Source organism: Microtus pennsylvanicus, chromosome 4 (assembly GCF_037038515.1).
Source record: "Microtus pennsylvanicus isolate mMicPen1 chromosome 4, mMicPen1.hap1, whole genome shotgun sequence".
In the NCBI taxonomy this organism is placed as follows: Eukaryota; Metazoa; Chordata; class Mammalia; order Rodentia; family Cricetidae; genus Microtus; species Microtus pennsylvanicus.
In genome coordinates, this window is record NC_134582.1 from 82,792,481 (window position 1) to 82,936,659 (window position 144,179).

The window sequence follows — 144,179 nt, forward strand, 5'->3', positions numbered from 1 at the left end:
CAAGCCTGAATGCGTCAGTGCCCCTCAGACTAATCCTAGGAAGAATATCAACTTCTTGACACCCGTCCGGCCCCACAGGCTTGAGTATGTGCCCTGCATTCACCTGCAGATCTCCCTCACGTATTTTCTTTTAATAGAATCGCTTAGGGATAGCTTCTCTTCCGTTCAACCTCCTGACACCCGTGGTGGACAGGGTAAGTCACCCTCTGGTTAGTACTGTCATACTGTCATAGGTCAGCTAAGTACCCGTCAACCACCCTCAACTGTTTCCTTTCTTGGGCACGCTGAATACTCTGTTCCTTTGGTCTCTTCTCACAGAGTCCTTGCCTGATGGGTGAGCGTTAATCTTATGTGCTTGGTTGAACAGTGTCAGTGTCTTACGTTAAGCAAAGGCATTTAAAGTGGGCAGGTAGTGGTGTGAGCTTCAGGCGAGTAGGGGAAAGGTGAGAGATGTTTCTGGAGAAAGAATTCTGACGTTGGCATTAGCAAGACCTCACCTCCTGTAATTGTGAGTCTGGCAACGGACTGATTTTTTCTGGCTCAGTTTTCTCACCTCGAAATGGAGACAACAATTCTAGTGGCCAGAGTTGTCTGGGACTAAGTGATGTAATCGGTAATGGAACGCCCACCGTGCTTTGTAGGCTGTGTTAATGGGCGGGGATGCTAGCCTTATTTATAACCACTTAATTGCCTCTGAGCACACAGCTCCCAGTCCTCTGAGTTACTGCCTGCACAGTTGATACAATGCACTGGCCTTCCTTGGAGTTAACAGGAAGACTCCCGACAGCTGGGAATAGTAACGCTTGCAATGTAAATCTAAATGGTGGTTTCATATGTACTTCACACAGGTTGTTACATTGTTCTGAAACCATTTTCCTTTGCTTTGTTGGTGTCTTCTCCTTGAGTATGTGGGATGCTGGTCACAGTGTAATTGGGACGCTAAAGGACAATGTGTGTGATTGGAGGCAGGAGCTTTTTCTGAAAGTTTACTTCTTAAACACTATATATCCAAAAATGATGAGCCTCCAGGTTTTCATCTTGGAGGGAAATGAAAGCTATTTTTTTTTCCTGGACGCCAGAAAGCCCAGTTGAAATGTTACAAAACCTTGAAAACCTGTGCAAGGCTCCTGAGGAGGTGATCTGGGCTCTTTATTTAACTTATTAATCCAATGTAATTATTCCTTTGGGTTAAGGAGGAAATTAATATTTTTTTCCTTAACTTCCTTGCTGAACAAAACTGCCTCTGGTGTCTGTTTTAAATGAATGGCTGAGAGCTGGGAAGAGCTTTAATTGTCAGCTCGCAGAAAGGTGGACAGGCATGCAGACCTCTCCTGCCCTCACGGGCTCCAATTATAGCGGAAAACCAGGAGTGCTGAATGACTGTGGAACATCTGTCAGTCATTCCGTATCCTTCAAAGGAAGTTTGTCTGGGCTCTGCCAGATTGCATACTTTTAATATTTGAAGAGAAAATTCATTTAAAGCTTTCTGAATGGAGGCCAAGAGAGAAGCAAGCAACAAGCACCTTCCCCATTATTAATCAATCAGCAAGGCATTGCTTCTGCACTGCAGTTAAAGAGATGTCCGTGTTGAGTTTCACTATGTGTTAGGGTGTCCTTGTCATTGTTCTATTGCTATGAAGAGACACCACGACCAAGGCAACTCTTGTAAGAGAAAACATGTAATTGGGGCGGTTCACTTAAAATTTCAGAGGTGTAGTCATTATCATCATGGCAGCGAGCAGGGGGGCATGGTGGCTGGAGCAGTAGCTGAGAGTTGACCCTGATCTGCAGGCTGAAAGAGGGACTCTGGCCTTGGCGTGGGCTTTTGAAACCCCAAAGCCTATTCCCAACATCACACTTCCTCCAACAAGGCCACACCCCTCAAGCTTCTAGTCCTTTCGATCAGTGCAGCTCCCCGGTAACTAAGTATTCAAATATATGAGCCTTTGGGAGCCATTCTACTGAAACCACCACCGAGGGCCAGGCTTAGGGTTTTGCTCTTGTGTTATTGTACTCTGATCAAATGGCGCAGCGTACACCATGTTAAAACCTTTGCCTCCGTCTGTGGGGCTTTAAATTGACTCCCTGGCAGCCATGCTGCCAATGCCCTGTTCTCTAAAGGCATTGTTACAGATTTGCTCAATAAAATTGAAAGAGACAAAGCTTGGGTAGCTCAGCATTGAGAGGTGTTTGAGCTCAGTTCTTCCATAAGATTTTACTGCCTCCCCTCTGCTTTAAACTTCCCTTAACTTTACAAGGTGTTTTAGGGGGAACTTCAGGAAACCACCTTACTCCTCCCAGGGGTTTGCATTAAGTCCACAGGAATGTCCCTCTCCGATGCTTTAAAAGTACCTTCTTCATACTGAATCTCACTTAATTCTCAGCTAAGCCAACCAAACTTGTGCGTCAGGTTTATGGGCTAAGCACTGCTATAATCATCTTTTTATAGAGCGGAGGCTGAGGTGTAGGAAGCACAGGTAACTTGTTGGGCACATTTGCCTGGAAACCTGGGGCCTTAATGCTATCTCTGTGATGTGTTTACCTCAGTTCAGATCAACAGGAACACTTGGTAGTCAGAGGTTTTAGGGAAGAGTCCCCAAGAATGACATTTGTGGCAATAGAAAGATATTGACCGTAGCATTTTGGGGACACAGAATTTCTTTTTCTTCAACTACAATGCATGTCATCCTTTTCTTTGGGCAGTGTTGGTTTTTGTGAAATAAGTACAATGCATTTTAAAAGGAAGATTGTTAAATATGGTCAGTCCCAGAGATCACAAGAGTTTCATCTATTTGGCAATTAAATGAGGGTTCACTCCTCTGGGCACTGCAGGCATAGCAGTGAAGGGGAGTGGTGGAGACTCCGCCCTCATGAAGCTGACCTCCTGAAGGCCTGAGCCTGGGGAAACACAAACCAGCAACATACATAGCGTGTCAGCCACTGGTGATACATGATGTTGAGAAAAAGAGACATTGTGGTTTTAAGGATTATGAGGGAGAAAATGGCATTGTGGCGTTTATATTAAAAGGCAATAAGTGAAGTATGGCTTGGGTAGACTGCGAGACGGAGGCTCCTTGGAGAGAGGCAGCATGTGCCAAACCCCTGAGGTCGAGACTGTGCTGGCATAAGAGCCGAAGACAGGACTTCTGCAGCAGCTAATGGCACTGATTTGGCAGTAGTGCCTGGGTGCCTACATGGGCTTTCGTGTGATTCCAAGATCATATAGTGTTGAGCAGTGCAAGTGATGTTCCTACCCTGTCTGCATAAGGGCGGCCGTGCTCATTTTTGTCAACACTTAGAGGAATTTGGGTTTCCACAGACCCTTGATGGTTTATTATTTTTTGGAGCTGGCCATTTTTATAAAGCTCTGAGGATGTTTAGATTCAAAGTGTTGATTAAGTGCCCTAGGCACTCAGCTCCTCTCTTGGGAGGCAGCACCACCACCCCTCTCTTCTGTGCCTGCAGACAATCCAGATGTCCAGATGCACACTCAGCATAGCGGCGGGAGGTACAGAAGATGTGTGTGTTGTGTCCATCCTGGGCTTGCTCTTTCCCTTGCGTGTGGACCTTAGCAGGCAGCCGTGCATCTCAATGCCCCCACTTCTTCATCACCAGGAGCAAGTCATCACCGAATTGCTACAAGGATTAAATAAGATTCTTTACATGAAATAGTATGAAATTTGAATTATCTATCCAATTTTTAGTATATAATAAATCTTGCTATCATGTTAGCTATCATGAATTGCTTTTAGGAAACTTTCATGCTACCCCCACTATACAGATAATGAAAATGAGTCTTCGAAAGGTCAAGAAGTAGCTGGTAGGCCTTGACCTGCACACGCATGCATGCATGTATAAACATGTGTGCTTATACACAAGAAACATGCATACACACAGATGCAACACATACATACACAGAACAAAGAAAGGCCAGCAGTTCCCCAGGAAGCAGTGGCCAGCAGGTGACAGCACAGCCCTACCTGGGTGCCTCCATTACCACCCTCCTGAGCTTCTCAGATGAGGGGTAATGAGATAGCCCTCTCCTGTGCTGTTCTTTTAAATGAAGTAAAGTATACACATGCCCAGGAACATAATGCAAAGAGGCTTGTGATTGTTGCAGAGGCTTATCACATTCCTTCTGTGTTTAATGGCTTTAGTTAAAGATGTTTCGCGAAGGCATACAAGGCTCATTTTCACTTCAGCAAGTCCTTCCTTTGCGCAGCTGTGTCTTGAGGGTTATGTTCCATGGAGACTGTTTTCACAGTGGTGAGAAATACTAGACAGAGCCCCCATCTCTCCGATGGTCACAGTGGCAAGAGATGTGGAAAAATTGATATTCAAGTATTAACATGCCATGCAGTATTTGCTTTCATGGAGGTTTCTCTAAAAAGCAGAAAGGACAATTTCCTTAAATTAATTTTTTAAACAAAGAATTCCCCAAGTTTCTTGTTCACGGATATATGTCAAGCAGTTCTTGGGAACAATAGGCTAGTTCTGCAACTGTTGAGCCCGAGAATGTGCTAAGCATTTGGTGCTGTTGCTTGTTTTGAAGGGTCTGCAGTAGGCAGATCCTGTACCACTTGCCAGCTGAGATGCTCCTATGGGGCACACACAGGGTATTATGACTTTACAGTCCGTGAAGAAATAACAATGGGCATGGGTTGTACCATCCCGTTGTACCCAAGGTGGGAAATAGCAGCACAGTCTGCCTGGAAGCAATAAGTTATAAGTGCTTCAGCTATTATTTCGTGGATGAAGGAAGAAACAGGCAAACCTTGAACCATTAATTCTGATCTGTCTGGTGCACGTGATCTACCCAGCTACATGCCTTAGGGAAATAAAACACACAGTATTAGGTTTGGAAAATAGTATACTTTTCAGCCAGCCAACTTCAGTCAGCTCATGAGTTTTCTTTTTTAAATAATAACTGCACATTTTCAAATAGATCATGGTAGGAATGCAATAAAAAGGGATTGAAATATAGAACACTGTAATATCTTTGCTCAGGCATTGCCATCACTGAACCCCCCCCCCCCCCCCACGTGTTTCCATTTATGCATGGGGCTTCCTTTTAGCCACGGCCATCATTGCCTGCTTCCTCTCTCTGGCAATCCTGCCACTCACACTTGCCTAACTCACCTGCCCCTGTAAGGGAAAGTGTGTCTCGTAGGATGTCGAGCATCTCCATCCCACTCAGTTAAGGGTGGGACTTTTCCTGCTTAGTTTTGTCCACCTCCCGGTTGATGCCTGTGGGCCCAGAGCACAGGAAGAACCTGAACAGCTCATTCTGAGATGAGAGCTGTGCTCTTTCGACACTCTCGCTGCTGAAGCAGGCTTCTTGTCAGCTTGTGGTGTCAGGGTGTATGTGCCCCCAGAGCTAGTACTGTTGAAATCTTATTTTCATTACTTTTCTCAGTGTGGAGACGAAACGCCTGACATGTGGCAGTTTAAGGGTGGGGGACGGGGAGAATTCACTTTGGCTCCTTGTTCGAGAGTGTGGGAAAGACACGGGTGACCGGAATGCCTTACAGCAATGGCATTGGCAGAATGGGACAGCTTGTTCAGTGGACCAAGAAAACAAGACAGAGTAGGAAACAGACCATCCCAAGTCCACTGATTACTTTCAATGACCCATTCTTATTCCTCCAGCAATGTCCCTCCCCCTTAAGGTTTTATAACCTCCCAAAACAGTGCCATCCCTCGGGAAACAAGTTTTCATCCACTTCATAACAACCCTAACCCCAAGGTTAGGAATTAGGCATTAGGAAATGGGGACTTCAGGAGGTGTTTTGGTCCTGGGGACAGAAGTGGTCAGAGCGTCTTTGGCTGTGTGAGACTACCTTGAGAGAATGGTGACCTGTTAACTAGGAGGTGGCACTTTATATATACCATGGGCCTTGGTCTTGACTCCCAGCCTCCAGAGCTGTGAGAAATAAACTCATGTTATGAGCTCCCCAGCTTAGGACAGCGTGTCACAGCATCCCAGTGAGCTGAGACACGCCTCTTTCTCATCCTCTCTGAAACCCGTCTTTGTGCAGCTTCGTCTCGGTTCTTTCAGATCCTTTCTGTTTACCTAACGAACCTAGAGGTCTAGACTTCCTAAGGCCTCACTGCCCCTTGATTGCCTGATACATTTACTTTTCTTGTTACTGTGCGAAGAGCAACTTTACGGCGGCTCACAGTTCAAGTCTATCAAGCAGGGAGATCAAGGCAGGAGGGATACGAGGCTGCTGGTTACATCACAGCCACAGTCAAGAAGCAGGGAGTGGTGGGCGTTTGTACTCAGCTCCACTTTCTCCCGCTTCTCCGCTCCAGGATCCCAGCTCAGGGAATGGCTCCACCCACAGTAGGTCCATCTTCCCACTTCAATGAACCCGGATCAAGACAACCCCTCAAATCCATGCCCAGCAGCCAAGTGAGTCTTAATCTCATCAAGTTAGCAGTTGAGAGTAACCGTCCTATCTGACAAATAGTGTTCAACCTTAGGAGTGTTGGAAGACAGGCAGGTGTCTTTAAGGCAGATCTGCCGTGTAGCTTCTCTTAGGTTGAGGGGCTTTCGATGGTCTTCATCAGATGGAGACTGGGATAAGGTAGGTTTTCAGCTGCCGCTTATCAGTGTTTCCCCTGAAGACACAGGCAGTAGCTCGGGGCTCTTGGCCAGATATCTCCTTCTTCATCCTGTACCATTCACTGCCCCGGAAGAAAAGCTAAGGCAGGCGCAGAGCAAAGCGATGGTCGTTCTGTTTCCCTACATGAGTTGGAGGATGTGAGATTTCCTCCAAAGGCAACTCCAGGTTTTGTTATCCCTGAAAGTGGACAGACCTCATCTATATGCCCTGACTTGTTAAGATTTGCCCCGAGAAGTAGGTATATCTGGACGAAATACTTATCACATTCTCAGAACTTGGGCAGCTCCACTCTTTGTGAGTCAGAGATCTCCTTCACCTGGCCTTGCTGAAATGGAGGTGTTCTTCAGGAGACACGTGTCTCCCTCAATCTGGCTAACAGACCGTTGAAGCATTAGACCCGAAAGAAATGAGAATTTCCCAGGAGTCTCATACTGGGAGAAAGAAGGGAAAGATGACGCCAGAGCAGGAACGTTGTTTCCTGGGAAGAGATTTCACACAGTTCTGATAAGTTCTCAGACCATCTTAGGGGATGAGACTGAAGCCCAGAACAGAATGGGTTGGTGGTGGGCAGGACCACACTAGACCAGGACTGTCCAGATGTGCACATCCTTGGCCCTCTATTTAAACTTCAGTCTTACATTAGGACTCCCAACAATAGACTTGGGGGTCCTGCTGGATCTCTTTGTCTCTGTTCCCCAGGAGGCCACATTTCCATGATTAATTTGGCTCTTTTAATTGGCTTATGGGGTTGGGTAACTGAACACAGCCTATGACTTGCAGGTTCATTGACACCTATGACTTCCCTTCCAAGACTCTTCCCTTAGCCACCCCAGCCCTTGCCCAGTCTCTTTTCACCCTGACGTGTCCTCATAACCAGCTTTCTTCAGTTTCTAGTCTTCCAAATCCACTTGGAAGACTATGCTGGTTTGTTCCCTGCCTGCTCCCTCCTTTAAACAGTGACATCCAGTGATGTGGTTCTTTCTGCCACTGTGTAAGATGATATTGTGTGTCCACAATAGGGGTATGTATGACTCTGATTAGGTGAAAAAAATAAAAGTTGGAGCCAAGCACTTGATAGAACAAATGTTAGCTTTCTTAATCTTTTCTGTGCTTGCTTTTCAGACAGGAAGTAACACGTGACAAACTCTTTAACTCCTGCTCCCTCAAAGGGTTATGGTGCTAGGGTAAGATAAGGACTCTATCCTTCCCTGGTGGGGTTAAATTCATCCTTCAGGTGACTTTGTTGTCACCTTTGTGCCTCAGTTTCCCTGTCTACAGAGCTAGCATCTCATGTGATTCCTATTTAGCACACCGTGGACCTTAAATTATTCTACTAATTGCTTATGAAATACTTGCCTGACGTAATGCTGCGTGGCTAACTGCAGTATTTAAATACAAGGGAACTATTTTGTTGCACTAAGTGTAAGCGTGGGGCTGTGGAAGCTTGACTGTAAAAAAGCATTGGTTTGTATTGATGCACAACCTTAGGTAACACATTCCCTTGAACCGTGGATTCTCCAAAACAGGATGGGGAGTGTTGGTTTGGAGTAAGGTAAAAGCAATGCCAGTCTTTCTTCTGAGGATCAGTTTCTGAGTCAGCAAGGTAAGACTTGTACATTTCTCAAACACCAGCTAAGAGTCACTCAGCATTTGACGGACACAGAGTCTAGGGCCTTGCCCCGGACCTAAATCTGAATATCCTGGGATATTAGACTCTTGATGCCTAACAACCCAGAAAAGTAATAGCACCTGGAGACATGTAAAGCTCCAGCAAAGATTTCTGCTTGAGTCTCACCCACTGATGTTCTAATCTGATTGGTACGAGGGGCCGGGGGCATTTATAAGGATTCTTCCCACCCCACTTTTTCCTCCTCTCAGCTAGTTCTAATGTGAGCTAGGATTGAAAAACAACTAAAGTTGACCATTGGATGTCTAGTACTTCCAGTACCGTCGGAGCAACAGCATCGGATCCCTGGCTAGAATATACACTCTCAGGCCTCACCCCATCTGGCTCAGCCTGTTGGGTTTGCCCGGCTGCCTGGCACCCTGTTTTGTTGTATGATAGCCACTGACTTCTGCTGGTGTGAGTCAGCATCCGTAAGACCCATTCGGTCTTAAGATGCTAAGAAAACCATTGTTGAGCCTGGGAGGTGCAGAGCTACCTCTGGACATAGACGAATCTATCAAGAGAACTTCCTTGTCTGGGCCTCTAGAATTTCATACCTGTGGAGCTACCACGTGTCCCTGCGAATTACTCCGGTGGGCTTATTTCAGTTTTGGCACACCAGTGAACTCTCTGGCGGCGAGAGCCTGCCCTCCAGCCACCTTTGGGGCCTTTGCCAATGGTGAAGAAAGATTTCTTGAAATTCTATGAATAACCAGGAATGGTGGTTGCATGCCTGTAATCCCAGAACTTGGACATGCTTAGTTTCAGAGTGAGATGTAGAACAGCCCGGGCTGTATGGGACTATTGTAAAATGTGCACGCGCATGCGCTCACACACACACACACACACACACACACACACACACACACACACACACACACAGCACTTCTGCGGAGCACATCTGTCTATAGAGTATTAGCATTTTTTCATTTTATAAATATTTAGAAAAAAATTAGGGTCACAGGAAAATTGAGGAAGGCACAAAAGCATCCTACATGTTTCCTTCCACACACCAGCAACCTCCCCATTATCAACATCCCCCATTAGGTGTGGTATATTTATCACCTTTTAAATTAACTAACATCCACACTTAATTCAGACTTCCTGAGCGCTTACCTAATATCCGTTTCCTGTTCCGGGACCCCATCCAGGACACCACGGTACTTTTAGTCATCTCTTCGTAGCTGCTCTTGGCTAGGCTTCTCGGCCTTCCCTTGTTTTTGATGACCTTGGCAGTTCTGAGATGTATTTTTAGGTTGTTCTTCAGCTGGGATTGGGGATTTGTCTGGTGTTTTTCTCAAGCTCAGATCAGGCTCACCAGTTCTTAGGGAAAAAGATTCCCAAAGCAGGCTCTTAGCCCTCATATCTGGGTCTCGGATTATGGAGATGACTTACCGTGTGGACATTAGCTGAGTCAGTGGTGGTTGGGTTTTTCCACTTGGAAAGCAACTTTTCACTTCTTCCCTTCTGGTACTCGTAGAAGGAAGTCATTGTGTGCGTGTAAGGAATGTGTGTCTACACTCCACTTCCTTAAGAGTTGAGTCTCAATATATATTAACTGTCTGAAAATTTTCCATATGAATGCTGGGTCAATTTTCTACTCACATCTCTTCAGTTACTTATTTATATCAGTTTGCCATATGAATATTGACTGCATGCTTTAGGCTATAGTTTAATACTGCTTAATTTTGTTGGTGAAGTTATCATTTTCTTCATGTTTTTGGTGTCAGGGAGATGTAGAAGGACTCTTGCTTTTGAATGGTTCCAGATCTGCCTGCTGGCAAAGGAGAGGTCAACTGCTAGGATTCAAGGGCCATTCGCCCCCAGTCCTAATTGATGTGTCCTGTGTGAAATGCTCACTCCAGAGGTCAGTTTTCGGGGGTCACCAGAGCAAGCACAGACTGATGGGATGAACCGACAGGGTTATTTCTCAGAGTGACGCCATCTTCAGGAATTGGCTCAAAATACCAGTTTCTCTCGGCTCTAGATGGCAACCTGTTCTCTGTGTCGTCCTCTGTGTATGTCTGTATCTTAATGTCCGTGTCTTACAAAGACATGCGTGAGACCGGATGAAAACACACTTCCCCATCTCCAGCTAGACAGGAAAGGAAATGGCATAGGTCCAAACTAGTCCCCCTGAATGTGGGTGACAATTGTAGGGCTGGGGCAGACAGCAGGGCCACTGGCAGTGGCACCAAGATTTATCCCCAGTGCTGGTACTGGCTTTTTGGGAACCTAGTCTCTTTGGATGGATGCCTTACTCAGCCTAGATGGCCTTGATTCTTCCCCAAAGCAATGTGCCGTACCCTCTCTGAGGAGTGGATGGGGGTAGAAGGGGCTAGATGGGGAATGGGAGGAGGGGAAGGAGCGGGAACTGGGATTGGTATGTAAAATGAAAAAAAGATCATTTGTTTTCTTTTTTAAATAAATAAGTGAAAGAATAAGAAGAAGGAGAAGAAAAGAAAACACACTTCCATCCCCTCGCTGCAACCTATTGTCTTTTTTTTTTTAAAATATTTATTTATTTAGTATACAATGTTCTGTGTGTATGCCTACAGACCAGAAGAGGGCGCCAGATCTCATTATAGATGGTTGTGAGCCACCATGTGGTTGCTGGGAACTGAACTCAGGACCTTTGGAAGAGCAGGCAATGCTCTTAACCACTGAGCCATCTCTCCAGCCCCCCTATTGTCTTTTTTGAAATACGGCCAAGTTCTGCAGTGCTGCGGAGCTGGGGCTAGAACGGGAATTTCAGAGGGACATCATTCAGTTCAGGCTATTTCTTAAAGGCCTCTTGAGGACATAATCATTTTTGTCAAGCATTAACGAGGAGTGACATGGGCTATGTTTTGTGGCTTGCCTTGTAAATACTCATGCTGCCTTGAGGCAAGAGTGTACCTCCCCTACCGCAGCCGAGGGTGGAGATTTGGAAATCGGCTGCTTCGCAGTGGGAATGCTGTGACCGAGGACCCTCTGCTGTGGCTGTAATGATACCGTGTTTCTAAATGTGTTCAGAAAAACCAAGAGAACTTCAAGGTGAGCTGTGTATGCGAGGTGTGGGACATTAACTAGGACACACGTGACAAGGTGCTTTCTGTGTGAGATGCTTCGGCTGTTATTGAAAAGCTTTGCCTTTAACTGCTTGATGGTCCCCAGAATCTGTAAGAATGATCTCAGTACTAAATACGGGGAAGAAAACTCAGTGATTTATTTGCTTCTTTATTTTTTGTAAAGCTGGGGACGAAAGCCAGAGCATCAAATGTGCTGGACAAGCACTCTACAAGTGAGTTTATCCCCAACTCAAATTGGGTGATTATTTCAAGGGTAACTGCTTCTTTACCTACCTGCCAGACAGTGTGGCAGAGAAGGATCTTTGTCTCTATTCTTAGCTTCGGGTCATGCTACAAAAGGCCTCCTGACTCTGAGCCATCTCCAGTCCCAGAATAAGAGGTTATGGCTGCCTCCTCTGAGGTTCGAACTCAGGACCTCCAGATTGTGAGACTGACCGGCACACTGGCCACTGCACTGAGAAGGTGGGCGCCAGGTTTTCACTGTCATCTTTAGTGACTGCTCGCTGTGAGGAAGGGCTTTTCCGATACTCTTGTGTCACATGGTCACAGAGACCGAGTCTCGTTCATGTAGCTCGGCTATCATTTGTCTTTAACAGCCAAGCTACGTGAAGGGGACAAGGCCGGCTCGCTAGGTTCTTATTTCTACAAAGTCAGTTAAGTGCTTGCATATCTGAGGAGTCTCCGCGATAAATCAACCCAGTTTAATTTCTCAAGCATCCATTACACCAATTTGACAGCGATTTCCCTCTTTCCTGGCCAGAGGCAGAAACACAGAATGATCATATGCCGTTCTTTCTCTGCCTCATTCTGAACAAGACTCTCCACTATGTCTCCAGCTGTTTGTCTCTTGAAGTTCATTGGGAAGAACTGAGTCACAATCCCCCCCCCCCCCCCCGCTGCACTGAGAGTATAGACTCACTCTGATAGACTCAGCCCAGTACAAACTACCTGTTTCTCCTTTCCTTGCTAGAGAAAGGCAAACTGCACTGAACTCCATCACTATGAATGCCTGTGACAGGCTTGTGTTGGCCAATGGGTGGGAGGGGAGCGGGCTCTATCTGCCTTGCCACCTCACATTGAGCTTAATTCAGAAGGCATTTTGCTCTAGACTTTTCTGTGGTTGTAATGGAGCACTCTGATTGAAAGCATTGTGGAGGAGGAAGGGGTTCGTTTTCGTTTTCTTCTCTGTGGTCACAGTCCATCACTGAGGGAAATCAAGGCAGGAACTGATGGCAGGAATCCTCAGGTGGGAACAATGGAGGAAGCTTGCTTATTGTGCCACTCTCTGGCTGATGCTTAGTTAGCTTTCCCATACATCCCAGGGCTGCTTGCATAGGGATGGTGCCACCCACGGTGGGCATTCCTGCATCAACATGACCATAGGCCAATCTGATCAAAGCAACCCCTTAACGGAGGCTTTCCTCTCATGTCTGTAGCCCGTTGAGTTGATAATTAATGCTAATTATAAGACACTCTTACTCCAATTAAGAGGGCCTAGCTGACAGGAAAGGAACGTGGGATGGGGTGGAGTTCAAGTATTCTGTAATATTGAAGCCATGGGGTAGGGAGAAGAGTTGGCTGGAGCTCAGGTAGGTGTCTGAACTGGGAATCTGTCTTAGTTACGTTTCTATTGCTAAGAAGAGATGTCATGGCCGAGGCAACTTATAAAAGAAAACTTTAGGGCTGGAGAGATGGCTCAGTGGTTAAGAACATTGCCTGCTCTTCCAAAGGTCCTGAGTTCAATTCCCAGCAACCACATGGTGGCTCACAACCATCTGTAAAGACGTCTGGCACCCTCTTCTGGCCTTCAGGCATACAGACAGAATATTGTATACATAATAAATAAATAAATATTTAAAAAAAAAAGAAAAGAAAACTTTAATTTGTGGGGGCTCACATTTCCAGAGGGTTAGAGTTCATGACCATCATGGTGGAAAGCATAGTAGCAGGCACGCTGGCATGGAGGTAGAGCTGGAGTGGGGAGCTTACGTCTGATCTATAAGCTAGAGGCAGAGAGCGAGCGAACTAGGAAAGGCATGGGCTTTTGAAGCCTCTAAGACCACCTTCAGTGACACACCTCCTCCTACAAGACCACACCTCTGACAGTAGGGCCATACTTTCCAATCTTTCCCAAGCAGTTGTACCAACTGGAGATCAAGCATTCAAATATAGGAACCTCTGGGGGCCGTTCTCTTTCAAAGCCCCATAGACCTTAAAGGGTCCCTCAGGAGTCATGATCTGAAGAACTTCTGTACCACAAACTGGATCTTCAGAATAGGAGCCAGGGCTGTCTCAGAATGGGATTGTTGTAAATTAATTTAAAGTCACCGTTCCTGATCCAGCAGGCAATGTCCTCAAGGAATATGACATCAATCGAAAAGTGGTTCAGCTGGTCCAAGGAGAGAGTCAAACCACACTGGTCTGGATACAGAGCCAGCTGGTAGCCGAAGCCCTGGGATGTCTCCACAAGGTCCCAGCTGATGCCGCCCTGAAACAGGCTGCAGGGAAATGCAGTGTGTAGTGATATGGGGCGGCGGGGTTGCGTCCCCAAACACCCCAGCCGCCTGCCCTGCCCGGCTAGCTTATGCCCCGAAATAATTACACGGACACTGTATTCTTTTAAACACTGCTCTGGCCCATTTCTAATCATCTGTGTAGCGCCCCTAGGTGCGCTTACCGGGAAGATTCTAGCCTAAGTCCATCCTGGGTCGGAGCTGGGGCATGGTGTGCGTCTTCCCTGGAGCAGGTAGCATGGCATCTCTCCTGCGTCTGCTCCGGAGAGCGGAGCTGTGGAGTCTGACCTCACTTCCTCTTCCTCCCGGCATTCTGTTCTGTTTACTCCACCCACCTAAGGGTGGGCCTATCCAATGGGCCTAGCAGTTTCTTTATTGCTTAACCAAGGAAATCAACAGATTGATATATGACACTCCCCCATCACTTCCCCTTTTTCTGTTTAAACAAAAAAGAAAGGCTTTAACTTTAACATAGTAAAATTACATATAACAAAACAGTTATCAAGTAAAAATTACATCAGAAACATTCATACATATAACAAAATTGACCGTAAATCTCTATCAATAAAGCAAAATCTATACTAATGCAAATTATTCATATCTATATCATTTCCCCCTTTAAATGTAAAAGAACTTATAAACCATATTTGGGAACATGGGCGCAGTTATTTCTCTCCAAACTGCTTCCTGCTGAATGGGGGCGTCGTTAATTAGGTCTTTCATGGTATAACCTGTGTGCTAGTTTCATCTCAGTTGGCAGTTGAGCAAAGCAATTTTCTGAAGATGTTCACAGCAAACCTTCAGGAGGACGTGGTCCATCATACCAAATTGGAATAGAAGAAATGAACAGGGTCTCATCCTCTGTGAAAACAAAATAAGAAACTCCTTTCCAAAGCATCATGTCCTTAGATCCAAATTTCGAAATCATAATACCCTTATATCCATTCTGGTTCCACTTGGCAGCCCATATAATGAAATGTCTCTCTGTACTTAGCTCCTTCACAGTCAAAAATTTTAAAGAAAACACAATGTACATAATCCAGACTCTCTGTGAATTTTTCATTTTTACGCGGCTTATTTTATTTATATCTATAACTATCTGTATCTGTCTCTTTAAAGACTTTACTTTTTTTTTAAACCATTAACTTTATTCTCTATATTCTTTTTCTTCTCTCTCCCAAGCCTACGTACATTCATCCAACAGTGTGTCTCATTTAGTGGTCTGAATCTGTCCTATTGTGAATCTGCAATTTTTTACTATCCAGGAGCACTTTTGATTTGCGCCTTTAAATCACTAGGCACTTAAGAATCTAATCTGTGACATTCCTACGTTAACTTTTTGCTTTTTGAGCGTAGATCTATAGACCAGGCTGTCTTTGAACTCTCGGAGATCCGCCTGTCTCTGCCTCCCAGGCATTGGGATTAAAGGCGTTCACTACTACACCTTGAACTCACAGAGATCTGTTTGTCTCTGCCTTCTAGGCACTGGGATTAAAGGCGTGTGCTACCACACCTTGAAGTCACAGAGGTCTATCTCCCTCTGCCTCCCAAGTGTTGGGATTAAAGGTGTGTACACACAACAACTCTCTTCCTTTTTTGTTTTTTGCTTTAAGAACTTCAACTTTTAGCTTGCATATATTTTTAACACACAGTAAACCATTTAGAAATTTTCTTTGTCTTTGAATCTCTCTTTACTGTATATCTCTCTTTTTCTGACCACATGAGTCTTTAATTTACCAAGCAATATCAGTAGGACTAAAGGCGTGGCTTTGCCAGCTAGATCCAGTCCATTCCTTAGCTTTTCAGCCTCTTGGCTGAGGTACTGGCTGTAGCCATGTTTATAGCATTTCAAGGTCCCTGCCAGCCAGCAAGCTACAACAGACAACACTCAAGTCCTCTCTCTGTAGCCGGCCCTCCTGCCTCAAACAGTCAGAGTTTGCCCTGGCAGGATGGCCCAGAAAGCCGGCATTTTTAAACGCGCAGCTTTTTTCCTGCTATGGCTGAAAACCGAAAAGCATGCATTCAGCTTTTCATCAACACCATTTAAGTGTTTCGTGGCAGGACCTCTTAATGAGCTGCAGGCTTTGCAGCTAAAGCTGAGTCAGGAAGCCTCTCTTAGATGAGGCGCTTGCTTGCCTCTGGCAAGCAGAGTAGACCAAAGAAATTGTCACAATCAAGAAAACATGCTTTACTCTTTCCCAAGCTTTCTCAGGCTTTCAGTGGACTCAGTTAGCCACACGTCTGGGCGTCATCTGTAGTGATATGGGGCGGCGGGGTTGCGTCCCCAAACACCCCAGCCGCCTGCCCTGCCCGGCTAGCTTATGCCCCGAAATAATTACACGGACACTGTATTCTTTTAAACACTGCTCTGGCCCATTTCTAATCATCTGTGTAGCGCCCCTAGGTGCGCTTACCGGGAAGATTCTAGCCTAAGTCCATCCTGGGTCGGAGCTGGGGCATGGTGTGCGTCTTCCCTGGAGCAGGTAGCATGGCATCTCTCCTGCGTCTGCTCCGGAGAGCGGAGCTGTGGAGTCTGACCTCACTTCCTCTTCCTCCCGGCATTCTGTTCTGTTTACTCCACCCACCTAAGGGTGGGCCTATCCAATGGGCCTAGCAGTTTCTTTATTGCTTAACCAAGGAAATCAACAGATTGATATATGACACTCCCCCATCACTAGTGAAGACCTCATGGGCATTATTAAGTGTGGGCTGCAGCTGCTCCAGCCCGCCATGCCCTCTGCCTTGCCGCCTCTGCTCTCGGAGGTCAAACAATAGGGTGCTGTTGGAGGTGAGGCAGGATGCTTTGGGAAAACTCTGTCTTGAGGTCTGCTGCCAGACTCTGAATCCAGACACCGTGGTTCTGCATACCCAAGGATGAGCATCCTGAGGTGTTGGTGACTGTTCCCAGGGGCAAGGTTTCAGACCTGGACTTCCATAAACTGGCATCTATGAATTCTTTCTGACTAGATGATGCATCTTCAGCCTGGGCCCAGGACGTGCATGGCTCTGAAAGCTTCATTCTTTTCTTTTTAAAAAGACAAACCCTCTCATTGGCTTGGAACTTGCTGAGTAGGCTAGGCTAGGGCCGAGTGTTCGCCTCTCCAGCACTGAGATTAAAAGTGTGCACCCCTGCACCTGAACTTTTTTGATGAAGTCAATATTGACTTTTACTGTCACCGGTCCCATGAGCCCTTTTGCTCTTTGCCTTGTTTGACTTTCATTTTTTTTTTTTTTCGAGACAGGGTTTCTCTGTGGTTTTGGAGCCTGTCCTGGAACTAGCTCTGTAGACCAGGCTGGTCTCGAACTCACAGAGATCCGCCTGCCTCTGCCTCCCGAGTGCTGGGATTAAAGGCGTGCGCCACCACCGCCCGGCTTGTTTGACTTTCATTATCACTGAATTCTGGAGCCCCCTATCTGCTTCTCAGAGCTTCCTTTCCCCTTCTTCCGCATGCATTCCATTCCCTTGGTCCCTTGGCTTTTTTTCTACTGCTCTAGTCATTAGTGTTTTTAATCTTCTGCTAGCTCTGTTTATTAGTGTTCCGAAGAGCTCCAGCTCTGTGCTTTCTTACCCCAAACTCACACCATTCTGTAGGTTAGACCCCTCATACCCATGGCTTCTGTCTAATAGCCATGCTAGCAGGACACTCCTAAATGAGTGTTTTCACGGACCGGTTGTCACGGAACCTAATAGACATTTTCACTTGCCCATTTCCCTGATGTGGGAGTGTCATATATCAATCTGTTGTTTTCATTGGTTAATTAATAAAGAAACTGCTTGGCCTGATAGGTCTTCATCTTGATTTATATTCATTATTCATGTAAAAGTGATGAATGTCTCTGAGGTGTTCCTGTACCTCAATTCTGCTGCACCAGTACTTGAAACATACACATAGAAGAGCACGTGTATGTATTCTGGCTGATGGGAAGAAAAGTCTCATGAAAAGCTGACTTAGTTGTGGGCATGTGTGTGTGTGCACACGCACGCGCGCGCACACACACACACTTCCATGCTTGCATATGTGGTAGTCTCTATTTTGGAAAGGTCAATTTACTTTCCCTTATTTATTTACTTTTCTAGGGAGGGACTTAGGTTGCAGTTTGGATTGCCATGGAGCTCACTATGTAGCTTGTGGTGGCCTTTAGTTCATGGTCTTGTTTTGGCTTCCTGAGTGTTGGGATACAGGCATGAGATGCCATGGAAGATCTTAGAGTAGAAGAAAGGCAAAGAAGACTAGAAAGCATGCATTGTGTGTCTCTTTATTGCCGATATATTTAATTCTTTAGAACTGACCGTTAGTCCTGGTAATGTTGTTGTGGATTAATTACTTTTGATGGGAGAGGGTATTCTGAAGTAGATCAAAACCTTTTTATTGGGCTAGGGGTTTAGTTTAGCATTTTCTAGGCCCTTGATTCTGTCTCCAACACTGCAAGCCAACCAACAGCCAAATGCAAAAGCCCCTTTAATGTTTGTATGCCATCTAAAAGGTTTTATTTCTTGAGTGAGGGACCAGTAGAGATTATAGATTATGTTCACAAAATACACGCATATCTACTTGTCATTTATTGAATGTTTTCCATAAGAACACAATTGTAGAAATGATAGACTCATTTTCTGCCCTCCTTTTTAGTTCACTGTGGGAAATCTGCAAGCAGTCAGTAATTAAAACGTAGTAGATGAAGTAGTTGTATAATTTGAATTTGGTTTGTTGCCTCCAAAACCTACGCTGAAGACTGATTACTGCTTGGCTCTGTTGGGAGGTGGACCTTTAAGAAGTGCTTGAGGACTAATACCTTCCTGCAGCATGAGTCCTCTCCAAATTTTAATTTAGTGTTATCCACGTTTATATAATTATTGGGGTGTGGTGTATACCGTTGCCTGGGTATGGAAGTTAGAGGACAACTTGCAGGAGCTTGGGTTCCAGGGATCCACTTTAGTTGGTCAGACTTGATGCCAAGTGCCTTTCCCACTGAGCCGTCTTATTGGCCCTGGGCTTTCACACTCAGGAGCCTGGGTTAGTCACTGCAAGCGTGGGGAGTTTGAAACAAGCCCACCCCTCACATTTTCTGCACACCTGCTTGCTCTTTTGTCTTGTGACATGAATTGAGGCAGCGTGAGGCTCTCACCACAGACAAGTGTTTGGTTTTGAACTTCCAGCATCTAGACCTTGAATCCAAGCAAACCTCTGTTCTCTACAGACTACCCAATCCTGGGAATTCTGTTTGGGCAACAGAAACCAGACTAAGCTGACACAATAGCAGACTGAGTGGAGAGTCTTGGAACTACCCAGCGTTCCTTGTAGACAAGTGGAGACATGTTGGGTTGTGTTCTTCAGCACAGAGCATGGGCTGGGTTGCAGGTTATCTGTTGCCCATATCTCAGGGCAGATCCTCAGACAGAACTGGAAGGAATACCATGAACGTCATCAGACCAATTGAGTGTCTAGGACTCACGGATGAGATTCAGTAGGAAGATGTGTGTCAGAAAGTGTGCAAAGCCCCATATTTACGTGTTTAGAACTTCTGAAGTGAGTTCATTGTTCTCTTATGTCCTGTGCTGTGTAAATTGAAGGAGGAGCAAAAAAAAATGATAAAGAAGTGATACTGAGCCTACAGTAAAACTGGGATTTCCCTAGTTACTCCCCCCCCCATGAATATAGAAGTAATCTGTGGCCAATGGTACTTTAAAAATATGTTAAGGTCAAACAATACTTAACATATGCTAGGGAAACTCAATAAAGAGTTTTAATTTTGTGAAGAACTTAACGATAGTGGCAGGGGCATTATAAGAATAATTGATCACTTCCTTGTTGTGTTTAAAGCCCATTTGACAAGATGGACCCCACGCCTGGTACTGTAAACTGGACTTTTACTCATGGCTACCTGGGCCATAGCCCCTAGTACTGTTACTCTGCTAAACAGACATAATAAACTACTCTCAAGTTCATATCTTTATACCCACAGATTAGTGTGTGTCTCCATCCCATCAAAGAAGCTCCCTTTTTGCAGTGGTTGGTAATTCCTTTAGAGGCCAACAACCAGAGAATGGACAGAGAATAGGAGACAGTGGCATGTGCACCTCAAAATGAGACATCTGTACCACACCCCTTCCCGCCAAGGCTGAGGCATCGTCATGGAAGAAGAGGCAGAAAGATGAACGGGCCAGCCGGAGTGGGATGTCTGTAGTAAACAATGTTTTCTGGATGTGATAGCAGAGCCACATACACAAACTCGCAATAGCTGGGATTGCATGCACAAGATCAAACATCTAAAATTCCAACATGGACTGGGGAGAGGCTCATGAAGTCTCACTCTTATCTGAGAAGTTATTGGCTTTGATGGCTAACTGGGGAGGGAGAGTCAGTGTTCTTCAGGGATGTGGGCCTATTCAGGAGGTTGCCTATTCTCCAATAGATGTTCTCAAACTTGTGTACATACAGACAGCGCTGAGTTGACTCAGTAGGTATTAAATTTTTTAAAAAGCATGTGGAATTGAGAAGGAAAAATAGGGAGGATGATGGGAAAGATTTAGAGAGGGAATGGGAAGTGGATTAGATACACACACACATACACACACACACGAATATTAAATAAAATACTTAATAAAGAAGATCATTCACCATAAAAAGAACTTAAAAGAAACATATTTCTGGATTCCTAAGTTTCAATTTTCATCTTGTTAAGATGTCTATAGCAACACGCTGGGATTCCAGCACTGAACCAGGCAGCAAGCAGCCTTGCCCGAACAGGAAACAAAGAGGAGCTGGATACATGAGCTTAGTGTATCTACCATGGAATAACTTGTCCACCTGGCATCACATTGGCTTAGTGCCCAGCTGCTCAACCTGTGAACAGAGAGCCCCTCACATGGGAAACTTAATGCTGACAGATGCCCCTATAGCTTCCTGGTACCTAGTTGATGTCTGCCATCTTGCCCACCATGGGCAGCCCCTGGATCTTCTGATAAGAGGGGTGATGCAATGAGTCGGGCAGTGACCCACTGAACTTCAGGGGTCACGTAAGACAGGAATTTGAAAAGTCAGACAGGAATGAGAAGTCTAGCATAGAGAGAGGGGGAGCGACAGGCTCCCAGAGAATATATAAAGGACTAGGTGGGAGTCACATTAATCTTACCTGCCAATGACTAAATGGCATTTTCGATGGAAGCAGGAGAAATGTGGGCTTGAAGTACTCTAGACAGAAGCACTTTCTCATGAATTCTTGCTGGCTACAGGCTCGAGTCCTTTGGGAGAAGTATTCTACCAATACGGAGGAAACACCTTGAATCTGCCGGCATTCTTGCTGTGCACCTCCACCACTGTGACCCCTCTGACCCCTGCTCTCAGTTCTAGAAATTCTGACTCAAGCTTGCAATGTGCCAGGGACCCTGTACATGCCTTCTTAATAGCCACTCCTATACACGCCATTTGACAGGCATGGAACAAGGCCCAAACAGCCTAGGATAATGAACTAGACAGCCCATCTTCAGGGAGACTAGCTTGGATCTACCAGAATCAGGAGTCTGTGTTCTTTTCACTGCATAATTCTGATTTATTTTATGGTTATATGGTTTACACCAGGTGTTTTCATTTTCAAATAACTGAAATAAATTTAATCTGACTTTAACAAAAAAAAAAAAAGGACAATTTATTTCAAGGACAGAGTGTCTTGGGGAACTGAAAGGAATGCAGATGGCTTCCAGAAGGAACTGGAACCAAGAACCAGAAAGCGGTAATGGTTCTCACAGGCTCACCTCCTCCCTTGCACATCTGCTTCTCTGCTCTTTGCCTCTCAGCTGAGTCTGTGGACCACGCAGAGGATGGAAATATAGCTGCTGCACCGTTTCCACCATGCGCAGAGATTAACTGTCCCTAAATACAAATGCCTCAGGCAGGCACCCAGGCTGGGGCCAGTGAGCTTTAGCAGAGAGGCCAAAAGATGACATCATTCAAGCGTGGCTTCCGTGAGATTTGAAGGTACTACATGGGTAATATACTAATGGATAATCTATTACTTGTTTTGGGGGTGGAGGGGATAGGGTAGTGCTGGAGATCACACCGAGGCTTAGCACATGCTAGGTTGGGTATGCTTTATTTATTTACTTTTTCATTCATTTCGAGAAGGCTGGGGTAGATTTTAACTTGCAAGCTTCATGCTTCTGCGTCCTGGGTATGGAAATCACAGGGGTGTGCTATACCTTTGGGGCACTTTCCACTTGTGGCAAAGAAAGCCTGTCTCTTCCCCTTTTGTTTGTATGACTTGACTGCTTCCCTTTCTGGGTATTCTGGGACATGAGAAAAAATCTAAGACTCTCTCTCTACATTTGCCCCTGTGACTGTAGTTCTTTGAAAACAGGATTGACCAAACATACTGTAACAACGAGATTCCTCTTTTGGTATATATTGTTCTTCCAAGTCATTCCTTATCACCCAACTGTCTGCAGACACTTGCAGAAGTGTATGTCATGCGTGCACTCTCTCTCTCTCTCTCTCTCTCTCTCTCTCTCTCTCTCTCTCTCTCTCTCTCTTATTCAGAAGACACCACCCTCCATGGGAGTTTGTCTGACTTTTTCCTTGGGCTGTAGTAGCAATTTTTGGCTCTTTTTGTCCACAGGAAATGAATACCCCCCCCCCCCCCCAACCTACTGCTCTGTTTCTTTCTAGCATTGAGCATCCTTTCCCAGCAAGACCTGCTTCCCCACAAATGAATGAATACCATTGCTTGCATTGGGCACAGTTTACTTAGGGCTCTTAGGAGTAGATGTGGGCATCCATTCTCCTCTCAGACAAAGCGGCCCCTAAGGAAAGACATCAGATCTCAACAGTCAGTATGCTTCCTATTTTCTCCTGCAGCTGTAAAGAAAAGGAAACTCAAAGGGTAGGGGTGGTGACTTGTTTTTCATAGTGGCCTTAACTTGTTTCTTTGCAGGTCACTTGACATCACACAAATATTGCTGTCCCTGCGGTTTACGTTTCTCCCCAAAGGATCATTTGGCCTAAAAAACATAGATGAAATTATAATTGTGACCTTGGAATTTTCTTTACCCTTAAAATTAGATTCTGAGTTCTTGCCAATAGCCCTGAACACAGCAGCTTTCTGCATATCCGTTCCCCTAAGTGGCCCTGTCTGGTGCTCCCCGGAATGTTTCTGTATTCTAGAGTAGGTAGGGAGACACCTCAGTGATGTGCGAGTGGACGATGGGTTTGAATTCCTCGTCTTGAAAGATGCCCTTCTTTGAACCATTTTTCTCCTCCATTTACTAGTATTAGAAAGTAGGAATTTCCTAGCAGTCTTTGTTTATCTGGCTCCTTGAACTCACCTGCCTGGGATGAGATTAGGACCTTATGTAGGTCAAGCCAGATAAACAGGTGTGACCCGACCTCTTACTCCGTGGCTGTACTACGCATCCGTGGGCCTTTTCAAGGCTTTTGCTTCTTGCAGCTTTAGCTGATGATCTCATCCCCCTTTCTAGCTTGGAACCAGGCAACTTTACGTTCCCAGCAAACAGATGGACAACAAGGTTGAAATAGGATCTTGTACTGAAATAGTCTTTGAGTCACACTCTCTTCGCTCACGTGGGAGACTTGCCTCTTTCTTCTCGCAGGGGCCAGCACTGAGAATCCAATGAGTCCAGCGTTGCTGGCCTCCACTGGAGGTTTTATATCGCTCTTCCTTGTCAAGGTTGGAATTCTGCTAATATGGCAACATTGCCTAATTTGCTTTGGCAGAACACCTAGCCTTTTGCCCCAAGTCAATGTTTTTGTTTTTTGTTTTTGGGGTTTTTTGTTTTGTTTTGTTTTTTATGAAATGAAAAGTTTTATCAGCCTTCTATTTTTGTCAACCTCCCTGCTCCTAAAAGGTGCTGACAGGAGAAAAGGGGAGCTTGATTTTACCCGTAATTTTATTTTGGGAAGTGGGGGTGCTATAGTGGAATTTAGGTGCCTTGGGCCCTGGTTTCTAATGGCTGCCTGTACCAGTCGCTTTTCGTCGTGACTTCAGGATGCATTTACAGTACTCCTTTATCAAATGATGAAGGTGCAGTGGGTAGGTTGCCTGGAGTCCTAAAATGAGGTGCATTTCAGCAGTTACTTCCTTTAAAAATAGCTGGGGTCCGCTTTACCCGAGGCTTCGGGGCTTCATGCTGAGGCCTTCTTGATATGCAAGGCACAGGTATTTCTCTTGTACCACAGGTGGGCAATGGGTTTGCCTGAAGCCAAGCTGAGGGGGGTTGAAGGATCTGAAAGGGAACATTTAAGGCAGGTTTCTGTCAGGCACAAGAGAGGCTCTTGGGTGCCCGTGATTTGTTTTGATTAAATTCCAAGACGATACAATCATCCGAGTATTAAAATAATTAGCTGCCTTGTTTTTATCTAGAGGTGAGATGGTTTTGGATTGGCAAATTAGAATGCATTCGTGATGGGATGAAACATGAACAATTATTACTGTGATCATCCCTCCCTCCCTCCCTCCCTCCCTCCCTCCCTCCCTCCCTCCCTCCCTCCCTTCTTCCCTCCCTCCTTCTTAAGACAGGGTCCCACACTGTAGCCCAGGCTGATATGAAACTCCCTATGTAGTAGCCTAGTCTTGTTTCATACTCATGGCAATCCTCCTGGCTCTGCTTCCAGCACACTGGTATCACATTAGGTTCAGCTGGTTTATTTATTATTTTTAGTTTTTTTTTCTGGTATTGAGGATGGAAACTAGAGTCTCACAAGCTAGACAACTGCTCTAATTAACAACAACTTTCGCTCTAGACCTATTCTTGAGAAGGGCAGGACCAGGGGCCGGATCACATGACCATGAGACATTTAAGAGAGCGGTTCAACAGTAGACTTTGTTATTGACTTGGCCCAAGGTAAAACGGTAGCTAACATACAAAGTGGGGATTTTGGAGGCTATAGCCCCACATCAGAATCCATCCCAGGAGGAACCAGTGCTAAGTACACACATCCAAATCTAACTACTCAAACATGAGGAAATATTCCTCCAAAGAAGAATAATTGGCTGTTTAGAGAGCCACAGAAAAGGGAACTCTTGACTCTGTAGAGCATTTTAATATACTCAAAACTGCACTAAGGGAAAATTCCGTTACAGTGAATGTTTTTATTCATGAAATAAAGGCCAGATGGGACACCTGCTCCCTCAGAGAAAATCCTTTCAAAATAATGCCTGCACACACATATGGACAGGAAAGCGAGCTGATAAGTTAGAGTTAATGGAACAGAAGAAAAATATATAAGGCGTAGAAATGACAAAATCATGCAAAAAGACAGAGTAAAAATATCAGAGATTAGGAACGATAGACGCAACCGCATCTGCAGGTCTCAGGGAAGGTAGAATAAGAATTAGATCTGTAGATAGCTGGTACCAAACTCAATAAAAACTAATTTGAAAATATGGAAGAAATGGTTCTTTTATAGTGAGGTATAAATGGCTCCAACTAGCTGAAGCAGAGAATTCCAGTGGGTCCGTTACTACAGAAGTCCCCACACTGCTTCTTTCTGGGAGCCATTTGATTTTTGATATTATTTTTATTATTATTTTATTTGTTTTGTTTTCTCTGTGTAGCTCTGGCTATTCTGGAACCCACTCTGTTGACCAGGCTGGCCTTGAACTCAGAGATCTGCCTGCCCCTGCCTCCCAACTGTTGGGATTAAAGGCGTGCGCCACCACTGGGCTCACCTGATATTCACTTTCTTTCTTTCTTTACTTATTTATATTTATTTATCTATCTTAGAAAGAAGTTTAGCAGCGCGTTGGTACAGGGTGGGAAGGCAGTCTTTCACTGCGCACATCCAACAGTGCGTTAGGATCTGGTGCTCCCAAGTGCTTTCCACTCATACTTAAATTTGAGACATAATGAGTGTGACCCCGATTTCCCCCAGTTCTTTCCAAATATAGGTGAGCTAATGCCATCCTCTCTGGCTCTCTTCGTTCTGTTCCATCTTTCTTTATGTGTTGGTTGGCACATATTAGTTATTTTTTTAAAATCTGCCTTTAAAACCAGCATGTAAGGTACTCGGTGGGAAAATAAAAAATGCTGCTCCCTTGGTGGCTAAGTACAACTCATTCATTCCATCGTGTGGTGGCAGGAAGCTGCCAGGCTGCGTGCCAGGGAGATCACGTGAAAAAATAAGCCTCCATGGTCTTGGCACAGCGGTTTTGCCATTTCTGTGTGCTCTAACTCTGTGATTTATATGAGTTTACCACTTTAGAAATCATTTTTGAAAGGATCCCTTCTGCAGAAAATGGGTAAAATGGTGCACGTCATACGAAAATGTCACGATCAAATTTCATTTTTTTCCCACAAAGTGGTAATGGATGTGTAATTTTCAAACCCAAGCAGCATCAATATAAACCTCTGAAGTTTGTAACTCTCTTAAGAATCCTTTGCCCTAGCATGCCTTTAATCCTAGCACTTGGGAGGCAGAGGCAGGAGAACAGATTACCAGGCTCCAGGACAGCCAGGGCTACACAGAGAAACCCTGTCTTGAAAAACAAACAAACAAAAAAGCAAACTAAAAAAAGAATCCTTTGCCCCCAGCAGGACAGTGTGAACCTGTACGCTGCAGGAATGCATCTATTTCCTCCTGTGATTGTTTCATGCTTTGACTTCTACTGAATTCTCTGAATCTATTTTGCCCATTTTGAATGTGATACTTTCTTTACACATGTATGAACAATGAGATGATCGCTGTTGCTATAGATGGCTCCAGCAGAGCTGTTAGGAAAGCCTTTCTTAATACTGTTGTGAATTGTATTCAGTTTGACTTAAACGTTTACAACACATTGACAGATACATTTTATTTTTGAGATAAGGTCTTGCTTGCTGTGGAGCCCAACCTGGACTTGAGTGTGATGTTCTTGCCTCAGCCATTTGAGTGCTGGGTTTATGGATGCCTACCACCATATCTATCAGACTTAATTGAAATAAAAAAAATAATATTGAATGTATCTGGGGGAAGGGTGTGGATGTAGAGGTCAGAGGAAGACTTGTGGGAGTCAGTGTTCTCTCTTTCAGCCTTGTAGGTTCCAGGGATCAAACACAGGCTTGGCAACAGGTACCTTCACTGCTGAGCCTCTCAACAGGCATCCAGTCTTATTGCAGCTTACAATGGCTTTATAACATTATCTATTATATAATATGAAATGTATTATTGTTGTTTTATACATACAGAAACTGATAATAATAGTCAATTTATTGGTCTCAGGTTCAGGGAAAATTTTTCTGTTTTTCCTTTTTAGTTAATTTTTTTTCCTTTTAAAAGAGAGGTGTTATTATGTAACCCAAGCTAGCTTCAAACATGCGGCAATCCTCCTGCCTCAGCCTCCTAAGTGCTGGCATCACAGTTATCTGCTTGGAAAGCTTTAAATTTGCCTTGAATTCAATTGGATATTGCTTTTCTATGGCTGTGAATACGTTCTGACTTAATATATTTTAGTTATCATTTATCAAGATTTTGCTATGGCTTTTCTTTGAGAACATATGAAATTCAGACTAAGAAAGGATGCTTTATTAAGATGTTGGTCAGTAGGATTCGACTGGCGAGCGACTTATAAACCATGTTCTCACTCAGAAAGATAGACATACTTTCCGATTATAATGTTTATATTTGCTTCTGAGACATCAGTGGGCTATTTATTGTTCTAGTCTGAATGAGGCAATTCTTTCTCAGGCAAGCAAGGTATCTCTGGGTTCTTTTTTCTACCCCCTTTGTTCCATCCCCTTTTTCTCTTCCCCCTCTTGATGTATATCGTTGACTCTGTTTCTATTTTGTATCAGCCAGTACCATAGCATCCAGCAGACCACTGCACTGTCCCAGACAGAGGCTGACATTCTGTTCCCCTTCCCAGGCTCTGGAGAGTTTCTGTTTCGTGGTGGTGGGGCACTGTGCTAGCAGTTTTACAGACCTCACATTGCTTTCACGGCCACCTCTAAACTGTACTCCATACTCCCAGGTGATGCTTTATTTGATGTGCGTGAATGCTCTGCTCGCATGCATACCCGAGTATGGCATGAATGCAGTGCCCTTGGCAGCCAGAAGAGGGGCTCTGATCCCCTTGGTACTGGAGTTATAGACAGTTGGAGTTGCCGTGTGGGTGCTGGGCATTGGGACTGGTCCTCTGAAAGGGCAACCAGTGCTCTTAACCACTGAACCATCTTTTCAGCCTCTCATCCTTCTGTTTGATAGATATAAAAACTGGATTATTTTAGATAGCTTGTGGGAGGTCACATGGCTATTAAAAGTCAGTGGGAGAGTGTGTGTGTCAGAAAGCCTGCTTTTCCCTTATAGTGTGCTGATTTTTGTGGGTAACCTTACCTCTTTGTAATTTCAACTGTAGCCACCGCCTAAAAGAATACAGTTCCTAACTGGCTTTCTTTCTATTCAGTCAACCCTCTTTGGAAGGCCCACTCAATGGTCCCTGCGCTTGGCCTAGAGGCTTCTGAGATTCTGCAGAATTGAATTTGCAACTTCATCTCCTCCCTTCCCACTCCTCCTCTTAATCACCCCCAGCTACACCAGCAGCCCTCTCTGCAAGCTCTCATCCCCTACATCCAACTAGAGTCTAAATTCCACAGATTCTCTTTCTGAAGTCTCTTTCCATTTGCGCCTCAGTCCTTCCTTCATCCTAAGCGCTCTGGCCCTGTCTACATTATGAAAGCGCCTCTAAGATCTCTCATCTAAATCTAATTTAACCCTACTAGCCACCTGCTCAGCCTGGCTCAGTCTTCCCCACAGCTCCCTCTAAGCCAGTTCAAGACCCAGTTAGGAATCATGACTTGAGAGAAATATTCCTTGAGTCTTTCCAGCATGCCCTTCCTTCTGTGAGATGATGCTTCTCTGTGTTTCCATGGTCTTCAAGTATGTCATATGGCCGCGATGTGGTCGTGATGTCCTGTAATGGGGTGTGTGTGTCTCACTGAGTGGAGAGGTCTTTGGGGACAGGGTTGCTGTCTCACTTACCTTTATCTTCCTAGCCGCAGGCAGCTTCTCTGAGAGATCCATAGACAAAGGAAGGGACAGATATTAATCCACATACTCTTTAGGCAGATCTGAAAGAGTCTTTTGCTTATTACTGTAACAGAGTGTTTATAGTGTTAAATTTTTACTGCAATTTTTATAAATTTGCATGGCTGAAAATAATCCATGGAGATGTGAATTAGTTCTTTAAAAAAATCAGCTTTGTGTCCAAAGGCAGGACAGTTATTGCCTAATCTGCATTTCCATCCATGTTGGCAGAGGGTGTCTTCCCTTCTGTTGATAAGAGCCGGCACCTTAATTGCATGGTGATGTCAAAAGTGGACTCTGTGTTGGACTTTGGCTTGAGGCTCAGAAGACTGGCATCAACACTCAGGAATGAACTGACCTGGCAGGAGGGGCTCTGCTTCTCTTTCCTGCCTCTTGTCCATCAGGAATGGCCACTTTCTGGGGGTTATTTGGGACCCTACGCTAGCACTCAATCTGAAGGCAGTTATTCTTCCTTGTAGTTTTCACTAATATGTTTCTTTCTCACTAGCATGGATTCTGATCTTATTACTGCTGTGGTCTCACTTGAGCCAGTCACTTAAATCTCCCTAGACATAGTCTTCAAGTTTGTTTGGCTTACTAGGACTTTGCAAGCTCAAATGTTGTTCTTTGGTTGTATGATTTTAGGTCCCTATTGGGTATTCATTCACCTACCTATTGTGTATTCTGGTCTCCAGTCCACCCTGCCCGCCCCTAGCATCTCCCTCTTCCTTTCTCTTTCTTCTCTCTTTCTCTCTCTCTCTTCCTTTCCTTCTCTCCTTTCTTTCTCCCTATGTAGTGCTTTCTCTCTCTCTTCCTCTCTTCCTCTCTCTCTCTCTCTCTCTCTCTCTCTCTCTCTCTCTCTCTCTCTCTCTCTCTCACACACACACACACACACACACAATCTTCTGCACTTGGCTGTCACGGGTCTGAGAGGTAGACTTCTGTGGCTAAGATACCCCCCCCACACACATCTACCTGTCCCAGAAAGCATCTGTGAGCCCACCCTGACCTCAGCTGCTAAAGTCGAGTAAGATTTCACACAAACTGCTGTGCTAGAGGAGGGGTCTTTTAAAACTGCAATGTTCAATAGATTCGGCCGTTCTTGTGACCTATGGGAGCTGGCAGGGAGAGTGAAGAGGCAAGGCATCCATTAAAAACACGGTGCTAATTAAGTGTCCACAGTCATGGGGCACTACTCCTGTCTCTGGATTAGCTGTTAGATTGTCATTAGCTGAGAATACAAGTAGTTACGTTACTGGCTTGTGTTTCCACATCATTTGCTGTTGACAAAGCACTTGAAGTGAAATCACTGTAAGTAAACTGAGACCTCTCCTGACTTGATTTGCCCATGTCAGGCGCACATGGACAGCCGAGGTCCACACTGCGTTTGGAGATGTACAGGGGAAGGGTTTGCGGGAGGTGAGAAGGCAAACAGGGTTGTTAAAAGTAGAAGAAGAAAGGTGGCCTGTGACGATCTATACAGAGAGACAGCAAGTGCTGAAGGCCAGGGTGCAGCTTGCCGGTGGGCAGGAGGGAGCGCCGTGGGGGCTGTGGCCCGCTCCCAGTTCGGGATTCCCGCCACAGCACCAGGTCCCAACCCGAGAGCCATTGCCTGCCTGGGATCGGACAGGGTTAAGGCCATCACCTGCAGTCGAAGTGCGACCCAGATGGGAAGTAGGAAGTGCGGCGCCGAGCTTCCTGTATAAATAAACGCTCTGGCTGCTGCGCCCCAAGCTGCTGGCTGGTTCTGCAAGGTTCCTGCCTGTCAAGACAAGGAGGCGGAGAGGGACTCCTCCTCTTCCCGAGCTGTAGGTCTGGGCGTGGAGTCCTGTGGCAATCCTGCAAAAGTGTAAAGCTGTCAGCCAGGCGGAGCACGCAGGGAGAGGGGAGAGAATGAGAGAGCCCCTCCTTCTCGGTGTGCCAGCTGCCCCGGCTGGCCCAGGCTGGATCTGCTAGAGAGAATCCAGCAGCCTGAAGACCTCAGCCCCAGCCAGGTATGTCTAGAAGGGGTGCGTGTGAGCAGGATGCAGGCGGTGCAAGCCAGGGAGGCTGCTACCTTAAGAGGGACGGGACCGAGGTTACTAGGCGGTTTTTGCTAGATTCTTAAGCCATGCAGAACTGCATGCATTCCGAGCGTCTCAAACACCTGTTAACTTAAAAAAAAAAGTGCCTTTGAAAAGGTCAAAACAAATTAGTTTCATTTCTAATAAAATGGTCTTTACAGAATGTACCATAAATTGCATATTGGACCAGTCTTCTCGTGTGTTTTGAGTAGAGACTGACAGTTGGCATTGCCTTGGCTGTCTACCTTCTGTTATTTGGAAATGCACGGGAGTATGTTGACACACAGAGCTATGAATAATGTCACGTTAACGGCGGAGTCTGGGCTATACATTAGAGTGATTATTTTTGTCAGATAATTGCTGATAAAAGAGAGAGGCTCTGTGGTGTTTTTAAGTTGGTGTTAAAATGAAATCGATCCTGTTTTCACAGAGGAAAGGTGTCTTGGCCAGCCCCTTCCAGAGCCCCTTTTCTGATTAGATGCACCTCCCCATTACACTCCAGTTTCTCAGAGTACGGTTCTATGTTTCCAACGGGGTCGGTCACTTTCTTCTTGCTTTCTGCGCCAGGTACCTTACAGAATGTGAGCTGGAAGTCTTAACATGACTCTCAGGGTCCTGCTTAGGCGTTTCTGACTGTTGATTTGAACATGGGGAGGTGTGAACTGAAGAATAATGTCCTCAGCATTTCCGAAGCAGCGGATGAGGGGTGTCTCTGCCCAGAAGCAAAATAAATGAACTTTGAGATGACTCAGGTTTTAGGGTGTGGGTGACAGGCAGGAGAAGCCCAGCCAGTCTTCACTGGGTTGCTGGCAGTTAAAATATCGGCTGCAGCTTTCTCCGAGTGAGCCTTTTGGTCTCTGCTTCCATTCACGTCTGATTCCTTGCTGGCTCCTTCCTCCTCACCCGGTCTTTGTAAACCTCACTCTTTTCCCATGGGCATCAGACCCTTAAGTATTTCTCAAACTACCTTGAAGAGAAAGAGAGGGAGAGAAAAGGGAAGAAGTCCAAAGCAGGTCCACAAAGACACTTGCAGATAGCTGTACTGAGAAGTCCAAGGCTTTCAGTTCATCTGCCTCCTGTCCTTGGGTACCTTGGGTTAGCATTTTCTGGTTTGGAAGGGGCAATGAGTTGGAAGTGGTGGAGGGAGGGGGAAGAGAAGAGAGAGAGGAGAATAAGAGAGAGGGGAGAAAGGAAAGGGAGAGGGAGAAAGGGAAGCGCAGAGAGAGAGAGAGAGAGAGAGAGAGAGAGAGAGAGAGAGAGAGAGAGAGAGAGAGAATTCTGTTTCCAAAGTACCTTCTAAGAGCCTGTCTGGATGAGTGAAAAATAACAAGATTAACATGCATGGTGGATGTGAAAAAGATGTCAAGTCACAGAATTGGCTTTTTATTTAAAATAAACAGTAAGAAAACTTGACCTAAAATCTCCCAGGCCAGTCACCCGAGATAACTCAGGCCTGCACTATCATGCTGGAAGGCAGGCTTGAGTGTGGTCAAACACCCACCATTTACCCAGGGTTTGACAAATATTTACAGTCATTGATGCCAAATATCTTTGTGCTGAGCCCCGAAGAGAAGAATATTCTCAGCATTCAAAAGCCCCATTCTCATGAATGGGTCTCAGTTCACTGGCAGTTTTAAAGCCATCATCCAGATTTATAAACTAGGTCAGTGTAAGACATGTCTTCTTAAAATAATCAGTTTCGGGATCTCAGATTATAAAACTTTTTTCTTCTTTTTTTTCTTGTGGCCAAATTGTACAAGCACAGGGGAAAGTATGCTCTCTCTAGAAAGAAACGAGTTTATTTTATCTGCCTAGCAAGATGATTTAGCTTCCTGGAAAACATCTTTCTTTTTCAACAGTGTGAATGCTTTTAATCAGAAAAAAAATGTATTTGAAATTTCTTTCTGGAAAAAATTATTTCAATATTTGAGAAGCCTAGGGACATTTAGACGCTCTGGGAATTGTTTTTCTAAAGTTCCTGACAGTCCAGCTGCCTGTGTCTCCCCTGGCTTTGACATGGCATCATGCCCTCTTAGGTGAGATCCTCAGTGTTTAACATCTCCAGTTTGAGACAGCAGTCGGGAATCATGCCACCCTCAGAGGCTGGTGCAAGAGCAAAGTCCAAACTGTTCTGGGGAACTGACTCTTGTCTGTGCAGCCGGTTATTCTGGGTGTCGAGGGGACCAGGCTGTCACACAAGTCACGTCTGGCACTTTAAGGCGTGGTTATCTGAAGCTGTTGCTCTTCAATCTAGAGACGTTTCTTCTAGAGATTTCTGCCTTAACGTGTAGGAAGATGCTCCTTAGTTATGCTAACTGACCAGTATCTTTGCTTTGGATTCATTAGAAGTGAATGTGGGTGAGAAGCAGGAATTTGTTTGCTGTTGAGTGACTCTTTCCAAGGTTCTCTGGGAGACACTGGGGACTTAAAAGATGTGTAAGGTGGGGTGGCCTTTGTCCTGAAGGCATCGTTGTTACCTTGGAAGTGAGTTTGGGAGTGAGTTTAATTTATGTTGTTTCGCTAGAGTGTGGAAGCCATTTTGATGTTTTTCACTTGGGTCACATGCTCTTTGTTGTTTGTTTTTTGATACTGTTTTCCTGGTGTCATTGAGTGTTGTGTAAGGAGAGAGCTATGATTGTGCCTGCATTTATTTATCTCACTTGGCCTGACTTTTGCTGTACAGAGGTTTAAACCCAAGGCCTCACACTTGATAGTTCGGTTCTCTACCCCTGAGCTACACCCACAGCCTTGAGCCTTTATTTAAAACTTTTTTTTTAAATGATGCATTACATTGATTGGTGGACTGTGTGTGTGGAGGTCAAAGGACAGCTTTCAGGACCTTTCACCTCGTGGCTTCTGGGGATCCAACTCCCGTAGCCAGAATTCCCAGTAAGTGTCTTTACAGCCAAGTTCTCTCACTGGCCTATTTTATAAACGTTTTAATTTATTTTCACCTTTAGGTGAATGTTGGTTTTGGACTACATTTTTTTTCCCAACTGAATTTGGCATTTGCTATTAACTAGTCATGGAGTAGTTCTAAAGCTAATGTATCACACTGCACTAGTTACTAAACAGAAAACTTGGGGAAGCAGGGATGGGAAAGATGGCTGAATGGCTAAGAAGATGTAGGACCCAGGCTTGGTCCCTGGTACCCACATGGCAGCTCACACGTGGTCTGCAACTCCAGTTTGCGGATCTGACGCCATCTTTTGGCTTCTGTGGGCATCACTCATGCGTGTGGCATACACACCTACATAATAAAATAAATAAGTCTGAAAAACAAAGCAAACACAGCAGAAAACTACACTTCAGAGAGTAAAAGGAACCAGCACTCCTCCAGCATGGGATGGACAGCTTCTTGTGTGTAATTGGATTTTTTCTTCCTTTCTTCTTATTAAAATACCTAATCTATTTGATGGACATAGGCCTATGTGAGTTGGGGTGCACCATGTATGTGCAGGTGCCCCTAGAGGGCAGGGGGTATCAGATACCCTGGAGCTGGAGTTACAGATTACAGACAGCTGTGAGTCACCTACTGTGGATTCTGGGAACTGATCCAGGGTCCTTTGCAAGAGCAGTAAGGACTTGTAACTGCTGAGCCATCTCTCTGGTCACTGGTTTCCTTAAGTGGAAACCAGTCAAATCAAGCATGTTCGGAGCAGGAGGTCCCATGGCCGGTCACATTGATTAGGAACATGCTTTGGAAGGTTGATGTTCCTGAAGTCATGAGTTTGAATTGGCCCCTCAGTCAACTTGTTCCTTGGGAAGCCGGGAAGATAATTCACGCCTCTCTTCCAGGGACTTGTGGCTGTGACCACAAACCCACAAGATTTTTTATATGTGATTATGTGACGTCATCTGCTGAGACCCTCCCCAACTAGCCCCCTTCTATACGTAAGGTCTGGGTTTTGTCACCTTAACTTCCCAATGCCTAACAGGTATGTCATTTGGTTCTTTATGGCATTATGGGTCCTGGTTACAAGATTATTTGAGAAAGGCATGCAAAAATACATGCCCTGTGCCTTCTTCTGTGGATGAGGTAAGCAAATACACTCCCAAGCTGGTCTCCTGAGAATTTGTTTCTAATTAAAATGTCTGTGGAAGCTCACAACTTTTACAGGAGGAGATAATATTTACATATGCTTTTATTCATTTGGAGAGAAGTATTTTGGTTTAGGTGTTCATACTTTGGTGGCTGTTGTTTCCTGGTAATGTTCTGGTCCTAGAAGTCCTCCTGAGTCTTGTCCAAAAGGGCTTTCTGCACACTAGTCTCCTCGATCCGTTGAATACATTATTATCCAACCCGCCTGTCAGAGGCATTTCTTCCTGCTTTAGGGCTTTGTTGTTATGCCAAGCGACAGGAAGAAAATTATCCAGTGGGGTGGGACGAATAATTGTGGGAGGTGAGAGAAGCAATGATTAAAGAAAGGGGTGGGGAGGACATGGTGGCAGCGAGGAGGGAGCTGCCCTGGCGAATGCAGAATTCTGGTGCAGAGAACAGCGAGCTGCGGGACTCTTCTCCACTCCTACCTTCTTTGATAAGTTTGCATTGTTAGGAAAGCTGGAATGGGTTTCTACTTCTTGGGCATCACCCTGCAGTATAAAGAGAACATGGAGCAAAGAGAAGAAAAAGGAACTGAGTTTTTTAGAAAAGGGAACAGCATTCTGTAAAGGATAAAACTAGACATCCCAGATGCACTATTCTCAGGGAACTTTCAGAGTTAGCATCTCATGATAAATTCTTTTTGGTCATGTTCATATATCTCTTCCAGTATTTATTTTGTAGAGAGAACATTTTTAAAGTTAGATTTCATTAAAATAGTTTCCTGGACTTTATTCATAAGTGAATTTTAAACAGCAAGCATATTCTTGCATATTCTTTTTTTTTTTTTTAAAAAAATAGTCCTTGCTGAGATTTAATACACCCTTCCTGGCACTGGGGATGTAGCTCAGTGGGTGGAGCGCTAGCCTAGTTGCATGAATCCCTGGTTCAGTCCTCAGCACCACATGAAACCAGGCATGGTGGTGTTTGCATATAATCCTTGCACTCAGGAGGTAAATGAAGTAGAAAGATAAAGTTCAAGACCATCCTGGGCTCTGTGTGACCCTGCTCCCTCCCCAAAGATGCTCCCATTCCTTCTTCTTTGCCTTTTTTTCTTCCTTTCCACCCCCACAAAAATATGACAGCCATAGATAGCTAATAACATTTCCATCCATGGCCTACTTACTGTGCATGTCATGGTGGTCCCATTGATTATAATGAAGCAAGCTTATTCCTCTTGCCCAGTAAGTTCCTTATGTATTGTGACAATTCTTGTGTAAACAAAGACGCTGGAATACAATTATATACAATATGCCATAGTTGATGATACTATGCAACAATGTTATCGATCTGTATTGTATTTTGTTTTCTTCTTATTTGAGTCTATTACCACATCCTCTGTGAGGCATCAGGCCGCATTTCACAGGTAGCAGCGTCTCTCATCTTGCATTCACCATGTCTCTTATTACAGCAAGAGGCCCGGCTGAGTGACTGACCCACATCCTCTAGGTTTGTGACGTGTCCTGTGGTGCTCACACAGTGACCATATCTCTCTGGTTGTTAAGCAATGCATGACTGAGCTCACACAGAGGTGCGATTCCCAGAAGTTTGTGGTCTGCAAGCCACAGAGTGGTTATCTTATTTCTAGCCTCGAAACTGTTGAGACAAAGGTCTTCAGACCAAGGAGCTGTGGACTTAGGTGTCTGTTCTTTGTATCTCGATTTCTCTGGATGAAGCCATGAGATTGGGGAGAGGAGAGAAGCCCCCTGTTCATGGCACAGCGACAAACCACACTTCTCAACACTTCTGCCTCGAGGCTGAGGGGATGGGTATTAGTCCCACCGCATCTAAGAACTAAATATTTCTTGGACTTGCTGATTCCAGTGAAGATTCTCCAATCCCTGTCATCAATGACGACAAAGTCCATTATGAAGGACACTTTGTTTGTACTCCCTGGCCTTGAGCAGTTGTAAAGATATGAACTAGGCTCCGGAAGTTGTGTTTCTCCGAGTGCTAGTGGGTCTGCTTGTGGTCCATCTGTTCTTGTTGTCACGGGGCATGCAGGAGGACTGTTACTGATGAGACTGATAGGCACGGGTCCGTCTTGTCCCTGAATGATCAGAACACTGGTCAGAGAGCCAAGTAGGAAAGAAAAGCATGCTGGCTACTGTGGAGGGCTGCCAGGAGCCCTTCCTCCCTGAGCTCCTTCACTGCCTTTGCTGTTACTCTAGCCCCACCCCCGGGAAATGCACCTGCCTACCATTCACCCCTGGATTTAGAGGACAGCTTCAGCAAATGGCTAATGGCAACAGTTTGCTAGCCTTAGCCAGTACCATTGATCCCACCAACAGGCCCTATTAAAAACATGAGCCAGAGACCTGGATAGAGGTGGGCAGTCCTTGGGCTTCCCACAGGTCAGGGAACCCTGATTGCTCTTCGAGCAGATGAGGGAGGGGGAGTTGATCGGGGGAGGGGGAGGGAAATGGGAAGCGGTTGCGGGGAGGAGGCAGAAATCCTTAATAAATAAATAAATTAAAAAAAAACATGAGCCAGTAACCAAATAAACCACCTCACTGGGCAGCAGCGCAAAGGTCAACAGAGTACAGTTAACCTTAGTATCCTCAGTGTCCAGATCTGTGGATTTGACCATGAATCAAAAGTGCAGCTTTTGACTCAGAAAGTGGGGCAGAGGCAGGAGGATCTCTGTGAGTTCAAGGCTAGCCTGGTCTACAGAGCGAGTTCCAGGACAGCTAGGGCTACACAGAGAAACCCTGTCTACCTACCCACACACACGCACACACACACACACACACACACACACACGTCATTGCTCTTGCAGAGCACCAGAGTTCGGTTCCCAGCATCTAAATTAGGAAGACCCTCTATAACTCTAGCTCCAAGGGATCCGACAGGCACCTCCACACACATGATACCCACACACCCGTATGTACTCCTAAGAATGAGAAGATGAAACAGCTTTGAAAAGGTGTTCAGAATGGGCCTGCAGAATGGCTCAGCTGATAAAGACTAGTACTACTGCCGAGCCTGGCTGCATGAGTGTGATCCCTGGGGCCTACATGGTGGAAAACGCTACCACCTGTGAGTTGCCCTCTAGCTTCACGTGTGCACTGCGGCATGCCTGTCCTCTCCTTCCCTTGAGAAATAAATCTAAAAAAAAAAAAAAGGCAACTCAGAAAATAGTTGCACGTGTACTGAGCTTATACAGATTTTTTTCTTGTCAATATTTCCTAAACGGTACAAGATAATGAATGGTTATCCATATGCCCTTCCTATTGTATTAGATACTATGTAAGGCATTCAGGAGGATATACCCTGGTCAAGTGCACTATCACGCTGTTTTATGTAAGGGACAGGAGCACCTATGAGTTGGCATCTGAGGAGAGGGTGTTCTGAACCAAGTGAGTACCAAAGGACAGCCACACGAATTTTCACTCTTGTGCTTAGCCAGTATTGGAAGAGACTTCTTAATGAGGCAGAGGCGAGAACTTGGGGTTGTCGCTGTTCTCCATTCTACTGGCTCTACCAGGGTAGAGACAGCCCGAGTCTCTTTCCTTCACACAGACGGCACTTGAACTGCACTGCCTCGTGGTCTGCCCTTCCTGAAGCCTTCCTTCGGGAGCTCCCTCCTGGGGCTGTGTCTCCAGTCCCCTGTGAAAGGCGTGTAGTCTTTCAAGGTCATGTCAACACCGCGAGAGCAGTCCTCCTCTTCTGCTTGGTCTTTGTCCTCAGGTCACTGTAGCAGAGCTAGGAATTGAGATACACTGGACCTTTACTGAAATTCTGGTTTGTCAGCAATACCCAGCTGGTTCGCTTTGCTCAGTCTCATTAATTGTGCTCTGTCCATTTTCTCTAAATGTTTTGCAAGGTGCTAAGACAATATGGAGAAATTCCCAAATGACTATATTAGTACCTTAGTCAAATGCTTTTCCCTACAATTAGATTATCTTGCATACAGACACACACACAGACACTCACACACAGACACACACACACACACACACACACACACACACACACGCACGCACGATAACTACTTTGATTCTGGGTAGTCAAACAGGCACATGCTCCGCCAGTTAAAAATACTCTGAATGTTGGCTCTCGTCACCCTCGGGTTTCGGGAGCAGATTGCTTTTTCAGGCCTCCAGCAGAATATGGAAATTCCTTATGCATCCCGTGCTTCTAGCCCAGCTTCTCAAGTATTCCTTTCTTTGGCAAGCCTAATGAAAACACGCGAGGGAAGCAACTTTCCTGCCCTTCCCTATCAGACAGCACTTGCTTCTCATAACAAACGTTTTATGGTGCAAGAGTCACTTGGAGCAGATAGAGGGTTCTCCGTTCCAGGGAATTCTGTACAAAACAGAGTGGCCACAGCAGCCTTCCTTCCTCTCAGGATCAGGACGCTGAGCTAGGTATATGTAAACAAGTGGAACCTGCCACAAGCCTTTGAAAGTTGAAACCTGAAGGCAGCTGCCAGAATTCTCTTCTTTCCAACATGCCCTAGTACTCTCTGCCAAAATTCTTTCTCAAGAGTTCTGGACACCCAATGAGAGGCACAGTTACGTTTGGGATAACTGTAAAAGTAATTATAATTGTTACCTTGCAAGTGGTAGGGTGGGTAAATCAAGTCGCTTTCTTATCTGAGATTAAGTGTGTGAGGTATGAGACAGAACAAGCCACACAAGCGAGGAGGAGGCCCATCCCAGGGAGCTGGCAGCTCTCTCTGGAGGGAAGGCTTAAACCCTGAAAGGGACGGGGTGAATTGCCAATGGGCCTACACAGGACTGGTAGACGAGGGGGATGGGGGGAACTGGGAGGGTTTCTATAGCTAAACACTATGACCAAAAGCAGCGGGAGAGGAGAGGGTTTATTTCTCTACCTCTCTCAGATCACACCATCACTGAGGGACGGGACTGATGCAGAGGCCCTGGAGAGGTGCTGCTTGCTGACTTTCTCGCCATAGCTTGTTCAGTCTGCTTTCTTATAGAACCCAGAACCAGGGGTGGCACTGCCCACAGTGGGCTGGGTACGCCCGCACCAATCATTAATCAAGAAAATGCCCCACAAGATGGCCCATAGGCCAGTCTGGTGAGGACACTTTCTAAATTGAGGTTCCTTCTCCTCAGATGAATCTAGCATGTGTCAAGCTGACAGAGTGAGCTAGGACAGACGGTGTCCTCAGTTCTCTTGTGGGTCTTCCCTCCAAGCTTCCTGTGACTTGCTAGGTAGTTAGGGTGGGAGGCTGAGGTTCTGCCAGTGGTTTCATGTGATAAAGGAGGGTGAATCTCTAGATGCAAGAAACACTAGCAAACTTTGTAGGCATTCGTAGCCTCTCTAGGGTGGGGATCCCACCAGAGGATTCATGTTAAGGTCCTATTTACTGTTTTAAAAATTCAATTTCCAACAAATTAATGATGGAAGTATATCTCATTTGAGATCTGTCTGTCTGCCTTCCTGCCTATCTATCTATCTATCTATCTATCTATCTATCTATCTATCTATCTATCTATCTATCTATCTATCTATCTATCTATCTCATGCTCTGTGTCATTCAGTTTTAAAAACACTCGTTGTTGGTTTTACCCAAAGACAAAAGCTAAAGGCAGGTTATCAGTCTGTCTCTGGGGTAATCTTAGGCTTCTGTGATAGAGCCTGGGAGGCTGGGAGAGATCAAGGAAGGACTGGCCCTGGATCTCCCTCCAGGGACAAGCTCTAATTTCTCTATTCTCTCTTCTGCAGTGGTAGGTTGTCATTTTGTTTTTATTAAATTCTATTGCTTGTCGGGCAGTGGTGGCGCATGCCTTTAATCTCAGCACTCAGGAGGCAGGCGGATCTCTGTGAGTTCGAGGCCAGCCTGGTCTAGTAGAGCTAGTTCCAGGACAGGAACCAAAAAGCTACGGAGAAACCCTGTCTCAAAAATCAAAAAAAAAAAAAATTCTATTGCTGCTTGAAAATGTTTAAAAATCTATCACTTTAGGGAATTGGTGTTAATTGTACAAAGGAAAATAATCCCCTCTTCCTGAAGAATTGCTTTGGATTAATTCAGGCCTCCAAGGAATACAACGTGTCGCTTCCTCTCTTTGTCCCACCCAGTCACAAGTGTGCCTTTTGGAATACTTAGTATTCTTTAAAAAAAATGTGTCTCTGAAATATGAAAGAGTTCTATATTTTAAATATTTTATATATAAATATCTTTTACTTTTGGATCCTTTTATAACTTTGGTTTCATTGCCTGTAGGCATGTAACTCACAACCTAAGGCGTTAAGTCATGGCTAGGACTAGGCATGATTAGATATCAGTAGATCTTGTTTAATACACTTGATAGTTCGGCCTTGACGACATGAATATGAGCTAACAATATGAATATGTTCTGCTTTAACAACATGAATATTCATAACAATAGAAATATAGTGGTGTATACCTTTAATCCCAGCACTTGGGAGGCAGAGGCAAAGGCAGGTGGATCTCTGTGAATTTGAGGCCAGCCTGGTCTACATAGAGTTCCAAGACAGTCAAGGCTATATAGAGAGACTGTGTCTTAAACAAAAACAAACTACAAGTATATCTTAGATACCGAGGAATATGTTAACAATTTGTCCCTAGAGCCAGTGAGATGGCTCAGCGGTTAGAAGCACTTCCAGTGCAGGTCTTACAACACGGGTTAGTTCCTAGAACTCACAGCTCAATCCCTGAAACTTGCTTTGGAAGGAGAGAACCAACTCCCTCAAGTTGCCCTCTAACCTCCAGAAGTGCGCCATGGCACATACATGTCCACATTCACATACACATACTTCACACATGTACACTGATCGTAAAAATAATCATTTTTAAATTCCCCCCAACATCAGGCAAAGGCACAAGAAAGTGAGCAATGGCCAGATGTGAAGAACAGCGTTGATTCTTCACAGTAGCATCCTCTAACTGGCATCTTAAATTCTTATCTATTCCATTTGTTTTGACATGTGATCTCACTATATAGCCCAGGCTGACTTTGAACTAAAGATTCTACTGTCTCTGCCTGAGTTCTGGGATCACAGATGTGTGCCACCGTGACTGGCTCCAGTTGACTCTGAAGGGTAGTTGATAGTTGAGATCTGGGGTGGTTCTGAGTTGCGGCAGTTCCTGTTGCTTTACTCAGCATGTGTTTACTGGTTGCATTCAGGTGAGAAGAAGACGAATCTGGGGTGTTGTAATATGGAGCGGCGGCGGGGCTGCGTCCCCAATACCCCAGCCTGGCTAGCTTATGCCCCGAAATAATTACACGGACACTGTATTCTTTTAAACACTGCTTTGGCCCATTCCTATCTAGCCTCTTCTAGGCTAATTCTCACATATTAATTTAGCCCATTTCTAATCATCTGTATAGCGCCCCTAGGTGCGCTTACCGGGAAGATTCTAGCCTAAGTCCATCCTGGGCCGGAGCTTCATCACGTGCGTCTGCCTGGGAGCTGGGCATGGCGTCTCTCCTGCGTCTGCTCCGGAGAGGAGAGCTGTCGAGTCTGACCTCACTTCCTCTTCCTCCCGGCATTCTGTTCTGTTTACTCCACCCACCTAAGGGTGGGCCTATCCAATGGGCCTAGCAGTTTCTTTATTGCTTAGCCAATGAATCAACAGATTGATATATGACATTCCCACATCACTGGGGGAAAATTGGTGGGACTCTGAGAGTGGTGCACCGGGAAGTCTTAGTCCGATGACTAAGTGATTATCTAGCCATAGACTGGAAAGAGGTGACATCATTCTTTTTTTTTCCTTTCCTACATGATGCTAAGGGGAAGTCTCACATCTCAATGTCCCAAACTTGTTTATGCATTAATTGATTTTAATTTGCTCTTGGATGATAGAAATTGTTAGTGGAATGAGAACACCGAGTCTTGAACTTTATTGGGCCTTTGACCAGGAACAGCATGCCTTCTGTATTGGAAACTAATCATTGGTTAGTTTCCTCTTTATTTTGAAAGTCATCTATTGCTACTCAGTTTATTAGGGTTAGCAACTGTTGACTCTTTCTGGTTGGTGAGCAAAGATCTTATTGGCTTCTCACTTTCCTATCACCTCCAATTTTTTCATTATTCTTGTTTTAGTGTTCTTGTATTTTTATATAATTCATGAAGCTCATCCTGATGGTTCCATCAATGAAGAACCATATATATAGTGATGGTCCCATAAAATGTTAATATAGTTGAAAATTCCCATCCCACAGTGATATCTATAGCTCTTATAATATTGTAACTTAATGCATTCCCCATATTTGTGTGACACTGGTATAAAGCTATAGCATTACCAATCATAAACAGCATATACAATTACTCATAGTGAAAAATGATTGATTAATGATAACAAGAAATCATGTTAATAGCTTATGTATTTATCCCACTATATCTTTTATTAGTATTTAAGTATGTGCTTCTGGCATGTAAAACTTTTGTTTTTGTTTCTGCAAGACAGTCTGGGTTAGTAGCAGCTTCACATTTGCTATATTCATTGTGTTTCTCAATTGGATTGTTCTTCTTCTGTTTGGTACACATTGTTCATTCATCTGTTGATGTGTGCTTGGCTTGATTTCCCTTCTGGCAGTCATGACTAATACCTCTGTGAATAGTATTAATAATGCAGAGAGGTAGAAATAACTCTTTAAGATCTCGATTGCAGATCTTTTGGGAACACCTACCCCAAAATGGAATTGCTGGATCACATGATAATTTCTTCCTAGTGTTTTTGATGATGGAACCCAGGGCCTTATACGTCCTAGACAAGTGCTGTGCCACGGAGCTACAGCTCAACCTATTTGATAATTCTTGAACTTTTTTTTTTTTGAGAGATATCCGATTTGTAAGTATTTTGGGAGCCAGTTGAATTGACTGTAGTGTTTGTAGTGATGCACCATATTAGTTACTTCTGTTACTATGATAGAATATCATGGCCAGAAGCAGCTTAGGGAAGAGAGATTTTATTTTGGCTAATGGTTCTGGAGGGTTAGAGTTCATAATGGCCAGAATGGCATGGCTGCAGGTTGCCAGAGCAGGAAGCTTGCAGCTCACAATTCCTTGACACCCCAGGAAAGAGAGAACTAGAAATGGGGTGGGGCTATCAACTCTCAGTGCCTACACTTTCTCCCACAAGGCCCCACCTCCTAAAGGTTTCATAACTTCCTTAAACAGGGCCACCAACTGGGGACCAGGCGTTGAGATACATGAGTCTATGGGGGACATTTCTCACTCAAATCACTGCATGTGCCTCCCAAGTGACGTGTTTGCTTATAGTATTCTATCTTCTACCCCAGCTTATTAATGATGCACAGTGTGATATTTTAAGAGAGTATTGTATTCACACACACACAAGGGGTAAATCAAGATCATTAATGCGATCCTCACCTCTCATGCTTATTTCTGTTATCCTGGTGAGACTCATTTAAAATCTGCTCTCAGGAATTGCCAAGTGCAAAATGCCAGTGTTATAATTAGCTGGAGTCACTGTGTTGCCCTATTGTTCTCCAAAACTTACTCATCCTGTCCACATGGAACTGTGCACTCAACCAGCATCCCCGCATCCCTTCTCCTCCTGTCTAGTTATCACTCAACTCCCACAGCTAGCTTACATGATATGAATCAAGACAGAGAAGTGAGGTCAGCTTAAATATCAGGGCTTGGGGAAGTCCTTGCCAAGGTCAGGAGTACTTCGTCCCACGGTTCTCAGAAATGCATCAACTATACTTTTAGAAATCACCGAGGATGAGGAATGAGTATTTGCTCAACCTGACCCACAAAAACATGTGTTTAACATTAGCTATATGGCCCGGTGGTGGTGGCGCACGCCTTTAATCCCAGCACTAGGGAGGCAGAGGCAGGCGGATCTCTGTGAGTTCGAGACCAGCCTGGTCTACAAGAGCTAGTTCCAGGACAGGCTCCAAAATCACAGAGAAACCCTGTCTCGAAAAACCAAAAAAAACAAAAAAACAAAAAAAACATTAGCTATATGGGTGGCGATAACACTTCTTACTTTGGGCTTTTCTGTAGGGATAGAGGAGACTGAAGACAGGCTGATGGACTCCATCGACGGCCTCCAGTGTCTAACCATGACTGCTGAAAACCCTACTTCCGGAGACCTGACTCCTGTCCCCATTGTCACTTGCAAACTCTGCTTGTGCGAACAGCCTCTGGACAAAGTGACCATGCTCCAAGAATGCCAATGCATCTTCTGTACATCTGTAAGTTTTCCTTAATGCTCTCGCCATAGAAAAGTCCACGAAAAATTATGGGAAAAATTATGAAAGCTACAGGATACATTTCTGTGGCATATATGCCTTATGATTCCTAACGGTGGCAAAGTTATAGTCATGAAGTAGTAATGAAAATACTCATGGTTGGGAGTCACCACAACATGAGAAACTATTAAAGGCTCACAGATTTGGAGGACTGAGAATGGCTGTTGTTTCCATCGGAAAGGGTCACAAAACTAGCACCAAGCAGAGTAAACAGGAGAGTTATGGAAGACAGGGAGACAGGTCTTGGAAGGAAAGCAGAGTCCAGTAGAGGGGGGATGGGTCTAGGGAAGACACTGGGTTTTAGGGGGTTAGGAGTCACACTGGTCTCACCATCTCAGGGTGACCATTTTCCTTTGGTCTTGCTTGGATTCTGAACCCATGTGTTGGAATTAATGGCGTCTGTCTTGCATGCTTTGGTCTCTTCCCACTCCTTGGAAACCATGAATCGGAAGCAACATTTAGTGCAAACCAGGATGGAAGTTTTCCTCTGAGGATGCCTGGTGTTTAAGAGCAGTTTTTGCTGTGAGAGTTCATAGTGCAGAATTCAAGCTTGTGTGTCAATGCTGGGGAAAGAATATGGAGCCAAAGGCTGTATTTCATCTTTACAAGAAGCTAATGTTGACACGTTGTTGTTTCAATAGATTCTAGCTTCTAATTAAAACCAGCGCCACTGTTTCTCGTTTCTTCAGCGATTTGGGAGTTGGCGTTTGAACAATTACATTACTCTGTCAACTAGATTCATACTTCCTTATTGTTACAGAGGGCTCAGGAGCAGAAAGTCAAATGGCTTGATATTTTTGGTACTCTCCAGTTTCTGGACGTTGTTTTGTGCCTATCAACATTAACCTTCGCTGCTCTCTCGTTGCCTGTGGTCTTTTAAAGCAGTAAGCTGAGCACGTGGGAAGGCATCAGTGTCTGTGAATCTGAAGTTAGAGTCAGACTTGCCTGGAGTATTACTTGAACCTTTTTTTTTTTAGTGTTAACAGATTTATTCCTCATTTTATCCAAAATGTGATTTTAAAAAAAAGTTTGTCGAGAGGCTGGAGAGATGACTCAGTGGTTAAAAGCCCTTGCTGCTTTTTGCAAAGGACTCGAGTTCAGTTCCCAGCCTTTGCCACGTTTTAAAGTTTATGTGTATGAGTGTTTTTCCTTCATGTATATCTGTGTAGCACATGTGCATGCAGTGCTCATGGCTGTCAGAAGAGGGTATCAAATTCCCTGGAACTGGAGTGACAGACAGTTATGAGTTGCCATGTGGGTGCTGGGACTTGAACCAGGGTCCTCAGGAAGAGCAGCCAGTGCTCTTAACCACGGAGTACTCTCTCTAGCTTTTGACACATTTTAACTTATTGATTTGCCCACAACAGGTGCTTTGTAGACTCCTTAGACTCTCCAATGTAGGTAATTCTGGCTCTAAATGACATCAGAGACCAGAGTGCAGCGCACATCGCTGCCACTAAACCACCCCTTGGTGGTCTACTTGTGGAGATGGTTTCCTCAGTTGAACTCCATTCTTGGCTTTAATGTGGAGAAGAAAGTGTAGCAGAAAGCAAGGGAAGTTGAGGATACAGATGTGGGCACAGTCCTCACTCATCTGGATGAAAGCTTTAGGTACACTGTGGAGTTACGGTGTCAGAGGGGTAGATATATTGGGATTATAGTGAGAGAAACGGTGTAATTATTTCTGGTGCCCTGAAGGCTAAATATCTCAGGAAGGCTGTATGTAAATCAATAATAGGCAGAACGCAGAGATTTTATCTCCTTTTTTCTTTTCCTTTTCATTTGTCAGTGCAAATAATGGAAACATGAAAATTCAAGCTTCCCTTCTGTCTTGTTTGGGATTTCTGTTGCTGTGAAGAGACACCATGACCACAGCAACTCTTATAAAGGGAAGGATTTAACTGAGGTTTTCTCACAGTTCAGAGGTTTAGTCCATTATCACGGTGTGGAGCACACAGGCAGACAGGGCTGGAGAAGGAACTGAGAGTTCTACATCCAGATCAGCAGACAGCAGGAACAGTGACCCTGGGCTTGGCTCGAGCTTCTGAAACCTCAGAGCCCACCGTTGAGGACTCACTTCCTCCAACAAGGTCACCCCGACTCCCATAAGTCTATACTTCCTAATAGTGCCACTCCCTATGAGTCTTTGGGGGTCATTGTCGTTCAAACCACCACACCTTCTCTGGATCTCTTCTTTCCTTTTTTGAGGCGGTGCCTTGCTGTGTAGCCTTGGGTAGCATAACAAACACTTGGTGTAAATCCCAGGTTGCTCTGAACAGTCTTCCCGCCTCAGCCTCCCAAGGGCTAAGTGCAGCCTCAGCTGTCACACCTGACCCACTGATAGCTCCCGCAGCTTGTTCTTTCAGATCATTCTGGACCATTGAAGTCAAGAGAAAAAAAATGACAAGAGTAGGTTTTCAAAGTGGTGAAAATCGTGGGTTTGCCCTCTCGCGGGCAGGCATCGCCTTGCTTCGCCTCTGGTTTGCCTTGGACGCGGCTTCTGCCTGCCATGAATGGAAGATAATGAGAGCACAGTGGCTGCTTGTTTTTATAACCTAGATAATTTCACCTGGAAAGAGTTGGTATGTTGGGCATGGCCTATTTACCTTCCAGATTAAAGACAGGATGTGTTGTACGAAAAGAAAATAGAGTCCAACCATATTCCTGCCCTTTTCCATTACCCGTCCTTGGCTCCGTGTAGTTAGAATTCTTTTACTATTCATTTCTTGCAGCCAAATGGATTTTCCAATGTTTAAAAAGTGAGAAGAAGCAAGACTTTTTAAAAATCAAGCCCTTCTTTCCTTCAGGGCCTGTTGGGTGACCTTTAAGAAAAGCCCCTATATGCTCTGGGAGACATTTATAGTTCAGGAAGAACTGCCTATGTGTGTGTTCATATGTGCACACACAGTTAGTAACTGAAGTGAAGCCGAGAACCTGCAGTTCTTTTTTTTCTCGGGTTCTAAATGGTACCTTTATCAGGAAAGGGAAGACATTTTCCAACCCCACCTCCCTTGAGATACACACAGCAGCACTGTGGTGAAGAGCCCAGATGCAGGAGGAGCCAGATGCAGTCAGGCTTTGCTCTCCAGTGGTCTAAGATTTGAGGCCCGGGTAAGCCATTTATCTTCGGCTTCAGAGGAGTTGACAATGCCCGTCTTGGGGTAGAAGTTCATCGGTTGAGAACCCCAGTAAAAAGGCTTGCTCACTTCCAACTCTGGACTGAGCTAGCATCACTTTATCACTATTGCTCCTTCCCCACAGTCCACTCTGCGTGGAGCCTTTCCATCTTTTAAAACTATCCCCGAGCAAGGGATGCTGGTAAATATGTGAGTTTGATGTCTTCCTCTTCCTCATTAGCCATTTACCAGAAAGTGGAGAAATGTGTACTGTGACTTATGACTATTTTTAAACCCAAATCCCAAAAGTAGATCAGGAGTCACCAACAAAGTAAAACAAAACAAAAAACCAACCTTTTTTTTTTTTAAGGGAATGGCAGTAAAATAAAATATAGTAAGATATTTTAATGAGGAAAAATAAAAACAAATCTTAACCTCATAGCCGGGCGGTGGTGGCACACGCCTTTAATCCCAGCACTTGGGAGGCAGAGGCAGGCGGATCTCTGTGAGTTCGAGACCAGCCTGGTCTACAAGAGCTAGTTCCAGGACAGGCTCCAAAACCACAGAGAAACCCTGTCTCGAAAAACCAAAAAAACAAACAAACAAACAAACAAAAAAACAAAACAAAAAACTTAACCTCATGTTTCTATCTAAAGACACTCAAGATTAGTTTTTCCCCTGTCCATCCCTCCTAACTGCAACTTTATGAATAAAGGCCATCTTAAAAATTTAAGAAAAAAAGTTTAGACTTTTTTTTTAAAAAAAATGATTAAGGAATCAGGCCAACAAAAAAAATCAAATACTTTTCTCATACTAAACAAGCTAATATGTCACTGCAGTGTTTACAGTATATACAGAATAAAGGCAATATACAGAGATTTGCAAAGCAAGCACTTGGTTTGGAAAAGGTAAAAAAAATGATATTCGCATTGAGTACAACGATTCTAAACATGACTGTAAGGTTGAGACGGCAACTCTAAAGGTGGACCCATGCCCACACCTTTGGCAGATAGATCTACACGATTCAGATGGAATTTTCCCAAGCTGCCATGGTTTGTTAGTCCGCAGGGTTTTGTTTGTTTGTTGTTTTGGTTTTTGATGGTGAAAGGGCACAGTTGTTTGTAGTCACTTTTACCTAGACCTTGCGGGAGCTGCAGAAATCAAGGAGGCGTCTTATTTCAGGACGGTGTCCCCGAGCCCTTTTCTGTCTTGTCTTCCAGTCACATTCCCTGCAGCTTTTCCCTGAGGCGTTGGAGTTGTCCTCCTATCCTGGTTCCCATAGCTTTGATTGATGTTGGATGGACAGATGCTTTCTGTCACTCTATTTCTCTGTAGCCTCTGAGTCCAGGATATATGAGGTGACAAGGCTTTGTTTATGCTGTTTCCTGGCTTGCCTTCTGAGCAGTAAGCCATCAGTCAAAAGACTTTAACTTTGTCTTGTAAAATGACCTCAGTGCACTCTCTGTTTGTATGTCTTTTATTGGTTGTGTGGCGGCTTTTGTATCCACCAGTTAAATCACTGGCCTAAAATGCCAGTTTTGGTGCTGTTTTCCTACTGACAACTGGGCTCCTGCCAAGTCAGGTGGCACCCGAGGGATGAGAATGAATAGGAGCAGCATGAGAAATAGGTTAGAGATGACTCAAGAAGGCGCTGGCTTCCTGGACCCATGATCTCATCCAGGCCCTGTGCTCACTACTCACTAATTCAAGGCAAGTAGTAAATAATGTGTCAAGAGAAGAAAAGAAGCCTCTTACTGGCCTAGGTTTGGAAGATAGCTTAGGTTGCCGGGTCCCTCACCCCAAGGAAGCAGCCCTTTTCCTGGAAGCCTGTGTGGTTTTCACATGGCTTCTGGAAATCCAAACTCAGGTCCTCACACTTGAGCAGCAAGCTCTTTGTCCACTGAAGCATCTCCCCTGGCCATCAGATCCCATCTCTAGTCAACCCAGTTGAAGACGGAGTCTTGAAATTCTTCTTCATCTCAGAGAGCGCCCATAAAATCTGTAATCTGGAACTGCGTTTTCTCTTCTTTTCAAATGAGCAACTCGCAATCTTAACATAACCTTCTCTCCTCCTGTTGTCTAGATTAATAACGCCTAATAATTCAGGCGTTCTTTATTGCTTTATTAGTGTAGTCACACAATTTTCCAACACTCGGGACAGACTAGCCTTCTCCGTAATTAGCAAGTCGTACTTCTTCCCTGCCACCTCAGTTCTTTTGAAACAGGTACACTATCTTGGCTTGGTCGGGAGCTGAACAAGTACTTCAGGTCTTTCTCTGCCTGAGAAAACCGGGGTCAGGAAGTCGTGCTGTGATGTGGATCAGAGCTTCAGTTCCTTTTCACAGGAAGTCACAGAGAGGTGGTAGGTTGGTGAAAATGAATGGCTGCTCGGTAGATTGTTCTTTATTTCCAAAGCGTACTTTTTAAGTACTTTAAAGCTTGTTTTCATGCAATATATTTTGATCACATTCTTTACTCTCCTCCAAGTCCTCCCAGATTCTTCCCACTCAACTTTCAAGTTCCCCAAAGCCTGGCATTGCTCCTGTTTAACTCTTCATGTCCCGTATCAGAGTGTGATAGCAGTCCAGGCATGAACGCCACAGTCAGAGGTGTGTACAGAACTTCTCACCAAGCCACAAAGGTTGACTTATTGCTCCCTTTGAAATCGTGTCCCTTTCCAAAGCCTATTCTCATCTTAGCCCAGATTCTACCCAGCTGCTGTCGTTGCCACGGTGCAGTGGTAAATAGAGTGCAAAAGGCAGGCATCAGAGGTCACCAGAGCTGCTTTGGGGGACAGACCCTCAAAAAGAGGCAGACTGTAGGCACGTGTGGAGGCCCAGCCAAACCACAAGGAAGAGGACAGAGCAGTGGCAGAGACTGAGAGATAACGTAGGAGATTATCTGATGATGGTGTTGGTGGGATCCTGTGGGTCCCAAGAAGGAGGTTCAGCCTTGTATGAGGGTGCCACATGAGGGAAGAGTAGGCTACAAAGAAAGTAAAGTGAAAGATCGTTCTGGAATGTCTGATTGGCAGTGGGCCTGTGCCTGGGCATGAGCCTAGAGAGACAGGCAGACACTAAACAGTGGTCATGAAGACAGTCCCAAAGGAAAGACAGAGCTGCTGGGGCTTTCTGTGAGGAGGGTGGCAAGGATGGGTTTGGGATGGGGTGGTAAATGAGCAGAAAGTAAGCCTGCTGGAGGAGGGCAAGGAGGGCAGCAGGCTGGGAGGAGGCTTGTGGAGCAATAGGCCTCTCAGCTTCTGTGGTATCACAGCCCCAACTTTGTGGCCTGGAGTATATAGTGTGTCCCCAGCTTCTCCTCTCTGTTACCCGTTGGGACAGTGATGTCAGAGTTCTTAAAGTGTTAGCTCTTCTTACCAAGTCACCAACATAGAAACACTTGTGCTCCTGCTTGCGTTATGTCCCTTGTGCCGCCCACCAGGTTCCTTTATTCACGGCTGGGAGTGCCTATGCCCATCACGTGCTTCTTCACCTTAATAGGAGTCAGCTGACCCCTCGGCAATTTTTCTACCAGAGCACTCTGGCTTCCTTCCTTTCTTATTCCTCCAGCTTGACTCCTAGTGATGCTGTGTACCACCTGGTGCCTGGTCGAGGAACTCCATTTCTTCCTCAACCCACCACGTCCTTATTGTGAATCCAGTCTGGCATTAAAAATATCCCATTGTCAAGACCATGGCGCTGATATATGACGGTGGCTCCCACACTGAAGTAATGGTAGTTTGGATCTCTGCTTCCATGTTCTGAGGCCTACTCAGCCTTTTCCAGCAAATCCTCTGCCTAGCTGCCAATTTCTGACAGTATTTGAGACAGGCAGGTCCTTTGTTTTTGTCACCAGACTCCAGGTAATTCTGACTACTTCTGCAGATTTTGTGGTGATTTAGGGACAGAACAGGCAGAGACAGCGGGCGTAGGACGGCCCTGAGAGCAGAGCCTGCAGGAGAGACTGCCCGGATGGATGCCCGCCTTCCCTCACTGCCAACTCAGAGTGGCTTCAGGGCCAGAGACTCCAGCTCAATATAGAGCTTTTAGTACCTGTGTGAGACGGGGGAGCTACCTAGAAATACCACAGGACCGCAGTAACCCGTTTTCCTCACTGTCTCTTTACATCAGAGGGGCTAACTTTTAAATCTAATTGTGATATGCTGACATTAAAATGAAGTGACACAGAAACTTAAAAAATTGTTGAGTATACGAATAATTCCTCTGTATTCCTTTGAGGATTTTTCTCTAGCATATAAACCGACATACACAGATATGGGTATGTTATCTGCACATACCAGTTAGCTTGAGTTTTATGTATATAATTTAGTATACCATGGGCGTGTCCATATACAAATATAGAGACCTACCTACAACAAAGTGTTGCATACTGTCCTATGGTGTGGCTGTGTCACATTGAAGAAAAAAAAGGATTCAGAGTTGGTGAGAAGGCTTTCCTCACAAGCCAGATGACCTGAATTTGACCTCCTGACCCCACATAAAGGTGGAAAGAGATGGCTGACCCCTGCAAGCTGTCGTCTGACCTTCACGTGTGTGCCATGGCATGAACACGCTCTCCCTTTACACACACATCATATTTATATAATAAATGAATCATTTGTTAACTAGGCCCCTCTTGTAATAATAGAATTTAGCATTGTAAGTTTCTACTATTGCAGATGGAGATTCTTGAACTTATAAATATAGAAAGCTCTAGAAGGAGATTTGAAAACTATGAACCTTTTGAGTCAAGGCCAGATGACCTTCCCAATATAGTGATATCCCATGTTGGGACTCTCTGGGTTTTTTTCAACCTTTCCACCCTCTCCAGTCCATATGTAAGAAGAGCACATCTGTCTCGTCAACACGGCCTCTGCAAGAGGAAGTCAGTTGCAAGAAAAGAAACTTAGCTCTTGAGTCTACCCTTAAAAACACCTCCAGTGTCCCTGTGCCGGTGTAGTCTTGTCTGACTTCATACAGTATTATCATGCTTTTAAAATTGGGCTATAATCTAAAACAATGCTGCGAAGGGTGTATGTAAGAAAGAAAGCGCAATGTGGTTATAGCGCTTCTGCAGCAGCGGAAGGTGCTTTGTCGTCATGCGTTGTCAGACGCAGTGCTAAGATGTGACCAAAAGAGAAAGAATGTTAGGTAAATTGAAGCCGAAAACGAAAGTGGGTGAACTAGAAAGCTAGAAATCGAGATTTTTTTTTTTTGGCATTTCATCCATACATAGAGGATTGCCATGTACACCCCCATAGTGGGTTCCAGATAGGCCACCATTCCCTTCCGAATCAGGTAAGACAAAATCAGCACCCGTTTCCATGGGAAGAAATAGCTGTGTGTTAACCGAAGGCACTAAGTCACTTCCAGAGCCCAGGCTAGGTCTTTTGGGTTTGACCTTCTGGAAAGCCTGTGGCTTACTTACCACGTGAATTTACGGTGTTGGCTCGGTCTCTCTGACCTTCAGTTTATTCATCTGTAAAGTGGAATCAGGGAAAGACAAAGAGCAAAGATGTTCGGTATCTGCTGTGTGTCTGTGCTGGGCAAGGTTGCTATTTTTGTTTTGTTTATTTTTTCATTTCCACCCAGCAGTCTCCTAAGGAAACCAATGCAGTTAGGTAACTTGCTTTAGATCCATAGTCTTTTTTTTTGTACCTTTTAAAAATTTTATTATATGAATGCTTTGTCTTGCATGTATGTCTGTTTGCCAATTATGCCTGGTCCCTGCGGAGGCCAGAGAAAGAGTTATAGGCAGCTGAGAGGTATTGTGTGGGTGCTGGGAATTTGAACCCAGGTCGTCTGCAAGAGCCGCCAATGCTGTTAACCTCTGAGATTTCTCTCCAACCCCCTAGATTCATAGTCTTGATTCCTGGATTGTAATGTCGTTTGGATGAAACAAGAAGTAGTTGTGTAAAAGCACACAATAATATGGGTTTATCCATAACCAGCTTTCCAGAGTTACATTGTAGTTCTTGATTTCGAAGACTTGCCCATATAATGCAAACCAGACAGCCTGTTCTTCTGTATAGGCCAACTTGGTGGAAAACAGAAGCAGAGAGTAACTCACTCTAGAGAACAGAGAGTGAACATGTAATCTCAGCACAATGATGGCCGTGGGATTGAACTGTCAACAGTGTGACTTCAGGCAAGCTCCTTGAGTACAGCAAGTCTGTGGGCGAAGCGGTCTGGTTTGCTTGTCTGAAGAGCTCCCGGCCACTGGGCATGGTAGCTGCTGATGTTGAGAATACTCAGAGCAGAAGGCCTTAGACCGTCTCTCCCGCTCCCTCCACACGTGGAGTTTAGGAGCAGAGCATTGCTTGCTGGTGCGCCCAGGAATAGTTGTTTCCAGGTAACTCCTGTTTGCTGTGTGTGGCCTGTAGATGCTTGCAGAGATCAGAGGCCGTTACCACAGCTGGAAAAAGTACTTTGTGACTGCAGGGCCTGCTTTTCCTGGCTGCTATGTTAGTGGCAGGCTGTTTGATAGGGTCCTTGTCTAATCTTTAGTAGTCTTGTGTTTTATTATATTGGTAGTATTTCATTATTATGTTTGTGGGGAGTGGCCCATGCCACGGTGCACACGCAGAAGTCAGAGGAAAACTTGGTGAGTCAGCTCCTTCCTTCCGTCGTGTGGGCCATCAGTCTCAGTGGCACGTGGCATACTTACTGGGCTAGCTTGGTGGCACTTGATAATCATCAGAGAGAAAAACAAAACAGTTTTCTTAAAATTTTTCCTAACTTATTTTTTATGTGTGCATGTGTGTGACATGTATACGGATGCTTGCCAAGACAAGAAGAGGATATCTCATCTGCAGGCGCTAGAGTACAGGCAGTTTTGAACCATCCAGTGTGGGTGCTGGGGCCTGAACTTGGGTCCTCTGGAGAGCGGCCAGTGCTCTTCACCGTTTAGCCATCTCTCCAGCCCCAAAGAGCTGGTTTCAAGTTACAGAGAGTCTAGTATTTTCTCATCCTTTTGTTCTAACAACCATGAAATCAGGAAATACAGTAGGAAAACACAGAAAGAACAGAGTCCCACTTAGATGTTGGTTTAAACCTCAAAATCTGTAATTATTAGTCATGAGAACTGAGGCTGAATTACTCATGTGGTTCACGTGAAATGGGCTAAGATCAGTTTCCGGAGTTTCTGTGAAAGAGTGGTCAGGTTTCTCCGAATGTCTATTATGCTTGTCAAACGTATGCTGGAGAAGGGCTGCCTAGGCTGCAGCTGGTTTCGGGTGCTTTCTGCCTGCGGTTGGCCTGTGGTTCCGTCAGCACACGTGGCAGAGGTGCTCAGCAGAGGAAGCCACTCTCACCTCCTGGTCAGGGGAACAACAAACAAAAGCAGAAGGGAACAGGGCCCCAGAGCCCCCTCGGGAGTCACTCAACCCTGAATGCTGCTGGGTGGAGCCTCGAGACTTAGTTGAGTCCCCAAGATTGGTCCTTGCTTTACTGTGACGCTGGCCATTCAATTCGATGTGAGTTCTGAAGGGGCCACGCTCCTTCAGACCACGGCAGCCTCCTGCCTCATTGAACAGCTCCTTCCATTTACTCACTGGTCTTTGTTTGCTGCGTGATCCGAACTCCCACGCTAAATTCTCCAGTAGAAGGTCATGCTCACTGTGTTTTCATAGATGAGGTTGGATGGTTGCATCACCAAAACCCTACCTCATGATCGGAGATTTTCTGACCCTTTGAGTTTCGTTCCCCTTCTGACAACTGAGACTGGATTCACATCTGAGAGGCTGAGCGGTGCTGTGTGCGAGTTCAAGTCAGAACTCTCACGGGAGCGGGGAGGGGATGGAGACTGATTAGCTCAGCAGCCACGTAAATCGGGGCATGCTTATCTCATAGCCAGGTCTCAGCTGAGGGCTGAGGTTCGGAGGGTGATGGTTCTTTGGAGGAATGAAAGGTTGTGAGCTTGGCAGGCCTTTTTATTTTCTTTCTTCTTGAGTCATGGTGGCTTTTCTGAGGGTACTGTGTCATAGGGAGCGACTGGGCCAGATGGGTCTCTTGGACAACAGTCGGATTTGGTAAGAAAGGAAGCCCAGATAGGGTAAAATGAAAAAGCCTTCGAGGTCCCTGAGAGAGTTCTTGAGTTCCTCCTGTTGGAAGCAGATGTCTCTGCCACGAGCCCTTGTTCACTCCTCTCGGGGAATGTTCATCCAGTTTCCAGATCTCTCTGCTCTGCTGTGAGGACTGAACCAGATCACAGCTTTTTCATCAAATTTCTCCTCACAGTTATTCCTGTCACCAAATGCCTTAATTTAGGTGTTTGATCACTTGAGATAAAGATAGAAGTTGCTGATTGCTCTCTGTTGGTGGGACTGGAGGCACTTTTGATTGGCGCCCAGATTTAATCTCCTGTATTGAATGACTGTTCTCAGATTTACAGGACGGACCTTTGTGCCTTTTCCAGAAAGAGCAGCAGAACCCTTCTAAAGCATTTAAAGTTTCTCTAAATGAAAGCTATTTAAAGGTTGTTATGCATTTTCCCCATTAGGTTTCCTTCACTCCTTTGCCTGGAACTAGATGCATCCTATTTTGTTGTGGACGTTGATGGAGAGGACTCATCGCTCTGCCTCTCTCTGAGATTCATTGCAGTCACCTTATGAAGCAATGCAGCAGCAATGAAAGACATAACTGTGTCTCCCAGAGTAACACTGGGGTCGGGGGATGGGGTGGAACGCCTTCTCAGACATGGCTGCCCATCGCAATCTCTCCAGGTTTAAAATCTCAGGAACCAGTTTAACGAGGTGGCGGAAGACAAGACCAGTGTACAAAAGTCAACAGTATTTCTCTGTTTTATCAAGGGATCACACAATGGGGTTGTGGAAGAACAATTTCATTTATAATCAGCTCAAAAGGATTAAAAGACTGAGAAATAGATTTAATGAAAATATCTAAAAGTGCATACTCTGAAAAAATACACATTATTGGTAAGAGAGGCTAAATAAATGGAAAGACACTTGATTGGAGCACTCGTTACTGGTCATGTGGCCACGTGTTACAAATGAAAAATCTAAAACAGTCCAAATCATCTTGAAAAAAGCCAGAGAACTCACCTCTTGATTACAGAACTCAGTACAGAGCTACAATAATCAAAGCAGGGCCAGCTGGGCACAGTGGCGCACACCTTTAATTCCAGTGCTTGGAAGGCAGAGGAAGGTGGATCTCTGTGAGTTTGAGGCCAGCCTGGTCTACAAAGCAAGTTCCAGGACAGCTAGGGCTGCTTACACAGAGAAACCCTGTCTTGAAAAACAATAGAAACAAACAAAAAAAGCAGGGCGATGCTCTCATGGGAAGAGAAATTCAGAGGTCAGTGGATATGTAAGTGTTTGAGTGACGTGTATTGTAATGACATTCTGGTTTTCTAGGACTCTTCAGAAAACAAGATAAAGTTCTAGCAGGGCAGGTAGATGAGGAAGTAAGTACACCATGTAAAGAGACCCAGAGAGTAGGAAACTGCTTTTAGCTGGCAAGAAAGGCCTTTCTGACAAACTATAGATGGATGCTCTGGGCAAAACAAGTAGTATAATAAAGAACACACAAAACCAGAAATCTATCATTCATCAATCAGTCTATCAATCATCTACCTATCCACTCTCTACCTACCATCCATCTATGATCTATCACCTATCTCTATCTATCTATCTATCTATCTATCTATCATCATCATCATCTACCTATCATTTATAATCCATTAATCATGTATCAGTGCTCTATCATCTCTCAATTATCTATGTATCATCTATCAATTATCTGTCCTCTATCTTGCTAACTGTCATCTACCTATCTATAACTGTATTGTATATGCCCATAGTTTGTTACTAGATGGGTGCATTGCAAGCTTTTTGTTGTGTCTCTATGACAGATGGGAACACTTTATGAAGAACTCCATGTCCTTTGACATAGTGTGAACAAAACCTTGAAAAACCTTCCTTGAAAAGTTCCGTGGACGTCAGTCATGGGCTGAGTGGGGAGGAACAATCTGAATCACCTGGATCACCGTGTGTTCGGTGTTGAATGCTTGGCTACATCTCATGGGAATCCTTGTAGGCTGGGAGAGAGTCTCTGGTAATTTATGACCCTTACGGTCTCAAAGCATTTGTCTACGCTCCATCAAGCCATTTAAGTGAAAGGTAGCTAGCTACACAAAAGGACCAATTCTTCCCTTCATTCGTCATCTGGGCTTTTGAAATGTTTTCGAAACATCCCCTTAGACTTTGTCAGCCATCCAGAAAAACGGTGAGATCTGTACCCCGCTGAGGTTTAAAGGCGTGCGATTGCTAAGCATAACAAACAGCGGTAGTTTTGTGCGTCTCTGTGTTTAAGCTAGGGACCAGATTTTTTTTTTTCTCTCCAGAATTGTTAATTGTTTACCCATGTTTGGCTTGTTTGGTTCTTGTAAAATGGTTTGTGCTTCTTTAGCTGGCTGGGGTGATGGAGAGAGGGTCTGAGATGGCAGTTTTCAGTGAGAGCTAATGGAGAACGTGAACACGAGGCACTTGAAACACGTAGTAAGGAGCCGTGGCTGGGACTAGCCGTTCTTCCTCTGCTTTTGGGTGAAGCGCATGCTCACACTGGATGGGTGCACACCCACACTGATGGCTGTGTTGTGGGGCTGAGCTCCCGGCTGCTTAACAGCCGACGCTAAGGCACCTGCATCTCAAACTCATGTCTCGTAGAATAAAAGAAAGGTGTGCACACTCAATGCCCGTGGGTCGCACACAGTTCCAATTCAGCTCCTAAAGTCACAGACACCATGCCAGGCGGTTGTGGCGCACGCCTTTAATCCCAGCACTCGGGAGGCAGAGGCAGGAGGATCTCTGTGAGTTTGAGGCCAGCCTGGTCTACAAGAGCTAGTTCCAGGACAGGAACCAAAAGCTACGGAGAAACCCTGTCTCGAAAAAAATCCAAAAAAATAAAAAATAAAAATAAAGTCACAGACACCATATTTTTTGTAGACACGGGAGTACTTGTGTGGAAAGCGTCTTAATTCATTAGTGGATGTATTATGGTTTACAAAACACAGACCTTGCACTAGCAAATGGAACATCTGCTAATAAGCCAATGGGGAACCTTGATATTTCAACTGTACTAATTTGCAATATAAGTTTGAATAATTATTCTTGCCCATAAAGACTCATGTGATATCTCTCTAGTCACTGTATAGCATTAAGCCTTTTCTGTACCCTTCAAAGAGTCTTGAGGAGAAGCTTGTCTGTGGGCTGATAGAATGTTCTGGCTCACACAGCTTTTCTGTCTGAGCAGCTTCTCTGCCCCAGGTGGTTTAACTGGTTTTTTTTTTGCAGAGAGCCTGGAAAGGAGATGTCAGAACTCCAAAGGGTGGAGCGGTCTAAGATTAAACAATTCAGAAACTTACAAAGACCTCATTTTAGGTGTGTGTGTATGTATGCACGAAACCCTATAACTAAACAGACATTATCTTTCCTAGTTTAAAAATGATGAGAACAGGCATCCTGGTCCTAAGTAGTGTCATTTGCCTCTGTCAGTGGGTGTACACCTCAGCTGCTATGCTCTGAAGTTCGTTACAGTAATACTTTGCTTTGCTCATGTACTTTCCCCTTGAGTCTGGACTACATATGTTTAGAACCTGATTACCTCAGTTTCTGTGAGTGGCAGCTGGCAGGAGAGGGGGAAGGCAGTAATACTGGAACCATATGTGGCTAGAGACAGGGAAGTCTCTAGAAGCAGCATAGTAGGCAGCAGGCAGGGTCCTTGGGATAACACCCTTTGTGTGAGCCAGTGGCCAGCTTGGGCAGTTCTTCTAGAGTTTTGCCTGTAGGGGATTATCCCTATATTGTCTTGATGCCGCTTTCTCCCACAGGCCACAGCTCCTGGGACCAAACCGTGTTTGCCACCGCACATCTCAGAGCTAGGAGCTGTCACCCATTTTTCGAACAAGAAAGTAAAAGTTAATATTTAGTATCTACAATGAGGCCACGCATAGGCTAGGAGTGATTGGAGTGGATGTTTGCTCCCCGAGACCTATTCTCTGTTGTATACATGTTCTCATGCCTTCTAACTGCCATCTGAACATCGTTTTCATGATTTTGTAAAGTTTATTTGATTAGGCCATGATGCATATTTAAGCTGGTTTCTGGGTCTTGCTGTGGTGGGAGAAATTGACTTGATGCAGAAAGGGACTGCTAAGTCCCCAAAGGGGCAAATCTGGCTGGCATTGTTACCCACGCTTCTTGATTAGTCAGTCACTTCAATTAGAAAAATACACGCTTTTAAATGAAATATAATAGCGATGCTTGGGTTTCATCTTCATATGAAGAAAATTCATTTTAAGAGGTCAGGAAAAGTCACAGATTTCACAATTCCGTGCTAAATGTCTGACCACAGACTTTCATTTATTTGTTTAGCAATAGTGCATGGCACTGCTTTTCTGTTTGTTTTGTTTTTGTGAATCAGGGTTTCTCTGTATAGCAGAGGCCTGACTGTCCCAGAATTCACTTTATAGAGCGAGGTCATTCTACTTTCAGGCAAACTTACAAGAGAGGTCCACTAGATTAAAAACAGAACTGGGGGTGCTAGAGAGATGGGGATGGTGGTTAAGAGTGCTTGTGCTTTCAGAGGACTGGGGTCAGGTGTGAGCACCCACACAGTGGTCCATAACCATTCATACCTCCAGCTCCAGAGGATCTGGTGCCCCCTTCTGACCTCTGTGACACGCATGGTGCAATGCAGGAAAAACACTCAGACATAGAAAATAAACAAATACATCCGAGAATGAGAAAGCATGCAAGCCAACGGGAATTGGGAAATCAAATCCAGTTTGAAAAGAAGATGGGGGGGGGGGTGTCTGCTGTGAGCGCAAAGCAGTTCTTCCGTCCCTGTCTGTGGTGGACAGACTGAGCGAGCACACGGGAATCTGACCCAAGGAAACTCTTAAAATGAAGTCATCTGTAATTAACTGCCTGGCTCTGCATTCTTTCCAAAGTCATGGCTCTTTAGTACCCACACTTGTGATAACTTACATTTCCTGAGTACAGGAATCCCAGGACAACCAATTTAGGAAGAGGCTGTGCATGCCCTCTTATGTAACCTTTGCACTACTGTAGTGGATGTGATGTTTAAAATATCTGCTTTTTTTTTCTCTTCTTATAGTGCCTGAAACAGTATATGATGCTGTCAATCCGAGAAGGATGCGGGTCTCCCATCACTTGTCCTGACATGGTGTGCCTAAACCACGGGACCTTGCAGGAAACCGAGGTATGAATGCCTGCCGTGGCCTTCCCGTCTTCCCTGCTGACTTATTTCTTAGGATCTTGACTCTTAAGTATTGCCTACTAGGGAGCTAGTGACAAAACACAGAGGTTAACACTTTCAAGGAGTGTTTTATTGCCCCACGGTGCTGGAATCTTTATACAAGCTGAGAGGAGCGTGCCGTTTATCTCAGTTCTGTTTATGTATGCCATCTCACGTGCCGTAGCCCCTCTTCAAACGGGCAGAGATGCTGGAAACCAAACTCAGCAGGAGTGAGGCTTAGGAGGATGCCGAACGGATGGTCTCATGAGCCCAAAAATGTCGAAGGCAGATAGACCGCAAGTGAGGGAGTTATGCGGTACGTCATGATGACAGGTCTACACTAGTTTGTTTGTGGCCTTCTGCAGAGGTAGCTGGAGGTTGAAACATTTCCAAGAGCAGGGAGAGAGGCCTTTCGCTGGCATCAGATAGGCCGTTCCCTGGAGCAAGTGTTCCTATCTCTCCAGATTGCACTTCATCTCATCCTTTTGTTTGGTTGACAGCCCCTCCCCAATTGACTGCCTCTGGACCTTCAGGCTCTGTTCACCTGAATATAATGAACTCTTGTCTAAGAGAATGTGTAACCCTCCAAAAGTACCCCCCCCCTGAGAAACTCATGAAATAGACTGTCCATTAGATAAGCACAGAGAACCCGCTTAGCACCAGGCATTCTTCCTGTTCCTTCTTTGGCCTGTGTACTAATCCTTCCCTCAAACCTCGTGAAGTCGGGTGTTTTCTTTAGATGTAGAAACTGAAGTCCAGAGACGGTCAGTGACTTGCCTCAAGAAACCTGCCTAGAAAGAGCTAGAATTCTCATCCAGTTCCCGTGACCTCTGTAGCGTTAGGGGGAAGAAAGCAGGCAGAACAAATGTGCAGCAAAGGACTTGAGCATTAGGGGCTCATGGTGTGTGGGTAGACACAAATATGTATATAGTTAGATATCTGTGTGTACATGTACATATACATCTTTCTGAATACACTTATTTTAAAACATATCCTTTGCTTTATTAGAAAAGTAGGGAGACGTGCTACAGCTGCTCCTACCCTGACTTAGTCTGTCCCGTGTGCGGTTTATGAACACTGGTATAAGGGATTAATTTTTTTTTAGAAGTGCCTTTAAAGGATGCATAAAGGAATACCTAATGGTGTAGAGTTGACTCATTTTAAGAAAATAATGAAGCCAAAGTTTTGTAAAAAGGATTGAAAGCTTACATCCTGCCCGTAAAGATCACTGCTTGCTTTTGCCTTGAGTAATGGGACGGGGAGACTGAAGGAGAGAAACTAGCTGCCCGCCATACTGCTCACTATGAAGGAGCAAGGCCCGAGTATCCCAGAGTATTGGTCTTGGCGCTGGCCTTTCCAGCTTGTTTCTCTGATGTGTTACCTAGTCCAGGGATTAAACAGAGAGCACAAGGTGCAAGTACCACCCTGCGTGCAGGGACTGAGTGGAGGCCAAGGCAGCCCCACACCATCCTGGAGGAGCATCTGACCTGGCAGAGGGGCCATAAACGTAGAATGAGCCAGAGAATTGTAACAGTGAAATGCTGGTGGGGGCTCATGCCTTTACTCCCAGCACTCAGGAGGCAGAGACAGATGGATCTCTGTGAGTTCGAGGCCAGCCTGGTCTACAGAGTTCCAAAGCTACAGATTAATCCAGTCTCGAACAAAACAAAACAAAAACAGTGAAATGCATGAGACATGGAGTAGTCTGTAAAAGCTGTAATTGGGTGAAATCGTATTTAATTCCTATATGGAAAATCTATTAAACATAAAGGAACAGTTTGAGGTTTCAAGACAAAGCTTATGAAATTAATCTAGACCTAGTCTGGCAACTGCCAGTCAGGTGTGGATATTTAGTTGTAGTTTAATTAAAATTCTATAAAGAAACTTAGCTCTTCTGATGTGCCGCTTGATAATTGCTTTGAATTGTTCATAGCCATTCATGGCTAATGGCTACCAGACTGACAGCTCAGAGCAGAGAATCTCTGTCACTGCGGAGAGCCTAGTGGCCCAGTTATCCTGGACTTCACACGGAAGCACTACCCTATTTATGCAACATCTTGGAAGTTGATTGCCAGGCCAGTGTGTTTGAACACATGGGGAGTTTAGCCCAGGCCTCTCCCAGAGGTCTTCTGGTTGTCCTTGCATACCCATTTCCTGGTAGCATTCTGCCCATTCGTTCCCAATGCTACACAGTCTCTCCTTCCTAGCTGCTATTAGCTGTATTAAGTTTCTCTGCCCAACGCAATTTTACTTTAAGGCTATATTAAAACCAAACAATCCCATAATACTTTTCAAAATTCATAAAAATTTCAAAGTATATTTGGGGAAACAGAACAAGACTATGCCATACTAAGCTAATTTAACATTTGCCACATCTTTTTCTCATTAGATGGACAGAAAGACTCTAGGGCATCCGTGGACCGTTTCTGTTCTCACTGGCTTTACAGAGAGCCCAGCTCATGAGGCGCATTCAGATACAGTAGTCAAGTTCTTTTTTTTTTTTTTTAAGATTTATTTATTTATTATGTATACAATGTTCTGTCTGTCTGCTTGCTGGACAGAAGAGGGCACCAGATCTCATTACAGATGATTGTGAGCCACTATGTGGTTGCTGGGAATTGAACTCAGGACCTCTGGAAGAGCAGTCAGTGCTCTTAACCTCTGAGCCATCTCTCCAGCCCCAGTACTTAACCAACCTGCTACGACTTGCAGTCACCGTGGTAAAACCATGTAATGGCGGTGGGGCTTGTTCTCATTCAGAAGTTTGAATTGAACTGAGATTATATTGGAGATCTGATTAGCTTTATCTGTTTATTCGGGACTCTTCCTTTCAAAGTAGTGCTGCACACAGATGAACTGGGGGGCTGTGCCACCCCCCCTTCCTAACCTACGGACTTCATTATGTATAATCCTTATGCTACTCTAAGGCCTGTTGTCTCTGCTGTTGTTACTGTATCACAGTGGGGCCCATTCGTGTGACACTTAGCTGAATTCCACCATGACGATTTTCCTCCTTACACTTGAGAAACAGATTTAATCGTGCAGGTAACACATAAATATCCTTGCTGGAAATGGTTCTGGCTACAGCCGGCTAAGCTCTTCGTGTGTGTGCTTTCCTCCCGGGGTCCAGCTTGCTCACTTGGCTGGGCTCCCTGTCTGTCTTCCTGAATCTTCTAAATTGGCTCAGCTGTGGCTCTGCCTCTTCATGTTTATCTGTCAAGAATAACCTCATTAGTAAAGCATTTGAATGCCGGTTCAAGCCCTGTTTGCTTATGCGGGAGACAGGAGAACTTGGCGGCGTCCCCCTCAGTGCCCCAGAAGCTGGTGATCGACAGTGACTCGTGGCTTAGAGGTGACCTTTCTGGGAGCCAGGGGAAAGTCAAGTTTTCCTCCATTGCATCATCTGGTACTTTCGCCTACTGCACCGCAGGGTTTTCTCATGTACTGGAACCAGGAACCTGTCCAACCTGGAATTATGAACACAGGACACACAGATTGCTATTTCTGTCCCTTTACTTTAAATAAAGCCCTGTATTGAAAGGTGATGTTTAATCTCAGCAGTTCCCTGCAGTGTTGGAGAAGTGGCCTGCCCCTGCCGGGAGAGCCTGTGCCATGTGACATTAACGTGACAGGCACATAAAGCCATTTGAACAGTGCCTGTCACTGCATGGCCGGCGGAACTGGACTTTTCCTGACTGGCAGCTGGTAGGGGAGGCAGGAATGCACCACCTCTCACCAGCCTCTCACATACCAGGCCTCTTTTCAAGTCCTGGGGCAGCCTGCCTTTTACTCCCAGGATGCACCAGAGGAAGGGTGGGTACAGTTGTCCTTGCCAGGAAGAGGAGCTCAGAATTTCTGTAGGAAAGGATTTAGAGTGTAGTGCTCAGAGGCCCAGGGGAAGAGAAGGAGAAGAAGGGCTAAGGAAATCTGAGGTTTACATGTGCAAAATACAGTTTTTCCTCCGATGTGTTTATTTAAGGTGGCTTTGGGGGAGGCAGCTGGAGCTATAGGAACCAGATATTCTTCACAGCTGCCCCTGGCATCTCTTCGTTAACAACATTCCGTCCCATTCCCGTGGTGGGCAGTGGGGGCAGAAAGATGAAGATGCCCCAGCTAGTGAGCCTCTTTCCCTGCTTGTGACGTCAGGGTACAGATGGGAAGGGACTGACTGTGTCTCTAATGACCATCCATTGTGATGGGTGCCAGCTGGAGAAAAGCTAAATTTTGGAGGTGAGAGGGGACAAGGGATCTGCCAAACCAGAGTGAAGAGATATTTTTGAGGTTTCCAGCTGAAATTTATTTTTTGAACACATTTAGATTTTCATTTTGAGATGTATTTAAAGCCTCATGTAAGTGGGAAATAAAATATCTGAGATTCTTTGAAGCTGTGCTGGAAAGCTAAGCAGCCGTTTAGTTGAATCTGCCTCCACTGTACACACGGGTGTGTTCTTTCAACCCCTAGATTTGCAACGGGAGGAAAGACAACCTGTGAATTGATCTGGATCTTCGTTCCAGGATGCCCCCACTCAGCCCCGCCCCCTCCGGCTGTGATGCCCTCTGGCTCTTTCCATTCAGGATCTAGGTGTTGTACTTAGTCTATGGGTGGATGCGCTCCTTTCTGCTCTGCTGGACGGGGCTGCCTGTGTGTTGGGATGAGACAGAAGATATTGCTAAGTTTCTGCATTAGCTTCATACAAGTGGTTTTTCCTGCTTCCATTTTTGCAAGTCATGACACCTCGGAAATGCCCAGACCTTGCTTGGCGGGTCATAACAATCTCTTCATGGCCAATTGCACTCATCCGTCGCAGTTCACCATTCAACCTGTTTCTTTACTTTTTTTCCTTTAAGCAGCTGATTTAAAGGGTCAAACCTGAATAAAACCTTGACTTCTCTTTCCTATTGGTTTGGTTTTATAAACCAATAGGCTGTACGTCCTAAAGCCTGTCCTTAATTTAGAATGACCTCTTCATTTTAGTGTTCTCTTTCGAAAGAGTGTTTGCGGCAAGATCCACATTTCTTCCGGGGCCACCTATCACTTTCGGCATCAATATTTGTGATGGGCAGGCTCCACTCTCCCCTCTTCGTCTCTCTCCTCCCTTTCTTTTTTCTTTTTCGTGGGTTAGTGTTAATATGGGTGGCGGCTTGCTTCCATATGATGGTTCCAGCAAACAGTGGTTCAAACTCAAAGCTGTGCCTCACTTTTCAAAGCTTCTTCTCAGTCAGCTGAGATACCCAGTCAGCGGTTGTGTGTAGCTGTCCCGGCTCCCGTGTGTGTAGCTGTCCCGGCTCCCATGTGTAGCTGTCCCGGCTCCCGTGTGTGTAGCTATCCGGGCTCCCATGTGCAGGTGAACACTGACTTCCTGGTTCTGCTGTGCTGCGGATGGAATAGAGAAGACTTAGCACAATTGCACCTGGGAAGCTAGTAAGCATCCCTGGGTTCATTCCTACCAGATAACAAGAGATCAGAGCAAAGCTCTTTGTTTTTAATGTCTGATATCATTTCTCACATTCTTTTCAGGTTATTTCTTTTTCTTTAATTTTTAAAGAATGTCTGGGAAGACGAAGAAGAAAGGTATATTTTATGCTTGGGTCGGAGTGAATTAACACAAATTTTAAAGGAGATGCGGAAAAGCAATAACTAAACTGAGGAGTTTTAGTGGTTGATCCAGGCCGTGGCCTCTTAGAAAATTATTTTTAGATTTATTTTATATATGTGTGTTGTGTCTGCATGTATGTATGTGTACCTCGTGCCTGCTTGGTATCCATGGGAGTTAGAAGAGGGTGTTGGATACCCTGGAACTGGAGTCATTGATGGTTGTGAGCTGCCACGGGCATGCTGGGAAACACAACTAGGTCCTCTGCAAGAACAGTTAACCGCTGCACCCCCTTTCCGGCTAATATCACTAATACTGTGGTCCCCACGTGCCTCCTGATGGTCTCCAAGTCACATATGATCACGAGAAGGCATCAGGGCAACCACAGTTGAAGAGCAGCATGCAGACAGCTGGCCTGTATGTTTCAAACATGTGGAGAGCAGGGGAGGAAAAGATAAACTAAAAAGGGCCACAGAAGGCCCAGGAGACGCTGCAGCTTGACACAGGGCTGTAGCTTGGAGTGCGTACCAGACTGGAAAAGGACATTAGTGGGAGAATGTGTGAAATTTTAATAAGTCCTGGCAATCATTTAGTTGTATCATACCAATTTGAATTGTATTCTTTTAATAATTAACGGCAGTTTTGTTTTTTGTTTTTTTTTTTTTTTTGGATTTTTCGAGACAGGGTTTCTCCGTAGCTTTTGGTTCCTGTCCTGGAACTAGCTCTTGTAAACCAGGCTGGCCTCGAACTCACAGTGGTACGCCTGCCTATGCCTCCCGAGTGCTGGGATTAAAGGCGTGCGCCACCACTGCCCGGCTTAACGGCAGTTTTTATGTAAGGTTCTCTTTAGGAGAAGTTGAGAGGGTAACACTTGGGAAGTCTTTTTATTCATCCTTTATGACATGTTGTGAGTCTGAAATTTATTTGGGAATGAAAAGTTTCAAAAGAGCATTACAGTGTGATTTTGGACCATTTTGAATATCTCTGCCGGTTTAAAAAAAAAGAGGATAAAGGTATATGTAAAATAGCTCTGTAGAATCTCATTGATCTTCTCCTGGCATTGACAGTTTGGCTGCCTGGCAGTTTTTGGGCTCTCGTGAGTTTCTGCAAACACCTGCTGCAGCCCTTTCACCTGCAGCCTTACAGACCCTTCCAGAACTCATCGTAACAGTTACTTAAATTTTATAATTGTACAAATGGAAGCCTTAAACAGCTCTAACTTAGCTCTAAAATGACAGTGAAACCAAGAATTAATACTTTGGATACTGTGTGTGTGCGCGCGCGCGCGCGCGCGTGTGTGTGTGTGTGTGTGTGTGTGTGCGTGCGTGCGCGCATGCATGTGTATGTGTATGTGTGTTTTAAACCGGGTCCAGCTCTCTCTCATCTAAAACTTACACTGTGAGAGGACATGAGTTTTAAATGACAAAATATAAGAGGTGGCAAAATCAGGGAGAAGCTTCATTTTGACTCTTTTTTTTTCTTGGTTTTTCGAGACAGGGTTTCTCTGTAGCTTTGGAGCCTGTCCTGGAACTAGCTCTTGTAGACCAGGCTGGCCTCAAACTCACAGAGATCCTCCTGCCTCTTCCTCCTGAGTGCTGGGATTAAAGGCATGTGCCACCACCACCACCTGGCTTCATTTTGACTCTTAAGTGTGTGTGTTGTTCTGAGTGATTTCATTCTGTGAGCACATCTTGAACATAGCCCAGATGTCTTGCCCAGATGTCCTGTGGTAGGCTGTCAGCAAGCGTACTGAGAAGATGTGCTCCCGAAGGGCAGAGCTGGTAGGGAGATGAGTGTGCTCTGGGCCTTATCTGTATTCTGCAAGGATCAGACTGAGCACTGGTGACTACAAACTTCAGGGCACAAGTTGACTAACTTTGCTAAAGCCTAATTCTAAATAAATATTTGACTTTATGAAATAGTAAGTGGGAAAATCAAAGTAGGTCAACACATAAAATGTTAGAGATTTATGCCGTTCCTCTTGGCCTTAAAGTATTGGTCTGATGGAATCTGCCTTTCTAATTTAAAATAAACACCCAGCCCTATTGTTAGTAGCTTTTACCGTGCCACTCTGTCTTTTTTCTCATTAACATAGAATCTGTCTCTAAAAACACTTTCTCTCCTATTTTCTTGTCTCCCATAAATATTATGTGGATTAACTATTATATGACTTGTTCATCACTGGGAAAATAATATTATTTGGAGCTTCTTTGATGGATTCAAAGAAGGTCTGTATCAATCTAATGCAAATCATTTTAGTTGAGGGTGATGACTGTTGCATAGAATCAGTGATCTCGGCAGTATTTGAGAAGAGGAAGGTAAAAATAGGATTATGGAATACAAACCCAGATGAGGCCTACCCCAAGTCAGCTTGAGTCCAAGGTGGAAGTAGCCTTAGATCATTTGCCCTCTACTTATGGCGACCAGTAACAAAGTCAAGCAATGGGCTCCATCTTCTAATGCCTGATGCCTGGACTTTCTTTCTTCAACTCTGAATTTATTCATGATGCCTTTGACTTTTAGGGGAGTTTTTTTGGGTGGTACCATAGCAAATTAACAAATCTAACTTTCCATATTACTAAAGTCCAATTATACTTTTAACAGAACTATAGCAAAATGCATATATCATGAAATTGGACCTATTTTTTTCTCACAAGGTTTGTTAAGGGACTTTTCTTTAAGGTACCAGGTGAAAACTCATCCCCCCCAAATTTGGTAAAAGAAAGTTTGAAGGGAAATGTTTTTCAGAATGGACCGATTTTATTGTACTGAGTTAGGTATGCTGAAGACTGAACTTGTTTATTTTGTGATCTTTAATTCATTTCTGCTAACTTGGTCTGACTGTGAAATAAACAGACCGAGACTATTTTTGAGGTACATAATTTTATTATAAATGTACTTTTAAAATATATTGTATTATTAAATACAATTATATTTGCATCATCATCTTATTGTAGTTTTCTCGAAGCAGGTCCTTTGTTTTGTCAATTGTAAAAATGTTTTAAGTGTATTTTGTAACAAAATCATAGCTATAGTTCATATATGCATGATGTATATATAATAATTCATACATATAGTAGCTTCATAGTTTAATGCTAGAGTTATCAAGCTAAGAGTAGGGGCCCATGATTAACTTGTTGAATTCCTGGGAGGCTGATCTCAAATCCTTCTGTTTCTCATTTGTAATTTGGCAACATCAACATGGTTATACATTGCCATCAATATAGCTAATATTTTTAGGATTCCAGTTTATATGAGCAGTTAGCTTTTCTTGACTTTGAAATATAATTTTAAGATGTTTAATGTGTTTAACAGTGTCGCTGTCAGTATGAATCATCGTTGTTTACTAGGAAGTCCTTGGTTCATTCTGCTGTCCAAAGTAGAAATGGGAGTCTAGTCACAAGCAATGTCATAAGACATTGCCTTGTTGCCATTGCACAATATGTCAGTGTGGTATAAGCGAAGGGAATTTTGCCAGTAGAAAAGTTTGTATCATTCAGAGCATACCATTTCTATGTACAAAGTTTGCGTATTTACTGAGGTGCTGTCTACTTAACCTTAGAAGATCCAAAGATACATCTATGGTCTTTGGAAAGTCTCTTTTCCAGTAAATGTAAAGAAGGAAAGAGCTTCTTTCATATCTGTCCACAAACAACGAGAAACCCCCAGATAACAAACCTTGGTTAGTAGCTGCCAACCAAGGCAAGGAATGGAGGCATCCAGGGAGTTTTATTCCTCACGGCTTGAGCGGTGGCGCCTAACCTTGGCAAGAGGATGGAGATGGCTTGTGAATTGCTGCTTGTGTTACTTCCTGCATGAACAAGTAGGGAAAATGGTTTCCAGGCAACTGGGAGAGGGGGTATAGAGGCAAAGTCAGAGAAATGTATCAGAAAGGGCTGGGGATGTAGGACCCTCCACTGACCAAAATCTCATCTCTCTCCAACGTCTCTGATTTCAGATTGCCTGTTTGGTGCCCGTGGCCGAGTATCAACTTTACCAGAGGTTAAAGTTTGAACGAGGTACATATTCTTCTGCTTATCCTAGTGGGGGATGTGGTTTTTACCCAGATCTTCTTTATAGGAGCTTGCCTGCAAGATTAAAGCACCTGTGGGCTGTCAACAGAACCACAACGGGCTACAAAAGGTGTAAAGCAGTAATTGCCACATGCAATTTCAACTCTCACAGCCAGGAGAAAAAAAAAGCCAACAAAAATTCAGACTAGCAGGAAATGGAATTTTTGTTGTGTTGGTTATTTTGTGTTTTTGATTTGGGCTGTGTCCAGAAAGGTATTGCAAAAGTAAAATGGTTTCATAATAACAACACGAAGGAAAATTTCTCTTAAAATAGTCTTCTCACTGTTTTTCTCACTCTTGAAGATCATCTTAGGACAATAACAAGTCGAAACATTGTTATTGGTCCTCATGAGAAAGTGGCCTTTGTCCATCCTTTTGGTACTACTTTTGCGGTCATGGCGATACCTAGGAATGTGGGTGTGTGTTATTCTAATAGCATTTACAAAGTGCTAGGCTGATGTATTCTAACTTTGGCCTTGGAGCAATTTTCACAGCCTTTTTCCTTACATTTGTCTGTAGGGTGTGTGTTTTTATAACTGTTGGTTCGAACAGATCTTTTGAAGGAGCTCAATCCCTCCTACCACCCTTAAGCCAGTCTTGAACTGGATGGTCCCTCTTTTTAGTATTTGAGAAGTCGGAGGAAGATGTTTCCTGCATAGGCTTCAGTATTGTCTCACTAAGTAGATCACCAACCCTCATACAGTACGAGCAAAGTTTCTGAGGGTCAGCGGCTTGGTCTGGAACTGTCAGGATGCCGTTCTCTTTCTTCAGCTGAAGTCTCGCTTGACCCTGTGGTCTATGAGCTCTGGGCTGCTTTGTTCTTCCATCACGGGCGGATCACCCAGTTAAACTCAAGGCTGATATTTCGAGCCGATTGTTTTTTCTTGTGGCCTACACAATAACATTCCCTCTCTCTTGAATCATCCTCACTACCTAGCCCTCAGCAGCAGGCTGACGTCTTATTGCTTACATATGGGGAATAATAACCTTAGACAAGTGCTAATGGCTCCCAAAGTTAAAACTTTCTGTGGTTCTCATGGATGAACATAAGGTTTTGGTTGATGTTAAACATGGTGGCCGAGACCTCGAGTGTAACAAGGTTGATATTAATACCCATACACCATGTCCTATGACTGTTGCCTATGTCTTGTTGTTCGAAATATCAACAGTTGTTGATAATAAGAACTAACCACCTTTACATTCCACACTCTTCCTCCTGTGTCTCCTTTCCCTAATCGAGATCATCATAACAGTCTTTAGGGAACTTCTTCATATTGCCGTGGGTGTAATGATTGACACATTGTTAATGGAGACAGAGCAGTTTTTAGTTAGCAGGCCAAATAAGTCTTTGCATCCAAGTGGGGTTAATAATCTTGTGAGTGAGGTGCACATGGGGGAAAGAAAACCTCAACAGACATCTTCATGCTCTTTCCCAAAATGGTGTCTTGCTTTGTGGGACTTTTGAGTCAAACAGTGTTCAATGTTTTTTTATGATTGGCTTACACCTTCATGGCATGTGGTACTGTGGTCTGTCTACTTTAAAAAATTTAGGCAGGCTTTGCAAACAGAGTATTTTTTGAGGGGCGGTTGTTTTCAAGACAGGGTTTCTCTGTGTAGCTTTGGAGCCTATCCTAGAGCTAGCTAGCTCTTGTAGACCAGGCTGGTCTCGAACTCAGAGAGATCCACCTGCCTCTGCCTCCCAAGTGCTGGGATTAAAGGTGTGTACTATCATTGTCTGGTACATGTCTCTGCTTTCATCCCTGATAAGTCAATCAAATAGTTTCATTTTTACATGCAACTTATTTTTCTGTACTTACAAAGTCTAGGTAGGTGTCCTACTATAGGACAAACTCGGGAAATTGAGGTTTTCCTATAAAAAAAACCCTTGAATTATATAATGTTTTACAGTTCTGGGCACTTCTTCTAGCCTGAGTCCATCTTTTTGGACAATGATTACCTGCTGTATCCTTCCCAACATTCTGGACAGGCACACTTTCCTCCTGCATTGCCTGTTAGGTCACCACAATGTCACCCCTTCATCTTAAACTGCATCCTTTACTAAAGGGTTCCACCCTTAGTTCCCTAGGTTCTATGGTGCCATTTAGGAACGTGGCACTCTGTGCAAATTCATACAACACACTCTAACCATCTCTTATAATACATGGTCCCCTTATTCCAGGTATGAATCCTACTTTCTCTAACCATGTCCCAGGGGATCATGGCTCACTTTAATATAACATGGTCATATTAAAGAGACAAGCAGCAATTACATATATCTAATATTGTGATTTCTTTTGGCTAGCCAGCTGTAACTTAGGGGCTCATCTGAAACTCACCAAACTTGAGTTATGCAAACTTTTGTGGGTCTTATAGTAGTGTTAGAATAAATGACTTTCGATGTTATTCCAAATTTGAAAATATTTGAGTCCTTCCAACTCTCTTGAGAGCAGTCAGTTTGATGGTGGCTACTCTTTCTATGTGGACCGTTATTGACTATAGCAGATGCTAATTCTGATTACTTTAGTTTAATGGCATTTTAACTACCTGCAGAAGACTCCTCTTCTTTAGGATATCACAGACAAATTAACTTCAGCATAATTAAAAATGCATCGGGTCATTGAAATTAATATGGCTTTATTTATTCCAACTGATTATTAAATTAAATTGGGTGCATGGTGTTTCCCACAATAATAATAATTCCTGTGCTGTCTCTTTTAGAGTAGACTCTGTGGCAGAGGATGACAGGAAAACCACTCTTGTTGGTTGAGCAAGTGATAGCAGAATAAAAGCAAATTGTATATGCCACCTGTGAAGTGCCACTGGTTGTCATGGAGGAGAAACAAGGGTTGAAGATTCAGTTTTGTTTTGTTTTTTTTTTCTCTTCCCCTTTCACTTCCTCCCCCAGCGCTGAGCTTGATTGGGTTTGGGTTTTGAGAACTGAAAATAGTCGTCCGGGTCAGATACAGTTCTTAGATCTCGTGGCAGTTTTCACTTCCCAGGCTGTTTCGATTTCCTAATAATTGTCCGAATACAGAAGCAGAGAAGTTTGAAGTAGCATTTCTTGCTTTGGACAACTGCAGGGACAAGCAGTCTTCAGATAAATAGCCATGGGTCTTTACTTCAGTCACCAGCTCTCTTATGAGGAAGTAAATTGAAGTTCAGAGTCTGTAAATTTGCCTCTCCAATGAAGTATGTCGTGATTAAACCCTTTTAAATCTGAGGTCTTGCTCACCAGGGTGTTTCAAGGTCACCATTGGGCTGGGCTGCTTTTGTCTAAATTGTTATATTCTAGGTTTATAAACTTAAAAGATTATTTGTTTACAATTCCATAATTTATATAACAGAATTTGATAATGCCCCCATTGTCCTCTCTTAACCACTCATTTCTCCACTGGGCCCCCTTTGCCCACCAACCTCCCTCCTATTTGCATGTCTTTTCAATTCATGTATTTATTGTGTTGTATATGTATGATATGAGGGGAGAAACATACATGCCTTGGAAGTCAGAGGTAAATGCCTTCTCCCGTCTGTGGGTTCCAGGGATTAGATTCAGGACATCAGGCACTGCATAGCAAGTTTGCCCAATGAACCATCTTGCCTGTGGTCTTAACTTTGAAGAGAGAGGGCTGATGTAGGAGAAGACCACAATTGTACACATGAAATCCTCGGGAATATGAGCAGTAGTGCTCACTGCAGGATGCTGGGTAGCTGAATCTATGCACACAGAGCCTGCAGCTATGGAGGGCTGACTCTAAAATCTATTTCTTATCCCGGGTTGCCAGAGGCAGGCTCAGACAGGATGCACGCAGGCTTGCTGACTGACGTGCATGGCCGTTTCTTCTACATGCTCTTTACTTACAGGGGAAAGGAGAAGAAAGGCACACAGCTGAACTTGAGCAGGGAGATAGGGACCTCAGATGGGAAGAAGCCAAGGGAGGGAGTTCATGTCATGTGAAGTGTCCTTGCGAATATTGTACGTGAGTCTTACAAAATAGACTTCCAGTTTCACATGGGTGCAAATCACTTACATGATGGCGGAGCCTGCCTTGTGGAGGTTACTGTACTTTTCCAGTTATCAGTAACCCAGAATAAGAAATACATCTTACAACCAGCCACAGATTTAACTAACTTTGGATCAAAAATATTTTTTTAAAAATTGCTTCTACACTAAATATGTATACCCATTTTTCATTATTCCCAAAGTAATATAACAATTATCCATATAGCATTTACACAGCAGTCAGTGTTTTAAGGAAGCTGGGGATGATTGAAAGCATGCAAATACCATGCCATTTTATGTAAAGAACTTGAGCCTCTTATGGTTTGGGTACCTGTACTTGGAGGAATGCTTGTATTCATGCACATGCATGCACACTTACAACTCATTAAATGGCTTTCTCAGTCCCTTACATGAAAAACATCACAGTAAAAAGTACACATCAAAGAATTCAGTGTTACTCAAAATCCAGAAGAGGGGAGGTGTGACTGAAGAATCTGACTTTGGCTGTGGAGAGCGTGCTGTGTGCAGTCAGTGTGTTTACTGTGCTATGGAGAGTGATGTTAATCATGACCATCTCATGGTAAAGGAAGAGAAGTGTCGGGTTAAACAGTTGCTTTCCTAAGTGGTGGGACCCTGTGTTCTTGTGCCTCTGGATCCCCCCAGCCAACTTCAGTGGCCTTCCATTCTGACTGGCTTCTGTTTTTGTAGAGTGTGGCTGCTGATTCCTCGGGTGGGTAAACCTTCTCATACGCATCATTTAGGTAAACTTTAGAAGTGGATCAAAACCACTTGCCGTTTTGCGGCTTGTTCATGATTCCAACCAGAAGGGCTCAAATGTGATTATTAAAAATGTACAGTTAAAAATAATGATGAAGGCAGGACTAATAATGTGGACAATATCATATGGTTCTTACAAGTGTAGCAGTCTCAAAAGTTTCCCTCTAGTAATTCTTTTTTTTAAATATTTATTTATTATTATACAATATTCTGTCTGTGTGTATGCCTGAAGGCCAGAAGAGGGCACCAGACCTCATTACAGATGGTTGTGAGCCACCATGTGGTTGCTGGGAATTGAACTCAGGACCTTTGAAAGAACAGGCAATGCTCTTAACCGCTGAGCCATCTCTCCAGCCCCCTTCCTCTAGTAATTCTAACCAAACTAGTAATTATCCCGTTAAAAGAGCAGAAAATGGGCTCTCATGCTGCGGGGCCTTTCCCTGAACTAAAACTGGAGACTGGGGAGAAAAACCTTGTGCTTAACTGGCCTTTGTGGTTTCCCAACCCAGAGACACCAAACCACTTTTTCTTGTCCTTCCAAAATGTCTTCCATGTGCACCTGTAGAAGTCCTGGGCATGGCTGTTGGGTTGCTAGAGACAAAACTCTGTCTAGTCCCATTTCTGTGTTCCGGAGCCACTTCCTATCTTGGATGCTCCGCTCTTCCTTAACCCCTACTTAACCCCTACTTTACTTTAACACAGAAGTAAAAGTGGGAGGCCTTTCAGGAGTCTGACTAGATTGCTCTTTTTCTACCAGATTACTCTTTAATGTGACCTTCAATGGTTTAGAAAAATGATGACCCCACCACTTCTTTAGCAAGCAGAGTGAATGGCCGGGGCGGTGCTTACAAGCCTCTTAGGTCCTGTTCAAGTGTCTGTGTGGGAAAAGTGTCCCTTGAAGCAGTCCTCTTATGCACAAATGGTGCAGTCTTGTTCCTCAGGTGCTCTGCTATGCGGATGGACATTCCTCTAGGCTTTAGTCATGTCACCTAGTTAGGGGTGCTGAGGGGTAGGTGGGGACTCACAGGAGTGACTGAATTTGCAGGTGTCTCATCTCTGCCCTTTTCTTCTGACCACCTGTGTGTAGTGGAGGAAAGGCCTCGGATTACTGAGGTCGACCAGAGTGCACAGAGTGTACCCCTCTGACTGAGAGCAGTAGAGGGCTTGAAGCCCTTCAGGGGGTTCCAGAAGCATCTCCTTTCAGTGTACTTCCATCCTAAATGGAAGAAACAGTCTGGACTGCAGGGCAGGGGACCCAGTGCTTCCCTGAGGTTGAGGAGCCGAGGAAGATGTGCCAAGCACCACCTGAGAGGTGTGTGCACGTATGGATTTTATTACAGGTGAACGTGTCTGTCTGTATCAAGGATGATCAGGAAGTAGAAACCATTGGCCACAAGATGCGCTGAAGAGCCCCGTCACTGTTGCGGTTCAGGCTTCTCTTCCTTTTATGCTATGCAAATTCTGCTCCTCACCTTCCTGCTCAATGCTCCACGACTTTGTGCTGAATGACGCAGTTTTTGTGCGCCGCTGTGTTTATCTCAGCTTATCTTCCGTTCTGTGCCCCTCTAGCTGGTCATGCTTGCCAGCTTCAAGGTGCAATGGTTGATTTCAAGCTGCCAGTGTGGTACCACTCACCCTGGATCTGCGGAGAGATGCCGTTGGCTTGCGAGCTACCAGAGCCCATGAGGCTGTGTTTCCTTTAAGTACAGAAGCTTAGTTCTAACATCTGGATAGAGACATCTCCCCCTGTGTCTCCACATGCAGGTTGGCTGCACCTTCCTATCTAAGGGACTTCTTTTTCAAAACCCTGTTTTTCTATAGTGCCCTTGCCCTTTCTGGCTTAATCTCCTCATGTTTCATCTCAGCATGTGCTATTTGCTTGGTCTGTGATTAAAAGAAACCAGTTTTGCCTTCTTTTTTTTTTAAATATTTATTTATTTATTAAGTATACAGTATTCTGTCTGCGTGTATGCCTGCAGGCCAGAAGAGGGCACCAGATCTCATTACAGATGGTTGTGAGCCACCATGTGGTTGCTGGGAATTGAACTCAGGACCTTTGGAAGAGCAGGCAGTGTTCTTAACCTCTGAGCCATCTCTCAGTTTTTCCTTCTGATGTTAGACTTGATTAAAACAGGGAATTGTATTAGGGATGTGTGGAAATATAGTCTGGATATATAGAAAGAAAGCATAAAGGGCTGTCTGGAAGTAGCTGCTAAGTTCCCTATGCTCCCTCCTGCTCCAGGTGTTTATTAACAATTTCATTTTTGTTGTCTTGTGAGATGTACTCCCAATTGTTTGCATTGCTAGGCTTTTGCTCTTAGATGCGATATTGTTTTAAATATCTCTTTCCTTACATACAGTGATCTTCATGCTGTGAGATTTCTGAGCACAGGAGTCTTTATTTTTCTTTTTGTTCATCTGTGACTCCAAATAGTATCCAAAGAGGAAGTGTACATTTTCCTCTGGGTTTCATGGAGAGTTCCTTTACTCTTCTGTGTTAGCCTTTTAAAGTACCGCGGCAACCTTAAAAGGGCAAGAAATCTTTATTTTTGTATTTCATATGCCCCAGTCCCTAACAAGTACTTGAAATCAGTCGTTTGTTGAACTAAGTGTGAGTTCAACATGCCTAACTTTAGGTCTTTTAATGATGAGGGATGATGACTCAAAGTCAAATGAAGGAGAAGGTTGAGCCTCAGTTATGGCATAAATAAGAAGAATTTGGGCAGACAGGTGTTTCTGTAAGCTGCAAGGGGATTGTGAGAGTTAGCTGGGAGAACTGGCTAGAGTGTCTGGTTCCCTTTTTAGGTAGAGCTAGAGATCCATCTCCGGATATCTGCCTTTGGTCATAGTTAAGCTCTTTAAGGCATCCTTAAGACGACTGGGGTATAGCTCAGTGCTGGCTGCTGCTCAGTGTATGTCTCATCCCCATGACTAACCAACAAGTAAGTCATTCAACCCAGACATGCCCAAACAGGACTTCTAGTGGAGGAATTACAAACATGATCTCAGCCACTAATGGACTTCTCTATGACGGTGGCCCATGAAGGTTGTACCACCTAGTATTGTCTTGCCATTTTGCTGGTCTGAGTTCACCATGGTATTAATACAGCAGACTCACCTAAGGCTGCATCTCCTACGCGTCCCTGGAGAGAGCCATAATGCCTCCATCCTTGCCTCACTCCCATGCTTTTGTACCGGGTCCTCTTGTCCTGTCATGATGGTGGAAAAGCCAGATCTCTGTTTTCTGTGGCTCAGATGCTTTCCTGGTGTTTGTTGGACCAGGGGCAGCAGTGGCCCTGGGTTCCAAGCTACTTTGTAGCAATTTATCAGAATCTGTAACTGATCTCTCATTTATCATTTCTGCTTTCATTGTACCACTTTGGATGCCTGGAACAGTAATTTGACAGGAACATGTCGTGACTTCTCCAATCGTTACCACTGATTAAAGTAATTATAATGGGGCAGAGTTAACCTCAGAGGTTCAAGAGAGAATTATGATTAATAATAAATTTGTAAAGTACATCCATTCAGAGAAAGAAAGGCTACTGCTCCCTCCGAGTAGCCTCATATGTCTTGTAATAAGACATATTACATGAAGGGAAATGGATTCTGTTAATGAGCAAGAAATGGGAAAACAAAAGAGAATTATAAATACTTAAATAGATGCAGGCTATCCACTCACCACTCTTACCCTTTCTCCTGTGTGTCTCATGGATCTAACCACTGTCATATAACTGACTATCATTTTATAGTCTGAGAAAGTCCTGTTTGTTTTAAGAGCCTGTGGGAACTTCATAAATAATCCCTAATTTGTCCACTGGTAAGACAGCTAGCTGCTTAAATCTGACTTCTGAGCTAAGCCACACTGGATACTGTTTGATCCTAAACTATTTGAATCCTGTGTTCCAATTCCCTCCTGTATGAGCTGTATCTCAGAGCCCCAAACACCGTTCTTTTATGTAGAATACCTTTGTTCTCTTGCTCTGATGCTCTGCACATCATCTTTTCCTTCAAGGTTGGTACCTAGTTCATTATAGAAAAGTGTTGATAGAGGCCACTAGTTCATTTCCTGACGGCCCTGACTTGAAATAATCACACAGAAACTATATTATACTTAAATCACTACTTGGTCAATCGCTTAAACGTATTGCTAGCTAACTCTTATATCTTAAATTAGCCCATTTCTATTGGTGCGTCTGTCTCCTGTGGGTGGCTCCATGGCTTCTCTCTGACTCCGCCTACTCTCTCTCTAGATATATCTCTTCCAGCCTGGTATATTCTGTTAAGTTGTTGGCCAAAAGCAGCTTCTTTATTAACCAATAAAAGCAACACATATACAGAAAGACTTCTCACACCAAAAGAGACTTGAGGTTTTGTGCATTTTAAGTGCTTAAAGGCGAGCTGTAGTTTTTGGTTAAAGGCCATAGTGTACCTATTACTATTAATAAAGGAAATGGTGACTTGCTCTGTTAATTCCTACCTTGAGGATGTGGCAGCGATGACCCTGCGCTCTGGATGGTGGGTGGTGGACTTGGATCCATTATAAAGATTGTCAGTCATGGACATGGCCACTCTCTTGCTGATACTATGCTATATATCCTGCTCATTTAAAAAGATAAGTGAAGGGGAGAAAGCTTAATGCTTGGACCGGAGCTAGCCCATTACAATTTCCTCCTTTATGTTTCAGAGGTTCACATGGACCCCCTCCGAACATGGTGTCCTGTTACAGACTGCCAGACAGTGTGCCACATTGCAGCAGGAGACCCAGGGAAGCCTGTGATGGTGGAGTGTCCTTCTTGCCACCTGAAATTCTGCTCATGTTGCAAGGATGCTTGGCACGGGGAGTCCTCCTGTAGAGATCAGCCTATTGTGCCGGAGCATGGGTAAGGGATGAAGTATCTTCGGGATAATTCCTGGTGTTCTTTTCAAACTCCACATCAATGGCTTTGGGAAAGAATTCGAGCCCAATGGCTTTTAGACACTCCCTGAAGAAATATCCTGAGAAGAATTAGTAAGGCGGTAACAGACACTACCTGGAACAGTATGTCTAAAAGGGATTCTAGCTCATTAGCCTAAGGGGACCTTCCAGGCATGTTAAATTTGTTTGAGTTCACTCCCTTTGGGTAGAGAGGTTCCTCACTCTGTAGGTTTCAGCAGAAAGTTGGGGCTTTGTACAAAACCATGTTTACCCATCACTGGTGTAGCCCATTCTTCCTGTTTACAAATGAGAGAGATATGATCTTACCTGATTAAATGGCCATCTCATGGGGTACGCTGATCATACAGAGCACATAGACAGATAGACTGTCTTCCTAAGTGCTTAGAAAATACAGGAAGAGAATTTGTTCCTAATGCTTTATGCTATAAAGGTGGTGTCAGGACTCAGATTTTATGTTGAGACGCAATTCAAGCAGTGGGTGCCTTTTTGTATGGCGGGTTTTTTATGGCAGCAGCCGGGCGCAAGTGAGAGACCTTTGTGTTGGATCCCATGCTCTGCTCGAGGCTATGGCTGTTCTGCACGAGCAAGAACAAAACACCAGTGTTCCCAGCCAGTTGGCTTAGTCACCCAGTGCCCTCAGACTGTGCAGAACCGGTCTTCAGGAAGAGTCACGCTGCCTGGCTGTGGTGCTGTGCTTGGATAGCAGATCAAGCAGAGAAGAAAAAGAACTCTAATACAGGCGCTGCTCTGTGCCATCCCTAACAGATTTAAAGCAGTGTCTTCCATAGTAGTTAGCTCCCCGAGTCAGCTTAAAGGGCTCAGAGGAGGGGAGAGTGACTTGAGTTCTGACACTGTTCGTGGCATCCAGGTGGCCTCATGTAAGACACTCAGTCTCTTATGAGTCTGTATCCCCATTGAGAAAAGGGGACATTAAATTTTTTGTTACATTTATTTACCGTGTGTGTGGGTGTATGGGTGTGTGTGTGGGGGTGTACACGTGTGGACCTGTGCCATCATGTGTGAAGGTCAGAGGACAACTTGTGAGAGTTTCCCTTTCACCATGTGGGTACCAGGGATTGAACTCAGGTCATCAGGCGTAGCAGCAAGTGCCTTGCCCCGCAGAACTGTCTCACCAGCCCAAAGGAGAATATTGAAATAGAGATACTGTGTCCACCATAGGTTTGACAACACTTTGTAAACTGGGATGTCTCTGGGTGCTGCGTGTTGGTTTTGATACACAGTCAATGGAGTGTAATGCCACACTCTGACCCTCATAGCTCAACCTGAACCGCTGAAGTCCTGTGTCCCTTTCTGCTGTGGTCACACACTGGCCTCTTTGTCAACTTGGAGGAGGTCTTTTCGATAATGGTTGGCATCTCTTTGAGTTCCGCTAACTGTATCCCACCCCTTCCTTTTATTTAATGAACGGGTGGTTATGTAGACAGCATCCTGTTCGGATCCAGAGTTAAGTTCTTACCAGTCTTAACTCTCTCCGTGTACTTCTTACTCAGAGAATGTGTGATCCAGGAATGAAGGCTCAATTTGGCATAGCAATAAAGTCAGGCAGCTGTGGAAAGTGTAATTATATAATTCTTTAGGAGCCAAAATAAACAAATTCTTTCTTATTGAGCTATCTGAACAACTAATAATCCATGTCTCCCATTTTCCCTCCCACCCCTTTCTTTGGAAGTGAATTAAACACAGCAAGCAGAATGTATTAACCATCCTTCTAACAGTCCTGAAAATCGGGTGGGTGACCACTGACTGAACACGTCTCATCTGTTTTGTTTTAGGGCGCTCTTTGGGACAGAGGCAGATGCCCCTATTAAGCAATGCCCAGTTTGCCGTATTTACATCGAACGCAATGAGGGCTGTGCTCAGATGATGTGCAAGAACTGCAAGCACACATTTTGCTGGTACTGTCTGCAGAACCTGGATGTAAGTTCTCCTCGGAAGAGGCTGAGCATTTCCCTTTGCTGGACCTGGATGCAGGAGCTGATGCAGAGGCCATGGAGGGGGGCTGCTTACTGACTTGCTCCTCATGGCTTGTTCAGCCTGCTTGCTTATATACCCCAGGACCACCAGCCCAGGGATGGCACCATGCACAATGGATTGATCCTTCCCCTATCAATCACTGATTAAGGAAGTGCCCCACAGGCTTGCCTATAGCTGGATCTTATGAAGGCTTTTTTCTCAACTGGGACTCCCTCCTCTGATGAGTAGCTTGCATCAAGCGACATAAAACAGCACACATGTATGCTGGTGTCTTTTCCTCAGTCCTTGGTTTTGCTCTGCAGTTGGGTTTTATTCAGCTAGTGGTTTATTCAGTGTTGTGGTGTCCCTAAGCAGCACCAGAAATGAAGGCGTCATTAATGGAATGCCTACTGGCACTTCAGTTGACAATTAGGTAAGCTGTTTGGGACATTGTGAGGAAACATCTCTGTGATCTTCTTTTCTCTTTTTTTTCTTCCTTCCTTCCTTCCTTCCTTCCTTCCTTCCTTCCTTCCTTCCTTCCTTCCTTTCTTTCTTTTCCTTCCTTCCTTTCTTCTTCTTTCTTTTCTTTTTTCTTTTTTTGGTTGTTCAAGACAAGATTTCTCTCTGTAGCCCTGTCCTGGTTGTCCTGGAACTCACTCTGTAGACCAGGCTGACCTCGAACTCCCTGAGATCCACCTGTCTCTGCCTCCGGAGTGCTGGGATTAATGGCATGCACCACCAGCACCCCAGTGAGCTTTGTCATTTTTAAGGAAGTGCGTTAGATTGCAGCCTTGAGGGTGGATGTTGTAGATGAAAGACTTTAAACAGCTCACAAGTGCCTTCCACTGTGAGTAACTTCACTTCTGCGTAGTCCTGTAGATAACAAGTGTGTGTGGTATTTAACATGGTTTGCACATGAAAAACAGATCCTAGGGTTCTCTCCTCGGTGTCCCCAGTCCATAAACTGGGAGCTGAGTAGGAATGTAAGGGACTCAGTGTGTGCAGCAGACCTCCATCCTTTGGCCAGAGTGTGTGCGAGGGATGGCGTTGTGGAGAACACTGTGTTCAGACACTTGTGCTGTGTGGCCCCCGAGATGACATGGGGCAGATGTTAGATGTCTGCACACATGGGCGTCAGATGTTAAAGCATGCTTTTCTGCCGCCGTGTCTCAGGATCTTGCTTTCTCTGTTTTAGATAAGGGCCTTGGCTTGTGGTAGACATGTTTTTCTGCAGGGCAGTATGTTATGCCACACGGTGTTGGTGTGTTTGTGGGTAGGTTGAAAACCTGGGACAAAGGATTTTCTCAAGCCCAAGTCTGAGACAGCCACCAAACAGAGACTGTGCATGCTGGGCACCGAGTTTTCTCTTGCCTTCATCTTCATGTGGTCCATGTCAGAGGCTGAGGCAGAGCTGCACAAATCTGTCCCCTTCAGTTCTCTTTCTTCTTTCTTGTGATCTCAACGTCTACTCCTATACCATTTCAGTCTGTCTGTGTGTGCTATTTAGAGATGAGCCAGCTCCTCAAGCTGACTGTGTCTTCTCTCTGTTCAGAAGCCAAACTTCCAGAGTGCCCAATCGTGTCTTGCAGCTGACATCCACCTTTCTCCAGTCAGCCCAAGACATGCAAGCGGCCATGTGGTCATGTGGCCATATCATGACTGCATTCTTTCCAAGGTTTTACATTTCTCACTGGTAAAATCCAACATCCTTGGCTTTCCCAAGGTCTCTGCTGGATTTGACATCTTGGCAAGTTGCCACCTCTTTTCTTTCTTTCTTTTTTTTTTTTCGAGACAGGGTTTCTCTGTGGTTTTGGAGACTGTCCTGAAACTAGCTCTTGTAGACCAGGCTGGTCTCGAACTCACAGAGATCCGCCTGCCTCTGCCTCCCCAGTGCTGGGATTAAAAGCGTGTGCCACCACTGCCCGGATCCTCTTCTATTTCTTTTGGCCTTGCCTCTCTGACTGTACCTCAGTTTCCTTTCTAGACTCCTTACCTCGGGAGGCAGAGGCAGGCGGATCTCTGTGAGTTCGAGACCAGCCTGGTCTACAAGAGCTAGTTCCAGGACAGGCTCCAAAACCACAGAGAAGCCCTGTCTCGAAAAACAAAAACAAAACAAAACAAACAAAAACAAAAAAATAGACTCCTTACCTATTTGTGGGTGTTTTCTCTAAACAAACTTGCTTCTCAGTCTGCTTCTCTTCTAGATAATCTCATTGAGTTCTGTTATCTGGGGCCCCTATTTTATGTATATTAGCATCCATGTCTCTCCTTCAATGACCAGGGTATAAGTAATGGGCTGCCTTTGGATGTATTGCCCGGATGTCAAGTTCACTATGTCCAAACTATAGTCCATCTTTACCCCCCAAATCCATCTCAGAGTTCTCTCTCTGGGCAAAGCCACGTTTTCTTTCTCCTCAGTGGCTTTCTCCTCATTCAGGATCCTGTTTCCCTGCTTCATCATGTAGCTCATTACTTTCTCAGGCTCTTGTGGCTGGCTTCCCTTCCCCATCATCTGTCAGATGGTGGCATTTCTCACAGCAGGCACGCTGCTGGTTTATGGCTCTCGTGCTCCATGGTACACCTCTGCTAGAGCTTGCTGTCAGTCACCTGTCGGAGATGGTCGATCAGGGCCATCCCTTTTTCTGTTGCTTCAGCTAAGAGTTCATTATGATTTGTCTCCTTGGTAAGTTACAGAACTGCAAGCCTTGCTGAAAAGGGTGGGCTCGGCATTCCTAGAGGAAGTCATTCATAGCACTTCATATCTACCTCTCAGCTTCACGTTGTGTGGTTACTGAAACTCCTCTTTTTCTTTTTCTCTTTTCAGAATGACATATTCCTTAGGCATTATGACAAAGGACCATGCAGGAATAAGCTCGGCCACTCGAGAGCATCGGTAATGTGGAACCGAACACAGGTACCCTCCTCCTTAAGGAAACATGAGATGCATTGGAATTAATGTGGCTTCCTTGCTTTCTCATGCCCTCCTGGGAGGTTTTGGTACAAGGAAAGAGAGCGAGAACGACGGAGCAGCTGCCTGCAGTTAATTCAAGGGCATGATTATTGAGGGACAGAGGCACCAGAGAGCCGAGCGTTAGAGCGACCAGCCGAGTGAACACCCGTGTTCTCTGCTCTTGCAAAAACATGGGAGGAGTTTCCTACACACACTTAGAGCACATCAGCCATCAGAAGAGAGTTCTCCAATCCTGTGGGCCCCTGCCAGGCCTCAGATCCCGCTGTACATGCCATTGTGTGTTTATGTGGCACTTCAAAGGGAACTGGGCTTTGTTTTTTAATAGTGTTTTGTATTTATCAAAGGCTATGGTCTCTTTGAGGAAACCAATGCTTATATCCTAACGATCATTATTAATGTGTGGGGAAGCCCCGATAGAGAACAAACCAACACCCACAGTACAGGGTTTGGAGTAAACGGCTAAGTCGAGTTAGCCTTGTTTGTTCTCAATCTCAGTTAAGTCCTTTGTAGCTTTGTAGTTTGTGTCCAGTTTAGAACGTCGCCGAACATGTCCTAGTCATTCACCTAACAGGTGATCGTAGACTGCTTCTTCCTAGTTCTGGATGCTGGAAATCTGAGGTTCAGGTATCAACACGGGCAGGTTCTGCTGAGGGTCCTTGTATTAGATTTTTGTCTCAGGACTTAAAGGACCAAGAGTTCAGTTTGGCTCACGGTTTGAGGGGACACAGTCCATCATGGTGGGGAGGACACGGCAGAGTTCATGGCAGTAAGAAGTTTGAGGCTGGGACTCCATCTCTCCGCATGATGTGCGCAGGAATCAGGTTGAGGAGGGCACTAGCACTCGTCAGGCTCTCTTCTTTTTTCCTTTTTGTTATTCAGTCCAGTGCCCAGCCCATGGGATGACGTCATACATCTTCCCTCCTCAGTTAATCTTGTCCATAAGTGTGTCTCTTAGATGATTCTAAGTCTAGACATGTTGGCAATGAGGAGATACATCCACAGCATGCCCTCTGGCTCATAGATGATAGTTTCCTTGCTGGGTTCTCCCATGGGAGAAAGCTGAGAATGAAGGTGAGCTCTTGAGCTCCCTAGTACCACCCAGGCTCTGTCTCAGCTAGGGGCTCCCCTCTCTGAATGCCGTCACACCGAGTATTAGGGTTCCAATACGGGCATTTGGAAGGGGGATACAAGCATTCACACCATAAAGGCCATTACACTTGGGGGCAGGTACACATTTAAGATGATGTAACTGCTGAAATAGGGTTTTCTCTTCCATTTCCAGGTAGTGGGCATCCTTGTGGGCTTAGGCGTCATTGCCTTGGTGACCTCACCCCTGCTACTCCTGGCCTCTCCATGCATTATCTGCTGTGTCTGCAAGTCCTGTCGAGGCAAGAAGAAAAAGCACGATCCATCCACAACCTAAAGCTACCTGCACAGACATCAGGGTTATGTGAGACAGTGCAGCGATAAAGCCCACTTAGCGACCTTGCCTCCTTCTCCTTGCCAAACTTTGGAAGTGCCTCTGTGTCCAGACTCTGAACTTGCCTGCTAACATTTGGTATTGGAAAAGGCCAAGTCCCGGGTGCAAGTGTTCCTGTGTAGTGAGAAGCAGCCCTGCAGTCCAGACTGTGTCTGTGGAGCAGGCTGGGAGCATGCTGTTGCCTGGGAGACTCGAACACATCACCGTCTTGTCTAAAGCATCCCACCAAGCTGCTCATCCTCCATCCAGACCTAAGGAGCCTGGGTGAATATCCAGTATAGTAATGGCATTGTTGTGTTTGGCGGCATTGCAAGCTGAGCAAAAGTCTGTGTTGATTCCACTGCCGTGAGACACATGGCAGATGCCCAGAGTCAGAGGGGAAGGTTAAGACTGCACGGTGAAGAAGTTCTGAGCAGTAGGGCCGGCCGTTTATCTCAGGAGCCGATGTGCTGCCTGGCATGCCCGTGCCGGCTACTGCGAGCCCTTCTCCAGTGTTCCCACAGTGACTTGGCAGAAACATAATAGCTCTCTCTGTGTGTGATCTCATCTGCAGGCAGGAGAAACTGCTGTTCAGAGGGAGTTGTCCCTTCCCGGGAAAAGGTTGTAACCTGTAAAACAACATGGCCTAATTTAGTGTCTGTTATTCAGATACTCTTCTTCTAAAGGAACCAGTTCGCCACTCACAGTCCACAGCTGTGGTCTATAAAAGTATTTTATATGGGATGTGGGGGGGAAAGTTTCAAAGCTTTTGTCGGAGACAGCAGGGTCCTTTCTTGGGCTCTGTGGTCATATTCCCACCAGATTAGGAGTTGGACCAGAAAGTGCCCATCAGCAGGACACTCTACACCCCATCCATTCGCCCACATAGAATCCACGTGACTCCCCCTAGGCGTGCATGGGGGTATCCAACAGATGACACAAAGCAAGATTAGCTCAAAGACCTTGTTCCTTCTGTGACTAATGGATTTAGCTGTCAGAATAAAGGTAATATTTCTTTTGCTTAGTACACATGTGAATTTTTGTTGTTAGGTTCATAACTTACCCGGGAAGGTAGATTCAGAAACAAATCTTTGAAAACAACGCCTCGTGCAACCTTGTGCTGTCTGTTAAGTGATGATCAGGTCATTCCCATACCCTCAGACCCAGTGAGAGCAGCTCTTTGCCGGGCCTAATTTAGCATCGTTCTCCTGGGAGCTGTTCAGACAGTCCGAGTACTTTCCGTGTCCTCGAGAAACTGATAAAATGACCACACGAAACCAAATGGAAGTAGTTCACATGTCGTTTGGGTTTGTGTCACCTCACCGCGACTCACGCTGCCCGTTATACCATTCGTCAGCAAACAGGTTTTTAAAAGACAAACATAAACTCTCCAGCGGCAGGATTTTACAGCTGCCCTGAGCAATGCAGCCCGGTGCTTCCTAAGAACGGTGTGTGTTCTGTGTTGACGGAGACTTCGGAGAGCAAGGAGACTAGTCAGGGCCTAGGCTGTTTTCCACACCAACTTGGTGACTAGATTGTTAAATTGCTGCTATCCTGGATCTGTTATCAAAGACTGATGCCTTGCCTCTGCCGTGGAATGTATCCTAAGGGGGATGTGTATGTTCAGGGATCTTTAGTTCATGCACATATATTAATATCTGATGTATGTACAGTACGTTCATTGGCTGTGTACTTTTTTATTCTCCCGTTTGTATAAAACATAGATCTCTAGAAAACTTAGGAGTGGCAACAAGCCCAAATCATTTGGATCATTTATTAGAAATTTCTCTGTATAAACCTGTTTGGTTCTCCATTGAATGTCTAAGCACTTCAGAAAGCAGAAAAACCTCTCTTCTGAAAGGGTATTTCATATTAGTGCAAATATAAATGCACATCTATCTGAGTGGTTAACTTGCACAGACAGAGACAGCTGCCTCCCTTGAGGTGAGGGGCTTTTGTTACAGCTCAGGGGATTATAGGAACTCAGCTGAAATTGTATTTTTGTAGCAAGAATATCAGCAGTGACAACACTAGCCACCATTAGCTAATTCTCTGAGCTTGCTTGGTTCTAACTGGGGCAGATTTCACGTAACCTGAAATGCTGTTATCTCAGAAATAAGAGCTGGCGGGTTTGGAGTAGCGGGGGAAAAGAATGTCTGTGCTAATTCCCTGGCAAAATTGAAGGAAACTGCCTTCCAGAATGTTTTATGAAAGCCTTAGTTTTGACTTTATTTTGGTTTCATTTTTTCGGCTGGGAGGGGAATTGTTTGTCAAACTGGATTTTTTTTTTCTTCCGTGTTGTGAAGTGCCTGAATAATGGTGTCTTCTTCCTTATGGGGCGAGACGTGTGAGAAAGAGTGTGTCCGAATCCACTCGAGAATTTGGTAACTAGACCTCCGAGTGTATATATCTCTAGCATATCCCAGGGCACAACGCCAGCCTAACTCAACTTTGTTTACAGAGACACGAGGTGGCAACTGTCACGGGGGCAGCTGGTGTTTTCACTTTGAGTTGTTGGCCGCTGGGGAGTTTACTTCCTCTGCCCCTCAGCTTCCTCCTTCTGATTTAGAAGATTCTTAAAAGAAGTGTTTGACTGTCCAAAAATTGTCTAGTTCATTTGAAACAGATTTATAAGCCCACCAGGTCTGCACCTTCCAGAAATCTCACTGGATACAACCGTCCATGATCCAGACCTTGCCACTTCTGGGGTTTCCCTCGTTAGAATCTGTTAGAGAAGACAGGAGCCTGGGAGCAAGTGTTAGACTCTTAGCCATGCTATTTGTTCGTGCCATGGGGATTTGCTCTGGATTTGAAATCTGTACTTTGAAAGTGGCCTTTGGAAAGCAAATAATTCTGTGTGAGTTTTCTCGTAGTCAGCATCACCGAACAATTCTCTTTGTTCAAGTGGAAACTCCTCATTGATTTTTGGATGTGCAAAACTCTTTCTCGGAAGCCCAGTACCCTCTTCAGAATTAGTCAGTAACCAAGTGTGTGCTGCTTTCTCCTTCTGTGCCCCGCGCTCCTAAAGAACATGTCTCCCTGTCCACGGATAGACGCCTTTATGTATGTGAAACGTGTACACACGTGCGGCTGTGCGGTGCAGTTCGGAAATGCCTGAGAAGAATGACATTGTGTGAAGCTGTCTCAATTGATATCTACAGGCTATCACATCTCATGTTGGTTCATGGGCCAGGAAAGTTTCGTCATGTGCTTACTTAAATTGCCGTTGTATTGTATATTTTTTTTTCAATTCTTTGGGAAGAAAATGAACTGTTTTGGTCTCTTTAGCCTCAATAAACGTGAGTGGGAAACCAACCGTGTGAGCCTTTGCTCTGCCCAACTTTCAGTTTTGGTCTCTAGGAAGTGACTAGATCACTATGGAATCCCAGACTCAGAATTTACAAAAAAAAAACAACCAGAATTTTTGTCTAGGTGATGCTTGGTGTTGTGTTTCTTGAAGAAACAGGGGCAGGGCGACGCCATCACTCCATGCGGACTTCATGTTGCGTGGGCAGGTTCACATCAGCGGCACACAGGGGTTGTCTCCAACCAGCGAAGACATCAGCAAGATCCCATCTTTAGCCATACTAAACAGCCACACCACAAAACCATGGCTTTGTGTCAACGTGGAGTTCAGTCAAAACGAGGGTTAGACTAAATGCCAAGATCAGTTCTGACCTTCCCAAAGCCTCTTAGGAGGATGGCTTTCCTAGCTACGAATTTAAAGAAAGGGATTACATGAGAGTGTTAGCTTATGGTCATGGTCATTTCCATTTGATTAGTATTCAGGGCAGGATTCCCTTAAGGTTGAGTCCGGAAGTTGGTTAACAACTTGGCCTTGTGTCTCTACAGGGTTGAAGACTCACTTTCTTGGACTGATGTTGCCTGTTTGCTAGGTGTTATACTCCCCTTACAGTAATACCCGAACATTTGCAATAAACTGATTATTTAAATTTCATTTTGTAAAGGATTCAGTGTGTGTGGGAAAAAGCAGTAAGACCATGTAAAACATTTGGGGTTATAGTTGTTTAATTTTCTTAATCATCTCCTAAAATGCTAACCTTATTGAATTTCCAAAGCTTGCTATTTTCTAAGTTTCAGTTTGCATTCCCAAGGAAATATTGAAAGAACCATTTTATAAACCACGAGTTTAATCAGTGCCCTCAGCAGCAAACTCGCCGCAGTGTAAACTGTGCTTCTAGTGAGTCTGGAGAAGAATTATGATGAGGGTTTCCTGCAATTCAATCATTTCCACTTGGAAGGTAATGAATTTATTTTAGCTTTAAACCCTAAAGATCACGCCCAACACTAGTCACGCCCAACTCTAGATTAGACTAGATTAGATAGATTAAAAATGTGTTTCTTACAATCTATAACTTTAAAGATTTACAATCTTTTATATTTTTTACATGAATTATTTAAAGAACTTGAGGAATCATCCCACGAGATGATCCATACCCATTTCTTAGAGAAAGCAATGGGCTGGTGTTCTTGTTAACCCAAGGTCGGATATTGAATGACAACCAGAAAAATAATACAGGCCTTCCTGAAAGGATTATAGTACTTTTTCCATGCCTGATTTTTTTTGTGTGTGTATACACATGCACACACACATACATACACACACATATATATATATATATATGCTCACACACTATCAATGGAGGTATGATTTTATATATGTATTTATATACATGTACACACACATATGAAGGTATAGTCAAAGTTTCTGTATGTGACAACATTCTCAGAGTAGGGCCCATGAAATCAAGCCCATCCCCCATCCCATCACTCCTGAGCCTCACCTGGAGAAGATCAGGAGATGGAGGGTGATTCGTTAGAGAAATAACAAGGTCACATGCATCTGACTAGCAAATGACAGAATGCAGCACCCGCCAAGACCACATACACTCTCCTGCAAACACATTCCCATAGTTCCCTTTCCATATTTATATGCCAGACTCAGACAGATGGTTAACGCAGACCCAAATCCTCTCCTGGAAGCATTACCAATTTGTGTTTCAATGAGTATGCGTGGCTGGTTATCAGACAAACCAGCTAACAGTTTCAGATACTAGAAACGTTCTAATGAACCCACAGAACGGTTTTCTGATGTGTGTGAAATTGTACTTGGTATTCCATTTTCTGCCCTGGTGCCTTTCGATTTTAACAGTGCTGTACTGGTTCTTATTCTTTGCTTTTATTCCCCAGGCTATTACCAGTTTTACTGCAATAGGATCTTGCAATAAATTGTTTACCAATTTACCTTGTTTATCAATTCTTAACATCTACCCAACAAGTCATTAGCATACACAGTCATGAATTGGAAGGAGCAAGAACTATTCTTCATCCCTTCTGAGTACAGCAACTTGTCACTCCTGAGCCAGCGCGACATCACTGTGGGCAATCTCTTTTCACATCCATCCTGAATGGAAATTGGACTTACTTAAATTCAACACGTCCTACTATAAAGAAATTTCTTACCCTAAAAGCTATGAATTAAAAGGGCATTTTATAGAACCTGCTACCAAACGCCATAAGAATGCCTTCACGTAAGCGCACTCTCTCTCTCTCCGTGCCTGGTAACCAGCTGATAGCTTGGGCATAATGGTGGCTGTCTTGGCACGGATGGCACACAGATGACTGTTGTCAAACAAACATGCCAGATACTCTCCAGTGGCCACCCTCTGCTTGCCTGGTGATCTCTCTCGCTAAGCACTGGAAGGCAGCTTTGGGATGAGCTTGTTGTATTGCTGATTATTCTCTCAGTGGTCATGGCCACAGGCCTGTCATGGTGAAATTCTTCAGCCCCCTCGCTTGTTCAACTTTCCTATTATTGATCTTAGGGGCAGTCTGATTAGTTCCAGCTATTTCCTTTTACCCAAAGAAACAAGGACAATACTTTCCCAAGAGCCACGAAACCGCTCTGTGCCCCTTTTTGTTTGTTTGTTTGTTTAATAATTAAAAAATTAAAGTCATACCAGGCCCTTGATGAAGAAACTAAGTCCATCTTCCTTCTCTGTATTGGCCTGGCATGATTCAAGGGTACATGCTTCCTTTGGTGATGGGAGTGAATGGTGGCTGACATTAATACTACCACACACATTTGAATAAACATTAGGTTTCCTTGAGGTGAGTTATAAAACCCATCATTGATTAGCATGGACTTAAGTCAATTTGTTTAAGAGCAAACAAAATTTTAAAGTTCACCCAGAGCCCTAGCTAGCTTCAGATTGGTTCGTTCTGAGTGCCAGCTTGGCGCTAGGACTTTGGCATACCAGGGACGTGTGAACGAGTACTGGGAAAGGGCTGGACAATATGATGTCATAGTATATTTGTCTTCCCTGCCCTCTGCCAACGCAAGAGATGTCGGATTGGGACTGATAAATCTACTTGAAACGAGAAGGTTTCAGTTTTAGCCTGGCTCCACTCTGGACTGCTGGTGTGGTCTGGGGACAACTATTCATTGTACATGTCATTTGGTCAGGTTGGGAAGACTGGGTGGAATCCTCAGTGTCAAGGTGCTTCTAAGTGGTGTTTGTCAGGGAGGCAAAAGGAGTGAGAAGCCACAATGGCCTGTGCACATGTCACTGTATGGTGGAGGGTGTGTGCTGAGCTGGTGTTGTGTAACAGTTCCCTCTGAGATTGAAACATTCCATCCTGCAAGGGGAACTCCTTTAGCAGAAGTCATATATCCCAATGTCATAACCTCACATGCTTGAGGCCACCTCAATTAAATGTTTTCTTTTATAAGAGATGCCCTGGTAGTGATGTCTCTTCACAGCAATAGAGCAGTAACTAAGACACATCCCCAGCCCTACACGGTGCCTTCAAAACATTTTCTTTTACTCTTTATATTATTTATTATTTTAGAAAGTAGTTATTAACTTGCCCAACTTTACAGAATGGAGATGGGACTTTAGGGGAAGTGGCATAGCACAAGGGTATCTAGCAAGTAAGTGGAAAAGCCAAAACCTCAGTTCACATTCCACAGAAAAGATGTTTTTTGTTTTGTTTTGTTTTTGTTTGAGACAGGGTTTCTCTGTGTAGTCTCTACTGTTTTGGAACTCATAAAGATCTGCCTGACTCCCGAGGGCTGTGTACCACCAACCCACATTATTTAAAGCTTTAAGATTTATTTTAATTTTTACTCCTTACATTGTTTGAAAGCATAATAAGCTGTCCTTGCTGAGGATGGCTCTCGTTTTGGGGAGCTTAAATCTCCATTTAAGCTTCTAAATATCAGAGTAATTTTGAGACTGCTCACACTAAACTTCATGGCCAGCGTTTACAGTTGATGCCACAAACATCCAATAGCAAAGGGTGCCAAAGACCTGGAAGAAAAGCTTCAGAGTTAATTTCTGCAATCTGTGATGATGGAAACAGAAAGAGCTGTCAATTGCATCAATAAAGATGAAGGAGGAGATAGTTGCGCTTTCCACCCATTTCTCGTTTGGGATCCACAGGAGTAATTCTTAGACATTGCTATGCAAATGTTCACCACTGGTACAAGAGTTTAAACTCGGGGGCTGGAGAGATGGCTCAGTGGTTAAGAGCACTGACTGCTCTTCCAGAGGGCATGGGCTCAGTTCCCAGCCCCCACACGGCATCTCACGACTGTCTGTAACTTCACTTCCAGGGCCTCTGACACCTTCACACCAATGCACATAAAATAAAGTTGTTTTTTTTAATAATTCAAACTCATCTCTAGAAGGAACAGATGACCTGGAAGTGTTCAAAATAACTTTTGAGAGCTAGACATGTATTTGATAAGTCCCGTTTAATTTTAAAATTGTACTGGTTTGTTTGCTTAGATCTCCTTCTCCCTCTCTTCTTTCCCTTGCTGCTGTAGTTTCTCACTATTGTATGGATGCTTGTATGGTGTGTGTGTGTGTGTGTGTGTGTGTGTGTGTGTGGTCACCTGCACCATAACCTGCGTGTGGAGGTGAGGGGACAGCTGTGCAGATCCATTCTCTTTCCCAAAGTGATATGGGTTCTAGGACTCGAACTCAGTTCCTTAGGCTTATGCAGCAAACAGCCTCTGAGCTAGCAGTTCTTGATGTGTGGATTGTGACTCCTCTGGGGTCGAATGACCCTTTCTCAGGGGTTGAACATCCTGCATATCAGATATTTATATTATAGCTCATAATAGTATCAAAATTATAGTTATGAAGTAGCAATGAACTAATTTATGGTTAGGGGGTCACTGCAACAAGAGGAACTGTATTAAAGGGTCGCAGAATCGGAAGGTTGAGAACCACTGCATCTGAGCCATCTTGCTAGCCTCTGTGATTTCTTCGAGGTCATTTGAAACAAGAGTTTTACCATGCAGCCCCACCTGGCCTAGGACTCACTTTGAAAACCAGGTTATCCTCCAATGTGTGTAAGCATCACATCCTCCTGCCTCTGCCTCACAAGTGATGGGATTACAAATGTGTATCACTAAACCTGGCTTGAATTTTATCATTTTAAAAATTCACTTGTAAATGCAAATCTACTCCACATTATTTTGACTTTATTTTTAAGGTAATGTCTAGAGTTCCTAAAGTAAAATTAACTTCTTAAAGATGCATTGTCATCTTTATCTTTTATTTCCAGCATTCCCAGTGTACCCCTGGGGTGTATAGGCACCTCTAGAGAAGCTAAGCTCACTGAAGGCAAGTCTATTAGGTCGCCACTCAAGTTACTCAGCCTGAGTTGAGTGCACTCTCTCTAGAAAAAGAAACAAGTTACTTAGTACTCTCAAGTGACTTAGGTTGGTAGAGCAGAAACAATACACTGATCTAAAGAGAGCTGGAATAACCAGGCAGGCTCACATCATGTGAATGCAAAGGTAGGTGCCGTGGACGAGGATGGAGACCTAGCTGAAGTGTTCCCATTACAGCTGGGCAGATGTGCTGCTGGATCAACCTGAAAGATCATTAGCACTGTACACAACAGCCGTACTACAGAGAGTGGCCATGAGGAAACATGGTGGCTCGGGATGAGGTGCCATTGAGCGCAGAGACACTGAAACAAAACAATTATAGGGCAGAGGAGAATGAGAAGAGAGAGACGTTTGGATGTCGGAGCATTGATGATTTATATCGGCTGAGGGTTTAAGGTTGAAGGGGGATAGTGTGAAAGCCACATTTTAGCAGGTTATTCCTACAACAATGTGTCAGAATCGCCAAAAGTGTGCGCCTACATTGTAAGGAAGGAAGCTGGGCATAGCATAGGTTAGGGTATTGGGGAGTATTGTTTTAAGGTGTGTTGCTTTTGTTTAATGCTGCATTTGTTTAACTCTGTGAAGCTGTGATTCTTTGCCTGCCTAAAACACCTTGTGGTCTAATAAAGCTCTGCATGGCCAATAGTGAGGCAGGAGCAAGGATAGGCAGGGTTAGCAGGCAGAATCTGGGAGAAGAAGTAGCCAGAGAAGAAGGAGGACATCAGGTGCCAGCTACCCAGTCTCACAGCAATCCACCGAGTAAGATTTGCAGAAGAGAATGGGAAAAGCCCAGAGACAAAAGGTAGGTGGGATGATTTAGAGTTAAGGAAAAGCTGGCAAGAGCCAAGCCAAGCCAAGATCGGGCATTTATAAGTAAGAGTAAGCTTCTGTGTGATTTATTTGGGAACTGGGTAGCGGGCTCCCCAAAAGAGCATATACATCCAACATAAGGGTACTACTGCATTTCCCAGGCAACTGTCAATGAAGACTTGGCCCAGAGTAGTAGATAGACTGGGGAAAACTGTGTAAGACAAAGAAAAAACATTTTAACATTTGGGTGACTATGTCATCAACAGAACCAGTGCTTTAAAACTTTTTCATTAAAACCAGGCAGTGGTGGCACATGGCTTTAATCCCAGCATTCGGGAAGCAGAGGCAGGTGGACCTCTGAGTTCAAGACTAGCCTGGTCTACAGAGTGAGTTCCAGGACAGCCAAACCTACACAGAGAAACCCTGTCTCAGAAAAAAAAAAAAGCTTCTCATTGTATTTTTCTCTTCTCTTCTCTTTTCCCTCCCCCTCTCGTGTGTGTGTGTGTGTGTGTGTGTGTGTGTGTGTGTGTGTGTGATAGGAATATGCAGGAGCACACCATGTGTGGGTACACTTGTCTGATTTTGCCTTTCCCCCTTATCTCTAGTGACATATCCCGCTCACTGTCTTGGCTAGACTTGCTGTCCAGTGAATCCCAGAGTCCTGTCTGTCTTCGTCCCCTCCCCTAGTCAGCGCTGGGGTTACAGTTGCGTTCAACCCCAGCTTTTATGTGATGCTGGGATCTGAGCTCTGTTCTCGCTGCTCCCACAGCAAGCCCCTTACCCTCTGAGCTTCCCCAGCCCCATTATACTGCTTTCTGCCTTGGTCCCTTTCCAGTTTCCATTCCTAAAGCTTCCATGCAATTGCTATCCATCTTCTCCAGAGCCAGTTTAGAGCAGGCTTTGTAGTTGAGCCTTGTGGGACTCAACCTGAAACCATCCCCGGAACAAAGCAGAAAATAAATAAAATTACCCATACTGTTCCTGACAGAGGAACAGCCCCGCTACATGCAAGCAAGCCGAGTGGGAGCTGGGTCCCTACTTGGTTTGATATTTTTAGTTCAGTCTTCAGAAAGTAGAGGAGAGACTCTCCTATTTATGAATTAATTTGTCTTAAGAAATGGTTTCCACCCATCCACCTTCTCTTGGGGGAAGAAAGCCCTGCGTGCTGAGATACAGAACCAGCGTAACAAACGCCGGAAATGGGGCTGTATTCTGGAAAGGCTTTGAGGAAGTTAATTGGCTGTGTTGTTTTCATTTACTTGGAAAGGAATTTCTTTTGAAAATGTGTTTCCCCGCGGCTGCCTGTCTGTCTGCTCGTGAGACAAACGGCTGCTGCATTCTTCCGTCTTCACAGGGAACTAAAGCATGTAATGAAGCCACGTAACCTTAACGATCCAGTTGCCCAGATTAGCCCTTAAGAACCTTCTTCAGCCCCTCTGCCCATGGAGCCCATTTGTGTGCATGACAGCAGCTGTCGGCACCCCGCTTGGCAGTATCAGGAAGGAGCGAGCAGGACACTGCAGTATTGGGTCCACATCGGCTTCGTGTTTATCAATTGTCACTTTAGGAGGTGGGGGCAAGAAAGGAAAAGCTGCTAGGTAGGACCAGGAATTTACAGGACTCTCAGTATGACCCTGCAGGAAGGAAAGCTGCAAGGCCGGCCTTGGGGAGGGGGGAGGGAAGAAAAAATTCAAGGACTGTGCAGGCAATGTTGGGTCCAAATAAAACTCCATGCCCCCCAAACCTGGTCCTTATCACTGTAGAGGAACAAAGGCCATCTGTGGTGCCTAACACATACCCCCTCTCCCCCGTCACAAGTCCCTGTTACAGAGTCCAGGGGGCATCCTCTCAGCTCTTCTCACCCTGCCCTACCCCAGGCTTCTCAGGCTCATGGACTTCCCTCCCCTGGCTTCTCATTCCTTTGTAACCCTACCATGTCGGCTATGCGCTCTCTCTTTTGTCTTTCCCGCTTGGCCCCCTCTCTCTTGCCTGTCTCTCTTGGTCTCTTTTGCCCACACTCTGTTCCCCCACTCCTACCCCACATCCTTCTCACAATCAAGTCCAGTCTACTGGCCAGGCTATGTCTGTCTATTGCGTTCTCTCCCTGCTCTGGAGTCTTCCAGATGCCTCTGGCTGTACTCTCCCTCTGACCTACAGTAAAAACTGTTCCCCTTAACCACACCTGGTAGAGGTCATGCCCTCCCTTTGATACAGGCTGTTCTCCTGAGCTGTTCTGTCGATGTTGTTATCAGCAACTGTTTCTTCATTGTTCTGCCAATAGTCTGGTGAATCTAAGGTGAAGTTTTAAAGAATTGAGTCATGTATTTTGTTCTGGAAAAAAAAAATCTGTGAATTTCAGCCTGTTTTATCTGGTTTCCTGGAAGTCATTTCCTAATAGCCAGATACTTGTCTACCTCTGTATTTCAATGCTTGCCTTTTCAAACAATGAGCTCTTAGATTTAAAAACATTTTACTTTATGTATTTTATTTATTATTTTTCAGATAAGGACTGTACATAGCCCCGGTAGTCTCAAAGCTGTGGTTCTGCTTCAGCCTGTGATTAGAAATATACGTTACTCCACTCATTCATTTAATTTTAATCTTTAAACACACACACACACACACACACATCGCTCTGAAGGGGGATTGGGAAGGAGAGGTAGAGGTCATAGGTCAACCTTGCCTTCCTCTTTGTTGGCTTCTCGTTTGATTCTGGGTACAGGAGGCTAACTAGTTGACAAGCATTTGGGGTGTCTCCTCTCTCCTCCTCATATTGTACTCCAAGAGCACTGGGATTACAGACAGGCATGACTGGTCAGGCCTCACATGAGTTCTGGGGAGCCAAATGTAGGTCCTCACTCCTGCGTGGTGACCGGGATAGTTTTATATCAACTCACAACAAGCTAAAATCATCTGAGAGGAGGGAACCTCATTTGAGAAATGCTTCCATAAGATCCGGCTGTAGGCAAGCCTGTAGGGCATTCTCTTAATTTATGATTGATGGGGGAGGTCCAGCCTGTCATGGGCAGGGACACAGAGCTGACAGTCCTGGCTTCTATGAGAAATAAAGGAGGCTGTCGAGGTTGTGAGGACCAAGACAGTAAGTAAGCACTCGTCTATGGACTGCATCAACTCCTGCCTGCAGGTTCCTGCCAGGTTTGAGTTCCTGCCTTGGCTTCCCTCAACGGACTGTGTGATTCGGGGTACATAAGCCAAATAACCCTTTACTCCCCAAGTTGTGACTCCCAGACAGCCTGTTTTTCTCCATTTGGGTTTTGACTTATCCAGGAGGTGGCTCTGTACATCTCAATAACAAGCTTGGGAGATTAGGCTATTTTTATCTATTTGTTTTTATTTATTTATTTATTTTATTGAGAAAAGGAAGAAAAAAAAAAACAAGTTTCCACCTCCTCCCAGCCTCCCATTTCCCTCCCCCTCCTCCCACCCTTCTCCCCCTCCTCCCTCCCTTCTCCCCCTCCTCCCACTCCTCTCCCCCTCCCTCTCCAGTCCAAAGAGCAGTCAGGGTTCCCTACCCTGTGGTAAGTCCTAGGTCCTCCCCGCTCTGTCCATATCTAGGAAGGTGAACATCCAAACTGGCTAGGCTCCCACAAAGCCAGCACATTACGTAGGATCAAAACCCCTTGCCATTGTCCTTGGCGTCTCATCAGCTCTCATTGTTCGCCATGTTCAGAGAGTCCAGTTTTATCCCATGCTTTTTCAGTCACAGTCCAGCTGGCCTTGGTGAGCTCCCAGTAGATCAGCTCCACTCTCTCAGTGGGTGGGTGCACCCCTCGTGGTCCCGACATCTTTGCTCATGTTCTCACTCCTTCTGCTCCTCATTGGGACCTTGGGAGCTCAGTCCAGTGCTCCAGTGTGGGTCTCTGTCTCTATCTCCATCCATCGCCAGATGCAAGTTCTAGGATGATATGCAATATATTCGTCAGTATTGCTCTAGGGTAGGGTCATTTCAAGTTCCCTATCCTCAGCTGACCAAGGAACTAACTGGGGACCTCGGCTTGGGCTCCTGGGAGCCACTCTATGTTCAAGTCTCTTGCCAACCCTAGGGTGGCTCCCTTAACTAAGAATTGTGCTTCTGTGCTCCCCTATCTAACCTTCCTTTATCCCAATCCTCCTTTTCCCCTAGTTCCCCCCATCCTCCCCTTCTCCCTTTTCTCTCCCCTTACCCCCATCCCACCCCACCCCCAAGATCCCAATTTTCTCCCCGGCAATTTTGTCTACTTCCCATAGCCAAGAGGATAACTATATGTTTTTCCTTTGGTTCACCTTCTTACTTAGCTTCTTTAGGATCACCAATTGTAGACTCCGTGACCCTTATTTATGGGTAGAAACCAATTATGAGTGAGTACATCCCATGTTCATCTTTTTGGGTCTGGGTTACCTCACTCAGAATAGTGTTTTCTATTTCCATCCATTTGTATGCAAAATTCAAGAAGTCCTTGTTTTTTACCGCAGCGTAGTACTCTAATGTGTAGATATTCCACACTTTCTTCATCCATTCTTCCATTGAGGGGCATCTAGGTTGTTTCCAGGTTCTGGCTATTACAAATAATACTGCTATGAACATGGTTGAAAAAATGCTCTTGTCATATGATAGGGCATCTCTTGGGTATATTCCCAGGAGTGGTATTGCTGGGTCCAGGGGTAGGTTGATCCCGAATTTCCTGAGAAACCGAAACACTGATTTCCAAAGTGGTTGCACAAGATTGCATTCCCACCAGCAATGGATGAGGGTACCCCTTCCTCCACAGCCTCTCCAGCAAAGGCTATCATTGGAGTTTTTTATTTTAGCCATTCTGACAGGTGTAAGATGATATCTCAAAGTTGTTTTGATTTGCATTTCCCTGATCGCTAAGGAGGTTGAGCATGCATGACCTTAAGTGTCTTTTGGCCATTTGAACTTCCTCTGCTGAGAATTCTCTGTTCAGTTCAGTGCCCCATTTTTTAATTGGGTTAATTAGTATTTTAAAGTCTAGTTTCCTGAGTTCTCTATATATTTTGGAGATCAGACCTTTGTCTGTTTCGGGGTTGGTGAAGATCTTCTCCCAGTCAGTAGGTTGCCTTTTTGTCTTGGTGAAAGTGTCCTTTGCTTTACAGAAGCTTCTCAGTTTTAGTAGGTCCCATTTATTCAATGTTGCCCTTAATGTCTGTGCTGTTAGGGTTACACATAGGAAGCGATCTCCTGTGCCCATCTGTTGTAGGGTACTTCCCACTTTCTCTTCTATTAGGTTCAATGTGTTCTGACTGATAGTGAGGTCTTTAATCCATTTGGACTTGAGTTTTGTGCATGGTGATAGATATGGGTCTATTTTCATTCTTCTACAGGTTGACATCCAGTTCTGCCAGCACCATTTGTTGAAGATGCTTTCTTTCTTCCATTGTATACTTTTGGCTCCTTTATCAAAAATGAGGTGTTCATAGGTTTGTGGGTTAAAATTCGGGTCTTCTATACAATTCCATTGGTCGACTTCTCTGTTTTTATGCCAGTACCACACTGTTTTCATCACTGTAGCTCTGTAATAGAGTTTGAAGTCAGGGATGGTAATGCCTCCAGACAATCCTTTATTGTATAGGATTGTTTTGGTTTTCCTGGGTTTTTTGTTTTTCCATATAAAGTTGATTATTGTCCTCTCAAGATCTGTGAAGAATTTTGATGGGACCTTGATGGGGATTGCATTGAATCTATAAATTGCCTTTGGTAGAATTGCCATTTTTACTATGTTGATCCTCCCAATCCAAGAGCAAGGGAGGTCCTTCCATTTTCTGGTATACTCCTCAATTTCTTTCTTCAATGCCTTAAAGTTCTTGTCAAATAGATCTATCACTTCCTTGGTTAGAGTTACCCCAAGATATTTTATGCTGTTTGTGGCTATCGTGAAAGGTAAAGCTTCTCTGATTTCCCTCTCTGCTTCCATATCCTTTGTGCTTATGTATACTATTATATCATCTGCAAATAACAAAAGTTTCACTTCTTCCTTTCCAATTCGAATCCCCTTGATCCCCTTATGTTGTCTTATTGCTATTGCTAGAACTTCAAGCACTATATTGAAGAGGTATGGCGAGAGTGGACATCCTTGTCGTGTTCCTGAGTTTAATGGGATGGCTTTGAGTTTCTCTCCATTTAATTTGATGTTAGCTGTCGGCTTGCTGTATATAGCTTTTATTATATTTAGGTATGACCCTTGTATCCCTAATCTCTCCAATACTTTTATCATAAAGGGATGTTGAATTTTGTCAAATGCTTTTTCAGCATCTAATGAAATGATCATATGGTTTTTTTCTTTCAGTTTATTTATATGATGGATTACATTGATAGATTTTCGTATGTTGAACCAGCCCTGCATCCCTGGGATGAAGCCTACTTGATCATAATGGATAATTTTTCTGATGTGTTCTTGGATTCGGTTTGCCAGTATTTTGTTGAGGATTTTTACATCGATGTTCATGAGTGAGATTGGTCTATAATTCTCTTTCTTGGTTGAGTCTTTGTGCGGTTTTGGTATCAGAGTAACTGTAGCTTCATAAAAGGAATTTGGCAGTGCCTCTTCTGTTTCTATATTGTGAAATACATTAAGGAGTATAGGTATTAGGTCTTCTTGGAAGTTCTGGTAGAATTCTGCATTGAAACCATCTGGTCCTGGGCTTTTTTTGGTAGGGAGGTTTTTGATAACCTCTTCTAATTCTTCGCAACTAACAGGTCTATTTAGATTGTTCACCTGGTCCTGATTTAACTTTGGTAAATGATATTTATCTAAGAAAGTGTCCATTTCCTTTACATTTTCCAGTTTTGTGGCATACAGGCTTTTGTAGTAAGATCTAATGATTCTCTGAATTTCCTCTGTGTCTGTGGTTATGTCCCCCTTTTCATTTCTGATCTTATTAATTTGCAAATTCGCTCTCTGCCGTTTGATTAGTTTGGATAGGGGTTTGTCAATCTTGTTGATTTTCTCCAGGAACCAGCTTTTTGTTTCATTGATCCTTTGTATTGTTTTCTGTGTTTCTATTTTGTTGATTTCAGCCCTCAGTTTGATTATTTCCAGTCTTCTACTCCTCCTAGGCGAGTCTGCTTCTTTTTTTTTCTAGAGCTTTCAGGTGGGCTGTTAAGTCTCCAATGTGAGCTTTCTCTGTTTTCTTTAAGTGGGCACTTAAAGAAACTTTCCTCTTAGGACTGCTTTCATGGTGTCCCATAAGTTTGAGTATGTTGTTTCTTTATTTTCATTGAATTCCAGGAAAACTTTAATTTCTTTCTTTATTTCTTCCTTAATCCAGGTATGGTTCAGTAGTTGACTGTTCAGTTTCCATGAATTTGTAGGCTTTCTGGGGGTAGCATTGTTGTTGAATTCTAACTTTAATCCATGGTGATCTGATAAGACACAGGTGGTTACTAATATTTTTTTGTAACTGTGGATGTTTGCTTTGTTACCGACTATGTGGTCGATTTTTGAGAAAGTTCCATGAGCTGCAGAGAAGAAGGTATATTCTTTCCTATTTGGGTGGAATGTTCTATAGATGTCTGTTAAGTCCATTTGATTCATTACCTCCATTAATTTTCTTATTTCTCTGTTAGGTTTCTGTCTGATTGACCTGTCTATTGGTGAGAGAGGAGTGTTGAAGTCTCCTACTATTAGTGTGTGCGGTTTGATGGCTGCCTTGAGTTTTAACAGTGTTTCTTTTATGTACGTGGGTGCTTTTATATTAGGGGCATAGATGTTCAGGATTGAGACTTCATCCTGATGAACTGTTCCTGTTATGAGTATAAAATGCCCCTCTCCATCTCTTCTGATTGATTTAAGTTTGAAGTCAACTTTGTTAGAGATTAGTATGGCCACACCTGCTTGTTTCTTAGGTCCGTTTGCTTGATAAGCCTTTTCCCAGCCCTTTACTCTGAGTAGGTGCCTGTCTTTGTGGTTGAGGTGTGTTTCTTGTAAACAGCAGAATATTGGATCCTGTTTTTTTATCCAATCTCTTAGCCTGTGCCTTTTTATAGGTGAGTTGAGTCCATTGACATTAAGTGATATTAATGACCAGTGGTTGTTAACTCCGGTCACTTTTTTAGTCGTAGAGTTTGTGTGTTTCCCTTCTTTGATTTGTGTTGGTGAAGGGTCTCTAGATGTCTGAGTTATTGTGGTCATTGTTGGACTCCTTGGTTAGTGATTTTCCTTCTATTACTTTCTGTAAAGCTGGATTTGTGGCTGTGTATTGTTTAAATTTGTTTTTATCCTGGAAAATTTTATTTTCTCCATTTATAGTGAACGAAAGCTTGGCTGGGTATAGTAATCTGGGCTTGCATCCATGGTCTCTCAGTTTCTGCAGTACATCTATCCAGGACCTTCTGGCTTTCATGGTTTCCATGGAGAAGTCAGGTGTAAGTCTGATAGGTTTACCTTTATAAGTAATTTGGCCTTTTTCCTTTTCAGCTCTTAATATTCTTTCCTTATTCTGTATGCTTTGTGTTTTGATAATTATATGGCGAGGGGATGTTTTTTTTTTGATCCAGCCTATTCCGTGTTCTGTATGCTTCTTGAACCTTCATAGGTATATCTTTCTTTAGGTTGGGAAAGTTTTCTTCTATAATTTTATTAAATATATTTTCTGGACCATTGAGCTGCACTTCTTCTCCTTCTTCTACTCCTATTATTTTTAGGTTTGGTCTTTTTATTGTGTCCCATATTTCCTGAATGTTTTGTGATGAGAGTTTGTTGGACTTGCTGTTTTCTTTGATCAGTGTGTTTATTTTCTCTATGGTATCTTCAGAATCTGAGATTCTTTCTTCTAACTCTTGTATTCTGTTGGTTATGCTTGTTTCTGTAGACTCTGTTTGTTTACTTAAATTTTCCATGTCCAGCCGGCCCTCTGTTTGTGTTTTCTTCTTTGCCTCCATTTCAGTTTTCAAGTCTTGAACTGTTTCCATTATCTGTTTGATTGTTTTTCCTTGGTTTTCTGGGGTATCATTCACTGATTTATTCAATTCTTCAAACTTTCTGTTATATTTCTCATCCATTTCTATAAGGGCGTTTTTTACATGCTGTTTAAGGGTGTCAATCACTTTCATGAAGTCAGTCTTTTCTACTTCTTTCTGATTAAGGTGTTCATGTCCTCCCGTTGTGAGGTTGCTGGATTCTGGTGGCTTCATGTTGCTTTTTAGCTTGCTGGGCGAATTCTTGCCTTGGCATCTGCCCATCTCTTCTTCCAAATGCTCCCTTAATGATCTTCTTTTACTCCTTGCCTACCCAACGCTGGCTCTCCCCACTGTTGGCTCTCCCCAACGCTGGCTCTCCTGGCGCTGAGAGATCAGGCCTCCGTGCTGATGGGGCAGCTTGCAAACAACTCGCCTACCCTGCTTGGTGCAGGCAGGCCATAGAAGCAAAGGAACTCCCACCAGCTTGGGTGCCCCGAGGATTCGGACCCAGTGCCCAGACAGGCTGGGCTGGGTGATGTTATGGGCCGAAAGAGGGCGGTGGGGCCAAAGTGGGGAGGGTTCTGGATGGAAGCTGGGTGGGCTAGGAAGAAAGAGGTGGTATGCCAGGAGTAGAGGCCCTGCAGAGAGCCCAAGAAGGATAGGGGGCCAAGGAACCTCTGAGCTCCCTGTCCCAGGCTGGCGCTGCGGGGCCAGAAACTCCCCCCAACGCTGGGTCTCCTGGCGCCGAGAGCTATTTATTTGTTTTTTTAAAGACGGGGTCTCATAGGGCCCAGGCTGGCCTCAGATTCTCTACTCAGCCAAGGATGACCTTGAATTCTGATCCTCCTGCCTCTACTTCCTGAGCACTGAGTTTACAGACTTGTACCATCACACCTGGCTTATGACATCTGGGAGCCGGAACCCAGAGTTTGTGAATGGTAGACAAGTATTCCACCAACTGAACCACATCCCAGCCTCTTGGCATCTTCAGTAGCTGGTACATTTTTCCGTTTGAAGGAATCTTCTGTTAAGTCCTGGAGATTCTCTATTATTTCTTTGCCTGCATTTCTTTTCCTAAAATTTCACTAAACACCGCTTAAGTCATTTGTTACAAGACAAGGTCTCACCCTGTAACCCACGCTGACGCATGACACACGCTGCCTCTCCTGCTTCTGCTTCCCTAGAGCTTGTGCTTCTGGGCATGGCCACTCCGCCTGGTGTCTCCCGTACTTTTCATCTCTTCCTCAGTTCTCCTCTGCTGTCACCTTTCAGCCTTCTGTGTGACTGTTGTTGTGATCGTGTTCTGAGCCTTGAGAAGCGTTTTGCTGTTTTCTGATTCTCCTTTCTGTGTTCATCTTTATAAGGCTAATGGCCAGACTTTTACTTTTAAAGTGATCTTCATGGTTTGATTTTGTTCTATTCCAGCTTCTCTCAAACATCTGTTCAGGGCAAAGCAGTGGAAGATTGAGGGCTGTGTGCAGTAGACTAAGTCTTGATAACTGATGTGTTTCTGATGGACCCTACATGGATGGATCCTTACGTTGCAACCCTGTGAGCCACAATTAGGGAAGATTTTCTACAGGGTGACAACATTCATGCTCATTGTCCCTGTTTTCCTTAGACATCCTACTGACTTCCATTTAAAGGCCATCGGTTTATTTTTTATTTTAAATTAATTTGTATGTATGTGTATATGTTTGTGTGTATGTGCACTTGGGTGCAGGTACCCAAAGAGTCCAGAAGAGGGCGTTGAATTCCTTGAACTAAAATTAAAGGTGATTTGTTGTGAGCCACCAGCATAGGTACCGGGAATTGAACTGAAGTCCTTTTGGAGAACAGCAAGTGTTCTTAGGAGCTGAGCCATCTCTCCAGCCCAAGAATAGTGGCTTATGTCTGTCTAGAGCAGTGGTCCCCGACCTTCCTAATGCCGCCATCCTTTAATACAGTTCCTCATGCTGTGGTGACCCCCAGCCACACAACTGTTCGGTTTGTTTGCAAGTGCATAACTGAAATTTTACTACTGTTATGAATCTTAATTTAAACACCAGTTATACAGGATATATAGCCCCTAAAGGGGTCACGACCGACAGGTTGAGAACCATTAGTCTAGGGCTAAGTAAATGCTTGTTTCCAGATTCTGCTGGTAGAAATGGGATGGGGGAGGAGAGATAGGTGATTGTGCTTGGTTGTCCCTTCTGTGGAACTTCAGCAAATCCCCAATTTCAGATCCAGCTCTTGTTCTCTGTTGTTCAGGCTCCAGAGTCTGTCAAGTTGATCCTCTTTCTCACAGCAACCCCTCCGCTGGTATTTCTACACCTCTATTTCCTTTGCCCTCCCAAAGTCAAGGGTTCTCCTATGGACGTCCCAGTGACGTTTTTCTCTCAAGTGCTTTGCCGTGACGTTCATCTCTTCTGTTACACTCAGTCTATTGGATTTCTGTTTCTCAATATTTGCTCAGAAAACTTTTGATATTTCCATTTCAATGTTTCACCCGAGGAGTAAAATTCAGAAACAGGGCTGGGCTTCTCAGTGCTGTGTCTCTGCTTTAATAGATTAGTAAGCATTTGTAGTTTTCTAGTTACAAAATGGATGGCTCAGGGTGCCCTGGCTGGCTTGTCAACTCTCAGTGGGTCCTTCTCCTTATCTCTGGTCCCTTTGTTCTCAATAGGTGTTTTGTCTTCTTCTTTTTTTCTTTTCTTTTTTCCCCACCCCAATTATTTTGTTTGTTTGTTTGGTTTTTGAGACAGGGTTTCTCTGTGTAGCCCTGGTTGGAACTAGCTCTGCAGACCAGGCTGGTCTCAAACTCACAGAGATCTGCCTGTTTCTGCCTCCTTGAAAAGTTTCTATACCCTGAATAGCCTCTCCACCAATGCAACAATCTAAATCAGACCAAATCAAACCGAATTAGAAAAAAAGCCAGGTTTAATGGATGCAATACTCCCGGATGATTTTTCAGTCCCCCAGACAGGAGGCTGGAAAGGAAGACCAGAAAACCAAATGAAAGTTTTCTGGGAATCAGTTTAAATACCCTGTGGGCATGGTCTTGAGCATCTCTAGAGGAGGGGGTCATCATTTGGTGGACTTTCTGAGAGGCAGCGGGGTTTGGAGAGAGGTGGGGAAGGTACTTGGAATGGAGCGTCCACCTTAACATTCCAGACTCTTTGGATATATAGATGCCAGGGGCTGTGGTGAAGCTTCCACCAGAACACTCCGGAGTATTGGGATTAATGGCATGCACCCCAACCACCTGGCTCCTCCTCCTCTTTTTCTTCTTCTTTATATATTAAATTTATCAGAGGTCTTGGAGGTAAACTTGCCGGAGTCTATTGGCTCCTTCCAACAGGCAGGTCCTGGAGGCAGAGCCAAAACTGTGCGAGGTGAGGGAGTGGAGGGTTACGCAGATTGAGCTATCTTGCCAACTAAACCTTAGTAATCTTACCAATACAACAAGATCCTTCCTTAGTGGGAGCTGTAGTTATTTTTTTTTCTTTTTAACCCTGCAGACTGGTTGTAATTCTTTAGATATAGGTTATAGACTGGAGTACGTTCTCAGTGAGATGCCTGGCTGGCATGATAACGACTTTAGACAAAGGTCCCATAATTGTGATAGCTTATAATTCCTGATGGATCGCAGGCCTTGTGGTTCTACAAGCTTTCTGACTCTTGGTTTTAGCAACTTTAGCGGGTACCATGGATCACATGGAGTCACTGAGTGTTGACAGCTACCTTATGACGATCGCAGTTAGTCAAAGATGACAATCCAGGGGTTTAGAACATAGACCAACAAGAGAGTGCTTACTTAATTAACATATATGACAGCCTGGATGTGGTCACTGCTGCCACAGACAAAGCGTATCTCAAGACTATAGTCCCAGCAGGAGAGAGGTGGAGGCAGGTAGACCAGAAGGTTAACATCCCCTTCAGCTAAATAGCAAATTTGGTGCCAGCCTGATGCCTTTGACAGCCGGCTAAAAAATAAAAATAAAAAGGCAAAATTCAGAATCTGTGATTGGAAATTTGACCAAAAAGGGACATTCAAAGAATATAAGGGCCAGGTGGTGGTGGCGCACACCTTTAATCCCAGCACTCGGGAGGCAGAGGCAGGCAGATCTCTGTGAGTTCGAGGCCAGCCTGGTCTACAAGAGCTAGTTCCAGGACAGGAACAAAAAAGCTACGGAGAAACCCTGTCTCAAAAAAAAAAAAAGGAATATAAAGGACAAGACCTTGATGCTTTGGGGGTAATGGGAAGATAGCAGCAGTAACATATACACTGCAAGGCCTGTGCCAACTGAGAAGCGTGATGCTAGGTGACCAGTAATGGACACGCATTCTGAGAATGGTCCTCGGCTCAGACTGGCAGAACTGCAGCAGTCGTGAACCAAGACCTCCTCTGGGGTTTTTCCGGTGCTTGTATGATTGTGGGTCACTCAGACAGAGAACAGGACATCCAGGCTTTCCTTTGATGATGTGCCTAAGCTCCAGGTGGATTGGTATCCAAAGGCTAGACCCCTCAAACAGTATCTATAGGCTAGTCCCCCAAATGGTATCTAAATGCTAGGTCCCCAAACACTACAGGGATGAAGCTTTTATACACTTTTGGCTTCTTTGTCTCCCATATTTGATAACGTAGGATTTGATTGAGTATTTTGAATGACTAGGCAGTAATATTAAGATGGGGAGGGGGAAAGGAATGGGGCTGCAGAAATGATGTGACAGAGAGTCAGGTACATTCGAGGATGCTCACAGCCTGTGGCTTTGTTCTTGTTATTTTTCCCTCTTGGCTCTCAGGTCGCCTACTGTAGTAGACTCCACTGGTGACATCATCTAGCAAGAGGTTTGTGTTCCAGTCCTGAGTGTGGAAATGCCAACTGTACCTGAAAATACAGTCTGAGTAGCAAATGAATTGCACCCTTTTCCTTAAAAATAGCAACAGGGATGTTCCGTTCTGAGTCCAGCGTCACCAATCGCATTTTCCCACAGCAGCAATCATAGGATAGTAAGGGGTGACATTTAGATATTGTTTATGGTACTTCGGTGTCAGCTTTTAGAGCAATTTTTGCATTCACTCATAAGGTGTAAGTATAACCCAACGCCTGCTCTATGCATTACGGTACAGTTCGTGAGTCGGGCAAGGGGCTGGAGATCGAAACACACACACACACATATACACACACACACACGAGAGAGAGAGAGAGAGAGAGAGAGAGAGATAGAGAGAGAGAGAGAGAGAGAGAGAGAGAGAGAGAGAGGAGACGGGTCATCCTCGAAACAAGACTGCCAACTTTATTGTGTTCCAGGGCAGCTTATATAGGGTCTCCTTGACCAATGGCCATCCCTAGCTCTCAGCTGCAAGCCCACCAGAAACCACTCCCCTGCCATCAGGAACTCCTGAGGGTCTCCTGCTAAACACAGGAAAACAAGCTGTTTGCTCAGAGCAGCTGCAAGCATAGGAAAACAAGCTGCTCTTTCCGGCAGGCAGGGGGTCACAGGAAATTCAGGGTCTGGGGTTCACAGTCCCTAACATGTAAGTGTCATTATCTTTTTTTCTGATGAGTTTTGATGAAGGCATGGTAAACAGCTGACTTTTGAACCTTGGTGTGGCTCTGTAAGTCCCTTGTTAACGTGTTGCTTCTCACATTTGACATAGCATGAGAGATGCTCAATAAACGCTCAAGAGAAGGAATGATGCCCAAGTCTGGACGCTTCCACTGGTCTCCTCAATAAATTTTTTTTTCATGTTAGGATTCCTTAAGAGTTTGGCCTGTACATTCCTAGTTCTGTACAGAAAGCATTCTAAGGAATTTTTGAGAGTGGAAACATACAAAGTGCAAGTAGCAATTTTTGGTGAGGGGAGCATGGGGGGAGGACGGGTGGTGGTAGTGGCGTTGGGGATGTCCTGCAGCATGGGTCACTGGCTCTGCCTGGCTGGAATTATATAGTAGTGATGACAGACCTATATAGAAAGCCACCTTTTAGTGACTAGTTTTGTCCCTTCATTTAAGATTTAATAAGGGAATCTTTATCCTAGGAAACACATACACACAGTACATACATTCACAAGCCTATAGGAAAGCTTTTTCCTTTGCGAAAGCTATTAACTAAAACTGCATGCAGAAGAGTATTGTGTGTATTTTTCTGGAAAGACATAATTTTTAAGAAGCTAGTCTCAAGATTAAGTGTTTAATGAAATTACTTCTCATTTACTTTTGTATGAGGTTGGGATCAGAACGAGCCATCGCTTTTGTTGCTTTTGAGTAGAAGGATGTATTTTATTTACTCCTAAGACTGTGTTTTCAGGTACAGCTGACACTTCCAAACCTTACTGAAAAGCTGAGTCCTCTCACTTCATGGAAGACTAAGAGAGTAGTTACTAATTTCTTATTTATTCAGAGACAGGATGAACATAAATGTTTCTCTGACCATCCAGACTGTAGCGACTCTGAATGTTTCCAATTTTTCCTTCAGGTTTAGGATCCAAAGTAGTTAAATCAAGCTTTGTTTTTAGAGGTTTTTCCCTAAATAACCTCATGGGTGTATGCCCGCGTCTAAGACAGTACCCAGGGCTACATGCCTAGTTTTGGCAGTCCAAGACCCACGGCTGCCAGCGAAGCTTACTTTGGCTTTGATCTGGGCCATGTATGACACTATATTTCCTGGATGTTCTAAAGCTGCCTTGCCACTTAGATGCAAATGTATCAGACACACCCAGAGCAGGTCTGGTGGTCAACTTTCCACAAACAGTTACTATTGCCTGTAGCTGCCTGTCCATCATGAAGCAGAAGACTTTAGTAACCTTGAATCTTGGGCTTGGGCATTGAGATAGTTGCCTTCTACAGAAATTCGGTCTCTTGCAGAAAAATTGGTTTTCCTCCAGGGAAAGTCCCCCCACCCCTGCCGCCCCTGGTTATTCAATACCCAGTGGTCAGCCCTGAGATCACAGACATCCAGAAAACATTATGTGGACTGAACAAGTGCTATCTATTTATGCACATACATGCATGCATGCACGCACACATAGAACAATAATTAAAAAAAGAGATCATGAATTTGAGGGAGAGCAAGAAGGATGCATTGGAGGGGTCAGAAAGAGGAAAAGAAAGGGGGAAATTATGTAATTATAATTTCAAAGAACAAAAATTTCTGTAAATTCTCTACCAACTCTGGAAACCAGACATTTAGATGTAGGGCACTGCTGAGGATAGTCCAGTTTCTGGAAGAAAAAGGCATGTTTCCCTACTGAGCATGCTCTAAAGGCACAAATTCAAGCCAGCGTCTGTTGTGTTCAGCAGTCGGGACCGTTACCATTGCATAACACAATAATTAACTCCACCAGTATCATAAAGGAGATTTGTGGGGACTACCAGCACACTGTGGCATTGGAATAAATCGTATTTTATTCGGACTAGGAGCTTACCTGCAAGGTAGCATCGATGAATAAAGAAAACTTATGATAGGGAATCTAATGTCTATATTTCAACTTGTGCATGAATTGCCTCAGAATGGAATTGTTGTTGGTTTTAATGTACCCAGGGGATATTACTTCTTGAAATAAGGATTGTACTCTAAGAAGCACATTGCACCCCAGGACAGGATTGAAGACAAGAGCATTCATCCCTTTGTCCCGCGTGGGCTTTCATTGGCACCAGCTGGGTGAGTTATGTACATCTCTCAGCGTAGTTCCTAACAGCGCTTAAGGGGCCTGAATCTCAACTGTGGTATCAGTTAATTCTAGAAACTTGAAATGCATTTGCATCTGTGTTATATTTTTTTTCTTCATCCCCATGCTTGTCTTCTGGGAGTGTTATGCCATGTGGGGACAGTATCCACCTAGACGGGTTAAGTGCCCTTCTGAACCACCCCTTCAGGGAAGAGGGAGGATGTTTATTATAACCAGAACTTCTGTGTAGAGCTGCCTGCAGCAGAAGTTGGTGAAGTTTTTCTGTGAAGTGTCAAATAATAAATATTTTAGTCTCTTAGGGCCGTATGGTCTCAGTGAAAAGTAATCAACACGGCTGTTACCATAGTGTGAAAGTACATGTAGATGGTATGCAAATGAGTGGGCATGGCTGTGTTCCAATAAAACTTTATTTATATAAACAGGAGGGGGCCAGCTTGCTGGTACATGTAGTTTGGCAAACCTTAGCCTGGATGTCTCAGCGTTTTCTATGTATATGCTATCAATAGCTGAACATAGAGTAAGTGCTTGTTAATTTTTAAATGACTAAATGCATATATAAAGAAGCAGAAAGATTCTTTCCCAACTATTATCAATTGTGTCATAAATGAATAAAGGATCTGATAGGTGTAAACTCTCAGTTTGCACATAGAAGAATAAAACAATGTCTCAGTTATTTTTCTATTACTGTGATAAGACACCATGACTATAGAAACACAGAGCAAGCAAGTGAATGTGTATTTTGACAGGGATATGGCCTGTCGAGGACTCGAGGCCAAGTGATCCATGGGACAACTTGGCAAAGTCATTACCCATATGGGCCAGACTAAAGGGGGCGGGTGACAAAGCTCTCCTTGGGGACCCAAGCATGGATATTTATGAACATTGGCTAGTGTGTGCAAATACTAATTGCCGAGGCTTTCTTCTGCTGGATTTTACAATCTGACTCTGCTTGCTGACAGAGGCTTCCTACCAATATCAACTACCCCTTCTCCTGTGCTGTCCATAATAAACATGACGAGGTTCCAGACTGCAGCACAGCATTAGAGGAATCCCGATCCCAGCTTTACTGTCTGTGAATCTGTCCTTTTTTGCATTCCCTTGCTGCTGCCGCCCCTCCTCGTGACTCTGAGACTCAAGCCACACACAGGATCCAGCACATGGCAAAGGAACTTGTCAATGAAATTGTTTAATTTCAGGCTTACAGATTCAGAGGATTAGAATCCATGACCACCATGGCAGGGCCCAAGGCAGTAGGCAGACAAACATGGCACTGAGGCATTGGTGGGGGGCGGGGAGAGAAATAGCCTCCAATAAGGCCACACCTCCTAATCCTTCCAAAACAGTTCTACCAACTGGGGGCCAAACATTCAAATCTATGAGCCTATGGGGGCTATTCTCATTCAAACCACCACACATAAGAAATAAGAATCCCAGGAGGCTGAAGGGAAATTTTCACATAGAAGTCAAGCTTCCTAACTTCTTTGTGTGCTATTTTCTGAGCTCCTTAAGTCCATACAAATGTATACTACTTAATCATTTGTCCTAAGGGCAGCTGTATCTTTCAAAGAGAATTTTTTTGTTGTTTTGTTGAGATAGGTTTTCTCTGTGTAACAGTCTTGGGTTGTCCTGGAACTCACAAGAGATCCACCTGTCTCTGCCTCCCAAATGCTGGGATTGAGGCATGCACCACCACCACCTGGCTCAAAGAGAATAATCTTAATCTCTGCTGTGTTGGTAAGGTTTGCTGTTGTATCAGAAAACTCAGTTTAGTTCTGGAGAGCTGACTCTGTGGTTAAAAGTAGTTGCTGCTCTTCCAGAGGACTGGAGTTCACCATTCTCAGCATCTATGTCAGGAGACTCACAACTGCCTGTGACTTTAGCTCCAGGGGATCCAACACTTTTTCCTGACCTCTGCAGGAAACACACACACATAATTAAAAATAAAAGAAAACATCAATTCAAACAGGGTTGAAATCCAGGCTGCTAGAAGCTCTGCATCTGAAATAGACCTTGGGCAGGTTTGACTCAGTCACCTGAAGTTACTCTGTCCCCACTTCCTCTATGCTGGCACACTGTTTAGTTACCTTCATTATCAGACTCCACCCTGTGCAACTAACTCAGGTTAAAGTATTCTTGCTTTTGAGTGGTAGGGTAGGGAACACGAGAATGATTGACATCTCCTAGTGGAGATGGAGGATCAAGGTGAAATCAGAGCAGTCAATCAAGTATTTCGACCTTTTAACTAGGGGCACATTACAGAGAAAAGAACATGCTGGGGATCAGCTTCAACAAAAATACCTCTTACCAGGGTAGGAGCATTGGGATTTAGAAATATTAATAAAGAATATGAAGACACCAAAATAATAAGACAGAAAAACATAGAATAGTATCAGGAAGGATTCCAATGAATACTGAAATCACCTGCATTTAATTTTCAATTGTTTAAAATACCCCTGACCCAAAAAGGTGGGAGTAAGACAAAAATTACATTAACATGATACAAAGAAATGAACAGAACAGATGAAGGTCAGGGGCTACTTCCGTAGTTAAACATTCAGTTGCTAGAACAAAACAAGTCACTCTCACACCTAGACCAAAACATTCTGCCCTGGGTGGAATCCAATGTTATATCCTTAAAGGAAGGGGAACCTTAGTTGGATCCTTAGACTTTTATTTGAAGTAGGAACATATCTATTTCTCTATTCCTGAAATACAAGGGCTGGCTATTAGCCACACCTGTTGACTTAACCTTGAGAAGGCAGAACTCTCTTATCTAAATCTAGGTGGGGCCTTTGTTTGAGGTAGAAACACGATAAGGAATAAAGGTAAGTTCCAACTCTGACCTTTGGTCAACTTGGAAATAGGCTCACATTTTTGGGTCTCCACAGGAACATCTTTGCAGACAAGCAATGAGTCCGGTTCGGAAAACATGGGTATAACAGACATGAGAAAGAAAAGGAGCACCTCACCTGTTGTGCTTTTCTGTCTCTTTAAGGGACAGGCCACGCCCACTCCCATTACCTCTGACCAGCCCGCCAATGGCTGCTGGTCCCAGAGCGGCGCCCGAGTGGTGGTGGTGGTGGTGGCAGGCCATGTGGCAGCAGACAGCGGGGCCCTGGGAGCAGCCAGTCCCAGGCAGAGACGGCTGCTGGTCCCCGAGCAATGGCTGGTTCCAGGCAGGGAGACACATGGCAGGCGGACAGAAGACAGAAACATGGATAGACACGACATGCAGGGTGAGGTGGAATGTTTATTCAGGGGGTTTATCCATAGGAGGAAGGGTGAAGGGGGGGACAGAGAGAGAGAGAGAGAGAGAGAGAGAGAGAGAGAGAGAGAGAGGAGGAAGAAAAGGAGGGGGGGAAGCAGAGAAGTGGGGAGGCAGAAGCGAAGCTGCCTCTCCGAGAGGAAAATGGAAAAGAGAGCGAGCTCAGGCCGGAAGCTGCAGATCAGCCTGCCTCAGCGGATGGAGAGGGGAATGGGTGTGGCTTGTCTCTTCTTTTTTTTTTTTTTTTTTTTTTTCGAGACAGGGTTTCTCTGTGGTTTTGGAGCCTGTCCTGGAACTAGCTCTTGTAGACCAGGCTGGTCTCGAACTCACAGAGATCCTCCTGCCTCTGCCTCCCGAGTGCTGGGATTAAAGGCGTGTGCCACCACCGCCCGGCTGTGGCTTGTCTCTTAAAGGGACCAAAACCATAACATCACCCAGGAGACTGGCGGAAGCTTCTTGCTCACCTGATCCTTAAGACTTCTAACACAAAGTCGTTGCGATGGCTCAGTGGGTAAAGACACTTGACTTGCAAGCTTGGTAACCCGAGTTTAAGTCCTGGGATTCCCATATAATCAATCTCTCTCTCTTGAATAAGCCCCAACTCTGATTCATACTACCTTTCCTTTGAAATTCTTTCCTGTGTTGAAGTGATGGATCCAGTATTACTGAGTTGATGTCCTTGAAAGATTAAGGAAACTCTTCAGGCTGCTTTGGGGGACAGCACAGAGGTGAGTCGGTTCCAACTGACACAAGCACATGGCAACTTTTTTGTTTGGTTTTGTTTTGTGTTTCAGTTCAAGTTGGCATTGCGGTAAAGGGGGAGTCAAGGTGGACAGACAGGTCCTGAAGTCACCCAAGGAGTCTGATTTTTATCTCTTGCCTGAATTGAGCAACACTGCAGAAGTTTGAACACTGTGGGGATGAGATTTAAAACTGAGAAGAAAATTACGTAGGTAGGTTTGTGGAGGGAGACACAGGGCAGGACGCAGTGAGCCTTCTACAGACAGATGGAGGGTGAAGAGGAAAAGAGCAAGAGGCGCTCAGCTAGGATGAGTCACCGGCAGAGGAAAGCCTGCTGCTTGAGTGACTCAAGGGCTTCACTAGGGAGCACATGCTGGGTTCACAAACCTTGACCCCTGTATTTGCTTTCCAGGGAACGTACATGGAGTCTAGGCTACCTAGTGCATGCTTTCCAGCTATGTGGATAAGGAGAGCCCACGTAGAGGTGATAGACCCCAGACCCTCTCTTGGTTGCTCTAGTCAGGGTGGATCTATGTAAATATCTTTAACCCATTTACTCTGGTGGTCTGACTGTGTGTGAGAAGAGCCCTGGGGGGAGGGGAGGGGACTTAGCTCCTGCCTTGGATCTCCTGGGCTGCTCAGCACCCCCAGATTCACTGGGTAGAACCCACATGCAGAGACACCGGCCCCTTTGGGCAGTCTTCTTTGGCTCTTCTCACTAAGGACAAGAATCCTGAAGCATCAAAGCCACAGTGAGCCGGAAAGAGAATAAAGAATGCCTCCCTTTTGTCGGTGGAGTCAGAAAGGGTTGTCCCCATGTGCAAATGTTTCACACATTCTGCTGTGAGGGTACTGAGCACCTCAGGTCCCTCTGTGTCTCAGAGCTCTCAAAGGACCTTCTTCAAATCCAGGGGTGGGGACATGAGGAGTTTTGCCGTTGTTCTGACCGTGGGAACAAGCAGAGCCAGGGGTATTGTCCCAGCCACTGCAAAAGGGGCTCCAACATTGCTTAGAATCACACACGAAGCTGGTGAGGCCTGCCAAGGGCCACAGGACTGATGGGTTTGTAGGACACTGTCCCCCTCTGCAGGGTCTCAGCTCAGTGCACTTTCCAGGCCTGAAGGGAGAGAATTGTGACTGGGAATTGAGTCGAACATAGGATTTAATGAAGATTGGTTATTCTGTGTATATGAAATTATAACTTTAGTTGTACACATTTACACAGTACCATTTGGCGGCACATATATACAGTATGTAATACTCAACTAATGTAGTTAATCTTTCCATATCAAACACCGCAAGTTTTTTCATTAAGATAATTTGTTCATTAATTAGTATACATACTTTTAGGGGCACCGTGTGATATTTCAACATGCATATGCAATATGTATCAATAAAATCAGGAAAATTGACACTTGCGTGTCCTTAAAATTTTTATTTGGAAGCTACTTTCTCCAGTTATTTATAAACTATTTAATGGATTATTGTGCAATCTACAATCTCATACCCAGTGTTGTGTGAAACATTGGAAATTATTCTTGTGTATTTGTGTGTACATCTGTGAGTGTGCACATGTGTGTGTGTGTACACACACGTGTGTGTTAGTCAAATGTCAGCCTCAAGTATTGTTCCTTGGAAGCCATGTGCACGCTCTCTCTCTCCCTCTCTCTGTGTGTAGGAACGTGTGGAATATGGACACACGAACAGGAGCACACGCCAGCCTGCACACAGAGGCCGGAGGAGAACAGCCAGTCTCTGGCTCTATCACTCTTGGCCTTATTCCCTTGAGTCAGGATCTCTCACAGAACCTGGAGCTAGGCTGGTGGCTGTCATGCCCTTATGATCTCTCGGTCTCCACCCTGTATAATATTAGGGTCATAGGCACATCTGTGACTCTGGGTTTTTAAGTGAATTCAGAGGATTTGAATGTGAGTCCCCATGCTTGAATAAGGAAGCACTTTACCTACCCAGCTGTTTCCCAGATCTCCACCTTGTTTTAATTTTTTAATTAAAAAAAGATTTATTTATTTATTTATTTATTTATTTATTTAGGTGTTTTGAGACAGGGTTTTTTCTGTGTAGCCCTGACTGTTATCATCCATGATACAGCGTGACCTGAGGCCAGTCCCACCATTGGCGGTGGCAGATCCCCTGGCAGGTGGCCTGAAGCTGGGAGACAGGCAGATACATTATGCAGAGAGAGCTTGGGTACAGAATTTATTAGTGGGTTGTGGAGGGGGAAGAAAAGAAGAGAAAGTGGGGGAAGGGAGAAGGGGAAGGGAGAGAGAATAGAGGCAGAAGCTGCCTCTCAAGAAGAAGGATGGAGAGAGAGAGAGTGGGCTGGTGAGGAGGTGGGAGATCCACTTGCCTCAGCAGCAGAAGATTGAGAGTGGATGGGGCTTGTCTCTTAAAGGGGCAGGGTACCTGGGTGTCAGACCAGGCCAGCAGACTGCAACATTCTTATCTTTTTCTTAAAAAGGCAAGGAGTTAGGCATGACAGGTTGAGGGTTATTGGGATGGCAGATTTTTAAGACTGCTTCCTGCTTATTTGTGGGTATCAAAGTCTTCTTTGGGGGTGGGCTTGAGAAAGCTGGGTGCTGGTCACATCCTGGGGTAGGTGGTCACTTTACTCCTGTTCAGGATTTGTAGTATGGAACTGTTCAGTGTCTCTTGGACCTGGCAAGGTGTTGACAGAGCAGAGGACAAAGTTAAGTTTAGGAAGAAAAAAAAAATTTCAGGACCAGGGAATTGAGAGGGGTGTATCTGATCTGATCTGTTTAAGGTGACTCCTTCAATTTGGCTCCCTGGAACTCACAGAATCTTTTGAGTTTGTGATAACGTAAGTTTTAGACACATACATTACATAAGTAGCAGCTGCATATTTATGTCAGAATGGCGGTGACAGATGTTTTTGCACAATGAAGAGTATCTATAGAGAACCACCAAAGAGAGTCATGGTGGTACTCTGCCAGAGTTGGATTAATAGCTAATCGGCATTTTATGGTTAATGTTAAGGCTATGAAAGGCAGCATGAGAGAAAAAAATTGATAACTTGCGTTTGTCCTCACACCTTTATAATTTGCAGGTACACACCTTAATAACTTGCATGTGTATATCTTAAAACACCTTTTATTTAGAACATGTTAAGAAGTTATCCTGAAATTTGTTTGGTAAGGTTGTCCTTTTAAACTGACAAAACCTCTCAGCTGTCAAACTGCATCAGAGACCTTTGAGAAGGATAAAATTTTACTTGAGTTATTAATTTAAAAAATGACAGAGAACTTCCTCCATTGGCTCCCTAGAGCCACTCCTCAGGGTCCTCCATGGACATAGAGGGCAGGGGCATCAGGACTGTGCTTGCCTTCTGCTGTTTAGGGCAGGTCAGTAGAGGTCAGATTCCCTGCAACTGGAGCTGTAGACGGCTGTGAGCTGCTGGGTGTGCTGGGAGCAGAATCTGTGTCCTTGGCAAGAGCAGCTAATGGCTGTAACGGCTGAGCCATCTTTCCAGCCCTCACCCTGTTTTTTGATTACAGGGTTCTTTACTGGGACCCTGGGCTGAGTAGGTCAGGCTGTGATGCTCCAGGGAGCCGTGGACCTCTTCCTCTGTAGCACGCGTGAGCGACAAATGCATACCAACACACTTGCTTTTTTTCCTTTCCTCCCTCCCTCCCTCCCTCCCTCCCTCCCTCCCTCCCTCCCCTTTCTTCTTCCTCTTCCTCTTCTTCTTCTTCTTCTTTTTAATATTTATTTATTATTTATTATGTATACAATAGTCTATCTGTGTGTATGCCGAAGGCCAGAAGAGGGCACCAGACCTTATTACAGATGGTTGTGAGCCACCATGTGGTTGCTGGGAATTGAACTCAGGACCTTTGGAAGAGCAGGCAATGCTCTTAACCACTGAGCCATCTCTCCAGCCCTCCTCCTCCTCCTCCTCCTCCTCCTCCTCCTCCTCCTCCTCCTCCTCCTCCTCCTCCTCCTCCTCCTCCTCCTCCTCCTCCTCCTCCTCCTCCCCCTTCTTCTTCTCGTTCTCCTCCTTCTCCTTCTTCTTGTTTGTTTCTTTTTAAATCATGAATTCTGAATATTGAACTCTTATAGACTGAGCTAACTCCCCTAGCCAGGGGGAATTCCTTTCTAATAGTCTGTGTGGAATGTTACCTATGGGCCAGGCATCCTGGCATGGATGACAGTCACGTGAAGGGCATTTCCTAACAGGACACAGCTCGAATTCTACAGGGGAAGATGAACGGCTTCTAAAGTAATTAATTCTTATAGAAATCAGTTACCCAAGGAGCAGCAAAGTTAAAGATAAAACATGGAGTCTAGTAAAAATATCTGCCTGGAGAGGTGGGAGGGGCCAGGAAAAACCTGATCTGGTCAGAGAGCGGCAGGTGGTGATGGGGGCACAGCAAAGGTCTGGATAGTCTTAGAGAAAATGGCCCCACACAAGGTCTTCCAGGTTACTCACTGGGGAGCCACTGAGGACTGGCTTGCTCCTCTGGGGTTTCTAAGTGAACAGGCATCTTTCCTAGTGTAGCACCTGGCCAGTATGAAGCAGGAAGCAGGCTGTTCCTCCCTGGGAGGTGGAAGAGAGGATGAGAGGATCATTTCCACGGGAATGCACGGAACACCAAGGCCTGACCTTTGCCTCTTAAGTAGCAGAAAGAGCAGAAGATGTTTACTGGGCTCCTTCCTCAGTATTCATGAGTACTCACTTTCTGGGCACCCTGGAAATCCCCCAATTGCAGGAATGTGCCATCAGCCGGGGCAGGCACAGGAGTTGTTTTTGTTGGTTCAAATAAGAAATAAATGGTCCTCAGGGATGTTATCCGGGTGGTGAAAGAATTCACTCTTTACGCCAGAGTAGAAAGAAAACAGTTTAGTTAACCGGGCGGTGGTGGCTCACACCTTTAATCCTAGCACTTGGGAGGCAGAGGCAGGCAGATCTCTGTGAGTTCGAGGCCAGCCTGGTCTACAAGAGCTAGTTCCAGAACAGGAACCAAAAGCTACGGAGAAACCCTGTCTCGAAAAATCAAAAAAAAAAAAAAAAAAAAAGAAAAGAAACAAAAAGAAAACAGTTTAGTTAGCACACACACACAGAGCAAGGCCATGGAAGTGTGAGAGATGGTTTTGTTTTTGTATCAAATGCATTTAGCCTGGCAAGCACTCGTTTCCAGAACCTTCCCCTTCCCCTTTGCACTGATTAGTCAACTGTGTCAGATAAGTGCTCCCACCTGTGGGATGAGACAGTCACCCCCGACATCTGGGATAAAAGAAAGTCTTGGCCTCGCATCCTGGCTTGCCAGGCTTGGGTCTTGGGCACCCTTTTTGCAAAAATAACTGCCCTACAGAAGTACTTTCTCTTTGTTCGTGTTCCATTGTGTGATACCAACATTATTCTTTACTCTGTGAAGTAGCAGGAGAACCACTTGCCTATGGCGATAAGCCACAAGGATGAGGCACAGCGGGAACAATTTTTGGCAGTGTAATTTCTGCCATGTAAGCAAGGGCTGTCCTAATTGGCTGATGTTCGGTTCAGACGGGCAAGTCACTGTGCTTGCTATTTCCCATCATGCAAATGAAGGCAGATGTATATGATACTGGGTTGTGACTGATTCTGCTGGGCTATGCCATTCTGCAGTGTGGGTGGAGAAAGGTGGTAGATTTTCTGTTTGGGGGATGATTTAGGGACTTGACTTGAATGGGTATCTGTCCTTTTTATGATACTTTAAGTTATGGTCTTCCCTCCACTTTGATGTTTTTCAGAGACCTTGAAAGCCCTGAAAACATTCACCTATCCAATTACCTTTCTTAGCATTCATGGGGAAGAATGCTTTGGTAGGCCTCTGTTTCTTGTGGTTTTGGAGATCAGCATTTCTGAATGGTGACTTTGATTTACTCATCTGTCTTGGCTAGAGTATCACTTTGCAAACTCTGGTTCAACAAAACCCACCTAAGCAAAATGAAGAAATGCAGAGGTGAGATCCTGTGAGCTGCATTGAAGGTGATGTTCTTGGGTAGAGTGTGTGCCTAGGGTAGAAAGGTAGATTTTTTTTTGGGGGGGGGTAATATCATCCCTCAGGCATCGTACTAGGAATGGTGTTGGTGATGTCTTAGTATTTTAGGCACATGTTTGGATCCCAGGCCACCTGCAGAAAAACCTCGTTTCATTTCTCCTTTCCTGCCTCTTCATCCTGGTGGCATTGGGAGCCTTGTTGTGTTATAACAAATATTCATTCATTGCAATGAATCACTGGTCTGGTTCAAGGCTTCTGGTTTCTGGTACACCATTGTGGTGGTTTGAAAGAAAATGGCCCCCAAAAGGAGTGGCACTATTAGAGGGTGTGGCCTTGTTGGAGGAAGTGTGTCACTGTGGGGAGGTTTTTGAGAATTCTTTCCTCAAGCTTCTCTCTGTGTGACAGTCAACTTTCTATTCTCTGCAAGATGTAGGGCCTAGATGGGGTAGATGTTAGGGTGGGCCAGCCCAAGGCCAGGCTGTGGGCCTGGGTGGTAGCTGAGCTGGTTGTGATGTTAAGTTGGGAGCGTCACCCCAGCCCCTGGCATCCATCCTGGTGCCCTGGCCTGGGAGTTGGATTGGTCTGGACTCCAAATCCCAGCCTGCCAGGTCCTGACCCCTCCCACAGGGTATTTAAGAGGGTGCCCAGAGGAGGAACATGTGGTCCCGGGGTTTGCATGTGCTACCCGGTTTTCCGTCTTCCCTGCCATGCTCTCGGCCACTTGAGAGTGCTGTATTTATTAAAACATGGGTATTTTGATTTGGTTTGATTTGACCTGATTGGATTTCTTTGTGCCTGCAGAGCGGCTGTCTTAGGATTTTTCCTAACACTGGGTCAGTGTGGACACTGGAGCTTCCCACCTCATTTGAGGGGGCAGAGTCCGCTCCCCTATGCCCATGCCCTCAGGGTCAGTTCACACTTGCCTGTGATAAGGGTTGGGACCATCTCTCCCCAGTGCGGGGGGGGGGGGGGGGGGGGCAACTCTTCTGTGAAGGTCGGGTCAGCAATTGGTGGGGAACCTCCTTCAGCCAATGGCCTTTGAGACACTGGACCAGGTTGGGTGTGGCTTTAGGTACCAAAAATCCCACAGGACGGCCCCTCTTGCTCTCTGCTTGCCACACCTGGATGTTGCATCTTGTCCCTGTTCCTCGTTGTGATCTGTGAGTTCTCTTTTAATAAAGAACCCATTATTTTACCATATTAAGAGCTAGCGTGGGTTTCCTTTATTCACATTTTCCCCTCTGACGTGTACCTCTTCAAGCAATCTTGCTGCGGGGTCCAGTGGAAGGCAGGGTCAGCTTTCCCTGACCAGTGAATGGTGGGGTCTGCTTAGCTGATTTCATCATGCATGGTACTTATCGGCCCCTGAGGTGACATGGTGACATGGGTCACAGACATCAACACAGATCCCAGCTGCTGCTGGACCAAGTTTTTTTGTTTTTGTTTTTTTTTTCCTGCTGGCTTCTTTCATATGTTCACCTTAATGTAGCTTTCTTCACTAGTCTCCATTTCTCTGCCACACTAGCAGTCTTAGAGATGTCCTTAAGGACGTGGGTAGGATTCTGCACCACGGGGACGGAACCCAGACTGTGAGAGGTTAGCCCCTCCCTGAGGCTGATCTCCACCCTGTGGTAGCCATGATTCCCAGGCCAGAATCCCGCCTGTACAGCCGCGCGAGCGGCACAAATGCTGCTGTTTTTATCAAAGCACCGATTCCAGCAAGGGAGAAAGGGCCAACAGCTGCTGCTAGGGCCAAACTTTAAAAACTTTATTCCTATAGTAACAGGTACGTTTTACAGGAAGACCTAGCACAGTGCTACACATAGGACACTTCATGTCCTGGCGTCATGAAGCAGTTCTTGCATTGCCGAAGAGATAAGCGCTATGATTTTCTTCTGTTAGTTTAGTTTTTATGAAACTGGGCAGACCTTGCAGGTTGGGGTAGGATGTGTGTGCAGTGCTAGCACTCTTAGTAACAAGATGGAAATGTTCTTATAGCTCTGGCAAAAGACACTATGTTACCTGTTTGGCTGGGGAGGGCTTCACCCCAGCTCCTAGCATAAGCCCCCTCCCCTGGGAGTTGCCTTAATCCAAACTCCACCTCCGAGAAAACCCACCAAATGGTGACCCCTCCCCAGCAAGGGTCAAGAAAGTCTGCCAAACGATAATCCCTCCCTAAGGAAGGTCGGGACCACGCCCACAGGCTATTAAAGCTGCCCCCCAGAGAATGAACACGTGGACTCCAAGTTTTGCGTGGTCTCCTTTTCCCTCTCTTCCCCTCACCGTGCTTTCCCTGGGGCCACCTGAGAGTAAGGTAATCTATTAAACATGGGTGTCTTTTAATTTGGCTTGATTGGAATTATTTGTGTCAGGGGAGAGGTTTGGCTTAACATTACCCTTTCGTTTGTTTTTTTCATAAAAACTGCCTGGTTCTTGCTAGCCAGCGTCTATAGCATTTTGTAAAGCTCCTCTATTTTTGGTTGAACCGTGACAATTCCCCAAACTACAGTCATTTGGATCCTAGAAAGAAAAAAAGTAACTTGTTTCTCTAGGTTCCCGCCTTTCCCTTACCTGTGAACCCCATGTCATGGCCAGTTAGGAAAGATTGGTCACCTGACATTCTTTAACTGAGTACTTGTTGGTTACCCTAGCAACAGAGGATGAGAGAGAGAGAGAGAGAGAGAGAGAGAGAGAGAGAGAGAGAGAGAGAGAGAGAGAGATTTTTCAAATTCCTTCCCATCCACCTCCTTGCTGTTAAAACAATAGAAGGAACACCTCCCCCAACTCTGTCTCATGGGTCTAGTCTCTCCTCAGTGCCCAGCTTCCCATATGGTTGTCTGCCTGCCTAGGCATTGGCATTTCCCCTCATAAATCTCTTGTAGAAAGAACAGTTAGTCTCAGTGTCTCCCTTGAGTCCCACACTGAAGATTTTCAGTTCTATTATTCCTCAATGAAGGGCAAAACTGGATGAGTCTCCTAGAGCCTCAAGCTCTGATGCAGTATAAGGTTACACCCACAGTATATTCTGCTTCTGGAACCTTCCCACCCACAGAAGCCTCCAGCCTAGCTCTGGCCCATGGAGAGAAGGGATGAATATGAAGAAGTGGATCATGTCTGTTTTGTGAGGTTGGGTGTAGAGATTTTCCCCTAGAACTCTGCCCACGACACAAGTGATCACCAACAAGTCAACGCTCTTGCGTGTCCACAAAGCTTGGTGATCTTTATTGGCCAACAAATCAAATGTTTATAGATTCCCTACTGCATAAAATACGATGCTAGGCATGTGTGCAGGTTGAAAACAAACGGGGCATGCTTAAAACAGATCCCTGGGGAGAATAGGGGTGAAATAGCAGGTGAAAATCTATGCCAATGTGTGGATTAGTGCCACCAGGGGTGGGTGGGATCAAATGGACTTAGACCCTTCTCCAACAGAACTTCTAAGCTTTAGGAGATGAGAGAAAATCTCTTTGACCATCACAGAGCTGCAGCCTCTAGCCCTTGCTTCAAGAGTTCCAGCCCCAGTCAGAAATGTTTCATGGTTTATATAGGAATAGGCACTGTCATAACCCTGTCTGTGTGACCCCTGGTCTTCTTAAGGTCACCCCAAAGAGACTTTTTCTGAAGCTGAGCAAGTTCTACAGAGGCTGATATTTGCGCTTTCTGGTTAAGACAATTTTGTCTTCAGCAAACAGACCTGTCAGCCTTGCCCTTTTCCAGAAAAGAGGGAGGGGCAAGCAAATTTACAAAAGCAGAAGCCAGTACAGTTTTGGCTCTGTTGTCTCAGGGCAGAGGTGGAGTTTCTTATTCCTGTGTAACCTAATATCTCCCAAATAAATTTGTAGTCACATTTGATTTTAAGGCTTATTTTTCCTTTCTCCTTCACCATGATGTCATCTGTGAGGGACTGCCCATGTAGAACGTTTGAAGAACGGTGGAGGCCTGCTTATCTTGAAAATCCAATTTAATAACAAGTCTTGGGATTTAGTTAACTTCTTTGTGGTGCTCTCAAGTAGCTACTGCCTCCTAATGAACTGAAGCCTTCTTCCTTGAAGAAAGGAGGGAAGGTCTTAAGATTCATGAAGCAAATGAAACCTAGAAGGCTCAGAAAGTAAATCAAATATACAGGGTTCAGGAAGCTGCTGTATGAGACTCACAGATCCCTTCCCACGTGAGCAATGCAGGTGCGGTGAAGGGGAAGCCCTGGTGCAGCTACTGGCAAGTTGGTCAGAGAGCCCCAGGGATGTAGCTCTTGTACGCACTCACCCCAGTGACACAGTTGTCCATGCTGCTTTAAGTGACCTCAATAAACTCACTGGTTTATCCAGCTAGGATGGGATCATTTCTTTGGTCTATTGTCAGTGCCTTCTTTGGGGCAAATAGTTGTTAGTTCATGTTTCCCCAGGAGCACAACAGGTGATGATTAAATCTGGAGCTCACAATATCTCTACACTAAAGCATCCACCCAAGAGGCTCTAGCACCCACCTAAGAGCCTCAAACAGATCTTCACTGATGGACTGTGATCTCTGCTGGTGTCATGATTTTCTCAGTCTGCCTTCATGAAGTGGCTAAAACAATGGAAGCTATTACTTCTGCCTCTGGAGTCTGGGAAATCCAAATTCAAGGGGTCCACAGTGGAGGCTTCATTTAAGGCCCCTTCTCTAGACATATAGATAAGTGCTCTCTCACTGTGGGCTCACATGACCTGTCTAAGAGAGCTTGGACTCTTTTAGTATAGGAACACCAGTTGCATTTTCATGATCTCACACAAACATGCCCAAAGGACCCCACTTCTAACATGATCACACTAGGGGCTCAGGATGTGAACTCTAAGATATGAATAGGGGTGAGGGGTGGGATGGGACACAAAGGCTGGTCCTGTAACATTTGGAAGGCCTTAATTCTGTCACGAAAGGGCAAGGCCACCTCAGCATTCGTTCCCTCAGCTTTTCTGTGGGGAGATGATATCCCAGGCTCTCTAGTTCATTGTTTGGTCTTTTTTAGTTCTTCTAAGGCCATGTTGATTTCAACATCTTCATCTTGCTTGAAAGAAAAGCTCTGAATTTAAAATTGGGGTACACTCATTATGAGTTCATGCTTAAAACCTCTTGGGCATGTTTGAGGAGCTCATAGACGGCTATGCAAACCACATGACTGAGCGTTGGCTACTGTGACTAGTCTAACATGGGATGTGGAGAGGTCATGTCTCAATTCCCATCCAACCCACCGCTTTGTTGATGTCCCCCCCCATTGTCTTCTATCTATTTATGTGTTATAGTTTGAATTTTAAGCATCCCCAGTGGATCCTATGGTAACAGTTCTATCCCCTGCTTGGCACTATTGGGAGCTGATAGACTTAGGATGAGGCAGAATGGTCTGCAGGGAAACACTCTTTACTTGATGGCAGGGAAGTGAATGAGAGAAAAGAGATCACATCCCATAAAATACCTCCCACTATGCCCTACCTCTTAAGATCCCCAAATCCAGAGTGAGCAGAGCCTACTGATCCCAGACCGAAACCTTCAGATTCATGAGCAGGAATAAACACTGTCTCTGTAATTATCCGGGTATTTGCTATGCTGATGGGAAGCTGACTAATACATCATGTCATCTCCTATTTCATCCCTTGTCTCTGTCATTTTTTTTCCCTTGCTCAGGAAGACACACAGCAGCAGCAGCGGTGAGTGGTTTCTTTATTTTTCCACCTCTGTACCAGGAAAAACAAGATTTGGAATGGACATCTAAGATAAGCAGGGCTGGGCCGTGGTTAAAGCTTTGTAGATAATGTTTCAAGGAAAACAATGTAGGAGTTTAAACAGGGTGAGTACCTTCTGAGTCAGCTTCAGAGCTGTGCTTCCTTGGGGTGCTTGCTCTCAAGACGCTACCTGGGCTGCAAAGAAAGAATCCCACAGCTTCTGCAATAGCTGGTGGCCACTGGCCTTCCGAGGCCCTTCCTCCATGTAAAGCAGCTACTGGGAAAACTACAGCAAGGATAAGCTCATTTTGCAACACTGAGTTTCTTACAGTGGTTTGTTTTCCAGGGCAGTCTTTCATAAGCACCCTGCCTGGGTGGAAGCAACCTAAGTCATATCAATATGGCTGTCTATGAGAATATCTGCATGGCCGAATGGAATTACAGGAATTCCATTCGTGATCCCATACCTGTATAAGGAAGGCAAGGCCCATTGTCTCTTGGCAGTGGCCTGAAATCCCGGGTGTAGTTCAGGGCTTCTTACATGGTCCAGTGAGGGCTGTTGACTGTCCCCACTCGAAAGTGGAAAGTCTTTAAAACGTGTACCGTACTTTATTTTAGTTTTGAAGATTACCTAGTATTTTATCAAGTGCTGGGAACTGGATAAGCTCATGGTTCCACAGGTAGGGTTGGCTTTGGTTTCCCATTTTTATATTTATTTATTTATTATGTATACAACATTCCTTCCATGCCTGCCTGCATGCCAGAAGAGGGCACCAGATCTCATTACAGATGGTTGTGAGCCACTATGGGAATTGAACTCAGGACCTTTGGAAGAGCAGGCAATGCTCTTAACCTCTGAACCATCTCTCCAGCCCATTTTTAACAGATACAGTAGCAGACCTGGAGATAACAAACAAAGCCTAGATAACAGGATAGGATCAAAACCTCTTAAGTCAACAAAACTCGGGTTGTGTTCTGTTCAGGGATCTGAGCTGTGTTCCAAAACTTCCGGACACAGAAAGAAGGTCTGACTTGTCTAGGCACTGCTCACCGGCTACCGCCTTTAGCCTTGTGATCATACTGTGGGAGACGGGTGTACTTTGAGGGAGGCAAAGAGCAGCCCAAGTGGAGGAACCAGCATGGACAAGTGTGGTAAGCCACAAAAGAGGACGGACAGCAACTTTATACCTGCCACACAGACGGGGGGCTAAGTCATCTGGCCTGAAAACCAAGGTTTCGAGATGGCTGTGGTGACTTAGACTCTGGAAGCTAAAGTAGGAGGCTTATTCTAAGTTTGAAGGCAGCACGGACTCTATAGTGAGTTCAGTCTAGCCTGAGCCCCAGAATAAGACAGTGTCAAAAATCCAGACACAAAGACAAACACAACATGGGTCGATCTCTAGATTTCTTCACGCCCTAGAGCTTCCTTTCTTTCCTCTGTTCAGGGTTTTTCAGCTGTTTAAGGTCCACGGTTCGATCCGAGGTAAGTTAGAATGGGTCTTAGTCAGCATGTGTGCCTGCTGTGTTGTGCCTCTCGAAGCATCCAGTAGGGAGTACTGAGGAACGGAGACAACCATTCCATCTCCCTTCCTGTGTCCTTCAACACGTCATCAGGGCTGACAGCACCCGCAACTCCCCGTGTCCCTGCAGGCATTTCCATGGCGAGATCGCTCTGTTCTTTAGGTCCTACAAGGCACTCAGTGTTAGAAGTCTGGGCTGCCGGGAGACTCTCCATCGTCTTGTTTTGGTTTGTTTCACTGGGAATTCCTGAGGGGAAAGGGAAAGTGTCCCTTGGGACATCTGCCGGAGGTTGCAACCTACTCAGGCTTGGTCAGCTAACCAGGGAGCCTGGAGGGCGAATTCTTGGAATCTGGACTGAGCACAGTTGACCTTCACTTGTGCTGTTAGGGGTGGAAAGTGAGTTGGAGTGCAGAGTCTCAGGCAGCATCTTGTGTCTCTGAGCAGGGCTTCCTTCCCCATGCTCTCTGATCGCAGGGGGAAATGCGTGCTAATGGCAATTAACAAACATCCTGCCACAGCTTACCCAAGCCTTTTGAATGCAGGATGGCATTTGGCTCCCACACGTTCCCCTGGGGGTGGGTGGCAGTGGGGAGGCTAAATGAAATTCTCTCATTAGCAGCCTAGAGAAAATGAGTTGCTTAAGGTCAAAGGCTTGAGAAGTTGTGGAAGTTGCCTTGAAACGACATGGCTTTTGCCTGGAGTTGAATCAGATGGTTGACAGTGATTATGTCGTTAGGTTATCATTTTGTTTTCAGTCACTCTGCATTTCTGAGGCCCTGTCTATGAAATACCAGCTCAGGGGAGACAGACGGCAAGCAGTCCTGTGCGGTGATTCTTATAGGATGGTTTTTTGGTGCCACCTGCTGGTTGATTGGAGTCCTGGCGGCCATCAGGAGGCCTAGTGAGTTTCTGAGAGGAAGTGTTGAGATTTTCACAAACAGCGGTCTGTGGGGAACTGTGGTGATTGGAAGGAGTCTCTAAAAATATTTCACTTCACAGATTATCCTCTCCCACAAATTCCTCAACCTTGGAAATAAAATGGTGCGTAGGCTCATAGTATGGTGTGTTATCGATGCTCTATGAATGGGCTGCATGTTACAAGGGCTACAATTAATCCGGAAGGAGGACTGTCCCCGTTAGTTCACACTGTGATAGTTGAGACCCTATCTTAACGCCCCAAAGCAACCAAGCAGATAAAATGAATTCATTGCCAGGAGGAAAAAAAAAATCTTTTAGGCACCGCCGTTGAACCTGACAACCTGAAATGTGATTTTGAACATCTTACTAAAAAGAAGGTACTGTTTAAATTCTCTGGGCCAGAAAGGGAAAAGTGAAAGGGATTGAATCTTAAATTATATTTAGCCTGCTGGGCAGTGAGACAGTGGTGGTGCGTGCCTTTAATCCCAGCACCTGGGCCGTCGAGGCAGATGGGTCTCAGGGAGTTGGAGGACAGCCTGGTCTACAGAGTTCCAGGACAGCCAGGACTGTTACAGAAACCCTGTCTCAAAAAACAAAACAACCCTCCTGCCAAAACCCTGCAGGACTTGGGGTTTTCCGAGGATTGTGGGTTTTTTTTTTTTGGCTATGTAGGAATTTGCTGAACATTTCAAAATTATTTGGCAGAACATCTTATCAGGGTGAAGGTCAGGGTGTAGGATATGGAACATGTCAAATTCCAGAAAGCAGGTCAAGATATAGTCACATTTAAGTTTCATAGAAGACAGAAATGAGCTTATTTTATTTGTAGTAAGATAGCTTCTAAACCTAAGATGGAATCAGGGTGATCCATCAGTCCCATCAGATGGGAGAGAAAAAAAAAGAGAGAGAGAGAGATTTTCCTGGGTGGGTATAGTAGTATATCATGGAAGATTTACAAGATGAGGTAGAGGAATGGGGTTGGGGGGCAATATACATGTGAAAAAGAGATTGCCCAGTTTATAAATGGATTATCGGCCTGTGGGGAGACAAACAAATGATAGGGTCATTGTGTTGACTGACAGTTGGATACATTACATGAAGACCAGCATTAAATATCTAGTCCCTTTTGAAGAATCATTTTAATGTGTTTCCCATCCCCATATGTGGTATGTGGTTTGGGAAAGGAATTTTAATTCAGAAATTGTATTTAAAATAAAAATCCAGCTCCTTCTCTTGTCCCAGGTAAAAGTCGAATTAAATCAAGACTATTAATTTGTGTTTTTATGTGGAGCACTCATAGGAGTTGGTTCTCTTTTTACCACGTGGGTCCTGGTGACGCAGCTGAGGTCCTCAGGCTTGGCCGCAAGTACCTTTACCATAAAGGTTTCCATTTTTAAATGTTTATACCAGTGAAGGGCCTAACCTGAGCTTCTCGGCGTGCCATCCCATAAAATTCCATGGCAACTGAGCTTTTCATAATCAGTACCCAGCTGGCAGGCAGCTGTGAGTCATCACACAGACGCTGGGGTCACCTGGGGGACGGGCTTCTTGGAGATGAAATGCTGCTGAGTATCGGATTCTTCATCTCAGGGTAGGACAGAGGAGCGCCACCAAGGACGCTGCGGGTCCCTTACTGTGGACTCTTGAGCAGCCCCAGCGGCCCTTGGGGAGGTAGAAATGCAGATCCTGTCTCTCTACCCTTCAGAGACCTTGAATCAGGTCCTGGGAGTGGGAGTTAGGTTGTAATCACAGCTTTAACACATCCTCTGGGTGGATGATTGTCATGCAAGGTCAAATCTGAGAAGCACCTGGTCATGTATGAGTCATATCCTCAGCCCTTTAAGGTTGGATTATTGTGTTTATTAATTGTGTGTGTGTGCGCACGCACGTGTGCCTGTGTACATGTGCGCACATGCCATTGTACATACGTGGAGGTTGGAGAACAACATGGAGGAGCCGGTTCTCTCCTTATAGCACATGGTTCCTAGGGACTGGGACTCAGGTTGTTGGGTTTGGCTTGTTAGCATGCATACCTATCCTCTGGGCCACGTTGCTGGCTCCAAAGTTGGTGTTTTTGAAGCAAGTTGGCATGAATTGGCTTCTGCTCATCCTACAAGATGGAGCTAACTTTTTAGAAGATTATTTATTTTATGCATATGACTATTTTGCCTGCATATATGTATGTGTGTGCCTGGTGCCTGTGGAAGTCAGAAGATGATGTCAGATCCCTTGGAACTAGAGTTACAGATGATTGTGAGCTGCTATGTGAGTGCTGGGAGTTGGACCTAGGTCCTCAGTCAGTGTTCTCAACTGCTGAGCCAGCTCTCCAGTCCCTAGAGATACTTTAAAGAAAGACCAAGTCTCCTGTGTTCTGTTTTTCTTAGGTCTCAAGATACCTGTTGGGGCAAGCACATGGGCAGGCCGTGTCACAGCTGTCAGCTGAGTGCCTGGATGACGGCCATTTCTCTGGAAAATAAAACAAGATGGCGCCATTGGGAGTGGAAAAGGTCCACTAGGCAGAGGATAATAGCCGGCGGGGGTAGCTAATGCGTGCTAGCTTTCGCAGTTATAGAATTATCCAGAGCTTTGCAGTTCATCCATTCCCACATCCAGACAATACCTCCCCAGACAGGCAGAATTCTGTTGCCAGATGAGCCAGAGGCCACTTCCCCTCAGAATGGAAGTCATATCAATGAAATTCCTATCAATGAAAATTCTTATTTTTACCTAGGTTTGTGGATTTTGTTAGTATTTTTGATAGTTTTAAATGGTGAGTTATGAGGGTATATGGCCCTCTGATAATTAATATTCTGAAGTGGTCATTTTGCCCCTGGAATTTGAGGAGTCATGAGACAAATAATGGTTTGAAGAAGCAATGTACTGAGAGGCTCTGCGATGGCTCGGTGGGTAAAGGTGCTTGCCACCACTCCTGACTGCCGGAGTGCGATGTGGGATTCCCCTCTGTATGCTGTGAATATGTTTTATTGCCATTGGTTATTAAAAAAGCTGTTACTGGCAGAGTAAAGCCAGGTGGGAAACCCAAATAGAGATAGAGAGAGAGAGTAGGTGGAGTCAAGGAGACACCATGTAGCTGCTGCAGGAGAGAGATGCTGGTATGCAGAGTAATAGAAATGGGTTAATTTAAGATAGAAGAGTTAACTAGGAATATGCCTAAGCTATTGGCCAAACAGTGCTGTAATTATTATAGTACCTGTGTGATTATTCAGATCTGGGCAGCCAGGAAACAGAGGGTAATTCTCAGCAGAGAAGTGATGGAAGACAAGGCCTGACTCCCACAAGCTGTCCTCTGACCTCCGTACCTAGTTCCATCCTGTGAATACACACATGCACGCACAGACAAACACACAAATAAGAGAAACAAAATGAAGTGATTTGTTGAGGGCGAGGTTAATTTGAACATGGGTGTTTCTTTGGAAAAGAAAAGAATCCTGTATCTCCTACCTTCATCATTCCTGGCTTTCCATGTCCTTAGAGTCACAGTGCCCCATGTCTACCCAGCACGTTGGCATGGCGATAGTACAGGAATACACAGGTCTGAATGAGAGGAACCTTGGAGTCACAAGACTGTGAAGAGCTCACCACACCCCTGCTGCTGTAGGATCTATACTCGTGTGTTGTGATATCCAGAGCTGGCAGTCACACACCCTTTGTACAGTGTCTTCTCTCTGTGGTAGGCCTGTGGCATCTCTCAGAATCAGAACTTACTTGAAAGGTGAGTGAATTCCAAGTCATTACGTTTGTAGCTTGTGCAGGCAACAGTGGTGAGATTGTAAAAGACAAGACAGCGCTGTCTCCAAAGGGGACTGCTGTTCTAAAAGGTCAGTAACGGGGCTCACATGCATCACGGAGCTGTCAGCATCGGTGCGCTGGCTTTTAGAGTCTTCCTGTCACTTCTGCTCAGGTCAGACTGTCCTTTCCACTCCGCAGTGACATCTAGTTAGTATGGAAATAACAAAAACCGCAGCAGGGTCTGTGCTTCCACTTGCACAGATGCTTGGGGCTTCTCTGTTGCAGGGACTTGTGGTACAGACTGTAGATGAAATCCAACTGAATTGAGACCATTATTTCAGACAAAGAATGTTTTGTCTCTCCTTCATTCTTTTTTTCTCTGCTAGCAAAGATTATCTGACCCCCTTTCCACATATTCATTTTAATATCCAGGCATGGGGGACTGGAGAGATGGCTCAGAGGTTAAGAGCACCAATTGCTTCTTCCAGAGGTCCTGAGTTCAATTCCCAGCAACCACATGGTGGCTCACAACCATCTGCAGTGAGATCTGGTGCTCTCTTCTGGCCTGCAGGGACATATGCAGGCAGAACACTGTATACATACTAAATGAATACATCTTAAAAAAAAATCCAGGCATGGATTTGTTCTCTGTATTCAACTCTTGTTAAGCATTTGACACTTAAGACACTATATCCTCAAGACCTTTTAAAGTATTCTCTTTATCACAAATTTGTTTGCAGAACAATGTGTTGTTTTGATCACACAATCATTGCAGACAATTAAGAAGAGGTAGCAAAAACTAAAACAGAATAATATTAGTTTAACGGCATGCTATTTATATCTTCCCACTAATGCTCTGAATGGAAATGCTTTGAATGTTCCATTCCTAGAAGGAGACATGCTCGTTTAAAGGGAGCCGTCAGCCGTGCCAGACCTCCCGAGCTCAAGCTTTCTGGTCTTCTGTATGTTCTCATCCCCTGGTCCTTCTTCTCAGGACCCTGCCGCTGAAGAACGACTCGCTGGTCCAGGTTGCACATTCATAAAAATAAAATAATAAAAAGAAGTATGCCCTAGAAGAACCTTGTCCCTAGATAATGTCTCTATTAACAATCAGGAGGACACTGACTTCGTTAGTCCATCATGAGTTTGTACCTCCTGGGTTAGTAGAAGGTGGGGCCTACCTAGTGGACAAAACAAGGATAAGACTTAAGGCATGTCTCATCCTTGAAGGGAATGTATTAGCTTCTCACCATCCTTCTTTCTCTTTGCTTAGGGTCTGCCATGAGGGGAACAGCCTCCTCTTCCTCTTTCTGCCTAATCCCAGGCTGAAGACAGAGGAACTAGCAGGCCACAGACTAAAACTCCTAAAACCAGGAGCCTAAATAAGTATATTTCCCCTCCTTAAATTGGTTTTCTCGGGTATGGAAGGTGTCTAATGAACCTCTTCCATTTAAAAATTGAGTTTCTAAAAATGTGCCTTGATTTTGAATGAAAACACAGCAACTGCACGTATTTATGTGGTACGGGGTGACATTTAAGTATGTGTATGTATTGCATAGAGATGGCATTAGATATTTGTCCTTTATAATGCTTAAACATGTATAAGTTCTCTTGGGGTGGGAACATTCCTTTTTTTTGGTTCTGTTTTTGGTTTCTTGAGACAGACTTTTTCTATGTAACAGGTCTCTGTGTAACAGGCTGTTCTAGAACTTGCTTTGTAGACCGGACTGGCCTGGAACTCACAGAGATCCACCTGCCTCTGCCTCCCAAGTGCTGAGATTAAAGGCATGTACCACTACTGCCCAGCAGGAACATTCTTACTATTAGTGGGTTTAAAACCTTCTATTGCTTGCCAATTATTGCCATCCCCTGTGCTGTAAGACAGGCCTGATTCCTCACACCCTACTTCACCCCTGCTCTCATTAGCCTTCTGCTCCCCAACTTCCTCTCTGGACACTTCCAGGCTCCAGGACCCACCATTCTATCCTCCGCTCTCTTGAGACCAAATTTCAGCGTCTGCCTGTGAGGGAAACTCTGGCACTGTGGTTATTTCACCTAACCTAATATCCTTCGGTTCTAACCACGCTGTGACCAACACAGACAGAACTTCATTCTATTTTGTGTCTGGATGTTTTCTCCTGTTTATTCTTCAAGCGGCTTCCAGAGGTGCTCAAGAACGTCCAGGAGGACTCACAGAGAGGTGTGGCTGAGATCCTGGCCGGCAGTTTCTTCCAGTTGGCTTAGCCCACGCTCTTCAGAAAGTCAGTTTGGAAACTCTGACACTGGCTTGGTTTCCTGTTCTCCATCCTTGAGGATAGCTAGCACTCAATGAGAAACTTCCTGTTGGTCACTCTGACCCGTACTTTCTTGCTGTTTGGCCTTAGTTTACTGCTGCGGGTATCCGTGCTCCACTGTATGCGAGCACGTCTCTCTACTCAATGGGTACATTCATTACTGTCCCGGTTTTATTTCTGTTGCTGTGAGAAAATGTCCTGATATAGAGCACCCTAGGGAAGAAAGGGTTTATTTCAGCTCATAATCCCAGGTTATAACCTATCACTGTAGGGGAGTAACAGGGGCAGAAGCTTGAAGCAACAAATCATATCACATTTACGTTTAAGAGAATTTTCACTTGCCTGTTTGCTTGTGCTTAGCTCAGTTTCTCCTCACTTAAACAGTTCTGGACCCCCTGCCTAGGGGATGGTGCCACCTGCAGTGGGATGTATTTTCCCCACATCATCATTAGTAATCAAGGCAATTCCCCACAGACATGTTCACAAACCAACCTGATCTGGCCACTCCCTTGCTGAGAGTCTCTTCCTGGGTGATTCTAGATTGTGTCAAAATGATAGTTAAAACGAACCATCACACTCTCTTAGTGTTGTTATTGGTTAATCAACAGCTTTGTTTTTATTTTTGTTTTTGTCTAAATTGTCGGTGTGGGCTGTGTTACCCGCCTAGGTGTTCACATGGCTATTGACTTGGTGATGCCAGGCTTAGATTTGGGAATTCGTTTGGGCATGCCTCCTGAAAGTTCAGAAGTCCTCAGTGGAAGCAGGAGGCTGGATGTCCATGGTGTTTAGATCCCAATCCATCAAACTCTGTGTTTTTGACTGTGATGAGGTTCGGGGGTGAGCGCCTCCAAGCCTGCGAAACTTGATGGTTCATGAAGCGATGATGACTAATACTGAGGACGCTGAAGAGCAGCAACAGTGAGATTTAAGCATGTAAATAAATATTCATGCCATGTGTTCTCTAAGAGCTTGGTGAATCCTACATGTATGTGGTACCAAATTTTCTACCCATCCTACCCGGCAAACTCCCATGTTAGGATGGTTTTCTCCCCTTTTCAAAGATTTTGAGTGTGACGGACTGGACCTCCCTGACAACTCAGGTCATTTGGAAATGGTATGGATACCTACACACTGCTGTCCCTTAGCCCACTGGGAAAGATGTTGGCCCGGCGGAGGTGGTGCACGCCTTTAATCCCAGCACTTGGGAGGCAGAGGGAGGTGGAGCTCTGTGAGTTCGAGTCCAGCCTGGTCTACAAGAGCTAGTTCCAGGACAGGCGCCAAAGTTACAGAGAAACCCTGTCTCGAAAAACCGAAAACCAAAAACCAAACAAACAACAAAAGATTTAGGCTCACAGTGACTGCCTTCCATTTTACACTGTCGATATTTCTGCCACTCAGTGGCCGTGCGCTAGGTGGTGGCTGTGGGCTTTACCTCTTAAGCAAGGAGCTTAGCTAATCAATAATCAACCCTTATTAATTAATCACTAACGTGCTCCGTACTAACAACTGTTTCACTAAGTGGCGGTGGCGATAATTGATGGGGCATGACTCACCCCTCCCCAATCACAAACACTGCTTCCTTCCCCCATAGATGATCTCTTACAGATGAAGAGCCACCTAGGGAAGGCTGGGAGCAGCCGGGATGGCAGGGTCTAATGCATTTCTAACCTGCTTTTAAGGAGTAGTTTAATTAATATGGGATCAGCACATTTGAAGGCTCGAACAGGTGCAAACACATGCTTGTAACCAGCTGTGTAATTGACCCCAGTGGAACAAGCCAGGGCTGAGTATACAGGCCTCGCTAATCACCTGCTCACCCCCCACCTGTGGCTGTAAAGAGGTTTATTCATCACAGTGCAGGGGTCCTCAAGTCTGTCTGAAGGACTAGGGTGTGTTGGGGTGAGCTGCAAATTCGAGTCACTGAGCTGACATTGATAGATGGGTTATTTCTGCTCACTATGCACAAGAAACATCCTGCCTGCATTTCTTTGGTTTATGTATTTTTATATCCTTCCGGCAGTTTCAGGATCATATGAATGTAGTGTATAGGTGTGGATCGATAGCTCTTCTTTTGTGTGGGTATGGGTTTATGTGTGTGTGTTGTGTGTATGTGTGTGCCTGTGTACTAACACCACAGCACACACGTGGAGGTCATAGGAATGCTTGGGGAATCGGTCTCTGCCTTCCATCCATTTTAAGGTGTAGTCTATTGCAGTTTGCTGCTGTTTACCCCAGGCTCCCTGGTTCTTGAGCTTCTAGGGATTTTCCTCTCTCTAGGTCTTCTCTCATCATAGGAGTTCTGGGATTACACACTTGTGCTACCATGTGTGCTGGCTTCCCATGGATTCCAAGGATCTGGTCTCAGGTTCTCATGTTTGAGGGGCAAGCAGTTCCCCATGTAACATTACCTCCAATTTGTAATGGTCATTTTGTAGACCACCAGGAAAGATTAAGCACTGCTGGTTAGTGTGTGACATACCCTGAGATATTCTAGATCAAAAGTTATACCTAGTTTCAGGGTTGATAAAACAATAAACAATACGACATGATTTTTTGAGACAGGATTGATGTGGTATTCCCCTCTGTATACTGTAAATACCATTGGTTAATAAAGGAACTGCTTTGGGCCTATAGGGGAACAGAGGTAGGCCAGGAAAACTAAACTGAATGCTGGGAGAAAGGAGGCAGAGTGAGGAGAAGTCATGTAGCCCCACTGGAGACAGATGCCAGAACTTTACCTGGTAAACTACTTCCACATTAGTGATAATAAATGGAGATTGGTTAAATTAATATGTAAGAGCTAGCCAATGGGAAGCTAGAGCTAATGGACCAAGCAGTGATTTAATTAATATAGTTTCTGTGTGGTTATTTCAGTTCTGGGCAGCTGGGAAAAACAAGCAGCCTCCCTCCTCCAACACAGGGTCTCATGTAGCCCAGGCTAGTCTCTGACTCACTGCACAGTTGAGCTCACAATCTTTCTGCCTCTGCTTGCAGAGAACTGGTATTCCAGATAGGTATCACCACACCCAGCATACAGTATATGCTTAAAACCACCGAGTAAGAGTTGTTGTCAGTTGGGTGGGATGACTGTTGATCTTATGATAATGTGTATGATAAACACTTCACCTTAAATCATAAACATTTACTGAGTGATTATCACCTTCTATGTACTGGTCTACCACAGTCATATGCATCAACCAACTTTTCATCCAGTACCATAAAGAAATGCCTCAGGCAAGCTCCATAATAAATCAAACTTTATTTAGTTCAGGTTTTAAATGTTGGATGAGAGCCCCACTTGGCTGCATCATGTTATGGAGGAGTATGTATTTCTGTGTGACCTCTCTCATAACTTTTTCTTTTCTTTCTTTTGTCCTTTTCTTTTCTTTTGAGGCAGTTTCCTGTAGCTTAGGCTGACTTTAAATTCTCTATATATCTTAGACTGGCCTTGAACTCCTGATCCTTTTACCTCAAGTTCTTGAGGGTGGGATTGTAGGCATTTCCCACCACACCTGACTCTCCTCTTGGTAAAGCCACAGGAGTTAGCTATTGAGGCTCCATACTGAGAGTGGAATTTAACCCAAAAGTCCCTGTTCACAAAGTCACCATTTTAAGATTGCTTAAAGTTTCTATCCTCTTTAAAAATTGAATTTTAATGTAATTTTTTGTGTGTCAGTATATGTGTGTTTATGTCATGGTTTAGATAAACGATGCCCTTCCCCAAGGGGCAGCAGTGGGCCACAAGGGGCAGCCAGTCCTACTACCTTGAGGCCTCTGTGGGTCCCAGGTGTGTGGGAGGCGGTGAGAGACCTTGGGGCGTCTGGCGGGGCAGTTGGTCCTAGGAGGAGCCATGGCGGGTGAGAGACTGATAGGCTCGCCATGCAGAGAAAGTGGGTATAGTTTATTTATTGGGTTACAAAGGGAAGGGTAAAGGGGAGAGGGAGAGAGGTAAAAAAAAAAAGTGGGGGGAAGAGAAGGAGAGTCAGTAGTTACCTCTTCAAAAGAGAGACAGGAAGAGAGAGCACAGGCTGGAGGAGGTGGGATATTCGCTTCCCTGGGCAGAAAGGGAGGGGTTGGGAGAGGGTGGGACTTCTCTCTTAAAGGGATAGTGTACCCAGGTGGCAGACCAGAGCAGCTGATTATAACAGTTTAGGTACATGCTTTCTGGTGTGTGTACACACATATGTCCCTGTGTGTACCTACATGTGGAAGTTAAAGGTTAGTGTTGGATTTCTTGCTTGATCACACTCTACCTTCTTTTTTTGAAACAGGCCTCTCACTGTCCCTGATGCTCACCATGTCTGAAAGCCCCAGGTATCCTCCTGTTTCCCCTTCCAGCTTGGATATTACAGGTTTGTACTGTGGTACCTGGCTTTTGTATGGCTCCTGAGGGTCTGAACTCTGGTCCTCATACTGAGTCTTTTCCTAAGCGAGCCATCTCCCCAGCCCCAGTGTCTGCCCTCTTCATACCGTAGGATGTTGAGAATCAATCTCCTGCATGAGTTTGTGTGCTGTATCCACAGCAAAGCATCATCTTAAACTATCATGCCACTGGGGATTCCCAGTCCTGCCTCCCCTCAGCTATGGGAGCTCAGAGTCTGACAATACAGCTCAGGATTTAATTACACCCAGTCTTTTATGGATCACCACGGTTTTCAGTGGAGGACTAGTCATTCTTTCACTACTAAATTATACGCCCTTCCAGCATGGTTATTGTTGTTTTCTTTTCGTAAATTACGGATTCTCCACACTGCTTTATCTTTCTATGACCCAGAGAGGAGAACATGACAATATAATGGCTTGCAGTATTGAATTTTAAGTATAAAGAAAAATTAAAGAATGTGTTTAGACAGATGGACATATAGAAAGGACAGGTAAGAACATGGCATGCACATCCAGAGGATGCTGGTGACTGTGGGGGCCAGCCATGATAAGCTAAGTATGGGCAGATCACCCAAAGGAAGTTCTTTTCTTCCAACCATTATCACCTGCCAGAGTAGGACTCAGCTATGGATAAAATTAATAGAGGCAGGAAGAACCACAAACTGAGATTACCCAGCACCACCCCAAAACATTTAAAGGAAATGCCTGACATTGCAACTGCTGTAGATAGAAACACCTGCCAGAACACACTCACCAGGACACTCCTAGACAAATGTCAGCCAATCAGGAGTCCTGAACCTCAGAAACCCCTCAGCCCCCATCTTTACTACTATAAAAACCCAATTCTAACTGAGCCTGGGGCTCTCTGATTATTCCAATACTTTGGACATGCAGAGAGATGGAGTTTTCAAGCTTGATTAAAATGAAGGCTCTTTGTTTTTACATACAGGACTCGGTCTCCTTGTTGGCTTTTGCAGGGACTTCGTGGATTTGGGCACAATAGTGACTGTGATTCACAAGTACAGGAGGGGCCCAGGGAGATGGCTCAGCAGGTAAAGGTGCTTGCAGCCAAAGCCTGTGGACTGGAGTTTGGTCTATAGGACCCACAAAGTGGAGAGAACTCACTTGGGCAGTTGTCCTCTGACAGTCATATATGTGAAATGTGGCATGTACCCCTGTGGATTTAAGAAAGTTGTGATTTGACAAATTGTTTGTTTATTGTTAATTTCCACTCTAAAATTATGGTGTTAACTCGTTAATGTTTGTAACTGCTTTAGTTCACTATAAGATGTTAAAAACTTTGACATTTCTTATAAATGCTTAGATTTGACATCTTTGCTAAGAAATTTAAAATTTGATACAGCTAAAAATTGTTAAAAAACACTCTAGGCATTTCCAACCCTGGTGATACTAAATTCCTTTAATTAATAGATTGTAGCCTTAGGAACACGTATTTTCACAAAACATTATCTAATTACAAATAAATTCTCTTTACAACAAAAGTGGCTCAGCGACACAGAGCCCAGAGGTACTTTCTCCCTTAACCCCTTTGCTTACAGATGTTGACAGTCAAAGACAGATTTGATCCTTTTTCCCTTCCAGGAGCCTAAGACATGGACATGTATGATTAAAATACATATACCAAAGACAAGTAAGTCTAAAAAACAAAAAAAAGTGTTCACCTAAGGCAGACAATATCATCTGTCCTATTGCAAAAGCACAAGCTTTATTAAAATTAATAAAAAGGGAAAAATTGTGGAGCCTATTGTCACCTTGTCTGATGGTCAGAGACTTTGGAGGTCGCTTAAAATAAATAAATGTTTCAAACGTGCAGCAGTAGAGGGGTGTGTGGGTCAGGCTTACTCCAGAGCAAGGGAAGTTGGAACCCAAGGTGAGTGGGTGGGGTTAGGAGGTGCTGCTCCCCCTTTTTATCACTTCATATTCTTGACTGGATTCTTTCTCCTTTGCCCAGCAGCCCCAGGCTCTTAGCAGGTATCCCTTTCTCAGTAGGACAGCTCTCTTGGCACTGA

General features: G+C 44.7%; 1 protein-coding gene and 1 non-coding gene across 6 annotated transcripts; one reads left to right on the forward strand and one right to left on the reverse strand.

Moving 5' to 3' along the window:
* The first annotated feature begins 21,662 nt into the window (after positions 1-21,662).
* On the forward strand, positions 21,663-90,766 carry Rnf144b (ring finger protein 144B). Of its 5 annotated transcripts, none has more exons than XM_075969669.1 (9): positions 21,663-21,852; positions 45,028-45,218; positions 61,528-61,632; positions 67,187-67,240; positions 71,221-71,281; positions 80,800-80,995; positions 82,845-82,989; positions 85,850-85,939; positions 87,279-90,766. In XM_075969669.1, exons 2-9 carry the CDS (start codon positions 45,054-45,056, stop codon positions 87,417-87,419), a joined length of 957 nt encoding a protein of 318 aa, XP_075825784.1. In that variant the 5' UTR covers positions 21,663-21,852; positions 45,028-45,053; the 3' UTR covers positions 87,420-90,766. The 5 variants fall into 5 exon arrangements, with proteins under 5 accessions (XP_075825784.1, XP_075825785.1, XP_075825783.1 ...); XM_075969670.1 differs by lacking the exon at positions 21,663-21,852 and adding an exon at positions 30,613-30,881 and having other exon boundaries at positions 85,850-85,918; XM_075969668.1 differs by lacking the exon at positions 21,663-21,852 and adding an exon at positions 30,614-30,881.
* Positions 78,529-78,648, reverse strand: LOC142849127 (small nucleolar RNA SNORA26). Its single transcript, XR_012910528.1, has one exon. It is a non-coding gene; the product is annotated as a small nucleolar RNA SNORA26 (small nucleolar RNA).
* Positions 90,767-144,179: the final 53,413 nt, after the last annotated feature.

What these genes read in the sequence shown, in the direction of transcription:
- Rnf144b (XM_075969669.1), top strand. Translation starts at nt 45,054, where the DNA reads ATGGACTCCATCGACGGCCTCCAGTGTCTAACCATGACTGCTGAAAAC. An exon ending in CCTATTGTGCCGGAGCATGG is followed by an intron (nt 80,996 to 82,844) that starts GTAAGGGATGAA and finishes GTTTTGTTTTAG; the next exon opens with GGCGCTCTTTGGGACAGAGG. An exon ending in ACTGTCTGCAGAACCTGGAT is followed by an intron (nt 82,990 to 85,849) that starts GTAAGTTCTCCT and finishes TTCTCTTTTCAG; the next exon opens with AATGACATATTCCTTAGGCA.